Source organism: Drosophila eugracilis, unplaced genomic scaffold, assembly GCF_018153835.1.
Source record: "Drosophila eugracilis isolate 14026-0451.02 unplaced genomic scaffold, ASM1815383v1 contig_1197, whole genome shotgun sequence".
NCBI classification, from domain to species: domain Eukaryota; kingdom Metazoa; phylum Arthropoda; class Insecta; order Diptera; family Drosophilidae; genus Drosophila; species Drosophila eugracilis.
In genome coordinates, this window is record NW_024571981.1 from 3,420,602 (window position 1) to 3,522,491 (window position 101,890).

Sequence of the window (101,890 nt, forward strand, 5' to 3'; positions counted from 1 at the left end):
TTTCCCTGTCTCTTCAATCTATTTTCCATCTTCTTTTCTAAACCTAATGTCATTGGATCTTCGTCTCGTTTACTGTGCTGCAAATGTGTCCCTTAAATCTAAGCAAGCCGTCGACACTAAGCCATCGGATAGAAGAACTCGTTGAGTGAAGTGCGCTGGCTGGAGTGTGAAAGCCAAAGCAATACACTGAACAGATTAAAAAAGTTATCCATTATTAAGATATTCTGATTGTTCTATAATTCTTTTACATTTAGCCATATCATGATATAAAAAGACACAAAAATCATATTTAGATAATCTTGTTCTATTTTTCGAATCAAGAATATTATTTTCTCAGTGAAACAGCGTAGCCCATGATTGCCACGCCTCAAAGACCAAGCGCCTCCAGCGAGAGGAACATAAAAAAATATTATGTCAATAGATAAAAGTCAAAGTGGAGACGACAGGCAGTGAAGACAACATCGTGGATAACAAACAGCAAACATTGGCCAAATGTCGCGTGTTCAATTGTGCAGGCCCAGCCTCCTCCGACAGCCCCTTAAAGCACCACCCACAAATTTCCAACCCATCGTCCACATCCACCCACTGTCACTGTTTATTTTATTGATGTCGCTGCCGCTGACTTTGCCTTTGCAACTGGAGGGAGCCATAACAAAGTCATCAGCGGGTGGTAATGTGGGGTAAAGTGGGTGAAAAGAGGTTGATTCCAAGGGCCAAAGGAACGGCGTGGAAGGGTGGGTCAAAGAGGAGTGGATCCCTTCTTGTTTTACGACCAACGAAGCGGCCATAATTGTGCATTCACAGTCACAGTCATACCCACATTCGCATTCACTTGCTTATTATAGGCACTGAGAAATGGCTGTGGCCTGGATGGATTCTCCTTTTTCCCCGACTCCTCCTCCCTGGGATTTCCCGATTCTCTGGTAATTTGCAAGTGATTTATGGGACCTTATGCATAAAGGAAAGTAGGACCCAAAAGCTGGTCACCGGGGGCAACAATTTCCATTTGGCGTTCGGTTCCTGCTCGAAACACTTGATTAGCCGCGATGATTGAACGGTTATTGGTAAATTGAAAGTTGTGTTCTTTGATGGCAGCGAAGGACTTTTGGGGTATTTTTCTTACAGGTGAGAATATATTTTTCCTTGTGGAAGTAAAATTTTAATCACAAGGTGTTTATTGATTTTCACTATTTAAATTGATAAATTAAACTTGTAAGTTTTTAACATTAATAGCACCGCCAAAACACATTTTTAAGAAATTCAACAAAATCATGTGATTCCTGTCACTCACCCGATTATAAAATGGCTAGAAAACTCCAATTAAATTTCTACCCCACTGGCCTACTTTGGATTTGATGTGGAACACATAGAATTTTATATTTTCGTGATTTATTAGCCACTGCCAACCGCAGGCGATGACGGCACTCAACAGCATTCCGCAAACCGTAATTTGAGTTACCCAAAAACAAAAAAAAATATAAAAAAAACTCCCAACACACAGCAGATACACGGCCAAATGACAGCTACAAAAAATATTATAAATATAAATATTTTCGGAGCAGAAGCACATGCAATCTTGTGCAATTTTCACGCTGCAAGCGAACAAAGAGGAACGGAACCTAACACAATCCCTATAACAAACCCGCCCACAAAGCCACCCAGAAAACCAACCCAAGCTGTCAGCGCAAACAGTTGCAAACAGACATGAAGATTATGGTACGTAGGGGGATATGCAGGGCAGTCGTTACAATGTACTTACATATAACTGCGAACTATATATAGTATAAATATGTATAGAGAGATTTCCAGATCCTCACGTTTTTCGTTTGTTTGTCGGAGAGGCAAATTTGGTAATTTTGTTTCTAGAACACTTGAAATAATTTTCTTCCTCAACACCAAAAAAAAAGGAAAAGAATACCAAAAAAAACAGAAAAGTTTTCGAGTTCTTGGCAAAACTTCTTTGTGGTGTAAGTTGAGAAATTTATTGAGCTTCCCGTTAAGTACTTAAAGTTGGGCTTTGGCAAACAATTTTGATATGAGCATTGAGCTTGAGTTTGGCATTTTCTACATGCTTAAACGTAAACAAATTCGTCACTTAGTGCTGTGAATAATCTTCGATTGAAATTTATTTTCAATTGAGAAAGAATCAGCTTGAGGGATTTTCGAAGCTTGCTTTTAGGCGCTGATAAATTGAATATAAATTGTTGCTTAAGGGCTCCGTTTAACTGCTTTTCTCATTAGTGTTGCACTTTTAAATTCAATATCTAAACAGGTCACTTCACCTCAAGAATATAAATCCTGACAGCTTGATTTTGTTTTCTTTCTTACAGCCGCACTCAAAAAGGCCTTAAGCTGTCAACTCTAGCATATTTCACGCTTTTTTTATTTATCCTGCTTTGCAGCTTTTCTTTTGTCTTTTTATTTGTTTTTCCTTGACTTTTTGCCACCACTCTGGTAGTTGTTATTGTGAAAAACTCGTCTAAGCTGCTGGAAAATCGCAAATTTATGTTAATTTTACGTAGACATTATTGTAAATGATGAGCACTGGAAGGAAATTAAATGAAATAAAATGTCAACTTTTAGAAATGATTCTGTTTTGGTCTGCTGAGATTTTCCTTACTGACCTATGATCTTTTATATTTTCCTGAGCTGATTTTCTATGCAAAGGTCAGTTGTGTGATTATTCAAAGACTTCTTCTGCAAATCACCGAAAGCCAAAAAGCTGCCATTGAAATCCACTTAAGAACAGGACCTGCCACTGAGCCAAAGGAAACACAGGCATGGTAAGAGGATTTCCACTACATTTTATATATGTATATAAAATGTATTTCCCCAGTAGTTTTATCTGGTTTGGTTCACACATTTCATTTGATTTCCCTGAATGGGTAGAAATAAACGCAAAATTTGATAGATGTTCTGGCTGGGCAAATGTGACGCATTTTCGATTTTCCTCCGAAAGGCACTTTTTACACCATTTTTATGTGCTCGAAAAAGTTTGTTTGTCCGCCTGTCGGTTTGTTTATACATCACTATCTGTGCTCCCATTTTCCCCTCCCCTCCTGTCTATTTATTTATTTTCCAAATAAATGCTGGCTTCTCCGCCGTTTCCTGTTTCTTCCTTCACTCTCGTTGAACTCTCAAGGATTGAATTGAATTAAATTGAACAAAGTTTGCTCGCCTCGAACTGCAGCCTTCAGATAAGGTTGCTATGCGGAAGACGGGGGAGGCGAGGGATCGCATATAAATGCAACAATATTTGAGCGATGCAACGGGATTTTTCTCGATTTATTATGCGAAGCCAATGAAGTGAACGCAGGCAGTTTAATTCTTTTTGCCCCATAATTGATGATTGGTTTGCGGTTGGAGGAATAATGCTTGCGTTGTTCGGTATAAATTTAAAGAAAATCTCTTAAGAATTCATTGATTTGTATTCCTTTAGATATACATAGTGTTAAACCAATGGTGATTATGTAGTAATGTTTCAAGCTAAGTGCTTAATAATTAGTTTTACCAAATTGCAATTTCAAAGTTAGTAAGTATTTTAGCAAATAAGAAATCGGAAAACTTGTTTGCCCACCACTATTTCTACCGGCATAAAGCCCAAAAACGGGGTTTGCTCTTTTTAGGTTAAACACTTCCTCCGGCGTAGAGCCCTTTTCCTATTCTTTTGCTGGTGTATCAGTTTGTCCAACTTTCGTTTCCCGTACGGATTGCTTGCTCTGCTCCTGGCATTGGCATTGGCATTGCGAAAGACACGCTTTCCTGTTCATGCTCCTCATTTGGTAAACACACAATTACCTGAGCGTTGCTGGGCCATGATTTGCATTGCACTTGAATTATTTCCGTTTGCAATGCTTTACCAACCCGCAACGGAAAATGCGGAAAAGCGGTGGGAAAAGCGGAGGCACACATATGCATAATTTCATGCTCACTACCGCTACGTGGGTCTCATTTAGTTTGCCTTAAACGCTGTTATATGTAGTTTCCCTCTAACATTTTCCACTTTCTCTCGCTATTTTCCCCCTACTTTTCTCTGTCTCTATTATGGCAATATCTCCTTGTGTTCGCCGCCTGAAAGTATGCAATGCAGCTGAGCGGGCGCTTTGTATGCAGATTACCTGCATTTGTGACCGGAGTTGGTGTGGCTCTAATGAGGGTAGGAAAAATCGCATAAAATAAAATAAAGCAAACTGAATCGAAAAACTGGAGCCGGTTAAAAAGGCCCCCGGACTTTTTCATATCGTATATTCTAAATTTATGCGCAATGAAGAGTGAAAAGCAATAAGCTCTGCCAAGTTGTGCATGAAAGGGAAATTGGCATTGACATGGGCCGGTTGGCAACCCTTCGAAGTAGGTCGGTATTAACGAACAATATGTTTATTGAATTGTCGACGGCAGATATCGGGCCAACTAAAGCAAAAGCGGAAAAGTTGGTTAATAGTTAGACGGATGAATGGTAAAAATGGACGAATGATAAACGAAAGGCTAAACACTTTTTGATTTGTGTTTATTTTGCATTAACAGCTATCTTGTTTTATCTAATTGCATTTGAAAATAGAGCTTACTTTGTTTACTTTTCTTGAAATATCCTACGAAAAACACGGTTTACTTAACACAGAATTTAGCATTTAAGCCACACAATTAACCAGTCAACTGACCGCATGCTAATTAGCCCAGCCTTTTAATTAAACACTTGCATTTTGCCAAAACTCTGTGTGTGTTTTCTACTTTTGTAAAAGGCCAAACAAAGTTACCTTTTTATAATCAACACGAACGCTTCATTAGCCATGGGGTCAGAAATTCGCACAAATAAGCCCGAAACATATGAATTTTAGGAATAGTCATAGGCAGAGGTGTTTTGTTTGTATTCGAGTGTATGTGGTTTTTAATTAGTTTTGATTTCGATTTGTGTTCCCAGCAATCAGCGAAAATATTCTCAAACGCAGAGGGGTCTTGCATGCCAATGAGCCGCGAATTGGCCACTTGGCAATTTGATTGCGGTCCCTTTAAACAGGGCTGCCTATTTGCAAAGTAGCTTTCTTTTTAATTAAAATTATTAAAACAAATAAGCAGAGTTTGTGTGTCGGACTGGTGGTGCTTTAATTAAATTTTAGCCACAAAGACTATTTGCGCTGCAACGAAGGGCCTAATAGTATGGAGCACAAAGTTTAGCCACAACAGACTTCACCCACCTTGAGGTTAAGCAATAACTAACCTTGAATATAAACTAAACAAACTTTAATAAATATGTTATTTTTCTGCACTTTCTTTTTTCTACAATCTGACATTTATGATGCCTTTTGCCAAGTACTTGTATGGCGAACAATGTTTGGATGTTTTCTCTGCTTAGTTTCGCTGTTTTTTTTTTTGGCAGTCTAAGTTGGCCAACTTGGTTTCGACGTCCTTGACCTGAAAAGCACGCTCGAAAATGGAGGCTGCTCATAAATAGCTTTTGTTGATTAGTGGCCCTGAAATGAAGGCTGAAATTGGTTTTTAAAAATGCATAGGTCGAGATTGTCGGACTGCCTTTTTAATTATTCTGGGACATATCCTGACAAGCGCATTTTCCCACTCGAAAAGTGCTCAATGAATTTTCGCACTCTCCGGCAGAAAGAAGCCCTTTAGTGGAATGTATCCTTTTTAAAGGGTGTGGGAAATCGCATGTTGCGGTAATTAATGCCAGCCTGAAAAATATTTATATTTGCACGCAACGACCGTCGGTCACTCAGTCAGTGTGTAAGCCCTCAGTCTCTCAGTATTTCAGTCTTGAAAAGAAACAATTACCTCGCTGAGAACGCCCCGTGAGTGGCAATTATAAGTTGTTCGTGTCTGTTAATTAAATGTGTCCAGCGAAGGCATTTAATAGGCTTCAGTTATTTACAAAGGCGCAACATGGCGTATACGCGATCAAGGAGGCTTAAGCGCAGTCCTGCCAGAAGCTTAATCACCCGATTTCACATAAAGCATGGCTTTCATGGCTTCAAAAAAGACAAACAAGTTGAAATATTCGATTATTTCTTCACATGGTCGGCCTTAATATTGTTTTCCTTCTGTGAGTAAGCAAAGATTAATTAAGTGGCTCGTTCGCTGTTTGCATTTCTTGTCTCACGCCAGGGCACTTTACGATTTCGAAAGTGTGAAGTTTCACGCGAATTATTAAGTGTCAGGTGGCGAAGGCGGGTGCTCAGCCGATCGACGGACAAACAAACGCTAATTAGGCATTAAGTCGAAGCTGGCAATTAATCAGCTCAAAAGTGTCCATAAAAGCAAAGCGTTTAAGTGTTACCCTCAAAGTGTCAGACGCAAGCATTACCAAGACCTTTCCCTCCCTTCAACTTTTTCCTCTAATTTTCCACACCCGCAGCCGACACGCGGTTTTCCGGTTTCTGTCGTGGAGGAGGTGGGCATGGCAAAAATAGGAAACTCACACGGGAAGTAGCTAAAAACTAAACAAAAAGCTTTAATGGCAGTCGTTTGCTAGACATCCTTATTTACCAGTGAAGCCTCAAAAGCGAGGGTGGCTAATGGGATTTATGGATAGCTTTTTTTTACACAAAATTTAAATTTAAATAAAAAAACTTGACATCTATATGCATATATATATTTATTCATATAAGCTTTAATTTATTTATGTATTTAATATAACCATTTCATATAAAGACCTATAAAATTCTTGAATCAACCCCCGCTTATTATGCAGCTGTTGCATTGTAAATATTTGCATACATGTTGCAAAATTAGTTAAATAAGCATTTATTGTTGTTCTACACTAAGCTGGTTGCAGCGTTTGTGGCTCCAACATTTGAATTACTTTTAATGTTTGCTCCGGCGGGAAGTTTGCGTCTTCCACTATTAACAAAAAGGTAATTTCCCAGCAAATTGACATAAAAGACTGTGCGGGGTAAAAGTTTGCCCGCTGAACTTGTGTTGTTTAATTTTTCGGGGGACAGCACATATACACCCGCACACCCAGAAATTCGCAGAGACAACATCAAAATTTATGTAAATGAAAATTGCATTGCATAAGCCCGCCGACGTTACGTATACGAAGCGTGTGCAGCCAAAACCATTTTGCACGTAGTATTAGCGTGGCGCTTTCATTATTTGTGCCATCCTTAAAGGCCGGGTCTCCAGCATCGAGCCATTAAGCCAAACTCCTGCCATATTGCCCCAGGTATATATATGGTAGATGTAGTGGCAGTAGTAGGTCTATGGCAGCTTTTGCGGTACTTTTCCCTTAGTTTGGCATTTTCTTTATTGGTTTCTTGCGCGGCCAAAAACTTTCAACAAAGTTCGGCTCGAGGCAGGGTAAAGGGTTCACTTCTGTTCTGCCAGTGACAAAATTGCCAACTGAATGCCATCAACTTTAATAGTCACTATATAGTAGAAGACAAGCACGTACGTATTGGTCTTTTGGGATATGAGGAAACCATCGTCTTTGCTTTTGATTTAGTAAATAGAAATTTATATTAACTATAAACCCACATAAGTTACAGGTCAATTGCAGCAGAGATAAATATAAATAATTGCGATATTAAAATTACTTTAATGTTTTATGGGCCTTTTTAGAAAATAATAATAATAATATGATTTTAATATTTTAATATAATAAAACTATAAATAATAATAGCTTATCTTTTTTTTGGATGAAGACAACGATTAATTTATTAATGACCCAATTTTATTACTTATTTATATAACATACATATCCTTCAAAGCTAAAACGCATAATGGTCATAGCTTTTGGCCAGTATTTACTGATATAATAATTCATCAGAGTTTGAAGGCTATGTCATGGCAATGAATGGCTGCCTCATAAGCAAGTTGAAATGATTTTCTCCTGAATTTATGCCAATATAACCTACAAACGCTAGATAACTGAAGTGTCTTCGCAGGCCATTAAAGCTGGTATTTAAACGGAATTCCAGGGAATGCTGAGAATGCCTGAACTATGCTTTGCCAATTATCCAACCACGAAGGGCGGCTTGTTCGGCTAAAGGGAAACCACTTAATAAGCTCGCCAACTGGCCAGCGGTTCCCACTTTTGCCACTTTCCCATTCGCGTTCACAGATCGTTGACAACTGTCCGAGGACTGGGATTTGTATCAAATATACAAGTAAATTGCTTCATTTTCGAATTTCTGTCATAGCCGACGTGCACTCTTTTGCGCTCTTTCTCCATTTCCTTCAGTGCAGCCGACTCGCTCTGCCTGCTCATATATGTTTGGAAATCTATTCGTGCCACGAATTTCATTTTCAACTTGGCAGCTGCACTGTTTGTTGTTGCCGAACCGAAGTGAGACGTGCAACGGCTGCCAGGCAACTTATTAAAAATGTCTGCAGTAGCAGCAAAAAGGGAACTCAAATAAAAATATAAGTATATTTCTTATATATATATATATAAAGAAATGATGAAAACTGCAGGCAGAAGAAAATTATTTGCCACAAAACTTGCTGATCCGGAGGATGAGTGCAATGTCGTGCCATGTAATTGTGCAAAGTGCGCCAGTAAAAGTGCTTTGATTTCCGACATTGAATTAACTGCACGCCTCTTTAATTGTTCCTCGCTCATCCTTCAACTACTATCTGGGAAAACAGAATTTTCATGTAAGTGGGCAATGCATTGCACATATAAAAAAATTGTACTTTGATAAATATTTTTCCAGTAAATAATAATTATAATGCATGCTTACTTATAGGTGTTAACCTATTTAATTGTTCGGCAAAATAAAAAAAAAAAGTAAACAAATATTTGTATACATAAATGTTTTTGATTGGCTTTCTATTTTTTGTATCTGCCAGCGATTTTTTAGTATCATAAATATTTTAGTAATTATATTTAATGAGTTTATCTGTTTGTTAACCATAATTAATCTTTGTTTATTAAAACAAAGTTTAACAGCAATTTAAAAAATATATTTACACATTTGCTTTTTCGCACTGCACGAGCTTTGGCAAATTGAATCTTACGTAATGCCATATAAATCGAGCCACCTTCATATGAAATTCACTTACAACGGCAGCCAGTGGCAAAGAAAGAATTGCAATCGAAATTACTTTTAGCTCTCGGACGAGAAATTCAATTTGCATTCAGGGCGGCTGAAAATGTGGGAGGTGTGTGATGGGTTGATGGGGTTCCATGATGGCTGTCGATGCATCATCAGTGCTCAAGTATCTGAACTTCTCTGGCTCCGGAGGTTCAGCTACCCGGCTCCTCCTCCGCCCCCATCAATTATGCTACGAATTTCTTTATTACAATTATCTCGTTGTGCTCTTGGGCCGCCTTTCGCATTGTTTCCCTACCATCATTATTGCACTCATGTGTGGAGGGCTCTTCACTTTTTACTTCTCAATTCTTTCCCTTTTTTTCTGTTGATGAGCAAGTGATACGGCAGTCCCTGGGAAATTGGTTTTAATTTTGCAACTTGACGTGGCCGGCACTTGTCGTGGCATTGCCTTCTCTTCTCCCCCCTAGGTTTCCTCTTCCTCCGATGTCAATGTCTCGATTCTCGTTTTCAGGTGTGCTCGATTTAATGAATGAAGATTACAGGGGGCCATGCGTTGGCTCAGATTTATGCGTAATGATATTCAAACAGGTTATTTATTGACTTAAGCCTTAAGACTCTGGCTTCGACTTCAACTGACTCTATTTGCTTTCCTTGGCAAACAACTGGATAATTAACGCATCAAATGCAGACAAGCCAGTTCCGTTGGGACCTATCGAATGGGATAATTATGTTACGCTTCTTATGAGTCACTAAAAAAATGATCTAAAAACAAATTTAATAGGATCTTAATTAACAAATATGTTTCCCATTCTGATAAACTTTTCATTAATTTTATGATTGGTATTTTACTGCTTTATATTTTTTAATTTTTACAAACCCTGTGTTAAAACTTTATTATGCGAATCTTCGAATGACATAAATATGTTATTTCTTAAATTAAAGAAATATTAACAACACATTAATAATACGAATCAAACTTTATTATCAACTATGAGTTAAGTTATTTCTTAATAACGATATTATTTTTTTTAATTTTGTATACAAAACCTATCCTAATACATCCAGAATCAAGGGGTATCAACAATGACCAAGTCTGATGCAGAGGTAGAACACGTAAGCGCCGTCACACTTGAGCAGCAGAACCAGAGTACCAAGACAGTCGGACGGACGGAGATCTCAACAGGAGACGAACGACGAGCAGGTGTTCCAACTTATTCATTAAAAACAAAAAGGAAACAGACAGAGACAGGCAGGAGCACTTGCATAAGGGGTTGACGTGGGGACGGAACCTGGGCCAACACCCAGTGCCAGTTTCTGTCAAAGTCTTAAGTTAGCACTGAGAGAAGACCTTCCTGAAGTTCCTAAAATAACTTTGTAAATATTACAATATTATAATAATTAGAAAAATAACAGATAGAGTTAAAAGTTCATTCAAATTTATTTTATTAAACTTATATTTCTTTTTAAATTTTCAAATATTTTTTTCAGTGAACTCCTTGTTGTCTCGAAGTTTTTCGCCTCCTTCAGCCGCTTCTTTTAGCTGGTTAAGATTGTGGTCGACACGCAATTGCGGCAATTTGAAGTTGGATGCGCTCACTTCGCTCTGCCGGGCCAACGATGCGAGGCAAAAGCCAAGCTAAACGCTTAGCATCCCCTTTCCATCCAAAGTTCCCTCTTTTAACCTCGCCAATACCAAAGAACACACATCCGCCGCAGTCCATCCTGGCAAGTTTCTTGCGGCAGCGACAACTGGCAACCTGCAACTTGCGACTGGTGAGCAGCAACCAACAACTTCAAACTAGCGACAGCACTGAGAAATTAAAAGTATTTTCGGAAAAAGCAAAAACAAATTTAACTTTATACATCTCATCTTTTTGCATTTTTGATCTTCCCGTTTATATATATAAACTAAAATATTTTTTTATTAGATACAATATTTTTATATAGATCTAAGATTTTCTTTCTGTGCATCAACTGGCTGCATCAACTGAAACCGAAGCCGGTTTCGGGTGTGTTAACTTTCTATGCCCGGTAGCGCTGATTGCCAAGACAACGACAGCCCAATTCATTCAGCGATCTCGCCTTTCAGCGGCAGCAGCTGCTCGGGGTTCCTTCAGCCACTTCCTCCCCTTTGTTACCAGTTTTGTCCTCCTGGATAGCCATGCAAAGCTTGGCCAGAATCTTGAATCTCTGCAGGCTATTCCAGTTCGATTTATCACGGGCAAAGTTATGATCGCTTAAGTGCCGCCGTTTAGGGTTCCTGTTTTAGCCTCTTCAATTGCTCCTCATAAATTCTTCTCATGACAACACTAATTGCAACTTGCTCGAAGTAATAATGGGTTGGGAATAATTCTTGATGCTTAAACTGTAATAAATCCAATTGGCTTACGTAGATCTTGATTTTCTTATCGGTCAATATAGTGCATACTTTAAATAAGTTCATGGCAAGTTATTTTACAGTCTTTAAACGGCAGATAAATGTCTAGTTGAATTATAATTGTTATACAATGAATTTAAAATTTATACTTAAATTATACTAATTGTCATAGAAATCTCTACAATGCTCTTCAGTTCACACTTTCGGCGACCATCAAAATCATGTTATTGGATAAGCGTATTTGGCAGCCCATAATTGCTGGCAAATTAGAATTATTTATGCCATCCGTGCAGAGTTACTAATTCATAATCGATGTTTGGTATGCGTGGAGCATAACACCGAAATAAAACCACAAAATAATGTACACAAATATGTATGTGCAGTATGAAGAGATCGTTTCTATGCTTTGGCTGTGACGGAAGTCTGGCCCCACCGAATAGGAACTAAATATTTATGTACAGACCCACGCAACTCTTTCAAAAAGAGGCCATAAATATTGTTCATTTGTAAATAAATGGCCAACAAAAAAAGAAAAAAGAAAAACTACGAATAGTGAAAAACCCAACAACTCACAGAGCATATAAAACATTGTTCATGTTCATTTCTAGTACTTGGTTTCTGTTTCCTAGGCAAACATTGGATGCCGTTCTATGTCGCTGCGAGTGTCTATATTTTTTATTACAGTATCATCTTCCGGTCACTTTGTCAGGCCTCCACAACATTTCTCAAACAGTTACGACGAGACAAGTGGCCCCAGCGCGTGTGCCTAGTTGGGTTCGAACTTGAATTATTAAAACCAGAAGCGAAGTCTAAGAAGTAATAGAAATTCGTCCGATAAGCGGAAGTCGAATAGACAATGTCGAAGCTTGGATGGTTACCATCTAAGGTCTACACTGAAACTTATGTGTTCGGAATTTTATAATTTTTATTTAAAAAAAAAAAAAAAGGAAATAAGGTTGAAATCTCTTTTAGGAAGGTTTCTTAAACTGTAAGAGGTAGGAAAGAACGTATGCTTAAAAAGTAATTCCTACCTATTACCAGTAACTCAATACCTCACCGCCTAGTTTACCGCTTACCAACACCACTTAAAAGCTGTTCGCGCAACTGCATTAAGTTCAGTGCCTCTGGAAAAGCCGCCCCCAGAGGAAAGCTCTTTGCCTTAGAGTGACCGGTCCCATGGCTCAAAACAGCCGCCCCCCTAACACCCATCACCGCATTTACCAACCCAATCGCCCACCTACACACGCGCCGCATCGCGTTGCGCTTTGAATATAAATTACACAAATAGTGCACACGACTTTGATGGCTGCAGCCGGCGACATTGAACGCCCCATACGTTGCACAGTGGTTCCAAGCCATAATTCATAATCTAGTGAAACAGTTAAGAATAAGCTGCAAGGAAATTTATAAGTTAAATATTTATAATTCAGATACGAAATTGTTATTACTACAAAATGATTATTTCTGGTATTACTCTTGGAAAACCGAATGCATTGATTTTACTTTCTTATATAAATAAATACTTTCTTTAGTTAGCTTTTAGTACTCTATTTGTTGGGATTGCTTTTTAATGTAAATTATTTATTTAGAAATTAAATGTACAATTTGTTGTATGAAGTATAACTCTTTAAAAAGTTTCTTTAAAAAAGTAAAAATCAATTGGACACCCTGAAAACCAATGTGCAGATCGACTGCCAGGAGCGCTGGTCATGTCACCGTTGCTGCCCTTTGATGCTAATGACTCTGCTATCGCCTTAAAACCCGGGGATCGGCTTCGATGGGGGAATGACAGCGCTCTGAACTTAGCGGGCAATCAAAAACCGTGCTGCAGCAAATTGGCATGCGTGATGTAGATGAATGGAGATGCAGCATTTCCAGCTATACCGGCGAGGGAATGTTTCTGAATGAAGTTTCTATGGGAGGGGGGCGGAGTTATGTGGGACAAGTGATTTCCGCAGTGCTTTCTGGATCGCAGAGGGCGGCTGCGTTGATTGATTGATTAATTGACAAAGGAATTGCCGTTAGTTTTCCATTTCCATTTCCATTTGCATTTGCATATCTAATTTATGAACGGCCCAAGTCTTGTCCGCTCGTATGTAGTTCATTGTGTTAGCTATGCAAATGCTGTACTTCCGCTGCGAGCGTCTGCCCAACGCAGCTTAATTATTCATTAATTTCAACTTAAATTCCATATTTGCGCCTGCAGCCATTTGTGGCCCAGTTTCGATGGCCTGCAGGGGCTTTTGTCCATCCGCAGGCTTTTGTCACCATAAAACTGAAGTGTTGCCCGATTATGAAATAATTATAAGCAGACTGCACGCTCTAACCGGTAATTTAGGGGGCGTTTGCATTTGGGTTTTGATTCAACTTTTCAGAGAGAGAGAGAAGGAAAGAGTTCATTGTAAATGATACTCGTTTACACTGTGCCAAAAAATATTTCTAAAAAGTAAGACAATATATATATTTATAGCAGAGAAAATGTTTTCAAACCTTTTTGTTTAAAACTAATTACAACTATATTCGTACCTCATATACTTCTTTATTCCCTACAATTTTTTGAAATTTGAAATTTGTTTTAACTTTGAATGATTTAAATGTAAACTGCAGGTTAGTATAATAGAATGCGTCGATAGTAAAATGCTATTAACCAGTTCTGTTTAGAGCTTTGCGCATATCGGGCATCTAGTTGGCCTTTTCCATTGTGCTCTAATCCCCATAGTAATGGGAAAATTTTCGAGCCTCACATTATCCCAAAATTGCACCCAGTGAGAAATCTATGTAAATTCACAAAATCTATAAAGTAAAACCGACCTGACTCCGTCCTGAAATTTGTTTCTCGTGGAGGAGCTGCAACATGCCGTGCATATTTAATCCCGGCTACATTGGACCCGATCCGCCCTGCTGTGACCCGGATTGCTTGGAGGAGGGGCACTGCACTGTTCCAGAGTGTGGGGTTTGTCCGGAGTCCAAGTTACCCCGTTGCAATCCCGCCCGAGAGACTGAGGAGAAGGCACCGAAACAGAAGACCGTAAAGGAGCAGAAGCGGTAGAAGTATCACTATGGAGAAAAGAGGGCGGAGTAGTGAGGAGCTTATAACAATAGACCTTTTGTCGTTCGGAGATGTTCCTAACTAGCTACACAAAACTTATTTCGTTATATGGCTCATGATTATACATATCACCTTGACTTCAAATACACTTAAATGACTTAATTAAAAATCGTTATTATCTTCCCTGACAACTCGATGCGTTTTTGTGTTCTTATTTATTTTTAAAGGAATTACGAGGAAGATGTTGTTTACGCGTGTAGCATATTGACATCATATCATCAAATTAAAATATTTTCATGTTAATAATATAAAAAGTGGTTATATTGCTTATAGTTAATAGGTAGCAAAAGTGGCAGCTAAGTATATAAAGAATAAATTCAAATAAGCATGCTGAAATTTAAATGTCAACAAAATTGAATGTCGACTTGTTTAGTTGAAATTCAAACACAACACATGTAGTTTCGGCAAAATATCGGTTTAAAATTTTTCATTTTTTTTTTGGTAAGTTGTTTACATTAAAAATATATAAAATTTTTTAATAGATAATCCTTGTAGGCTTTCGTGAGGTGTTCAAAATGGTATATTTAAGCCGCCCTTGGACACCTGCCGTGAATCCTTTCTACATTGGCCCCTACCCAAGATGCGCTGTTTGTCCCTGTGACTTTGACATTTATAAGAATTATACACCTGGTGGATGGCATAGTCAGTGCTACAGAAGTTATTAAGAATGAAGCACTACACAAAAGTGAAGAACACAATCAAGGAAAACACTGAAATAACACCATGTAAAACAAATAAAATAAAATGAAACTCCAACTAAATTAATAAAAAACGCGGAGAATTTCTGTAATTAGAAAACATCCTTACTTCTTTTTAGATTAAAAGACCTAGAATATCTGATCACAATGGTTTCAGATGTTTTAATCCCTTGCTTTTTGTATCATAAAATCATTTTACTTTCTGTCTGAAAACAACTGTTTTTTCCAAATTCAAAATTAAAAGTTGCCTTATACAACCCTCATGCCGGCTTCTGTGGATCACGTGGTGCACCATGTACTGGCCCCAATGGCAATTGATGCCCTCGATTGCATAGTACCAGTCGTCCGGAAACTGGTGATCATCCTGCATGAATCCTTTGTGGTTGATCACCAGGAACTGGAGCCCGTGATCGATGTATCCGGCGTGATTCAACCCGTACATAAAATAGTTTTAATAGTAAATGATCCAACGCCGCAATATGTAACTGATCAGGAGACGGTGGTCAATTCGGAAGAAATTAGGGGCTTATTGAGAGAAATATCAAGGGGCATTCGTAATCTGGCTCTTTCGACCTACAACACCATCTCGGCTCTATCCGAATAGGTGTAGAGTAGCCCTTGAAGTAGTTGTCAGCCGGGCTATTCGAAAAATCCGAAATCTCCCGCCCTGATCCCACTGAAGATTCAGCAGTGGCTGTTCCATCTTTGGAGCCATGGAAATGGTGCACACCGCCATCGGCGTAGCAGGCGTAGTGGCCCTCCTTATGGTGGTGACGTCTTCGGCAAGGCAAGTGGGTGGCTTGTTGTTGGACCAATCCCGTGACCCAATCTGCGAACTAGTGTCTCGCGGTGGTCCAGTGGTGGATCAGTTGACGGCCGTTGAGGGAGAAACTCCTCTGGTGGAGGGTGATCGTATGGATGGCGCCTGCTCCGTGGTCCAAAGTTTTGGAGGTAAGGTAGGTGCCTTCGTGGGACCATTGTTGCCCAATTTAGGGAGCTGTCGGAAATCCGGAGATTCCCCGAAAGAAGAGGAAAACGACAATAAGGACTCGGAACCGGCACCTGCAAAACAAGAAACACCACCTGAAGCTGATCCACCGGCTGAGGATCCACCGGAGGAGTAATAAGTACCTATCAACAAAGGGAGTCCGGATATGAAATAAGGAGCTTCCGAATTTAAAGACCTAACCAAATTTTTAGTAGTCTCAAGTAGGCCTTGGACCCAAACTTCACATTTTTTATCGGCTTTGTGTGGCTCGAAACGAATAGAACACATTCATTTTTAACAGCTTGGACTGAACACATCTCCTTCCTTCGTAAAATAAAAATAATATGAAAAACTAAAAAAAGTTCTAAATTCTTAGCCAAGGAATAACTTTGACATATTTCTTCAGCAGTAAACAAAAGTTCGTGTAAGTTATTCGGTAAAGCGGTATAAACGGAAAGTTATATAAAGATTTGTTTAAAAATTGCACGCGATGTGAAGTGAATTTTAAAGCGGTTTTATAAAAAATATCTTTTTCAATTTTTTTTGGCAGCTTGAACCCCATATTCGAAAAGTGATTCGTGAGTGTCCTTCGGCAAATCTAAAACTTTCAAAATGGTTCTGATGCTCTGCTGCAGTTTCGATCCCTTCTACGTGGGACCCTGCCCACCCGGCTGCCTGGCCCCTCTGATGGGAGGCACTCCTCTTTGTGGCTGTGGTCCCTGTGGGGGTTGCTGCAGCCCCTGCTGTGGTTGTGGCCCGTGTGGCGGTTGCAGCTCGTGTCCCTGCGGTTGGTAAAGCCCAAATAAAAAAAGGCCGATATAATCTCCGATCATGGGTGAGTTATAGATCAAAAATGATTCGATAAGAATTCTTTCAAAAATTTATATTATCCCCAGCATTAACCCGGCAATACAAACATATGAATATTCCACCAAAGACTGCTGGAGAGATATGTTGCTGTTCGTAATCCTTTCCTTGGCGGGGGGCTTAAACACCCAAGCTCTCATTACATAGTATTTTCCGATTATTGCTGTTCATAAATAAAATGAAATTTTAAAAACCAACAACATTAAAATATATTTAAATATGGGGAAAATTATACGAATTCTTGTATAAACATGGGTAGGCAGCTTCCACTTATTCGGCTGCATGGACGCCCATAAGGATGCACATGTTGTCCTAGGTAAGGGTCTCGTCTAGAACAGCTGTTTGGCCAGAAGGATAACTGCGCAGACGCGTATCGAGCTCACAACTCGAACCAAAACATAGAATGTAGAGCATTGTGCCAGGTCAAAGATTTGTTGGGGACTGTTCCGCCCGCTTTTCCTATTCCATCTGAAAAGCGAAACTGAAACCGAATCTGATGCCTTCAGATGCTATGTTTTGTTTTGGCTAAGCGCGATTTATAGCGCCGTATCTGAGGTCTGAGGTGTCCCTGTGTGCGTTATGCTTCCTTGAGGTTTTCCGAGGGGTGTGATTCCTCTTACTCCAAACGTCTGTATGTGTGTGTGGGCATTTCACTCTCATTTTGGCATTGCTTGCGTTGTTTTTCCCGCGGAATTTATTGCGGTAGGTCGGAATTTTCATTGCTTTGGTGAGGTCCCCCTTTTCTGTGCTTGCCGTGGCATGAGTGTGAGCGTGGCTTTGTGTCATGTTTTATGGCCAAAGTTGCCTGTCTTCTTATATTTGACTTTTAGTTTTTTAGCTGAAACTTTCCGAGTGCATTGTCGTCCCTGTGAGGCTGTAGCACTTAGGATAAGTTCCTTTTATTTTATATTGTTGATAGAGCAACAGTTTCTCCAGGTGTTATACATTTAGTAGCTCAGCTTACAATACGCTGGCAGTTTTTGAAGTACTTATTAATAAAGTATAAAATACGAATATGCATACAAAGATACATGAAAGTCCTATAAAATTTTACATGAAAATTTGATGATATTCGTTGAATTCAGCTCGGCATATCGGGCAATTCTTTGTTGAGCGATGGCAGAGAAGCATGCAGGCTTTACAGAATACATGCCCACAAGAGATGGACACCGGTTCTCTATAACGGACATCTTCAAGGCACACCGGGCACTTGTAGGGCTCGGTATCCCTCACATCGGGCTTGGCCCGTTTGTTTTCTACCGAATTATTGGTATTTGGTCCATTAAGAGCACGTTTGGCCGTTGTAGTTGAGCGCTGGGAAGCTTCGACTCTGATTGGACTGGATCTAGGCGAAGAATTTAAATTGGACCAGAAATTGTTTTCCGGCAAAGGTCTTGAGGCCGGATCATTGACGGTGGGATTAGAGTACCTCGACAGAGAACTAAAGTCGAACGGGGTACTGAGGCGAACAATATCGAGTATTAACGAAGAACTTGCCGAAGAATCGGAGTCGGACGAAGAACTTGAAGTCGTAAAAGAACTTGAGGTCGACGAAGAACTTGAGGTCGACGAAGAACTTGAGGTCGACGAAGAACTTGAGCTCGACGAAAAACTTGAGTTCGACGAAGAACTGGAACTGAACGAAAAACTAGGTGGACTAAGAACGTTAGCTGACATTGAAAATGCAAATCAACACACAGACCTGTCGCTAGAGTCCTCGCTTGAGCTTGTCCAGTAAGTGGTAGTGGTGGAGTTGTCTGAGTTGGAACTGTCCGAGTCACTTGAATACTCCATTTAAGATAGGATAAGTTCTTAAATTAAAATAAATTCAGTTTCTCCCAAAGTAAACTGACAGCTAAGACTAAATGTCAAAAAATCCTGAGGGCACTAGAAGTAGCACAAATAATTACATTGGAATTCTATATGGTCACACTACATATATTATATATATATTGTCTTTTTCATCAAATACATTATGTATGTATACATTTACAAAAAAATACAATTTTATTACAAACAAATTCAGAGCATATTTTATATACCTAATAATTAACTTAGATTTTTTAATAGTTATGTATTGCCAAACTCAAAAACTTTTCAAATACCCTAAAAAAAATGTTATAGAACAAAATGGGCTTTTAGATTAACAAATATTGGTTTACAAAGTATCAAAGTTAAAGATCGGAAGTCTGGAGTAAGAAACATAGAATCCCGAAGTAAGCAGCGAACCTGCAACATGTTGCAAGTGCCACTCGGATTGCTTCGAGCAGTTGGAAGCTCGAGCCGCGTTCTCGACTTCGGATTTAACTACAGCGCGCTTTCGGCCGTCTTCAGTGTTCGTTATTTATTCGGAGAGTGCGGTTTGCTACTCGATTCAGTTCACTCCGCTCTAGTTGTTTTAACGTATTTAGTCCGTAGGATTGCCGCAGATCTGGCAGATAAGCAAAGACTTGCCCACAAATCAGGACCTAAATCCTGAAGACCAAAACCTAATTGAATTCGGGCGAGTTAATTGGCAGCCAAAGTGTTCCCGTTGTAATGATGGTGCCATTCATCTGGCATTTAATTTAGTTCCGTTTCGCTGATCGCATAGCTGTGCAGGAGTTTGTAATATTTGATTAGTGCGCGTTACCAAAAAATAAAACAGAAGCCGGGAAAATCAACAGAAAGTACGGTTCATTTGCTAAATACACGGGACCATTCGAGTTTTCCCACTCAATTTAAGAGTGGGTGTGTGTGTTTGGTGTACTTGTGTGTGTCTATGTGCTCAGTGAGTGTGTAGCGAATTTCATTTATTGGCAGCCAGCAACTGATTTGAATATTCACCCTCACACACGCCAGGATCTCCGTTGCCAAAATACTAGACCAGATTGTGGCTTCTTTAGGCCAGTGTTTGAGTGTGTGTGCAGCATGATTTATAGGTCCTGCAGCAGGCGTGATGTAAAGTGACAATTTCTGGTAATTTTCGATTTACATGCCGTTGTGCATTGGGTAAGTTTGACGGAGGATTCCTGAATTTTATTTACAATGCTTAGATTGCATTACCTGGAATTAATTTCATGCGTAAATTCATTGTTTGGGCTTGGGGCAATGTTGCAAAACGAAGAATGTGAAAATGATTTTCAGTAATGCACAAACTAAAAGTGCAATATTAGTGAAATATTAAAAAAATTTTAATTTTCTAATCGAGTTTTAAAGGTTATTTTATGTTTAGAGATATATTCTTTATTAATACTGTGATAGTTTTTCCAACAATTTTTTATTTAGTATTTGGAATTGAAAAAATGATAGTTGCAAGATGAAATTTCCTTCAATAGTTTAATAATTATTTTTTTTTATTAGGCATTATCGATGTTTTTACCGATTGAACCTTTGAATGAAAATCTAAAAAAAAACGATTAAAAAACTTTTCTTTATACCAAGAATATTTTTATTTATTTTCCCTGGAAATGCAAGGTACATAGGAAGTCACCCATGGGCTGTGATTGATTTACACCTGCTCGAATGACTTGGCAATCAGAAACAGCAGAATAAAAACTGCCTGCGGACTCACGATCATATCAGATAGCTTCTACTTCCGCTGTTAGAGGGTTTCCTATTTAAAGCGGTTTCCTCAAAAAAAGTAATTTACCTAGAAACTAAAAATAAATGGCTGAGTCGAATAAATCAACGAGTAACTACAGTTATAGTATCGATTTCTACTTAATTTCCTCTCAAGCATAAAATTAGCGACCATAAATATCGCGACATTAGGCAAATTTTATTGGTTTCGGACGGCCGAGGATGATATTAATGGGTACCATTAATATTTAATCCTCGACAACAGGTTTCGCCAGCGTTAAGGACGAAAAGAATTCGTAAGAAATAAAACCATCCATCCAATTATTTGGCAGAAGGCGAATTAAAAACTTTTTTCAAACTGCACCTGTGTCTAAGGAATTTTTAATAAAATCTCTCAAAGAAGTGGTAAACTCAACAAAGCCATTCGTCATGCTCAAGTAACTTTGGTATTCGACTTTTTTGGGATTTCTCCCCTTTATATTTTTTTTTGCTGGTCAGCCAACCAGTTTGGCAACATAATTATGCACCCAGTCATGCATCTGAGGACACCGTCGGTGGCCAAAGGGTTGAAAGGACCCTTTCTTCCTCTATATATGTAGGTACATTTAAATTTGGGTCACTTGCGGCCGAAGCAAATTGTAATTAAAATATAAAATTTCCACGAAGCCATACAAAATTTCACTTTTCATCTTAATCATAATAATAATAATCGCAAAAAAATACAAAAAAATGGCATATATAATGGAACAAAGCCAAACTCATTTTCACTTTCGCGGCGGCCTTGACGGGTTAAAGAGTCCTGGCTGTGGGAAATTATCGTCATCAGCCGCAGGATTCCTAACCACCATCATTATCGTCTGCTGGTCTGCTTTGCATAATTTCATACATAAACTCTCGTTTTTTGTGCGCATAATCTGCAGCTTTGATGACAACAAAATAGGAGAAAAAAGTGAAAAAAAAATAATGCGGAGTGTGGACTGAAAGGTGTCATACACCACACCCTCGCACACACTCACACTCTCTAAAAAGTGGGTGTGCTAAATGTTCGAAAAATGAAGCGTTAGAAACTTGGTAGCGTTACGCATCCGCCATGTTGTGCGTCAAGTGGCGAGGATTACGCCACGGTGCTCATATAGTTAATGACATGCAGCTGCTGTTTTACTTGCGGTTTCAGCCTGACGCCTCAGTAAATTTTCCTTACCCGTACTCCCCCCTGAACAAACAAACTTATGAATTTTAAGGTGATTTCCATGTCGCAGGACCAAGTTCACAGAACTTTCGGGATGGGTATCCTTAAGGGATTGGGTCGAGGTGGCTCGTCACATCGGGGACTTGTCAGCAAAGGGTTGATCGCATCATAAATCAAACGAACCTGTTAGCCCGGCTCGCAATCAAAATCATTCTGCGGTCTCCAGCATTTGTTTCCTTCGAAAATAGTAATTAATCATCGAAAGTAATTGGTTTTCTGTTTTGATTTGACATTTGAAAAATTGCAGCTGTGACAATTCAATCCCAGTTCCGTTTATTTGCCTCCGATTCGCCCATTCTGTTGGCTTTCCAGTCCACAGTGTTGCAAAACAAATGCCAAAAGTTTATTTTCTTTTTTTTTTTTTGTTTGCCAAAGTGAAACGGTGACCTATGCAAATGTATAAATGCAAATTAAATATAAACGAACACATAAATGCGGCTTAAAAAATATTGCCCCGCAATATTTCCGAACATTGGAATTAATTGATGAAAAAGTTGCGAGCGTCCTTGAAGTTATTGTTTTTTGCATGGCCATTGATTGGCAATATTGCAGTAGGTCTGACTTTAATGGAATTATGTCGCTAATTTAATGATTACAAATTGAATACTTTTTGGTTGCGCTCTCTGAGTTTGGTTTATGAGTTCAAGCGTTTACTAAACTTTTCAAACAACCCAAATAAACTCAGAAATTAAACTAAGACGCAAATAAAGTTTGGCAAGGAACAGCCGCGATGTCGGCACTTAAAACTTCTCAAATGCAAATAATACCCAGCGAATTTCTTGACAATAAAAAATTATTAAAAAAGCGTTAAAGTCTTTAAAGGGAATTATGCCCCACAGAAGCAGACATAAACTCAACTTTGTGCTTCTTTCTTTTTGGGGTTCCACTTCAAAAGGAATAAAACGGAGGCACAAAAATATCCACACAAAAATACACACAAATTCCCAGTCTTCGGTGACTTTGTTTTGTTTGCCAAGTCTGAAAGTGGCTCTCGTGGTCCGCATTTGTGTTTTGTTTCAGATTGTTTCGAGGATGAGAGCTCCACTGCTAACTCAATAAAACAACTTATGATATTTTTTTCAAGTGGCGTCGTCGTGAACAGAAGCATCGCATAACGCATGTGCTTGCTATCATATTGAAGTTTATTTTGAAATTTTATGACCGCGGAATAAAAGGGGCATTAAAGAGTTGTTGATTGAAATGCGGTTGACATCATAACAAAATATATCGAGTATTGAAATCATTTTTAAATTGTTCCTAAGAGCTTTGGTTTTTAATTGCTAAAGTTTTAGATATTTCAGACTATCGAAATATTATATCACCCAGGATATCTCGTATTCGACCTTTTTCGTATCCGAATATTCTGTTTACTGCCACGTGCTTCTTATATTTTACTTCTCAATTAAATACCACTTTGCTCGTCATGAATGCGCATTTTTTGCCGCTGCACATAAATATTTATGCGGGACTTAATCAAAGGGAAAAACATGGGTCTGCGGCTTAAGCCAGCTTTGGTCCTTCCTGCCTCTAGTCTCCTTTCATTACGTCTGTTCTATTTGCGCCAGATCAACTCATTTCTGTTTATTTAAACATTAAATGTGCTTACATTTGATTAGCGGCCCGAGTTTATTTTCATATCAATGCGATTCGCCAGATCTCTCTGGTTGGAAGGCATATAAAATTTATGTGTTTGCCTTGCTTTTAATTTGCTTTCATTTTTATTTTTTGTATGGCCTGTGTAAATTTCCTTTTTTGGTTTTGAGCTCATTACAATTTCTTTTGGGTAATGGTAGCTGTCTTTTATGTGGGCAGTCGCATTAAAATGCATGAAATGCGCAATTAAAAAAGAGGACAAAGTCCCTTTGTAGATGGCAACGGGATACAATTTCCTTTTAATTAAATATGTAAAGGCTTTTTCATATTTAAGCACATATCGATGCTTAATTAAAAGCACTTTGTGTGTTCAGCCCATTACGCAAAAGGGTTTTTATCATTTGATGAAAGCGGGCTACTTTTGATTTTTGCTGAATACTTTTAAAGTAAACAGTTTGAAGGACCACTGCCACTGCTATTGCCACTGGGATTTTTGCTGTGCGGTCTGTTTTTCGCGGCTCAGCAGTGACAAGTGGCACTGAACTGTTGTCAGCTCGTTGTCCAAATGACAAATGGGTGCATTTGCCTTTTGTCAGGCGATGTGGCATCGATATGGCGAAGTCGTATAGTCCGTCGCCCGTCGTTCGGCAATAAAAATAAACTGTTCCAGCAACGAATCCGAAAACAAATCTCCTTTTACCCCGCTCCTTGGGACGTTGGCCACACACCACGCGGCGATGAGCAGTCGAGTGTAAAAGTATGCGAATAACTTGGCATATTTATTTATATTCCGCGACCCGCCAAAAATTGTCAACATGGATCAATGCGATGCCAACTTTTAACTGGCTTTGTCATTGGTCTGTGTAACCCGGTTATATAACCGATGGCAAATAAACATAAAACACAATGTTTTGTAGCTTAAAGTATCATATTTTCCCCTACTCATATTCATAATATTATCCGCATTATCGCCGGGAATCCTGTGTCTGTGTGTAAGGGGGAAAAAACAACGCGACAAATCAGGCACTGAGAAATTGTGTTTCCAGTTCATTTGGCTTGTTGCGGCCCTCGTTCGCTGGCAATGAGGTTAAATGGTTCAGGAACATAACAATTGCAGACATGATTGAGCCATTAAAGTGGGTCTTGGTGGTTTAAGCGGAAAAGGCTAGCTTGATCTATGCCATATGTATATCTAAAGTTGCAAAAAACTGTCACTTTATAAAGAGAGATTGAAATGCATAAAAAATATTTAAATATATTTTCTTCCCAAGTTCATTACAATGCCAAGTGTTCTTAAGCGGATTTTTAACCAATTTGTTTTTAAAAGAGTAAATGTTGCATTTTTCTCAATAATGCCACAAAAAAAAAAAAAAAAAAAAAAAAAAAAAAAAAAGGATATCTCTTGAACGTTTACCCGTTGTACTTATTTTTTTTTAAATCAATTTATATTTATATATATATATATCATAAAGTGGTTCCCAAAGGATTCTCTACCCTACTATATATATACATATGTACATATAGATATCAAGCGTACGCAGAGTGTTCCCCTTTGGAAAAAGAAAAACGCAGTCGTGCTGCACTAATTGCTTGACAACATTTCGCCACACACGAGACACAAAATAAAATTAAAAGAACTCAGAGGGAGAATTGTAAAACGGACAACAGAAATATTATAGAACTCAATTTGCTAATTGCTATCAAAATAATGAAGTCTGCTTGTCGGTCGGGGGTCTCTGCTGATTGCAACCATCAAGTATCATTCGAGTAATTTGGAGAGCACTTGGACAGCGGTTCTTCAGCTCGTTTTGGTAGCACTTGGGGTTGCCTCGTACTGAGTTTTGTTAGCATGGCGATTTTCTAGGCCAAACTAGGTATGTTAAATGGTTGAAATTATTTTAAAAACAAAACCATGGCGTCGAATTGAAGAAAATAAATTTATAATAATTACTAATTAAAAAAAATTAAACTTAAACATGTTTTAAATCGAATTTGTGTTTAACTCTAAGAAATAATCAAAATATTTTATGAAGTTGATTTAGAAGATAAGAATATTTAATAACATAACATCTACAAAAATATTTTATTTTTAAATCCAAAATTTCGCGTCGCTGACTGTGACGTTTTACCCATTTAAAATCAAGGGAGAAAGAAAAGACTAGTTGAACTGGTGGAAAGAACATTGAGGGAAAGTTTGTTGCTCACGAGTCAAACAAATAAAAGTTCAGCTTCTGTTCAGTGGAAAGTTCAACCCACACCCATCCCAACGACTCTTGAGGTGTTTTGCCAAAACTTTTTGTTCTCTGCATGTGCTATTCCACTATGCTCCCTTACTGCAGACTAAACTTTTCAGTTATCCTTGCTTATTCTTCGTCCATTTATGTCTTGTTAGTAGTTTTATATGCTCCGCTCCATATTTACTTATTTTTTTCCTTCGCAACTTTTCTAAACTGCTTGCTAACTAAGCTTTATTTTGTTTGCTGAGCATCTCGATGGTAGGAAGCCTTTAAGCGCCTTCACAGCCAAGCGGTTAACCCGTTCCTGATTAATTTCCAGTACTCAACAAAACTGGGCTTTGTTTGCGGAAGTTCTCACTGGCAGTGAAGGATATATATTTCAGCACGTGTTTGACTGAAGAGTGGAAGGAGCGATTGTGGCATGAAAAATAATTAACTCGGCATAAATACATTGTGCTTGGGTATTTTGTGAAGTTTATTCTTGATGCCATGACAGGAAATGGAAAATTTGTTAGCTCAAAAATTATTTTTTTTAAATTTAACTCCAGAAAAACAGAGAAAACTAGACAGCTTTAAATTATGCTATAAATGATTGTATCTAACCGTTAAATTAAATATAAAACAGACTTTGCTATGCAATAAAAACAAATAAAATGTTCACTAGGAGAAGAATTTCCGTCTGCCTCTGTAAATTTAAATTTAATGAGTATTTCTCTTGCACATTAACTTCTCTTATTCGAGGGGCTCGTAAAAAATGTAGCCCCGAGAATCACATGTAAATTGAATGTCAGCCAGTTGCTGCCTACTGCTAATTTGATCTAAATTCACGCACTCATTTACTTAAAATATGCGTAATGACAATTTGATTAGGGTAATTTGATGTTGATCTTCAGCGGCGCGTTGCCAAATCCGAAACATCGTCAGAAAGCCAGCAAGGATATCGGGGACAACGAGGCGGAGTGTCGTGTAATCATTTTGGGGGCAATTTGGTGATGGTTGTGAGCCGTTTATGTTAAATTAATATTCGGCAACAACGCGAGCAACGCAAATTGCGGCAATAAATTAGATGCTGACTGGAATGAAAATGAAAATGTTTCCTTTGGCCCGTTTCAGCCGCAAGAAGTTAACGGAAAGTTGTCTCCAACTTATGAACAATTTTCTTACAGCCCATTCCGCATTTGCGTTCTGAAAAGTTACACGTTTAATGCGAAAACTCTTTCCGTACTTTGAATAATTGCACGTTTTTCGGGGTCTATTCGGTGGCCAGAAATTTAACTGCCGTAAATGTCCTGCGGCAACCGCTGCCTACGTGTCCTGGCTTCTTAAGAAGTAAGACCTAAATCAGTTTGCCAGTTGGCTCACGAACAATATAGTCTGGCTGCCTAATTTTCATTAAGACATTTTTCACCCACTAACCATCCAGCAAGTTATTCAATTTCAGTCTCTCATCTTGCCTCCTGCCCAAGTTGGCAAGGATTTTTCATGTCCTTAATTTGGTTCAGTAAATAATACATGCACTTGGCTGGAAATGAGAAAAAGGAAGCGAAACTCAAAAGATCGAATTGGTGATTACTTGATATAATAAAATGGTTAGCTTGATATATATATCTGTCATTAATGAAAATCTTCTCAACTTAATTAAACTTTAAAAAGAAAAAGCCATTAAAAAAGAATTTTTCTTAAAACAATTGTCGAAAGAAAATAAATGAAGCAATTTTTGTCAGTTAAGAAAATTCTGTTTCTGTTTCTGTTGGAAAAATTGCATTATTTTTTTAATAAACGAACTTAGAACTAATATCCCCTTCGTTCCTGTTGAGCCGGGTAAAAATCACTCTTTGGCTACCGTGAAATCCCACAAACACGTTCCCAAAAAAAATAACACGGAGCAGAGTCACAAAGGACGTAACGCAGCCGCGGCAAACAAAAACGAAAAGCAGAGTTGTCCAGCCCAGACGAAAACTCAAAAAACACAATACATTTTATAAAATACACACTCACTCTGGGAAAAAAAAACTTGATGTGTGTGTGCGCGCATTGTTGCAAATGGCAAACTGAAAATACAATTTGAGCCAAGTGTAGCGAAAATATTGTGGTAAATACTTTAAATTTAATGTAAGTGCTGGGAAAAGGGAGCCCCAACTCCTGCTTTTATTTGTGTACTGAGGTGTGAGAGAGAGGTCTGGAAAATAAAGTGCAAAAGCGAGAGGTACCGAGAAAAGCGTCTTTTCGCCCAGAAGTGTTTGGGCAATATTTTCATAATTAATGGTACGTGAACCGAGTGGTCGAGTCCATCAAGAAAATAATTACAATTTGAGGTGTAACGTGCCAACAATGTGGTCAGCACAATTAAATATAAATAAAGGTCGGTCGGTCGGAATATGTGTAGCCCCGATTGCGGTTATCGAACAGCCGGCTTTTGCCACCCAAGAGATATTCTTTTACTGCGGTTTGCCAAGGAGATTAGGCCCAAATTGATGGGCAATTGCCTAAAAACTGTTTGTATTTTACCCGGAAAAGATTCACATTTTAAACGATTTAAGATTGAAGGTTTCTGGTCTGAGGAATAAATTTAATAAAGTATTTTTGTAAATTTATTTCATTAATAATTTGCCATTTGAATTGTTCTTCCAAGAACATTTCGTTTCCCTTTTCATCTGAGCTTTAAGCAATTACAATACAGAATTATGAAAATTTCATAATTTGCTTAAATGGCCAGCAGCATTAAAGGAGGGGAAGCCCAAGGACCCAAAAATGTTCCCCCACGAACCACCGAAAAAAGAAGAAACACAACAATGTTTGAGGCAACCGCAAGGATGAAAAAAGGAGGGAAAGGACGGAGAGCCTGCCGTCGCTTATCTATGGGCATAAGTTATGAAGGCTGGGGCCAGAAGCTTCTCGGCGTTAAAACGTGTTCAGTGTCACGTTGGACAAGAATCCTCCGCCCCCTCCTCTCTGTTACCAGGCTTAAAGCCAGATTGGGAGTATTTAAAATGGCAAAATAAAATGTTAACGTGCTAAAGGGAATACATTAACACATATTCACAATTAAGGACATCATGCGGAGAGCGCAAGCGATGCTCCCCAATGCACTTACGGGCTATGGACTGACTGACAGCAAGATAGACCCTCACAGCCAGAGTCCCAGGATCCAATTCACTTCAAGGCAAGCCCATATAAAATTAAACAAGAGCGGAGGGAAATCGCATGTTCCAGCTTCCTTAATGCAGACTCGAAGAACTGACCGCAAATATCGGACTCAATCCCAATAACACTGAAAGAAAAATACTTTAGAACGGAAAATATTTAAGCTAAAATTTGATATTGAAGTTTCTACAATTCGTTTATTATAGTTCATTATGTTGACCTCTTTTTGAGACTATTATAAAATACATATATGACATATAACCTCAGGCACCAAGATTAACCTAAATCGTCATAGAATTTTCACCTTTAGAGGTTTTAGATTTCTTCTCTTTAATTTTTTCTTGATTTTCCACATTTATTTCCCCGTGCACTCTCGAAGGCGATGAGGCGTGTATGAGGGCATCCGAGGAGTCTGCCCAACTGGACCACAAAACCTTTAGGGCTGCCCATACATACACATACTGGCAGACCGAAGTGTGCGGGTGCAGTGTACGTGTTTCTGTGTGTGTATGAGTGCCTGTGGGTCTCAAGTGCAGCAGGGACATACTTGGCAAGTCCTCTCAGAAATCCTGGCTTACGCTAAAACCTCACAGCCGTCTGCCTCGTAACTCCAGCCTTCCCCTTTACGCATTGTTAATTTTTTATGGGCCAAACGAAAATTTTCACTCAAGATTTATGAGGCAGCCGACAAAGTGCTCCAGTGCAGAGCTCCAAAAACAGGAATATTTCCACCAGGAAAATGTAACTGAGCCATACTAAAGGTAATGCGAATTAGTCACTGCAGTGGTCTAGACCAGTCTCATTTGGGTCCAGAAAGTTGCACAATGTCTTGAAAAACTTTATTTTACGCGAGTAAACTTAGGAGACTACTTATTCTAGGGAATATCAAAATATATTACACGCTCCGCTTAAACAAAAGGGCTTGGATTCAAATTTAAAGCTATCAATTTATTACTTACATTACTTGAATCAAATTTAAAGCTTTAAAATAATTACTTACAGTACTTGATTTATCTTTCCTGGGTACTAAACCAACAAAAATAAATGTTTTTTTAATTTTTAATTACTGCTGAGCCAAATATTTGCAAAGTCTAAATCATTTTGCGACATCTTCGCCCTTGAGTCCTTGGCATGGCTTCAAAAATGACATTTTTTACAAATTTTTGGCCGCGCTGTTTGCCTTCCTTTGGTCACCGCACTCACCACAAGTGCTAAATTTCCAAGGAACCCGAAAAAGAGAGGAAACTGAATTTGCCACGAACCGAATTCAATTAATGCTGAAATTCGTTGGCACTGTGGAGACCAAAAAATCAAAGATATCTATACATTTGATGTTGGGACCACACATTGGGTTTCCACTAGACCCCTTTAATATCGATTACCCGACCCGTTGACCACAGAAGTTTATTTACCGTTACCGGTAGAGAAACTTTGGTACAATATTTATCTAGAGCAAATCGCATCGAAGGCATTCATTTCATTTAGTTAGCACTTTCTAATACATTTCTGACCCATATAACCGAATACTTTTTGGCTCCTCCTTGCATAGATATTTTCCCATCGAATGCTTTTGTTGGCACGCAGAAATGCTAGCAAAAAATCTGCATAGACAAAAATGTTGAATTAAATTTATGGAAAGCGAACTGTGGTCGAGCTGTGCTTAAATTTTGCGCAAATGTAGAAATATGCTATCAATTTCTGTTTAAGGCTTCAGCTGTCTAGCTGCCAAGTAATCCATAAAACTCATCGATCGAAGGGCTCTTGCTAAATATTAGCACTTTCGAACTTTATTCTGTGGAAAATTGAATTTACAAAATTGCCAGGCGAATTTGATAGATTGCCTGGGGATGTGGATGTATGCAAGGTTGGCTATTCTCCGACACCGTGTATCTGTCCGACCTTTTCAATTACTAATTTTAATCATCCCAGCCGCGGGCCAAGTCAAACTGCATTGGACAAGTTCAGACCCAAATCGATGTGCCAAATGCACAAAATTTTGGGTTCTGTGTTATTCTTTCACAGTGATGTTGGCTTTTGTTCGATTGTTTGTTTGCGGAAATTGAGCGCTGAATTTTGGGCAAACTTCTATCTGGGTCACACAAACAAACAAGCAAATTGGTTTGTGGGACTCATTTGTAATAGATACCATATATCAAAATTGAATTTCATTGGCAGTCGCTGATTAGCATTCGATTTGCATATTTGCTTGGCGGTTTTCGTTTTAGACCAGACTTCAAATTTCGCATATAATTAATCGCCTAATAGTTAGTTGATAAACATATGGTGGTTAAATAATATAAACAAAGAAAATGGTTTAATAAATAAGAGAATACATTGACAGTTATTATTTGTATAATACGGTTTATCCTAAAAAAATGAGAAAATAAATCTTGTAATTATTATTTATTGAATATATTAAATTTTTTACAAAAAATAACCAGAAATAACTCTAAATATGTAAATTTAATTATAGTACAGTGTTGTTTTTAGTTTGAGAACTTAAACTTAAAACTTAAGCCTTAATATGTACTAAATAAAAATAAAACAAATCCCTAAAACATAACTAAAATGAAAATAATTTAGAACGATATCAATTCCTTTTGTTATTTTATTTCTAATAGCTGATTTCTTCATTTCGCTTAAATCGATTGTTCATTTTGGCTAATCATGCATTTGATGTTTTTGGTAAACTCATTCGATTTTGTTTGCTTTTTCAAGTCGACAACATATTTGCACAAGCTCGAAAATCCATTTCAATTTCGGGCCATTAGTGTCGCGGATTGAAAGTGCCGAGTGAGAGGCAGAAAAAGTTTTGTTTTCACGCTTCGGCATGAAAAGAAAACAGTTGGGCCAAAAATAACCAAGAAAGAATCGCCAAAGTTTTGCAGTTTTGTCTGCAGTGCCCCCATTTCCCCTTTGGCTCCTGCCGTTTTTTTTCCTTTTTCAGTTTTCCCCGTCTCTCTCTCTCTCTCTCTCTCTCTGTCATTTTTCAACTTTGCGTCTTTGTTTGTTTGTTTGGTGGCGAAAAAAATTAAAGGAAAATATCAGCTAATGAAATAGAAATAAACGAACGTTGACTCCGCAAAATCGAAATGCGGCAACATATGCGAGCTCTCCACATAACATTGTGGCTATGAAAAATATTCTTGATCAACTGAGAGTTGAACTTAGGCTGAACAAAGTTTATAACTGCTTGACAATTAGTCATAGAAATGTTCGGAATGCAGGAATATATATTTTTTGGAAAAGAAAAAACTTTCAATTTGCTAAAGTAATCCCTGTAGGGATGCCATATTTGCATCAACTTTGTGTGGAAACGTTCCCTTTGGGCTGTGAGCTTTTAAGATTTTAAATAAAATCTCTAATCCGGTTGAAACTTTTGGCCACATAAGTATGCAGCAGTTTTTGACTTTTGCATCTCGTCCAAAAACCACAAGTCGCCTCTTATACGCTCTCCTTGTACGCACTGTTATTTAATTTAATTAAAAATATCTCTTTCCGGGCTTCGTGTTTGCCAAAAAGTTTGCACTGCTCAGTGGAAAAAAATATGACTAACGATGTGCAGGAGTGCCACACCCCTTTCAGACACGCCCCCACTTCTAAGTCCTCTAAGCCAACTAACAGGAATCCTGGGCAGAGGGGGCGGATTTCGGGGTATCCACGTGCCTTCGCTGGCCTTTGTTGTTGCCATTGCTGGCACAGTGGGTCATGTGGGTCAAGTGGTTGCCTGGTCAAGTGCTTGGTAGTGGGTGGCAGGGGATGGCGGTGCGGTCTCTGTTGTCCTGGCTCGGGTTAAGTGGCTTTTAATGAAAGTTAGCATCCGTTTTAATGCAACTTGTTGTCGGGAGTCGTGTTGCCGTGACCGGAACTCGATTCATTGACCACTTTCACCCAGACGAAATTAAAAGCTATCGGCTTAAGCAGCTCAGTGGAAAATTTTCAGCGGATTAGCCGGATCTTTAGGGAATTTTCATCTCATTAAATTCTTTTTTGCTCTGCGGTTGCTGTCGCAACAATTTATTTATCTTAAATTTATTGTACTCAATTTATGATCAAAGGGAAGGTCGACCATTCTATCCGCGTCCTTTGCATTGCACTTTTTTTAATATAAATATTATTTCTGGTCCTTTGTTTATTTTGTAACCTTCGTTTTACGCTTTTTGTGTGAGTTAACTGTGAGCTTTCCCTTTGGCTTTGCGTACTTTTTGCTGCACTTTTTTACTTCATTTCCTGACCCCTGTGCTTCCTGATCGGAATTCTGTATTTCCGGTACGTCCATTACGAATTTTAAATGCAATTCTGCTTTGTTGTGTCCCTCTGTCTTTTTGTTCTGAATTTATTTTGGCAACCGGGGCACAAAAATCGCTGGTTTGAAGTCTTGAACAAAAATGAAAAATATTTGATGTTCGAGTATAATTTTTTGAGTTTTTTAAATATAAATCTTAAAGTCATAAAAACAAATCAAATTTCCAACTGATTTTAAATACTGAAAATGTGTGTGAGCAATAAGCGAGTGAAGACGAGTGAAATAATTTTGATGTTGAACCTTGACCTTCACTTTTGAATAAATTACTTGCCTTACTCCAAATTAATTTGTTTGGATTTGGCATCTTTACACCACATTTAATAAACCCAACCAGATTGTTATCTGCTACGTTTGTCTTTCCCTTCACCCTTGTGGTCAGGGGTTTTCCGGATTTTCGGTTCTCTTTTCCCCAGAGTTGCCCAATTCCCCAAAGACTTTCGGCCTGCTTAGCATGCCTGTCACCTAGGCTCAACGCTCAGTGATTTTAATTAACATTTCTGATTTTGTGGCTCACCGTGACCCCACCTCAAATTTCCTCAGTGTGTGTGTCCTCTTATTAGCACACCTGTGTACATGTTATACGTATATCCTTTTCCCACGTGACTTTGGCTTTAACTTTGTCTGTTAAACTAATTGAATTGCTACTTGCTTAATTAAGTAGAGAGATAACTTGTGTCTGATTAAGATTTTGTCAACATTAAATACGCTTAATTCGCCTTGATTAATGCATTTTAATCAACATATATATAAAACTCTTTATTGCAGACAGACGTTGACCAAGGTTGAAAGTTCAATAAACCGACACAGAAGAGGGTAAGTTTTGCTAGCAAATATTTGATTTTCCTCAACTTGTTGTGACATTCGAGACAGATTTCAATGCTTTGACAGTTGCACTCATTCTGTGCCATTTATCTTACCATCATCAAATATGGGGAGAATAATTTTTGCAATTTTATGAAAAGTTCATACCAACTGTATGTGTGTTTCATTTGGGTAAAATATTTTTACTCAAAGCTGCCAAATATTTCAACGCCCACACAAAAAATTCCAATTGCTTCAAGAAAAGGAAGTCGTTGGGCCAATAGGAGCTTGTTTAACAATATGCTGGCCATGGCTCAAAGGCGGAAAATTCGATATGTGAAGGAATGACAGAAATGGGAACTGAAATCCAATACCAAAGCGCAAAATGACTGCAAGCTAAAACTACAATAGCCAACGTATTTTCCTTTCAATGTGTGAGTAGATCCAGGGGTGTGTTCGACATCCTTAATCAAACAGAGGAAAATCAAATTATGAGTAAGGAGACTCATACATATTTATTCCAATAAAAAGTTGTGGCACAAAAAAGGGCAAATATGAGGACAAAAGTTCAATGAATATTGCTCTTTAAATTACTTTTGTTGTTGCATAAAAACCTATAGTATTTAAAGAACACTTTCAATATCTAATAAAAATGAATATTTTCTTTCTGATTAATATAAGTTGTATCCAACATATATACCCCATCTTAGCTATTTACCAATCTTGACTTGGCCGACTGCCTAACTAACTGATGAAGTTGATAATGATAAAAATGCCAGATAAGATTTGCCTGAAAATGCTTTGAAATGAATGGGAAATGGCGAAAAGGAGAAGACGACGTAGATGGCACAAAGAGCTCGGTCGGAAGAAGGAGCATAAATTATGAAAAGAAATTTTCATGCATGTGCATAAGGAAGCGACGGATCCTTCTTACGTCCTTTTGCTATCAGCTCGTCGTCTTCGTAATTAATTTGATTTAATTTCATTCGGGCTAAGGAGATGCGAAAAGGGCCCAAAAACAGGGCGAGTTAAATTAATTGAAAGGCAACGGAAGAAGAAAGCGAATTACGCGAGAGCTGCACATTCATAATTTTTCAGCAAGTTGAGGACTTAAAGTCGTATTCCCGGCCAACGAACTTGCTATTTAAGTGAGACAGGAGTCCTGCCATATCCGTTGTCCTGCCATTTTTGCTTTCTACCGAACGGGCGTGTCGACATTGGTAATAAAGCGCTCACTTGCATTTGTCCAGGATGCTGAGTGCCTGTGTATGTCTGTGTGAGAGTACCAAGTATGAATGTGTGTGTGTGTTTTCTCGAATGAGGTTAAGAGCTTAATGAGTGCTGACAAGGCAACCTGTAGTTGACATATGACATTTTTATGTGCCTCGAAGCCTTCGCAACAAGACTTTCCTATTAATACACATCCTTCTCGGTGGCCCCAAGATGAATCCTTCTGCCCGCACCTCGTCCTCCTTGGGTCCATGAGCACCTGCCCCCAAGGTAAATGCTAAGGTTTTGACTTAATTAGTGCCAAGCGTTTGTTGAGTTAGCCTCGCTTTTATATGCCAGTTGCTCGGGAAAATGAGTAGAAAATGTGGCACCGATTTCGGTCATTTAACTCGGGTATTTTGGGTCAACTTTTGGAATGCTTGGGAAACAATAAGCTGGGTCAGTTATTTATATGTGGGAGTGCTGTGAGTGAAGCTTCAATACCATTGCAGAATTATATCTCCCTTTGGGTGGTTTATTATGGGACTCAATTGAGTTCTGTACTTTTTATCCCAAACTTTACTTAAAAATCCTCACCTCTAGCGGATTAATTGACTCTTCTGGTTTATTTAGCTTGATTTTATTTGTCTGTGATACTCGTTTTCGTTTGACAATTAGTCAGAACAAGTCAACAAGTTATGCAGCCAGTGTGCAGTGCCACCCTGGTCAAACAACATGCAAACAACGCAGATGCCGCAGATCGCCCTATATCACCCCCTATATCCCTTTATCCATATAACATGTTGGGTGACCACTGGACCATTTTGTAGTTGGCCACGTTGTTTGGCATTGTTAACCACTCGTGGCCATTGTTTATTTGACTGCTGTTGCCGTTGTTGATATTGCAAGCTGATGACATTAATTGTTACATTTCCAGTTTGCCTGTCGCTTGCGCTTTTAACGCCTGGCTGGCCACCAAGTTTTGGTTTACCCTCCTACCTCATCGAGGGACTTTTATCTAGACCGTCATGAAATTTTTCCAACGAAGATGGCATATCAGTTTCGTTAACGCGCTCTTGATTTATTAGCCCGACTTGGCAGCCCGCAGGCCGCATTAGTTTTTACGACGGCGGAGGGCTGTTCTGAGCCAAGTTAGACACTTTTAATTAAATTTTAATTAATTATTCATAATACCATAGCCGTTGGAGAGGGTGCTTCATGTGCTGCCAAAATGTATAGCCTAAAGTGTGTTGCATATTTCACAACTAAGTAGGGGTGTGCCAAGGCCTGAGTGAGTGGCTGAATAAATGTTATGGCATCTTGAAGCTTGAAGAGGTGAGGGAACATATTAAATTACTTCAAGTTACTGAAGGAAAAGGAAAAAATATGAAAAAAACATTTGCGTTGATTCATTTCTCCTACTGAAATCAATAAAATGTTTTACACAGAAATGAGAATCGAATTCGATAAAGATCTCCCTTGACATGAATTAAGTTTTGCAATTGCTGGTCGGTAATTAAGTGCCAAATGTTCGAGTTCACAAGTCAATTACATGCACTGCAAAACTCGCCGCACTTGAGCAAATCATTTGACAGACAACCGACAAAAGCAAAAAGAAAAAAAACAGTACATCAAATACAATAAAACCAGAAAAAAAACTACGTACTCACGCAACATCAACAAGTTCATTAAAAAAGTTAGCACAAAAGCAGCAGCAAGAGGCAAAAAGCCGGCGACTGGAACTCAAGCGAACGGAACCCCACAAATGTAACGCTTCACTAGAACTTGGAAAAATTGTTTTTATTTTTCCTTTTACCTCTGACTATACTTTGTTATCTGCAGAAGTCCCTGAAGGTTTAAACCTTTTGCACACCTACAAAGCAAAGGGGAAAAAGCGGAAATGATGCGGCTCATTTGTGTATGACCACAAAATGGTGGCAAAGGGGAAGTGAAATAAATGCAGTGATTAAACGAAAGACAGTTCCCTATTAGAAAACACATACAATGGAGGAAAGGATATTAAAAGAATAAGTAACTAAAGGCATCCTTAGGTTGGGAAGATCCTTTCCATATTAGTAATCACCTCTTAAAATTTTCAACGACTACTATTCTAAGTCAAATATTTCTTCTATTTCTTACCATTGTCTGTTTAATATTCAAAACGCACTGCATTCCATAACATTAAGCTATCTTTGCTATATCCTGTACTTTAACCAATTACCAATTTTACCAAGTGTGGGAGCACCTTTAACCGGATCGTGTTATGCGTTACTCATAAAACGGAAATCATCGCCCAGAGAGCAACCCCAATCGAAGTAGTTTTGAATGGCTTTTCAGGGGTGTTAGTCGAAACCGGAAATGACTGTGCAATTGAATTGTGCGAAATACTAGGGTACGGATGTAAAGGTAACCCACTGGAAGTACTTCCCGTATGCACATTTTGTTGCACCTTAATGGTGCCAGCCGAGTGTGTCGATGTCCGAGGTCCGCGTGTTCCAAAAGGGAAAGGGAAAAATTGGCAAATGGAAAGTCGACGGAAAAGTGAAACCGTGAAAAGTTTAACCCGACATTTGCTCTCTGTTATGCACATGCATTGTTAACAGCAAGGAAGCCAAGTCCCCCAAACGAACACCCTTCTCTTCGTCTTTCCGGAAGTTTGTGGTGGGAAATTTCATTTATGCTGACACTTGACTTGCAAGTTCGCCTTTTCCCTTCGCTATTTGTTTGCTCGCCCCTTTTTTATTCGGAGGGTCGGACTTAATTTGCTGCAAATAAATAATGGAAACAGACGTTGAGCTGGCCAGTTCGATTTGGCCTTGGCGCACAATGAAGTTTATATTGTGCTCGAGTTGTGCACTTTTTCCATTTCCTCCTTCGGGCGTAGTTGTTGCACATAGAAAAATTTTTATTTTTTATATTAAAACATGTAAAAAAATATTTTGTTTTAATGGAAAAAGTTTTAATGGAAAGCTTGAATGAGCATTCAATAAATGTGTTTCTCAGTTTTATTGCTTAAATTGCATTGATTCGATGCAAAGAATTTCAATTTGAGAAGTTGTGTTATCTAAAAATATTCTTTACTAAATTTAAGGTTTGGTATTTTAAATATTTTATGTCAGTGTATATAATAGAAAACAAATTTCTTAACTTTTCAAAAGTATAGAAATTTGTGATAGTGCACGGACATTAGACCGGAAACGTGTTGACTGAGCAGCAGTCGGATGTCCAAGGGGAAAAAGGAAAAGCGCCGAGTGAAAAAGAGCCAAACAGATACCGCTTCGACCTCACTTTTCCCCTGGCCAATAACCTTGACTTGGTTTGCTCTTCACAGATCGGTTTGACAATTTAATTGTTTTGTAATTGTTTAGACTTTTACTGGGACTAGCACTGATTTATGGGCAAATTGATTGGGGGTCAAATACGCGCATTTGATTGACGGACAGTAAGCGACCCAAAAACGACACTCATAAAATTTGCAACACCTGCAGCAATGTTGATTCCGAATTTACAAATCAACTACACATCCAATTGACAAAAGCCGGCGAGAGATTAAATTTGCAAGAGCTAAATATTTGTTCACTGACATTTTATGTGCTTGTTAATCGGATGGAAAAACTGAATAAGTTATAAGTGCACATATGTATATGTGATATCTAATCGAACATGCGTTTCTCTCGGCTTTATTTCCAAACGTATTTGGCTAGCCATAAATCCCTACCGGAATGTGGGTTAATGTGTGCTTCACAGTTAGCCTTTTAATTCCTCTTTTGTCCTGGCCGTAAATCTCCTCTAGAACGGGGCGGGAAATGCAAGTGCAACATTTGTCTAGCCAACTTTCAACCTGCCCGCTGAGTGACTGCAACTGTGTTGGCAGTTTGGATGTTTTTCAGCCAGTATTAAATACGAAAAATCCGGAATTCTTTTAAGTTTTATAGATAATGAGTTTAAGAGTATGAATTTTTATTGAGGATACTTGGATATTATGAAACAGTAAATATTGTGAGAGACTAAGTCCGAAAAAAAATAAATGAAAAGGAAAGTCTAAATTTAGTATTGCCATTAGCCTAAAATAATATCTCGACATAGAATATATAACTGTTTAGAGATCTGGCCTACCTTACACTATTACAATAGCCTAATTTAGCATTTTAACTAATCTCTTTCTTACAACACTAACCTGCAAACACACACATATAAGTACGTGCAGTGGTGGGAAAAGTTTTGTAAAGGATTGCAGTGCGTGTAATTGCCTGGCAGGGAGTGAGCCTTAAGTCAACTTCATCAGCTGGAAGCCACCCACCTTGCACAAAAGTTTCCTGCCGTTAGTTGCTCAAATGAAGTTAGCAAAACTGATTAACTCTCGGCAGCTTGGCTTGATTCTCTTCTCTAGCTGCTGGCCCAGAATCCCGGCTAACTAATTGAATTTCCTGCTGCGCAGCGCAGCGTCCAATAAAAATTAAACTTCCATCCTCCTACTGCTTAAAGGCTATTTTCTGTAGTGGCGGCATTTTGGTGCTTAATATAATTTTAATGGAATTCTTGCAACATTTGCAGTTGCATTAAAACCCAATTGCATTTTTCCAGACAGCTTTGGTTCTGACCTGAGCCAGAGGTGTCAGCAAAATTACTCAACAACCAGCCACACCCTCTTTTAGCCTTCATCTAGATGGCTTTAAAAATCCTTCATTAGGATACTACGGCCAAGGGCTTACTCTCGGCGCGTCAATGTCGTTGTCATGCCATTTGAACCGCGTGTTTTAGTCTGGTTTTAGTTTCAGTGCAGGCCATTTATACTGGCGCGCCCTCTGGCGGTGATGTACACCGAATGTCACGCCCACAATGGGATAAATAAACGGGCAGGCAGTTAGTCGCTTGGCTAATTCCGATTTTTTTGCATGATAAATGGTTGGATTTTTATGCACATGGTGAGGTTTTTAAATTGAAAAACGCCAAAAGAGTTAAAAATAAAAATTTAATATTTAAAGAACTTTAACTTTTTGATTTTTTTAACATTTATAAATATCCCCTTAGTAAAGTTGAATAAAAGAAACACTTTCTTTATTTCATACTCATGTTCAGTTTAAATAGAATCCCCACTAGCATAAGTAAACTAATTCTTACCACAGCTCGTATATCATTGGTATTAATGTTTCTTTTATAAATTTTCCACTCACTCAGTGTCACTTTCCCTTAGGCACTTAGAGCACGGGTGTGTTTACCAAAGGTTATACAGCTGAAAAGCTTGACATTTGCCATTGAGTTTGAGGCGTTGTCAAGGTGAGCCAGCTCTCACTGGGCTTATTATATACACACATATTTTTCATATGCCCCACGATTCCTCAAACATCACTTGAGCATTAGCCAAGGGGACTTACTTTGGAAATGCTTTGCATGTAGGGCTCTCTGACTAATTAATATAAAACCAACTTGGCCCAGGAAAAGTTTATTAATAAGTATTTTCTTACTTTCTTTTATTTCTTTGCAGGACATCGTAACTATAGCAAAGGTGAGTATTTCGATATGAAGTAAAAACAAATATTATGGTAAGAGGAAGAAATTAATATGTTATCAAGAGGTACAAACATTTCATTTTGATTAGCATTAATCACATAATTCTAATAAGAGTTAATAAGGTCGTAATCGCTTTATTGCTTTTAATTTTCCTCCCTTTCCTGGTAAAGTTGTCCGTCATTTTCTTTTCTTGCATGAAACGAGACTTCAATTTAAGTCCTAATTTACGCATTTTTCAGCTTGATAAACTCAGCGCGTTTAATTAGAAGCTAAATTGAATTTCTTGGCTATTCAACCCAAAGACCAATTAGTGTCAATAATCAGCAAAGATTTTCCAACCGCCTTTGCCTCTATGATCCACTTTCGTCGCAATTATTCTTCAATTTATGAAATTGAACACACTTTTTGATAGCCCCATAAAATGGAACATAAAATTCCATAAATGCCGGCTGCTCCGCACAAATTTCGTTGCGAAATGGAAATGTGCCATTTAAGAAAACATTTTCTAAAAATCCATTTTTCGCTCTCTGTGTTTTTACTTGATTAATTTTGCGGCTATAAAGAAAAATAATGAAATTTCTTTTAGGGAAATAAAAACAGAACAAAAAAGGTAGCCGTTACCCGTGGTTCCAGCCAAATGTAACAAAATCAAATTATACAAATTTGCATTTAGTGGGCGAATGAATGTGCGGAAAAGTAGGCAGGAAAAAGTTTTTCCTACACGAATACATTTGCAGCAAGCTGGAAAAGTATCCTGCCGATGATGATGATGATGGCTTTTACTTTGTGTATTATTTTCTTTCCCAACTAAATTAAAAAGTTTTTCGGGCATCGGTATTCGATTATAATGAGCTTGTCATGCTGGTTGATGGCCAAATAAACGTGAAATACGTTTCTAATATTTTTCTAGAAATGTTGTGCAACAGTTTTTAATTTCCCACAACAAAAAAGTAACCGTATAAAAGTAACCAGTTATATGTTTCCTCTGTTTGTTTGTAACTTTTCCCACTCGCAATGTTTGATTAATGCGAATGTGCGGAAAACTGCGCGGCAAATAATGAAAAATGACTGCCTGCCGCAGACACACTCGGGGAAAACTGACTAAACAACTAAAACGCACACACATATAGCGCACATTGCCTGCTTTTGGGCGCTGTTAAATATAAAATTCTATGAATTTGTACGTACATCATTTGAAAATCGTAAAACTTGCAAGTGCTTTCCCCCCGAAAATATATATACACACAGTCGGTGTGTGCTGAGTGAGAGCTGTCAAAAGCAGGAGGAAAAAGGTAAGTTGTCTGCGCCTTTTCACTACCAACGAGTCCTGCTTTTATTATTTTTTTATTCGTGTGTAAAGAGCAGTGGCACATACACACAGCCACAAAAGGCGCATCTTTATGTAATTATAATGCTCTGGCAAAATGCTGATGATCCTGCAAGTGCTGCTGACGATGATTACTAAGTTATTTGCCCAAGTTTATGGCTGTGCGAAATGCAAAGGATTTTATACGCACCCGGACCCGGGCCATGTGCACAAATTAATAATCTTCACTCAGGCAAATTAAATTTAAAATGAAATTGCCTACGGGCCTGGGCTTCCAGAAAATTGCGGAGCTAAGCTTAAATTTTGACATGGGCGAATAAAACTATTTTGGGAGTTTAGCAAATTGTACCTAATCATGTATTGGATGGCAAAAACAAATAATATTGTGTTTGGCGTCAAAATCAATACTGGGGTTAAACGGGTAGTTGACATGTAACAACATCGTGCCAATAGCTAATGAATGTCAGGGACTTTCTATGTGTGTACATATCGTTCCCTTTCAACTTTCACCTATCTGTCAGTCACTCTCGGCTCTTCTGCCAGTCATGCAAACGAATGAAAACGTTTTTATTGTAATCCGCAATGTCAAAATGCTGCAGCGGATGTTTAGCCAAATGTGCGGACATGGGAAAACTCATGGGTAAAGTGAATCTTCTCCCTGAAAATGTATATATACCTGAGCGTTATCGCATGCCGCGCAGTTATTTTGGGCACCGGCTTTGAATTTCGTCCTGCCAAACTATAAAATTTACCCCCAGACACAACACACTCACTGAACCCAAAATGAAGAAAAAAATGGTTTAAGGTCTATTGATTATCCATTGATAAATGGTGGTCATGTTTTTTGGAACGGTGAGAGTGACTCTGCCACTTCAGGTTAAATAGTTTAAGAATGTCTGCCACATTAAAAAACAATTTCCGCTAAATCACTTTCAGGGCAGGCAGGAAGACGGCGAGGAAGTCATCGCAGACATGACTTAAGGAGAAATTCCTGTGGAGGAATTTCCAGCATAAAAGAAAGTATGACAGTAAAAGTAAGCAACACGCCTTATGTAACAAATCAAGTGCCACAGGGTTTATTCTCCTACGGTTTTGCGAATGTTTTATGTCAGCTGAAGGGAATATATAAAGCTTATTGATTTTAAGCGAAAGAAACGAATTCACGTGGGTGTATTAAATTTGGCAAGTTCTTGAAATATGATATTTGTTTATTTGTTCAATTTTGGGAGACAAATATTTTTTATTTAAGATATGCTTTTCTAGTAGTTCATTCAACTGTCTGCTAGACCCTAGGATTCTGCTCACCCTGCGGCAAGAAAACAGCAGCATAAAAATCTCAAAGAAATATTAATAAAAGATGAGCGACATTAGTGTCTTGGTTTCGTTCCCTCCCATTACAGTTTCCCACCCCTTTCCACCCGTTTTTTTCTTTTTTAAGGATTTTTTGTAAATGTCCAACCCAAAACCGTAAAACGAAGAAGAAAACAACATTTTTACTACTTCCTTTTTTTTCTTTTTTTTCGGCCAGCGTCTCTAACCTCGAGCGTTCTGTTGACCTTTTTCGAAGCTGTTTGGCTTTGGATTTAGCCATTGGGTGCGAGCTGCTTTAAAGGGTCGACGAATGCAAAAAGAAAATGTCATAAATTTGTAACACTTTTGTGGGGGATCCAGACAAGATGACGAGCAGTTGGGCGGATGTGAGAGAGAGAGGGTATTGAGCAGGGGAAAAGGACAGCAGACGCCATGCTTGAAGTGTTTCCCTGGAGTTAAAGCCAGTTTTTGTCAGTTTGAAAAATTCCGAAAAGTTAGTGAAACACTTTAATCTTAAGCCATATTTCTGATGACTTTTCTACGAATTTAAAATAAACAAATAAACTTTTAACCTTTATTCTAACATTTTTAATATAATTAAAACAATTTTACATTAAAAATAAAAAAGTATTATCAAATAAGTAATTTCTATTATTTCCCTATTTTCATTAAAAATTTTTAATCAAATATTAGGGTCCAATTTTAATTTTTTTTTCTGATTAGTTAACTTGTCTCCAAAGATGTGACAACACTATTCAGGAGTAATATCCCGTCGAGAGCTGAAAACCAAACAACAAAACACGAAACTTGGCCTCCGGCACACAATTTGTCACACATACAGGGCACATAAATTATATATACACACTAGTTGGAGATGACTGGACTTTCTGGGTTTGGTTTCAGTTTCAGTTTTGGTTTCGGATTCGGATTCGCATTCGCTTCTTGTGACGATTCTTTGCCCTGCTTTTTTGGCCTTCAGCATAGTTTGCTGGACCATTTGATTAATAAATTGTTTAGAACACAAACTTACTGACTTGTGGCTAATAAAATATGAATGCTAAAACTTTGCGGGCGGCAGCATCAAAGGGCAGACATGAGTCGTCGCAAATTAGTCATGCGCATATATGGCGAGTAATTTATGTTTGCGTTGATGTATGTTGCCCGAAGGCAGTCACATTTAACCCCAGTTAGCATTAGTAAGTTGCCCCATATGCTTTCCCGGCGTATTTCCATAACCAAAACGAGGTTTGAGTTGGCAAAGCCAGCAGCACGGGTATTCCCTTTTGGGTCTGCACTGCGTATGCGTAATTTGATTTTTCGTTCCTTTTTCGTTTGGGCAATGATTTTTATTCCCTTACACATTTGTCGCTTTTTCGGAGGAAAAAAGAGCTCTTTCCTCTGCTTTTTGTTTGGGTCGCCTTTTTGATTACATCTCAATCAATTGGTGGCAGTTTTATGTTTGCACATTTCAACATCTTTCGGCTCTTCAAATGTTCATTTTTACGAGGCCTGCGGTGATTCTGGTTGGCCCATGAAAATTTGTAAACATTTCAAGTCCTTTCCTCTTTTTTCTTTTTTTTTCCACCGATATATGGCATTATTTTTGTGCGAGCGTAAAAGTTTGTTCATATCGAATTACCATTTTATTGTGTTTTTGGGATCTCTTTGAAATTTGTAGAAAATACTCAAAATTGATTTTAAAGTTCTTTATGACTTGAATACAACTAAATACAAATTCAGAATTAAATATAACCTTAATGAAATCAACTGCTTTCCAGATAACCTACAGACTTAAAGAGCTCTTTAAATATTCCGTTTGAAATGCGTCCACTTTATTTGGTTGCCGAAAAATAAAAAGAACCTAAACAAAATAGGGCCTTGGGGCCCGGCGTCAGTCAGAATACAATTCAATTTTGTTTAGTAAAGAAATTTTCCTGCTTTGCTTTTCGGAAAAGGTAACGGGGGGAGAGAGAAAGCTCACTGATCTGAAAAAAAGGGCCAAGTTATTTTATAAAATTATATTTCATCTAGCAGAAGGCACGGAGAAGGCCCAGAGCCCACTGATTCGAGTGGCAGCATAATTTTCATTCAATTTCGCTCATTCGTTCAGCGTTTTGGCCAGGTCACCGGAGTGGCTTTCCGCTTGCCGCCGGTTGTGGACGGTATGCATTCATGGCTATTTGCCATCATTTGTGTGTTTATCCACTTAGAAATGAAGCGATTTGATTTCCCAGTAAATGAGGCATTTTCTGCAATCAGTTTGCATTGACTGTGCTCCCTTCATTTCCCATCCTCATCCTCATCATGACACCCGAACCCATTCCCATGATTTGGCTAGCCAAGTTTTCACTTGTATTTGCAGCTTCATTAAATCGCGTTGTGGTCGCTCCTGTTATCCGCATCTCACTTTGACTGGAAGTGCACTTTTAGCACAAATTTCCTTTTCTTGTTGGCAGCAGCATCCTTTGTTCTCGGCCAGCCGGGCAAGGATGTGCCTGATGAGATGACGAGGATGAGGATGAGGATGCGGATGACGATGATGCCGCAGGCCTGGTCGTTCCACTTTGCCAGCACTAAAGTGTTAAATCGCATAATTATGTCTCTCATGGCGAACACTTCACTAAACTGCAAAGTTATTCCGCGGCTGCCTTTGGCATCGTTTGTTCTTCGCACTTTCCTTCACAGTTAAGCTTTCTAAAGATAAAAGAAAATGATGAAATTACACCAAGGATGTTATACTCTCTTATATATATACAAAAAATTATAATATTCCCCAACCCTTTTCGCTGTTCCTTAATTAAATTTTAAATACTAGCACTCAGTATCCAAAAGTCGACACCATTTCCTTTTCTTTTCTTCCCGCTCTCACATGCTTTCACATGCCAGTTTCTTTGTGCTCTGGCTCTTTTATTTTCCTTTCCACTTTCGCATACTATGCGAATTTTCTTGCACTCTGAGGCATTTTCTTTTGGCCATGTGTTTGCTTTGTCATCCGAGGCTCAAGCTCGACTTAATTATATTTTAAGTTGACTGCTTGTATTAATACTAGCAGCGCAAAAAGGAACTGGAAAATAAAAATTGTTTTCCTCCGACACTCGCAGAGAAAGCAAAAGTTTTGGCCCAAAGCTTAATGACTAAATTGAGAGCAAGTTTGCCAGAGTTCTCAACACACATTAAAGGCAAATAATTTGCATACCCAACCGGACGGGCAAACAACTCGAAAGTATTTCACTAACTATTTGAGTGGCAGTAAGAAAAAGGAAAAATAAGAGGGAAAAGATGCTTTAATTGTGGGGTCCTGGTCCTGGTCCTGGTTCTGGTCCCTGTGCTGAACGAGAAAAATGGCTTGTAATAAATCTCGGCGACCACTCACGGAAATCGGGGCCAGGCGGGAAAGTACGAGTATCCTTAAAGATAAGACCCACTACAGGCGCTTATCTGGGCGTGAATACCATGATGCCAAATCCCTTGTCGGCAATTCGAAACATTTAAACATTGAGTCGGCGACTGAGACTGAGAGTCTTGGCTTTTCGTCCTGGCAACGCCCGGCAAAAGTGGGCCTTTATTGGGCTCCTTGTTATGGCCATCATGGCCAGCTCCTAATCTATAAAAAACCAACTCCTACATATGCGTGTGGCTGCACTGGAAGAATATTTACTATGTTTAGTAGCTTAAGGCTAAATTGAATTGTTTGATAAATAAAATGCATACTTTTGCCTTTTTAAAGAAATCAATTAGCAGCAAATTGCCAGCGAACTTATAAACTTAAAAGGCAAATTTCTCAAAAGGAATTAAAAGGCCTATATATACCTTAATAACATAAGTAGATTAACTTTGAATCAATGAATAATATAGGTCTTTTTTCCCAGTGATAGTGTGGGTGCAAGCCTACGTCCAAACTGTTGCGTTGGCCTGGAAGATAAATACTAGCTGTTCGCTTTTGGTTTCCAGGAGAAGTACATTAGGGGTATTAACTTGGCACACACTCCACATAAAGGTATTTTTCGACATGTGTCATGTGCCTTTGAGCCTGGTAATTGTGTTTGTATTAACATTTACACCGCACTTAGCCATTTTTTTGCTCTATTAACTCACAAATATTAACTTTCAATTACGGAATGACAAAATCAGGTTCTGCCAACGTTCAGCCGTGCGCGTGGGTGAAAATTTCGCTGAAAATAAATGGTTCAGGACTGGGTGACATCAAAAGGAAGCTCAATAAGGATATCCAATATTTGACGGAAAGGAAACATTAATGCTTTCGAGACTAATTGATTGGGGGACTCAGCGGACCACAGCCGAAAATCCGCTTTGAGGACTTTGTGGTTATCATCACATCGAAAATCATACACAATTAGCACAGAGGAAACCTCTAATCATACACACTTGACAGATTATTTGGATAGTCAGCCAAGAGGCTTCTAATGTCTAATCAAATATGCCTTTGCATATCTGATCACCTAAATAAACTCTTAGGCTCAAGTGGCATATGAATAATTTTTTTTAAGCTAATGCGACAAATTTGACATCCTTTGGCATCCAATAAATAGAAAAAAGATTCAAATTCTGCCGGAAAAGAAATATAGCACAGTCACATGTATTTATTTATCTATCCAAACACAATTGACAGATTATTTGGATAGCCTGACAAGATGCTCTTAATGTCTAATCAAATATGGGGCAGAGATGAAGTGAGGCTTCGCTTTTGCCTGAGCAAATAGTACGGCCCACGAGGCGTATGCGCAATGCACAAACGTCAAAGTAAATTTTGTGAAATTCCGCTTGAATTGCGCACTGATGATGACAACGAACGAGAATAGAACAGGAAAATGGGGAAAGCTTGAAAGGGGCTGTTGCGGAGGAAGAGGCGGCAAATGGGGCACAAAAAAATTCCTGTCTGACTCGGTTACAACGCAAATCGGTAAATTGCAAAAACATGTTGCCGTCCTTGGTGTGAGCGAGAGGCTCCTTGATTGTATTTTGGTTGCCAGTGTTCCCGTGGCCGTTGAATGACTGATGAATGAGCTGAAGTGCAGGCCCCCCGAGTCTAAGACTTTGAGTATATGAGTTTACGTCGACGCTGGAAAGCAAGAAAAGCATGCAAACAATGCCATTGAAAAGGGGGTGGGAAAGTAGTGGAGATGGGTGAAAAACTGAGCGGAAAATGGGCAGTGACAGGAAAAGGAGACAGGTCTCGTCTCGTCCTCGGAGATGGAGTAAGAGTCAGTCCTCCGTCAAGGATTTCTCACGTGCTTTTAGTTCCAAGTCTCTGGCATGCCTTTTTGCTAATTAGAAAATATTTGCCAGGGCACAGGAGCTTTTTAAGTGAAAAATGAGCCAGTACAAGCTTAAAGCGAGAAAATTTAGTGGGCAATAAAAATTTGGCAAAGTAAAGCAATTAATTTTCAAAAGATTTAGAATCACTTTTCTAAATGGGAATGAACAGATTTTGGAAGTATTAAAATTTACTCTATAAGAGAGAAAAATGCTTAACTTAATTTTATTACTTTTATATACGATTATAAAATCTTATTGAACAATAAATTATGTTTACTCTTTTATCGATGCATTTTTTGTTATTTATATTATCTGCACTCCATGAGAATTTTTCAAACTATGCCACATATATCACACTAACCCACACTGACCCGCATTCGTGTGCCAAGCATCTCATAAATAATTTCATTTCGAGCGTCGACTAAATTGAATTTTTAATCATTATGCGAACAGCAACCCCATCGCAGGGGTCATATCTCATAACGTGAGTGTGTGCGAGTGAGTCATAAAATGAAATTACACGCATATATCAGAGCATTTTGACTCAAGGAATCTGCACAGCGAAAAAGAGGAAAAAAATATCGAAGCGAGGACTAGGAATGTAGTTTTTAATTAAAACGAGCAGCTAGTTAATGGGCCAGTTAACAGAGAATGCTGTTAACACTTTCTCCCTTAGTTTCTGGGATTTTCTTTGAGCAACAAACTTATTCGGTTGAGAGCTTTAAAGACGTCTTAAATGAGAGGGAAATTCAAGATCCCGGGTGCGGTTGTTGCCATTTTGTCGCGCATCTGAGATTGCAGTAGCCAAAAGCGAGATGAACAATGGCGGCGGGGATTTCCCATCTAAGCCCGAAAGCTTTAAATGCGCACTTTGACACAGACACACGCTCGCGTACATTGGGGAAAACGTATAAGAGCAGACACCAGCATTATTGGCACACCGCAGGCACCACATGGCGTATGAGCAACGCGCTGCTATTCGCCATTTGCCATTTACCATTCACCATTTACCAGACCTTCAGCCACGGCTTATCTGTCCAGCTGCACAACGACTAATAAATGTGTGTAAATTAGTTATCAAAGCCGGCGGATGCGGAAGGAAAGGGTCCTGCGCTTAATCATAACCTCGCCTTAATTAATACGATTTTCCCTGAAGCCCGCATTATGTCTGCCGGCTTAGAGTTGATTAATTTTTTCTGCAGTGCGGTCGAAAAGATAAGTCCTTTTAAAAGAATGAATGTGAGTATAACACATGTCAAGTTATTTTTAGCCTATACCCGACAAACTCATCAAATAGTAAAGTACTTAAAGTGATATTGGGATAAAAATATATAAATTTTTGACTAAAATACACTTTTAGATATTTTAACACAAATAAAAATTTTTTTTAACTTTAAATATGTTGAAAATTTAATTTTATTTGTCAACTATAAAACTCATATAAAAATCATAATAATCATAAAATAAATGGAAATTAATTACCCCATCTTCGTCACTTGTCGAGCACTTATGAAGGACATTGAATATTGTATTTTTGTCCGGCACTCCGCCGCTGAAGTGTGGTCATTAATCATTTTATTTGCCATAATTTATGCAGACTGAAATGGCATAAATGACGTGGGGTCGCTGCTCCTTATACTCGGTCTGTCACAAAATCGTTTCGATTGCTGCGAGTGCCTGTCAAAATGCTCATTAATACGTTGAACTCTGGCTGCCCCACCCAGTTCCCTTAAAACTAAACGAGCATTATTTGGTGTATCGGAAAAAACATCCCTCTGAGTTTGCATTCATCAATTTGGTACCCAAGTTGCTGTCCCGGCTTATTATTTCAATCAATTGCGGAAGGGTGGACTGGAAAGCAGGGCAAAACAGCAGCAGATTCAGTGAACCGATTATGACCTGCTTTTTGTCATCCCACTGCCCTTCTCCTCGTTATGGTATTTTGTTCGAATTGACGTGAAAAGAAAATATGCTTTTCCCTCTTTTCGTTCTTTCCTGTGGCTCCCGTGAATGCCTTTGCTAATTTATCAATGGCAAACATTTTGCAATGGTAAGTATTACCCATAGAGAGTTAAAAGGAGGCCAAGGATCCATGGACTGTGTCTTCGTTTAATATTTATAACAAAAGCTGAAGGCCACTCGGACGCATTTAACTTCTGGCAAATGAGGAATGGCCCTGTCACTGAACAGCCTTTTAATTACATTTTCGAATTGCCAAGACCTCAAACCGCTTTCTTGCCGCTCAAATATTTGTCACATAACATTTTTACGAGGCATTTTTCCATTAAGATTTTCCATTTTACCCTTTTTTCCAGTGCCTGTATGGGTGTGTGTGTCGCATTGTATTGACTTTTAAGCACATCAACCGCAAATACCGCATCGGATATATAGGAAAACTCAATCAAACTGTTAATCGACTTGTGGCCCAGCGCCAGGACCACATACACCCCTACCTAAAGGATCTCAGTCGTGCGTGGGCTGAGCAGACCCCTCACCCTTTTTGATTGTTTTTCCATGAATTTCCAACCATAAAATGTCAATAATATGTTTGCTATAGTCACTGCCAGCCATTGCCCTCACATCGCAAAAATTCCACATGTGTTTGCTCTGCTTTCGAAGCCTCGTGGTCTCCATTTCATCCAGGAGCCATCAACTCTCGGCAATCAACCTGCTCAGTGTCAATAGGCAATAATAAATATTGAAACGTGTGGCGAGGAAATTGAACAGCTTCAATCGCTTTGAGTGGCTCCCAGAAAGGGGTCAAGAGGATAGGCCCTGATTTGATGGAGTTTAAACAAGTCAATTCCATTAACAAGTCACAGACGGTCAAATTGCTTGACTTGCTATGAAACTGTTTTTCTTCAAAAAATGAAAATGTGAAGTTTTAGTTTGGTTAATTTGTGGAAACAGTCAAAGTATATGCTGAATGACAATTTTTTATTCAAAGTAAATGGCAAACATTTTTTACAGATTTTAATTTATTAAAAATTTGTAAATGAAAATGAGATCGAAACAAGCTCGAGTTTAATCAAGTAAATGGGTTACAAAATGTAATAGATCATCATTCGCCATATATATATATATATATATATATATAAATATAAATACATATCTTTTTAATTTCGTTTAGTACCACAAATGAATCTCGTTTGGTAATTAAATCCACCTTTAATTATAATTCCCAGAGTGAGCTGTCAATTTCCATTAACATTTTAGCTCTCGATTGAGTCTTGACACACAAAGGATTTATTTGTGTCTAGAATTCATCTGTCTTAGAAAGGCTGGCATATTATGTTCGACTTTCTCAATTGTCCTTGGAGCAAAGAGTAAGTTTCCATCCACAAATTGACAGCAATTTGATTCAACCATTGAGTTAACAGCTCTCGCAAGGCCAAAGGTCTTGCATTTCGGTTTCCAGATCATCCAGAGCCATCCAACTTAAAGTCTGTGATTTAATTGGAGTGCCATGGTGTCTCGAATAAGTTAAATTAAACGAATCTAATGAAGAGACAGTCGCATGTGCGGTGAGCAGATAGAGGATTTAGCTTGTGGACCAGCCATTTTCTTTTGTGTCCCTTTGCAGGACTTGCCACAATGAGGTGGTATGTGTCTGTGTGTGGATGTTTTTGAGGGGAGCGATGGCCAAATGAACAAGCGGAAACAATTAGCGTTGTAGCATTATTTGTAACATGTTGTTTGGGTGTACCTCCCTCCTGCCCTCTGGTCTCCCGGTCTGTAATTAAGAGTCTCATTAAAAAATGATAAATTTAAATGGAAACATCTTCCGCCTGGCCTGGCCGGCTATTTCTCCTACGGCTTTTGTGCGTCCGCAGACAGTCTCGAGTGCTCTTCAAGCTCAACCTCGACTTCGGCTTAATTGAAAAATTTGCTTTGGTGAAATTTAAAGCCAGCAAAAAGTTTCGCACTGGCAACTGAAATAGAACAGAAAAATAACTGGGGGATTGGAACTCCTTTGTAATCGACAAATTGGCGCCTTTAGCCAGAGCAAAGCTGACAAATCGAAAACTTTCGCCAAAGGTCCAACTTTAAATTTGTTGTGCAGGAAAAGAGAAAGTTTCCAGCATTTCGGTTTCCCGAAATCCAGTGACAGTTTCTCTACCGCAAACCAATATTTAAACCATTTACGGAATTACCTGTTAAAAACTCATTCCAGCCTGCTGGCAATTGAATAAAAATAAATTCCGCATTGTGTTCGCCGTCAGCTCAAGTGGCATTAAAGTGCATTTAAAATTAAAGCCCAGCTGCGCACACACAAAGTGCATTAAAATCAGTGTGTCGTTAGTCCAGGTGCGAGGATAATTAAAAGTTAAACGAGTGGAAGGAACAACATTTGAGGAGATCCCTTAATTCAATCAACGTGCTATTAGTACGCCATAATCCTGTGCGCCTTGCAGTTGGTATTTCCTTAGCATTTCCTCACCATTTGCAATTCAATTAAGCTGAGGCAGAAAAGCGGACCAAAAACAATGCACTCACGCGGCGTGAAGCGTTAAAAATGCAATCAGAGGGCAAACAAAGCGCACAAAAGGAGCCGTAACTGTGACCATGACCAGACTTCAGGTAGGAACTAAAGCTGGACAGGTGCGACGACTATATATAACCATTGCCCCCTCGTTTTTATTTCATTCACGTGAAAGAAAACCGCGTCCAAGACGATGACGATGTCGCTTCCTCCGCTGAAAGTTAATATCTTGCAACGCTTGGTCAAGTGAAACATAAAACAGTCTCTCCGTAAGTGGAAGTGGAAGTGAAGGGTTCTTGAAATACCAACTTAAGTACAAAGGCAGCCAAGAGAAGCTGGCCACACGCAATCTCTGAATTTCGAGCTGGTGAAAGGTAAATGGATTCCTCGGAAATGCCCTTTAATGCCACCGAAGATCAATAAGGGCCAGGAACTAATTGGAATCAATATCTCAGAGGGGAGAGCAGTAGGGTTTACACTGAAAAGGGGGTTATTAAGAGCTCAAAATCTAATTTTTAATTAGGAAATAGGTAATATTTTTGTATATTAATTTGCAATTCCTACAATTTTAGTTTCTAAGAATCGAAAGCTATTAAATAAAATAATTTTTATGGAACGTATTTAAATTTTTTTCAGTGAACTTCTTCCAGTCAATGTCGATGGACAAGGTGTGTGCGTATGCGTGGGTGTTTAAGAGTGAGGGACACTAATCCCTGTTTTAGGCATCATTGCCTCAAAAGATTGCTGCTCATTTGCCGTGCCTAATTGGCCAATGTCAGCTTAATGTCGTCCCCTCCGCTTTGGCTTCTGTCCGGCTCCCCTGTCCTCCTTTTTTACTTTCGTTCCTTCGCACTTCCGCCTAGAATATACCAAACACACTGTTACGAAACCACCTATATACGCACACACACACCCACACTGTCTCTGTGGGCTTTGTGGGTGTGGCCAAAACTAATCGCATTGACCAAATGACCCAAAAAACAAGCGACAAAATCTGCAGCTGATTGCACACACCCAGAGGTTATCCTGGCAATTTTATATAAATTTCCTCGTGTCCACACAAAGGCAATTACATGAAAATTCTCACATCTGAGTGTGAAAATAAATCAAGGAAAATACGTTATTTTTTTAGGAAAGTGACACAGAGAGACCAAGTAGAAGGACGTTCCCGTGGTTTGTAAACAACAATTACACGTGTGAGCAGTTGCTATCATGCCCATTCCAATATACCTCCAGATACAGATGTATCTATATATCCCAGTGTATCCATAAACGGCAATTTGGTTTTCTCATGTAAATCCCCAAGAAGGTCACCAAGCGGTCGACATGGCTTAAAGCTCTTCAGCGGTTTTCTGGGCTTAGCTTTATGGGCGCTCGGCATGCGATGTGCTCGGCCAACGGACAGCACGTGGCCAATTCCGATTCCAGCTCCTGTTCCTGCCGCTTGATCCCGTGCCCAAGGACGCAGCATACTCCTTGCTCTCATGCACCGCACGTCCTGCAACTAATCGCTCAAGTCCTTTATGCCCTCGGCAGGCAGCCTGGCAGCAGGCAGGAGCACTTTCGTGACCATGCATCCTTGTGTCTATCGCCTCGGTGTTTCACCTACAAGGACTCTTACACTCGGCTAAATTATGGGGCTAAAATTCGATATAATATTATATTTAACATTTATATTTTTGATTTGAAAACTTGAATGAAACTTCATTAAAGATTGAAATATATTTTATATAAGATAACACATTTTAAATTATATATTTCCTTATATTCGCTTAAAGTTACTTCAACTTTTTCCCATGTATTCCGCGTGGGCATAATCACGCATCGCCATCGCCACTTTGCTCAATCCCGGCAGCTTACTTGGTATCCGCGAGTCTCGAATTTGTGGCTGGAAATTGATAAAAATGTTTGTCCTCCTCGCCACACGTAAGGATTCCAAATGGCTAAATTTAGCGAGCAAAACCAAAGTGCTAAATATCCAAGTGGAATACTTATCGGATTAAATAAATTTGAAATATTCTCTGAACCCTTGCTTTAAGCTTTGAAATTTATAACCAAAGCTGGGTAACAAATTGCTTTCATATTATTTCGCAATTGAATACAATTTTTTAAATAAAATTCTGCCAAATCAACAGTTTTTGCTTAGTAAATCACCCGACATTTCCACGGCGGGCCGCTCTGATGATGGCCATAATTTTAAGGCCGCAGCCAACAAAAGGAGAAAACGTATGAAAGCCATAAATTAAACGTCAGGTCAAAATATCAGAAACTGATGCATGAAATATTCGCAGGCTTTAAAATAATTTGGTGGCGCATTAAACAAAGGCCCGGGTTAGGCCCGAAATACAATAAAAAATCACAAATCTTCGGTCGGAAATATATATTATATTGTAATATAATTTCTCGAGCGTAAATCTAATTTATCAATTTATGTGAGTGAGGAGAAAAAACAACAACTTTTGGCAAACGAAGCCCACAAAAAATCCCGCCAAACGGAGTCCGAAATTTATTTTGTTACCAACAATTCTGTTTGGGCTCCTGACCTGCAATTTTTGGCCTTCATTGCCAGCTTGCTGGCCTTGTTTTTGTGTTATATATATATATATATAAATATATATATATGAAACGTGTTGGGGGCCTTGCAGTAATTGGCAATAAATGTGTTCATGAATTTTAATGTTGCCCTCGTCGGTCAGCAAAAGGCGCAAATCGGCCACGCCCGCCATCGGGCATAATTCATAATGCTATGCCAGATGCTTATTTTTTCATGGGAATATGGACCTTAACCTCTTGGCGGGACTTTAACGTAATTTGATTTTGCTCCCTTGGCAAGTATTGAGATTTATTTGGTTTTGAATTGAGCCGGCTTCTCGGCTCATCCCCTGCTGAATTTAAGCAAATTTAATACCGTTCAGTTGGCCGGCAAATGAGAGTTTATTGTGTGTGTAATTTGAGAGTGAAGGAATGCTCTAACCACTTCCGTTTTGGCTTAGGCTAAGGCTTTTTGGGGTAGAGTTGCCTTTGATTTATCATATTCAATTACAAAAGTACCGAACGTATTAAATGCCACATCCGGCGGCTGTTTCAGGAGGCGTATGAGTAATATTCTACCCAGCCCTTTCTCTTCCTTTTGTCCATCTTGGCCTGTGCTTCCGGCCTTCTGTTTGCCCTCCGGAATGGGCAGAGAGCCAAACAAATTTGCCAATGTTTAAATAGCAAACAGTTCGTTGCTGAAAGCCGATATCAACAACTACTCAGGATTCTCCCTTCGCGGCCCACAACTTTTCGCTTTTCGCCACTTTCGACCACTTCGCGTGCGCCATCTGCAGTCGGTCCAAAGTTAGCAGAAAGTCCAAGTGGAGCGTGTAGAACGTCAGCTGCTTTTAGTGGTATTTGTTGTTTCTCCACCAGAGTGTGTGGCCCCCAATTTGCTTCCAAGTCCGGTGGCTAACGAGTCAGACAGATGCTGATTCTTGGAACATCCATCCGGTTTACCATGAAGAGTGTGATTAAATTTTGGTTGTGGGAACTCAAGAACTTTTATATGCATTAAAATTTTAACTACTTCTACCACTTTGAAAAGTGTGTAATAGAATATCAATAATGAACCGAGCTCTTTACTTCCTTGCTCTTCTACCTCCTACTTGCCCTATATTTTTGAAAATTTGATTTTAATAATAACTTTCAAACAATAATCGAGAAGAGTTAAGTCGATTTAGAATTTAGGCAATTTAAAAGCTAAACAAATTTAAATCCCTCCACTGCCTTCCTGTTGCATTTTGTAAAAGGAAATGTTGAATTTCCATCTTTCAGTAAACTTTATGGACTGAAATGCAAGGGAACACGATAATACGATTAAATTTTATTTGTGTGCCCCAAATCCACAACATTATTTCCCAGGTGTGACACCCAATTTGAATTTAAATGTCCGCCTTGAGGAACTCGCATGTAAAATAGAATTTATATTCGAGTAGAGCGGCGCTACCACTGCGTATTTTACAAAACTTCGCATTTTTTGAATGCAGTTTTTTGGGGAAAGTTTATTGTGAATTATGTGCCATGTTAAATTGAGTGTGAGTGTGCGAATAAAGAGTTGAGAGTGCGCCTTTGGAACTTTTCGCCGACTTGAGTGCAAAAAACTGTCCTGACGGCGGAGTTGCGGCGGAGGCTGTCGCAATTTTTCACTTTTACCGCAGCAACTTTGCGGGAATATTACTCAGCCGGGCCCAGCGGCAATATCCTGACAACAAATCCGGCAAGCACAATGCATAAGGTGCCGACTATGAGCCGGCAACTTGACAGTCCCTGTCTGCCAGACAACTCTTTCGTGCTTCTCTTCGCATCCTGGCACTGCGATCCTGCCAAATATGTAAAATGAAAAATATGCTGCACATAAATCCTTAGGCTTTCGCATGTCCCCAGCAAACGTCTGCAAGGAAAAGCCGACGCGTCCAAGCCAAAAACTCTCCAAGTTGAAATTTAATTTCCCAATGCAGTCGCAGGTCTTGGCTTTTAGGCAAATTGGAAATGGTTAACGTGGCACACAATAATAAATTTTGGTTCTTTCATACAGAGAAATGTGTGATAATATTAGAGGAAAAAAGGAAAATCCTTGAATTGTGGTCACATGGAAACCATTCGGATATTAAATTGATAATAACAGCGACTAATTAAATATATTAGACTAGAAAATTATTTGTAAAATTTTTATAGTAAAACGTAATTCGTCTTAAAAAAATATTTATTTACCTTGTATAATTTTATAACTTTACATTAATTTAAAATGAACATTTAATTTATACTCGGTATTTGTTTTTGTGCATTTACTTCCCGCATTTTCCGCTGTAATCTTTGATTTTCAGTTTGTTTTTTGCGTTGTTGCCCAACCACAATGTGCTGCGGCTAATTTATGCAGCACGTTGGACTGTTAGACTGCATCGAGACCACAGGACCAGCGCCACAGTTTATCGCTGGCCGCGGCGCGCAAGTGTCCCAGTGTCCCAGTGTCCTGGTGCTGTTGACCACAAATCACCGAGGTCAACACGGCGTATTCGCAACGCACACATAAACACACCCTAACACACACACCGAGCCAAACAAAACGCAACTATGTAACAAAACCACTGAACTTAAAAAGCAAAAAAAAAAACACGTATAGCATAGTGCAAAAACAACTGGCGGAGCAGCTGAAACCATGTCAACATGTGACACCACGTTGATTTCAATTTGAATGGGTCTTTGGTGGATGTTAGGTGGAGTATGTGGCTGTATGCGGTTTTATATATAGATTAGCAGCTGCAGTAATTGAAAGCAGAAAGCACAGAGGTGAAAAGCTAAATTAGTTCTGCGAGTCGCTCAATCATCCAGCTAAGTAATTGAGAATAATTAAAGTCGTTTGTTGGGTTACCCAAAGGACATTAATAGACAAAAATAAAATTGGTGGAAAGGACCCAGAAAATTATAAATGTTAAGTATTTAAACACCTCTTTAATACTTTAAGTCTCAACATATTTCTTTAACAATCAAACTTATAGAATATATTAAATACTTATTCTGGGTAAAAGAATAACTTGAATAAAGACCTGAAAAGGCAGATACCACTAATTGCACTCACTAACCACTGACTGAGATACTGAACTAACTTTGGTCCTTTTATCGTTTACTTTCTTTCCATTCTGCGTCGCGTCCTTGACAGATGCTGTTCAAGTGGCTCCTGTTCAGCCTGTGCATAATGCCGGCGATGTTCAGCAATACGAGGAGGAAATGCCCCATTGAATGCCAATGCAGCATGGACGACTTGGATCGTTATCAGGCCATCTGCACAAAAGGTAAGTGGCGCAATAAATGCAAAAGGCGGAACCGATACGGGTATGGGAAATGCCGGAAAAAACCCCCAAGTAAATGCTCGGAAATTATGCAAAGAAAAAGGAAAAAACGAGGGGTCGGTTGTCTTGAGTCTCGATAAGGTGGTATCCGCTGGATACTATCATAATTACACATCCAGTGGTAATGCGATGCTTCGATTGGCGTAAATTCCCTGCTCACACGCAATCCCCCGGATGCAAGGGGATTCTCCCGGACATCACTTTTAAAGCTCGCCATTTATTTCCCTTAAATGTCTGACAATTTCAATTTGTTCAACTGTCATTTGCCGTCGTCGCTATGGCTGGGGAATTTTTTACTTCGATTTAGCCCCTCCCAGCTCAACTGCTCATCGTCTTTTTGGTCCCCCAAAAATCTATAATTTCAATTTAACGCTTGTTTGGCCAGCACTCACATATAGTAAGTCCTCGAATTGCTTTGAATGTGATGCTTCTGTCGTTTTAATTTCATTTCAAAAACTGTTGGGCTTTTTATAATTGCTAGAGCTTAGATCTTTCAATAGAAATGAGATTTCAGATACGAGATTTTAATTTAATCGTGTTGAAACAAAGTGATGGAAAAATGCTTTAAGTATTTGACTGGAAATAAGAAAAGTAACATAAAGAAGGTGAAAGTCGACAAGAAAAGAATTACTTTTTAGTTGAGATTTAAATTTTTGGCTTTAAATTAATCATTTTTGCAATATAATAGATATTGTTATTAACTGTATTTACCCATTTGGAAGATTTCTGCTAAATTAAACATTCGCTTTTAACATTTTCTTTTTCCTTAAATATCCTAAATTTGTCCGTTGGAAACCCCTCGGTAATAAATTCTACTAATTTTCTCTAAGCTGCCATTTGTTAGAATTCCTGCAGCTAAGCTAATGAGCAACCCTTATCTTTTAACCCAACAACAAAGGACTGGCCAAAAAAATGTCGAAAAAAAAAAAAAACAGAATAAGAACAACTTCGAAATAAAACTGGGTGCGCGCGCTAAAATATGTTACAATCAGTGTTAATGCTCAGCATTTTTATGAAAATTCCCGCAGCGTGCTCAGCCAACATAAAACCGCTGCAACAACAACCCAACCCCGTCGAATACAATGAGGGCATTATAATGCAACTTCGCCCCTTAGACATTCACATGCCCATAGAGCACAGCCATGCAAAATGTATAAAGCCCAGATCCTGAAACCCCGGCAAAACACAATGGAAGTGAGCGAAGAGTAAAAATTGTGCTGCATACAAATGCGATGTTAATGGTGACTGGGATCCGTTTAGTTGGTTGTACTGCCAGTTACTTGGCAAATTCTAAATAGATGCCCCAGCAATGCCCGACATTGTTGGCATATAAAAATACGAATAATACAAAAAGAAGGTAGACTCAGCTGGGGCTGCAATTAATGATCTTGTTTGCCGGGACCAGTACATTGCAGATATTGAAAATAATCTTTCCAATTGGAAATGGAATACAAATAAAATATTAGTTTATTTTATTATGAAAGACAACTTGTTAATTAAATATCAAATAAATTGCCTAACTCAACAAGCACAAGGGCGAACAAGTTTTTAATCCAATTTCTCTCACTGTAAAGTTTGCTTTACAACCGCAGTTTGCATCAAATTAGTTCAAGTATCCTTGACATAACAACTCGACCTCAACTATTTTAAACTGTTGTGGTTTTTATTGTTTATTTTACAGGAGGCCTGAACTCGTTGCTTTCGCCTAATGAGTTGGACATTGATGTTAAGGTTATTATCATCCGTGGACCCCGGAATTCCATTACAATTGGTCCTGCCCTACGGCAGTTCATGAAACTGGAGATACTGCGCATCACAGACTCCAATCTCCCGGCCATCGGTCCCGAGTCGTTTTGGGGCCTCAAGTATCTGCGGATATTAGGTGAGTAATCAATGGCTTTACGAGCCTGAAACCTCTTAAATTCGCCCTGATAGACATAAATCAAAAAAAAAAGGGGCAGCGATTTCAATTTAAGCAGCTGCGTGCTCTTAAAACTTAACTCGCTGATATGCAAATAATTCGGGAACATTCGAAAGAAAAGGAGCTTTTGACGCGATGCGGTTGTCCTGCAGCCTCGTAAAATGCGAAACGAAAATAAAGCAACGGACGCGTCGCAAAACGTTAAATGAGCGTACCAGTGGCAGGCCGAGAGAGGACACTAAAGGATAACGAAGATTTTATAATTTTATTCAGGGTCTCTGAAATTTTAAATGCAGTTTGTGGGAGGAAATTTAATAAGAATTTATTGTATGTACTTGTGGTATATATCAGTTTTAAAATATATGTTACATACTTTTAGACACCTTTACGAGTAGCCCTAAAACTGTTAAATGCTTTAAAACTGTGTAACTATTGAAATAGAACCATTTTGGGGACTTCAAATTCTAGCCTTTAATTATTTACTTTACTATTTAATTTGCTGTCTTGATAACTTGAATATCAATAAAACCAAAATAGCTTAAGCTACTTAAAAATCCAAAGATTTTCAAGAGTCTGATGAGATTTAAGCTAAGTTTTAACAAGATTATCCGAAAACTATATAAAAGAGTAATGAAACTTCGCTTTCGCCCTGGCAAACGATTGTTGTCTTGTCAATAAAATTGAAATTGATGCGCCAAACAGCAAAAAGCGCCCGAAAAATAAAACAAGATTGGACTGGCGGCGGCAGAAAGCAAGTGTAAAGCCAACGAAAGCAATGCCCCGATATCGTTGGGGCTTTAAACTTGTTTATTTGTGCTTTATGTGCGCCGTTTCGCCCCCTGCTGGCGGTTTACAGCCACGGTACTGCCCCCAATTATTTACATGCTCGGATCTTATTTTTTCGGATCTGCCACGGCCCCTCCCAGCCATTGGTGTTTCATTCGCTTGTCAGGAGTTACACAAGCTACAAAAACAAAGATACGCTGCATGCATTTGATGATTTTTTTTGCCGGATTGCCAGCAAAGAGCAGTAGAACAACTGGTATTTCTTTTGGCTTCACATTTCCTTTTTCCCATTTCTATTTAAATTAATTTTGTTGAATGTTTAAGGGGGCGAGGCTGCCTTCGGTCCTTTTCTAGACAATGGGGCGTATGTGTAATGTGTTTTGGGTTTGTTCTAGCTGCCTCAATAAAAGCGGAAAAATAAGCGGTCTTAAAGTTTTAATCGCAGTCAGTGAATTTAAATATTCATGCAGTACTTTGTACTTGTTTATGCATTCACAGTTATTGGAATTATTCATACGGCATATCGGCCAGACGAATTGTCATTAACAAAAAAAGACAGTAAATAAAACAGGCAATTGCCACTATTCATTTCCGTTGCAGATCTGTCCAAGAACAATATAACCAACATAACGGAGAACAACTTTCGGGGCCAGGATAATCTACTGGAATTGGATTTATCGAAAAATAAAATTTTACGCATGGCCAGCTCAACTTTTCGCCATTTGACGGTAAGTACATAACGAACAGATGACTGATAGTCCCTTTATTTGCAACCGACATTTTCATAGTATGTTTGAAATTGACTCTCATTATGTAACTGATAGCGTTGTTCAACTGTATTAACCACGAAAAACAAAGACTGCCGGTTCAGTTGGAAAATATTTGTACTGGACACGCAGTATTACGTATTACACAGGGAAAATCAGATATCGAGACAAACAGAAAAGCAACAAATATAATCTCAAAGATGATTGCAATTTTTGCACGACAACATTTGGCCAGCGTGTAATAAATTGTGCGGCATTTTTAATAGCCTTGTTGCTGCTGAAAATTTGTTGCCTACTTTTCGGAGCGAGAAAGGAAAAGTTCTACGTGCTTGAATTTAAGTTCTCCTTCTCTCACTTTCCCGTTTTCCCGGCGAACTGGCGGAAGTGCAAGTGCACAGAAGTTAGTTTCGCTGTCTTCAATGTGCTTTCGATTTTGTTTTCCACTGCGCTCTGGTGACTTCCTCTCCCGACTTTTCCGCTTTTCCCCAACCTCTCTCAGGAAAAGCCAATGCAGCGTTTGCAACTTTTTTGGCAGTTTCCGGACCCCGGTTATATTTGCCTGATTTATGAATTATTAGCCTAGTAGCTCTACTGCCTGATCATAAAACATTATTAATTCAGTGCGTGTCGTAATAAACTTCCAAAATTGCTTCTCTACCTAAAAAGGATCTGCGACGTCTTAATTTGGCCGACAACTCGATTGTGGAGCTCGTGCAGCGCAACTTCTTCATGTTGAGCAGACTCAAGTATCTGGACCTTAGCGGAAATCCGCTCCAGGATTTACAGCCGGATGTGTTCCGCGATGTGCCGGTGAGTTGTCTACTATATCCAATAGACATATATGAATGCTTTGTTATGACAGTAAAACTTACTCACTCGACTTGTTTTGTTGCAGGAACTCAAAGTGCTCAAGTGTCGGAATTGTCAGCTGAAAAAAATCAATCCGCAGATGTACAATTTATTGCCGCTTTTAAGCGAATTGGATTTGGGACGCAATGAGGTTTGTCTCCGCCACGTTTTTTCATCTTTCGAAATAAAAAGAGAGTTTCCAATTATTTGTATCCTTTCGCGCAGTTCAAGTTCCTCGACAAAGGATGAATTCCGGGATGTGAAGCGACTCACAAAAGTTCTGCTGGACGGCAATCAATTGTCCGTGGTGGTAGACCAGCTCTTTCGCATGCAGAAGAGTCTTAATCATTTGGGTGCGCCATAGAAATTATACTCACTCCGCCGCGGACTTTTAAAAACTCTGAATTGCTTTCTGTTTTCTTGGGTTTCCTTTTTTCTTTTGAACCACTTTAGATTTATCGTACAATCGGTTGGCCAAAGTGCCCAACGATTCGTTTCTTCAGCTGACCAACTTGACCTTCCTGGACTTGTCGTATAACAAATTGGTGCGTCTGGAGCCGCAGTCCATAAGGAGTTTGAGCAATCTGCTGACTCTAAACATAAGTGGAAATGTGCTGATGGATTTAAGGGAAATGAGGGAAACCTTTGAGGTGAGTTTGCCAATTCATGATGTCGTAGAAATCACATGTAAATATGTTCTATTATTGAAATGTGATGTTACAAATTTTCACAAATTTTTTTCCCATTTTTCAAACTATTTCCCAGCTCATTCCCCAGCTCACCCACCTGGCTATTTGCGGATATGGGCACAATGCCCATTGGCCTGCTGCATCCATTTAAGCAGTTGAAATATCTCAATATCTCCGGAAATTCCTTGAACAACACAGCTCTGGAGGTCATCGATCCGTGCAGAGAGCTGGAGGTAAGTCACTCACAGAAGTCACAGCATCTAGGCAATAATTCAGCCTGGAATGCCACATACATTTGTCCCTTAGATCTATTGTCCTGCATCCTGGACTGTTGATTCTTTCTGGCCAATTTGTAGAATATTTCACTGTAAAACATTGTGACAACAACGAGAGGGTTAGCAGTCCAGGTACCATTACTGGAATTGAGGGGACAACGGAAGAGATATTTGCAGTTTTCGTTAGCGTTTGCCGTTTCTGTTTATACATTTCTGACAACAGACCAAAGCCGTGGCTTTATTCCGTTTTCCCAGCCAGAGAGATTCGTGCTCCGTCCGTCCATCCGCCTGGTTGTCACCCAACTTTCAGTACGTGCCCCACGTCAGTCAGTCCCTGTGCTATATAACCCATGTACATACATATATACACCCTTGTCCTTGCACTCTTCTTGCGGATTGTTTTCGGTGCCGTGCTGGGTATCCTTTGCTGCCACAGTCCTGCCATCGAATTTGCTGTTATTGTTGCCGTTGACTATGGCAAATTTATTGGGCACCAACAAAAGCTACAAAAGAAGCATCAACAGCAGCAGCAGCAGCCAGAGCAACAACAATCATTTTATAGCCATTAAGCCTTTCATTTTAATTGAATTTAATTGTGTATACACTTCACTCAAGCCATTTGAGTCCTGTTATTGTGGCTGGCCAAAAAATTACCAAATTGTTTTGCTTGATTCCCGGAGAATTCTACACATTAAAAAATATGGCCGAACTTGAATTAAATAGTGAGTTTTTCACAATCATAAATGACAATATCTAAAAACTCTTCAAGTAAGCATACTTTCAAATCATTTTTAAATCTTTATTTATTATGTTTTCTTAGATTATCTTCTTTAAACATTTTTTCTAAGTGCAGGCATACGTATTCCTAAGCTAATTGTCATTTAACCAGCAGAGTTTTCCAATAAAAATTAAACTTTTGTTTACCAACCATCCGGTTGCGTTTCCTTCCCCTGTCCATCCACTTGTAATGCACTTTTAATTGAACTTTTCTGGCCATTTTCCTGGCCCCGTTTCGGTTTGCCAACAGTTTTTGGATTTATCTCGGAATCAATTACATGGAATCAGCGAGGATACGGCCCTCCGGATCCAAGGCATACGCAACGTGCGACTCGACAACAATCCTTTGATATGCGACGAGTGTCACATGGGAAAATTAATAAATGTCGTGCGCCAAGTAAGTGGAATTTCAGTTGGCAAACAAAATAAACGCCACCGGCAGTGAAAATTCAATTTCAATTAGTTTTCAAAGCCCTAGCTGATTGATGATGCCTTACAACACGACGCTGAGTTGATTCACTTCACATTTTCCTTTCACTTTTCTCTCTGTTTTCCCCCGTGCAGCTGCAGTGGAAATGGGATACCTATCCCATTTGCTTTTTGCCCAAGAGCCTGCGAGGTGCAGAAATAAATAATTTGGACATCAATGGTTTGCACACATGCTTGACTTTCATCACCGACGAGGAGCAAAATGCTGCCAGCACTTCATATAACTTTCTTGAGCATGGTAAGAGACTCCTAAATAATATGTTAATGTTGAAGATATCCGTAACTAAATGAAACAAAAGTAGACAACGAATTTATTTGTTTTATTTTCATTTATACGTATATTTTCGCAAAGAGCCTTCCTAAAAGTCCAATATTCCCAACATTTAAATATATGTTAATTAATCGACAGGCGGTCTCAATACTCTGGCCATTCTGGGTGGCATCATCTTTGTGCTAATCGCCGTCATTATACTGTCCTTGGTGGCTTGCTTTTCGAAAAATCGGGCTCGTTACTACACGAGGGAGGACCATCTGAATGGCAGTAAGTACAGATTAGCACCTGAATTTAAATTTAATTGCAGTTTCAGGAAGGTGAGGCATCTTAAGCCCCGACCCTGGGCAATTTGCCAAGTGCAGGCGTGGAAATAAGAAAGGACCAAAAGACATCCGGAAATTTATGTGCCGGATACTGGCACGCGCATGATTCACCAAATTAAAAAAAAAGAAAAAGTCGCCGCACTTAATTAATTACAAGAACGTGCTTCATTATGCCTGGGCCCTTAGTTGTTGTCCCGCTCTCCTCTTAATTGGGGAATAAATAAATTTCACACTGACCAAGTTCCGTTGGCGTTAATGTTTGTGCTCACCTGAAATTTGCCCCGGGGCATCCGCCATTCAGCAGAACGCACTCGAGGGAAACCGAGCCCAAAAAAAAGTTAAAGGAGCAAAAGGGCCAGAGGGCTCGCAAAAGGAAAACAAAGGCAAACTTCTGAATTTACGCAATTGTAGCATTTCTGCACAAACAATAAAATGGCCTTAGAGGCTGTCGCCCGGCCACAACGAAAACTTTTTGCCGCACACAAAAATTCGATTCCCACGATAAACGGAGAGAGAAAGCCGGGCCAAAAAAAAATATACGAATTTTTCAGCTGACAGCAGGCAAAAACTGCCACGACTTCCCGCACTCCGGAAAGGAGTTCTTAGAATTGAGAAAAATGTGGAAACTATGACGCCACCCAAGCCTTTCGCTGCCCTAGTTTGCACATAGCACTCGAAAAAATTTAATGAAAATTAAAATATAAAAATTTTTTCTTTATATAAATAATTTAAAATTGTACTTCTTAGGTGTGTTATAAACAATAAAACAATACCTTACAATTTTCGTTAAAATTTATTTACAAAATTATTTTCCCAATAATATTATTTTTGTAGTGGATCCAGAGCCGATTTGAATTATATAGCTGGTTCTCATCTGCTCTTTCCTTTCAATCTTTTTTTTGCTATCTTCCCCAGGCGAGAGTAAGTGCCTGGAAAAGAATTTGGAGGCAACCACGATTACAACGGTGGGCAATGGCAGCTCGCCCACGACGACGACCACGCTGACCCTGGCCACCTCCCCGGCGGCCACGAATGCACCAAAAGCAAATGGACAGGGCTTGAGTCTGAGTCCTGCCAACGGCAGCACACCCGTTCATGGAATCTCCGAAGAGAAGGGCAAGGAAATCAACTTTACCTTTCCCGTGGACGATCGCGTCTGCACAATTGACGAACTGATGCCAACACCACCACCGCCTCCTCAACAGCATCCACATCCCAATATGGGCAGCCTGATGTACAGTGTGTCGCATTCGCCGGGCTCGGCTACAACTATGGCTGCTGTGGCAGCGGCGGCGACTGTCATCCCGCCAGGAGCCCCCTCACCCATGCCCGTGCCCATGCCAACGCCCGCCGAGGCTGTGGTTGTGGTGTTGCCACCACCGCCGCCGCCACCGCACCACCACCACCAGATGGACGGCAGTTTGGCTAGCCTGCGGGAGGTGCAGCAGCAGCTGGTGCATCTGAGCAGCACGCTGGAGCCGTTGGTCAGCGTTAACTGACCCAGGGGCCCCAATGGAGCCACCGCATCCTCATCGACTAGCAAGTTTGCGAAGCAAACAGTTGGCACGACACCGACGTAAGCCGCAGGAGAGTTGGATTTGCAGTTTGCACAGTTACAGGACGATGGGGCGTATAATTAATGGCCATGCGGGGTCACATTGAAGTGCAGTAATTAGGATTTGAGTTCGCAATTAAGTTCATTAATCACTCCAGACGATCATCATCAAATTTGGCCCGGTCCAATCCCCCAAAGGGGTTGCTGCACAAATTATTCCATACTGCCATTTTCACAATTAACGAACTTTACCAGTGTTTCACTAAGATACTTGTAACTTAATTTTAATGTTTTTTATATGCGAATCTGTATATAAAATTGATCTAAATTTAGGTAAAGTAAAACCACGATTCATTTCGACACATTTCAAATGTGATAAAACCGAACGTATTCTGTAAATAAGTATTAAGGCAAGCGAACCATAAAGAAAACTGAGTGTATAATCTGTAAGTGAAAATAAAAATAAAAGAAAAACCTGTATATTTGGCCAATGCGATTCAAAATTGAACAGCCGGTGTTTGAGAATTTAAACGTAAACATTAATATAGCACGTAGTTAGTGGCATAGATTTCCCAGACACATATAACTACCATATAAACTTAGCTAGTAAGGCATGTCAAAGATATATCGTTCAAGACCCAAATTCAATTTAAATAAGGAGAAGTCGGCAATCATTTGAATGAATCCCAACCAAGTAGCCCAAACGATTTTCTGTTCTCCCCTCGAATCAATAACAGAACTTGGCATTTTCACGTATTCTTAAGTCGGAGAAATTGTATTTATTTTACACAGCAATAACCGTAATCCATAATAAAGTGTGACTGTTTATGAAACCAAAAAAGAGATACGTGTTATTCTTGAAACCGAAATGGAATCCGCAGTAATGGTAAGGTCTTCCAGCCAGCAATTTATTTCATAAAAATTCACATTTACTGCACTGCACACTTGCATCATTTGCGGTTTTCCGTTCTTGGCCCAGCGCCACCCCATCTATCTTATCCCATTGTGTGGCATCTGAAATTATGTTGGTAACATGTCGCCGAGCATGTGCTGGCTTTTCCGACCCACCATTTCCATTTAACCATTTCCCGCCCCCCTCGATTTTCCGCAGAGACCGAGACCGTGGAACGCTTCCTAAGCGACCGCAAGGACGACACCAGGCTAAAACCAAACTCAACGCAAATGAAAATTGCTTCCGTTTCCGCGGTGGCAAGGATACGGCACTCGGATTGCTATTGTTGCTGATTGCATTGTGAACAAGCAACATCAGTTCGCTTTGATTTAGTTCACTTTGGTCAGTTGAAGGGGGACATTAGGACAGTCGATTCTTTTAAAAGTAATTGAAGTGGCAGTAATTTTGATTAATTTAGTGTGATATATTTGAAGTCCTGTTTATTGTTTATAGTCTCAACCAGATAAGTTAAGATGAAGAAATTTTTAGAGTTCAATATAACAATATGATCATAAGTGTAGATATTTACTGTTTCTACCTAATTGAATCCCTGCCATCATGAACAATTTGAAGACTAGTTGAATGGACTCATTACATAGGATGCGGCGTAGCCATTAGACGCTGTGCCATTATGCAGACTTAGCTTATTGATCGCAACCCCAGTCGATGCATAATGTGGTGCTGTGAAAAATTGCTAACCATTTGTTTGCCGATTCATATATCTTAGAGACAATGTCCAGGCCAGGTCCAGTTTCCATTTATTGGCCGGGAAAACATTTGAATTTATGCATGGTGCTTGTAAAGGCTCTCCATTCTCCACTCTCTATTCCCGTAGCCCTCCGACCGATTGTGCGGCTGGTGCATTGAAAATGCATTTCAAATTGCACAGCAGTCGAGTGCCCAGGCGAATGCAAATTGAGCAGTGCGGTTGCAGCACTCGAGATAGCACATCAATATTGCTACACTTGACACATCCGGAAGGGATGAAGAGTAAGATGGGTGAGCCTGTCCGGTCCTGATTAACATTTGAAGTGAGCGATCTCCCCTTTTCTGGATGGGCTATAGAAAAATCCTAAATTGCCACTGGAGATATTCGATACGTAGATGTATGAAATTTGACTATTTTTCCATATTTTTTTTAATTCGATGCAACCGGGAAGCTCTTAAAGTTGAGCAGCTGGCATTGCTCATACGCAGCGTGCACTCTGGTCCGGTTGTAAAAACTTTTACAACCACCCACTTACAAGCAATTGGCGAAGGAAAACGGCAGCCACTCGGCTACCATCTGCTCGTTGGCCATCAATTGATTTCCTACTTTAATGCACAGAAGCGCCGACTTCGACTTCCTCAGCTTTGTTCCCCGCTGCTGGAGAGGATATAAAATTTGGTCCAACTCCTTGCTTTTTATTACTTTTTCGTATGCCAGTGTGCAACAGTTGCGGTTCGATGTGTAAATTTAATCAGTCAGCTTACTCAACTTTGGTGCAGTGCAGCAGGAGCCGCAGGACCAGGGCCCTTGGATCCTTTCTGCGCCTGTGTCTCAGGCTGCTGCTCCTTTTCCTTCGTCTGCGCTTTATTGGTTTACTTAGGTTAAGTGCGGAAAAATTTTGAAGTAAAATTAAATTTCACCCAGGTTAACTAGCTCATTGATAGAGGGCTTTTATATGACTGATAGGATGATCAGCTTGGCTAAATTATTATTGGAAGTTTAATATCTTAATTAAAATAAATTCAAAGCACTTATCAGCTTGTCGAAAGAATTTCCTAAATGTTAAACAAACTTGTAATTCCAATTAAATCAGTTGAAATAATTTATAAAATCGTTTAGCCACCCAGCCCATCAATCATTACTTCGTCCAAATTTTAAACCCTCAGCCTTTCTGTCATGACAAATCGTTTAAACGCAATGACAGGCAATGTCTTCAGTTCCAGCAATGTCAAGGCACGCATTTGTCAGTACTAATTGCTTTTCAAAGCATTTGCAAAAGTTGCAAAGCAAAAACCGTAAGGCTTTAACCTCTGACAGTGAGGACCTAAAAAGAGAAGATATAGCCTGGCCAACTGAATACGTACCACATATAGAGAGAGCAAATGAACAATTTGAATTTTCCACGGGGGCACCGGCATAAAAAGTGAGGTAAAGGCGCTGAAGGGCGCCGAGATTTCTGCAACGCTTCGACACGTGTGACAAGCCTGCTGAGAGACGTCAGGACACGAATTTTATTATGGCCGAGCTGTTGCTGGTGTGCACAGCAAATAATTGGGTGTATCGTAAACAAGCTGGGTAGAAATAAAAACTGTTTGAATTAATTTGATATTCGTGGAACAAACGTATTTAAAGTGACCTCGGGATTTTTTTCGATTTAAACACATTTTTTTTCATCTGTCAATGCCAAAACCAAAAACAAAAAACCAGCACCTTTAATTTCAGATCGAAATATCTTATTTACATAAACTTGATCCACAAATATGCATTAATAATAAGCAGCCTCAGGGAACAACATTTTTCTCCCTATGTACCAGGACATAGAAAAACTAAATTCAAAATCGAAAAAGACTTTTTGCGGTATGTCCCAGATGCAAAAGTATGCAAGCCAAAACGAACGGAAAAAGAATTGCCAGCGATGGATTGTGACAACACTCGGATGTGTTCATGGGTTAAAGCATTGAGGGTTAAAGGAGGGCAAGAGGACCAACTATTGCACAACCAATTAAATCGTCTCAAGTGGGCAAAGTTTAAGTCAACTTGAATCAAAGTTATTCCAAGATTGATTGCCACTCCATTTCCATCAATGAAGATGAAAAACTTTTTCAGACAGAAAAATAGAAAATTCTTCCAAAACCGAATTTAGCGAAATTTCTTTCGAGAAGAACCCAAAAACGATGAGACATCAAAATTTGCCTCACAGTTTGTTTGCCAAATGGCCGTCGATATATTTTCACTGGCAGAGCGGGCGAAAACGGTCCCTTGGGTGTTATTACAAACTTTTCGAAATTCATAAATTTTTGCGGTGCAGATAAAATAATTTAAATGCCACACGTTTAGCCCGGCCACTCCTTAAGCTTTTGGCTAATTTGAGGGTTTTCGGTAAAGTTGGCTGTTTGTGGCAACTTTGGCCATTGGCCATAATCGTTGCGGCATAAATCCATACGGTACCTGGTAAGTGAAAGGCATAAATATCCGATATGAGGTAAATATATCAAACAATGCTGTGGCTTCCATCTTCCATCCTTCCTCTGCCATTTTTTACGCTCCAGAGAGAATTACCCGCTGGGCTGGCTTCTCAGATTTATGATGAGACAAAGTTGCGCGCGTGTGTGACTCCATTAAATCCCTTAATAGGATAATGTGGCTTACGGAAATAGGAAAAGGAAAAAGTAGATATTGTCAAATTTATTTGACACCCGCTGACAGCTTGAAATGCAAATTTAAACTGGCCAGAGTACTTTAAAGCGAAAAAACCAGAGCAGTATTTCCGCTGTGTACTTTTTTCTTTTCGTTGTATGTGATAAATGAAGTTGAATTCTGAGCACACAAGAGGCACAATAGTGTTGGCAGGTATATAATAAGGTCAAGTCTTTAAAAATAAAGTCAAGTCTTTAAAATAAAAAAAAAAAAAAAAATTATTAAAAAAAATAGCAAAGTGTTGGATTAATACTTACATTATTTGCAGTTTTTATATTTTTTCTAATAATATTTTTATATTAATTCTAGTCTATCAAATAATATTTTTTTGTTATGAAAAATTGTACGTTTTCATGAAAATTAAAATTTAACAAAAAAGTAACTTTCGTAGTAAAGCTAACAGCTTCAAAGTACCCCAGTTAGCTGACCACATCCCCACCCAATTGCAGTCGGAGTACTACGGCGCTGTGGCAACCCTAAACACGTGCTGGCTGCAAATATTGAGGACTACATGTAGTCGGGTCTCCATGGTTCAACAATACGGATGAGCGAACTTAAGCACGCAGCTTTGTGTATTGAACATGTCATCGGCAAAATTTGTGTCAAAAACCCGACCGCAAATACCGAACCAGGATGTAAAGAGGGCGTTCTGTCGGAAGAGTGGTACCTGTACAGGTGACTCCGTTGCAGCCATTGTTGTGTGCGGAGGTCAATGCCGTTTTCACAATATTTTCAGTTATGCTCTTGCCCTTCTATCTCACCCTTACTGCCCCCCTTTTCTGCCACATGGCCTGCCACTTTGATACCCTCTTTCACCGCACGCCGCTGCCATGCTGACTCGGTTTCGGACTTGGCCTGCTGCTGTACGCTATATGGTATACGCTATACATCAATTTAACAAGCAAGCATGCACCTGGGAAATTAGCCAGGAATAGTGGTATTTTTCGGACTACGCCAACAGCAGAGCTCATGACACGTTCGTACATATGGTACGAATTGGCCCGCTGAAAAGGAACCTCGCTATTTTTCGAGCATTTTCTTTGTATTCCGCTTATTTGAACGTCTTACCATGGAATTTTTTTTGTAAAATAGTATCATATGCAATACAGTGTTCCATTGACTCGATTGGTAGACCTTTGGGTGCTATTGGTTTTCGAATTCCCAAATTGGTTTATATTTTCAATAAAATACTTTGAGAAACCTCTGTCAGATCAAAAATGAATGGTAACATTATGTTTCAACTCTTTAAACAACAATAAACTCTAAACAAGTATGTTATTATTAAGGTCAAATTCTGTCGACCAGTTCCCAGAATTAAATCAATTATTGAGATATGCGGGATAAACTATTAAACCAACGCCAATGCAGATGTCAAAACAATCATGCCTCAGAGCCATCATGAATAAAATCCGGAAGGCAGTGCACCTGAAACCGACTGGCGTCAACAGCAACAGCTACCTGTCTACGGCCCCTGGCTGCAAAATCAGCTTGGATTTTGTGTACCGAGTCCATATGTATATATGGATATGCCCCTCTATATACAAAGATTTGTTCACCCACGATTAGTTGACGTTGGCGTACACACTGTTTCCGCGCCATTTGCTGTCACTTCGCCAGTTTGCACATCGTCAGACGGCGACGACATCGCTGCCAAGTTCGCTCATGCAGCACAGGTCCTGTATATTTCTACGGCTTTTTTCTTCTTTATTTTTTTTTTCCTTTGTTGAGGGTGCGACATGTCCTTCCTTCGGCTAATGGTAACTGGAAATGGCAGCAACTAGCGCCAAGGATGGGCGCCAATTCTGTTTGCTTTTACTTTTCATAAGACAACAATTTCGGGTTCGTTGCAATTTTCCGTGCTATTGGCCCTGATCAGGTTGATGAGTGGTTCGCAGCCCGACTTCTGGCCTAAAACTTTGCGGCTGCCCGAGCGCACGTTTCAAAGGCAGATGTCGGCCATGCATCAAGGTGGTTTGGTTCGAGCCAAGTTACCACCTGAAAGTTCCAGGCCTGCTACTCGTTCTTAAATGCAACACAGAAAAAATCGATGTTGTATTCCGTAATATCAAAATTAATATATAAAGAAAATATTTAGGAAAAATTATAAAAAAAATTATATTTTATGAACTGATTGGTACTAAAATTATATTCTTAAAAGATTCTTAAAACTCTTTTGGAATGGAAAGGATTAATAAGACAAATGTGTTGCTAATTTTTTTCGATTTTTAGATTGTTGGAAATCAATAAAAACATAAAAATTTTAAAAATCACACCTTTATATCTTACCTATTACAATTAAATTTTTGTTAATAGTAATTTGATTCTCGTTAATAGTAAAACTTTTCTCTCACTTTAATCTGATTCCGACTAAAACTCTGGCTCCAGTTGGCCGTCGATTTTGCCAAACGACAATTGCACTGGCTTCTATGCCTGCCCTGGGCTCTTGGCCAAACTCCGCAGCTCGGACCGTGGCAATCGCGCTGATTGTGCAATGCAATTTGGCCGACGACTTTGTCTCGCCTTGGTCAGGCAATTGAATTGCCCAAATTAGCTTTCGAGTGGACCAAAAGAGAAGAATAGTTGCAATCTGCTTCCGTGGCTGTTTAAATCGTTGTCACTTTAAGACCGAACTGGGAAATTATGGAAGTCTGAGGAGGTACTCTCGGAAATGGGTTAATGCCATTCACATCTGGCACAATTGGGCGAAAATAATAGTGACTGCATTTTGCGGTCGCCAGCAATTGTTTCCTGGTTATAGCTATACTTGTACAAAGTGGATGTTACCGCAGAGCACACAAATACTTAAAGTACTATGAACTTTAACCACTTACTAGCAATCTTAAATGATCTTTAAGATTCCTAGTTATTTAAATTATTTACTTTATCTAATGTTAAGAAATCGCTTGGGATTTTATCCAACTTGATTGAATTTAATTGCTTTTACACTTTCTTAACTAAATCTTAAACACGACACATTTCACAACATATTGCCAACTCCCTAGGATGAGTTCGTGTCCACGCCTCTCGGAAAGTTCACTTGTAATGTATTTAAATGAGAGACAAGCCCATAACCAGCGCCATTTTCCTGCTGGCCCACACGTCGTGAGTGCAAAAGTTTTGCTATTATTAAGGGCCTCATTGTCGGTTTTGTTGGACCCTTGGCGACTGTCCGCCGCCGCTTTCCCCGCCCATTTCCACACACGAGTGTAGTTGGGGAAAACCCTCCGCATTTTCCCAAACCACACAATAAAGGACAATATATTTCACACAAGTTTGTTCATATTTTTAATGTCAGGAGTATAATTATTACGTTCATTGACTTTGTTAAGTAGCCTACTTTATGCTAATGTGATTTCATTGCATAAAATGAAAATGGCCAAATGGTTAGGGTGGAGCACAGAGCTTTGAATAGAATATTTTTACATAATTGAATGTGCCAGGTTCTTAAAGTGACAGTTGCTGGTGAAGTTTAAGTGCTTATACTTCATTATTTACTCACAATATATACAATCGTTGGGGAATTCCACTTTACTTGTTTAATACATAAAATTGTTTTTGTTTTATCTGTATCTGATGATTTAACCTTTTTAAAACTATCTTTCATTCAAAATCATTAAAATAAATGAACATTTCTGGATTTAAATTAATAAAATAAAGCTTTTCATTAATGAAATCATTTCTGTCATTGCAATTCACATTTTACTAATTATGAAATCTCGTTGATACCGCACTTATGTATATATGTAAATACATCATTTAAAGAAGACTTAACTTAAATAGTTTTAAATTTCTCTTCCATTATTAAGTACACCCATAGCAAAGTTAAGTAATTTGCAACATAAAAACGGAACGCTTATCAGTAGTTAGCAGAGGACAGTAAAAGCCTCAATTAAATTAAAAAGAATTACGTAAACTAGGAAAAGAAAATCGGACAGAACGTAATTTTTGTGTACCAATACGTCATCCCGGGAGGAAAACGACAAACAAAAAAATACACAGTCTATATTGATTTCACGAGCTATTTTTGTATATGTTGTGCGCTGCATTGCTAATACGCCGTGTTGGGCGCGCATTATTTAATGTTTAAGTCTTCGATTTTGCTCGGCAACTGCAATGTCAATATCAAAGACACTGCGCAGCAAGGTTGTGGAAGCCATATCCGTTTACCGCCGGAGAAATGCTGAATTTCTGCTGTGCGACTAATTGAATTTACAGGGGCGACAGGTGCCACAATGCCAGGTATAAATGCCGGATTGCCAATGAGCTCTAATTAATAGCCAAGCGGACCACGCAACGCGGCGTATCCCATAACACACGAGCGCGGAACGTGAAATTCACATCGAATTAATAATTTATTACCGGAGAAACTTTCAAGTAAACAGCTTCAAAATGGTGGTCAACTTTAAGGTGTTCAAGAAGTGTTCCCCGAACAACATGATCACGCTCTACATGAACAGGCGTGACTTTGTGGATTCCGTGACTCAAGTGGAGCCAATTGGTAGGTAGCACCAGTAAAATGTGATTTATGAAGTAAATACATTTACTTACAAAAGTGATTTCCTATCTAAAAAAAACTCAAAATATTACAAGAAACATGCCTAAGCAAGGAAAACTTTAATTAACTACATTCAGGAATTAAATGAAAGCAAAATAATTCAAATTCCATTGAAATTAAGTTGTCCTGGTCAGCAAGACATAACCTTTGGCATAATTAAATTGTCCTGTAATCCAAAGTTACTGCACTAATAGCAAACCGTGCATATTAGTTACGTGACCACAAGGCTGGGACCATCGTTGCCTTAATCTCCAATTAATTAGCATCCCATTGCAGATGGAATCGTGGTGCTGGACGATGAGTACGTGCGCCAAAACCGTAAGATCTTTGTGCAGTTGGTCTGCAATTTCCGTTATGGACGAGAGGATGACGAGATGATCGGCCTGAGGTTCCAGAAGGAACTGACCCTGGTTTCGCAGCAGGTGTGCCCACCCCAGAAGCAGGACATCCAGCTGACCAAGATGCAGGAGCGCCTGCTAAAGAAGCTGGGATCGAATGCCTATCCTTTCGTGATGCAGATGCCACCTAGCTCCCCGGCCTCTGTGGTTCTCCAGCAGAAGGCCAGTGACGAGAGTCAACCCTGTGGAGTCCAGTACTTCGTGAAGATCTTCACCGGGGACAGCGACTGCGATCGTTCGCATCGCAGGAGCACCATCAATTTGGGAATCCGCAAGGTGCAGTACGCACCCACCAAGCAGGGAATTCAGCCCTGCACCGTTGTCCGCAAGGATTTCCTTTTGTCGCCCGGAGAACTGGAACTGGAGGTCACCCTCGATAAGCAACTGTACCATCACGGCGAGAAGATCTCGGTGAACATCTGCGTGCGCAACAACTCCAACAAAGTGGTCAAGAAGGTCAAGGCAATGGTCCAGCAGGGCGTAGATGTGGTGCTCTTCCAGAACGGCCAGTTCCGCAATACGATCGCTTTCATGGAGACAAGCGAGGGGTGTCCCTTGAACCCGGGATCTAGTCTGCAAAAGGTCATGTACCTGGTGCCCACTCTGGTGGCCAATTGTGATCGCGCTGGCATCGCCGTCGAGGGAGATATTAAGCGCAAGGAGACGGCTCTGGCCTCGACCACACTGTAAGAATATGAGATAATGTAATAAGAATTCCCATTTGTTTATATAACTTTTAAATTATATTTTCCAGTATTGCCAGTCAGGATGCCAGGGATGCCTTTGGCATAATTGTCTCATATGCAGTAAAGGTCAAGCTCTTTTTGGGAGCCTTGGGCGGAGAGCTCTGCGCTGAGCTGCCCTTCATCCTGATGCATCCTAAGGTAGAACTGTTCCTTGTAAAAAATACTTAAAATATAATTAAATATCTTTAATTTGCAGCCAAGTCGCAAGGCCCAATTGGAAGCCGAGGGCTCCATCGAAGCCTAAACAGATTCTGGCTACCTCAACTAATGACAAAAAATGGCGTATTTCTACAAATCTAACCGATTTTTGTGGATCTTAATAAATAAATGCTGATGTTGCTGAAATGTTCTGAACTGCAGTCGTCGTACTTTTCCTATATAGCAAATTCAATATTCATATATGTGTGTATGTGTATTATATTTATAACTAAACAAACAATTAAATATGAACGGAGTTTATGTATGTAAATGGTCATTTTGTTTAATGAGCAACTTAATACTAACTAAAACTAATCTTAGGAAAATATCAATATTAGAAATTTAAAAGCATTTTAGAGAAGGAATATTCTAATAATATGTAATAATTTTAATGGAATGCACACACGTAATAATGAACTTTCATGGAATTTCCTCTGTACTTGGTATCTTGCAACGTAGGCTGATTATGTATTTATTGAAGTGCAATGGGGAAATCAAGAGTAGCCAGTGCATTCCATTCACTTACTTGTAGTGGGATTTGATTTTGCGGCTAAGTAATTCCAATTATTAATACTCTAAGAACTTGATACACTAATTAATTCCTGACTGTGCCAAATTTACAGAACTAAGTCTGAGTAAATGGATAATTAGATATATAAGAGAAACACTTAATGCGCTTTTCAGATTCATCTATTGTATATGGGCTAAAGTAAAGTAAACTTCCTTCTTGCCATGTTCAACACCAATACCCATTTAAGTTGCAACGTTTGCAGACAAATGGTTTGTGGCACATTCAATTAGCCACAAAGATTTACGGCAACGCATCTGGTTGTTATTCATTTTCCAGCGGGCACCTTTTTCGGTAGAAATACAGCTAGAAATGCAGCTAATCATGTTTAGGCGACAAACCAACATTTTGGCAATCTAGATGGTTGATTAGGCAAAATGATTTTGCATAATGGCCGTAATCCAATTTCACTGAGGCAGATTAGATTATAGTCTTTGGATGTGATACTTTATAGCGGTTGACAATAAAACTGCATTCCAAATACACATAAGCTAAGTATAAGCTATATTAACCGATAAGATGGCAAGACCCAAGGCAGAAATAGTTGACCGCATTTATAGTTTAATCAATAGTTTTAAATATTTTAGCAAAGGCGAATCAGAAAACACTCTACAATTTCATTTTGGTTTGGAAATTATAACACCACTTGGGCGTTGGGCACTCATTAACACCTAATACCACAGATCTGATAACTTCTTATAACCGCGGTCATAACCCAATATCAGGTTGCCAAGTGATATTAGTAGTTGGCGTTAGAAAATATGAAGTAGTCTGGCTGATAAGCAAACACCCACAAGAAATTCGGTGCAGTAATCTGCATTTATCAAGAACAGAATACATACAGTGCGTTATCAGTTGAGCAAACAAAACGAAGCAAATTATTACAGTAGACATACCGATTAGCCGCTGCGTTATTCACTAGTGGATAATCTATTAAGTGCTGAATGAATATAAACACTAGTGCTATTTTTCCGCTGTCCAGTCGCTTGGAAGCCTTTGTCTCGCCTCAACATGTGTTGCAGCTGCTGTGGAGTAACCCAACAAAAGGTCTGGGTCTTTGGCCTTGGAACCCTTTTCGCGGTCTCTGGACTTTTGTTCATAATATGGTGGCCAGGCTTTATAGACTCGGAGATTATGAAGGTTAGTTGTGGTATAAAAACTGAATGAATGAGGAGTACTAAAGGATTTATTGAAAAGGCCCTGCCATTGACAAACACTTCGAAGACCTTCGAAAAATGGGAGGAGCTGCCCATTCCCGTCTATGTGTACATGTATCTTTGGAACTGGACAAATGCCGCAGATGTGCAGGCTTATGGAGTGAAACCAACTTTCGCACAACTAGGTCCGTATGTATATCGAGAGGAGAGAAAGAAAATGGATCTGGAGTGGCATGATAATGGAACGGTGACCTTTAACCCGAGGAGAACTTGGTTCTGGGAGGAAGAACTGTCCGGTGGCAAGCAAACGGATCTAATTACTGCACCCCATTTACCTTCGCTGGTAAGAGCTTTCTTTTAATTAGTTTCTTAAGTTCTTTTATAAACTTAACTATTCATCTGAGGGAAATCTTGTTGCCAAATAATATCGCTAATATTATTCATAAAATTGATCGTCAATGATCTTAATATTTAATTTTCTAAAAGTACAGATCTAAAATAATTTAATTTTTTTGAATTTTCCAGGCTGCAGCCAACCAAATGAGAAACAGCAACGCCTTCCTAAAGATCATGTTCAACCAGGCTCTAAATGCGAATGGAGGACATCTCTTTGTTACCCACACGGCAGCCGAATGGCTCTTTGACAGTTTCTACGATGAGTTCCTTCACTACGCCATGACCCTGAACAATCCGCTGGCTCCGGAAATCGAAACTGATCACTTTGCCTGGTTCCTCAATCGCAATGGATCCAAGGACTTTGAAGGACCCTTCACTGTCCACACTGGCGTAGGTGACATCAAGGAGATGGGTGAAATTAAGTACTGGAAGGGTCAGAATCACACTGGCTGGTACGAGGGTGAATGCGGAGGACTCAATGGCAGCACCACCGATCTTTTCGTTCCCGACGAGCCCAAGGAGAAGGCCTTGACCATCTTTATCCCAGACACTTGTAGAATTATCAATTTGGAATTTACAGGAGAGAGTGAAACAATTCAGGGAATCACGGGATGGAAATATGAAATAACACCGAACACCTTTGACAATGGCCAGATAAATGGGAACGCGAAGTGCTGGTGTCCTTCGGAGAGACAACCGGATAACTGTCCTGCCACTGGAGCCACTGATTTGGGGCCTTGTGCCGAGGGAGTTCCCATGTACTTGTCTGCGGATCATTTTATGTATGCCGATGAGAGCTATGGCAATACGATCAACGGTTACCAGCCGAACTATGATCAAAATAACTTCTATATCATTATGGAGCGCAAGATGGGTGTGCCCTTGAAAGTCAACGCCAATGTCATGATCACGTTGTTCATAGAATCAGATAGCATTATCGAGTGAGTTGTTCGAACTATAATTCATTAAATAATTTAATAATATTGGCAATATTTTACAATAGCATCCTGAAGGACCTTCCCAGTTTCTATGCACCTCTCTTCACCACCGCCAGTCGAGCAGAAATTGATGAAGCACTGGCTTCAGAACTCAAGGTAAATTTAGAATTAAATATTGCTTAATATATAATTAATAATTAAAATTATTTCAGTTGGCACTCAATCTACCTGCTATTGGCAGGTACACGGGAGTTGGATTTTTGTGCTTGGGTTGCGTTCTCATAGCTGTTGGTGTCTTATTAACCGTTAAGAGGAAATGGTATGGACAAGCTGAATCGGATAGGTTGACTCTCAAAGATAACGAAGTAACCCCGAATGACCCAGAAAATGTGGAGAATGATGTTGACCGAAACCAGTAATTTAGTATTAACATTTTGATTTGGTAATAACACATAAATGTGATTTAAAAATGATTTTGATGTGATAAGTAACCATAAACTTTTTTTTGATTTAGTAATTTAAATTATAAATACAAATATAGCTATTAATAACTTTTTTTTATTATATAAATAATAAATGCTTGCCTTTATTTTTGGAATTGTTAATCTTGAGAAATATATTATACTCTAAAAAATTTAAAAGTTTGTCGGGGAAATAAAATGTATCGCAAGTAAAAAAAACTTTGAAGGCATTTATACTTTTAAAATCAATTTGTATTATACATTATATTATTCTATATTTTTTCTACCAGTATCCGAGATAAGTTCAGAGAAATATAATCAGGAAACTTAATTTTTGTGCTACTTCGTTCTTATCTAAAAGTACCAATACCTTTACTCATAAAACCTCTTCACAATTTTTTTGTGGTGTGGTTTGTGAAAAGCTTTTGGCGATTAACCTATCAGGAGTGCGCCGAGATAAAACCCCGAAAGCAATATTAAAAATAGAAGAATCAGCCGTTAATTCGAGGGGGATCGGTCTTTAAATCTAATCTCTATCCCATTAACAAACATCAATATATTCCAAAAGTGGGCTTGCCTATAAGTAAGACTGCTTAAAATGCAAACTTACCAGTTGCAAAAATAAATTGGAGGCGATGTGTTGTAGGTGCTGCAGTGTTCGCCAGCAAAAGATCTGGGTCTTCACTGTGGGAGGTCTGATCCTGGTCATTGGGATATTTCTGAGCACAGCCTGGCCAGCTGTATTGCGCCAATGGATTCGCAGTATTATGCCTTTGGCTCCCAACTCCTTCATCTACAAACGATGGGTGACCACGCCCACGCCACTATATAGCACAATTTACCTATTTAACTGGACTAATCCAGAGGATTTGAACACCGAGGGTGTTAAGCCCAACTTTGAGCAACTGGGACCGTACACTTTCAGTGACTTTAAGGTAAAGGAGGATTTGAAGTGGAATCAGCCAGAGGTGACCTATTATGGCAAACGCACCTGGCACTTTCTCCCCGAAAAGTCAAATGGCTCTCTTGAGGATGTGGTTATAGCTCCACATTTTCCAACTTTGGTAAGTCACAAATCACAAATGAAACGAAAATCTGTGGTGTCAACACGTAAGAAAGGATTTTTAAAGTTTAAATGTTGTTATAATAAAATAATTTAAACGGAACGATTTAATGAACTCCTGTTAATTAATAATTTTAAGAGCATCAGCTTAATATACACCATTAGATGTATAAATAGAGAGTACTAAGTCTCAGTGTGAGTGTCTGACACCACATCGTATAATCCCCGCTAATCCTACTATCTGATTTAGACAGCTGCTTTCTACTCGCGCCGATTACGCCGCATCTTGCGCAAGGTCATGAACTTTGCCCTCAATCGCGAGGGTGGCGCCACCCACATGACCCACACAGCTGGTCAGTGGCTTTTCGATGGCTACTATGACCATCTGCTTGACTTTGTGGAACAGCTGCATTCACCTTTGCTGCCAGTTTACAGCAACACCTTTGGCTGGTTTTACGAGAGGAATAATTCCAAAACGGCAGAGGGAAATTTTACAGTACACACTGGCCATGGAGATCTCAGCCGGATGGGAGATCTTCTCCTATGGAATGGAAAGAATTCAACTGGATTTTATCCCGGCGAATGTGGCAAGGTCAATGGCAGCACGGGGGAACTTTGGTCGCCTGACAGGACCTGGGATCAGCCCACCTCCATTTTCCTATCCGATGCAGCGCGTTATTTGAATCTTTACCCCAAGGAAAACCTCACCGTCGATGGCATAGATGTCTGGCGATATGAGTCCACCAATCGAACTCTCGACAATGGCCAATTGTCGCCGGACACTGAATGTTTTTGCCTCAAGAATCGCGAGTGTCCGCGCAACGGTGTCTTGGATTATGGACCTCCCGCCTTTAATGGCCCGTTCTATATGTCCCATCCACACTTCTACCTTACGGACGAAATGTACAGGGAGAACACCACTGGTTTGCAGCCCGAGGAGTCCGAGCATGGCATGTTCGTCATAATGGAGCCCACTCTTGGAATTCCACTGAACCTGAGGGGGCAGCTTATGATTAGCACGAAAGTAGTACGCGATGAGGCCATTGAGTGAGTATTAAGCTTGACTGTGACTTTAATTTTAAACACTTAACACTTTACATAAAGATATCTATCTTTACAAATAACATATATTCTATCTAAATATAGGTAATCTTATCTTAGTCTTATCTGATTTTTCTAAAATGTATTTTCCTTTTCCAGCTTGTTCAAGGATGTGGCCTATGATCACTATGCGCCCCTTTTCACCATGAAAATCCATGCGGAATTAGATGAAGGACTTACAAGCTTACTTAAAGTAAGACATCTATCAAAATAACCATTAACAAATAAATAAATAATAATCATCTTCCCTATAGCTTGCCCTAAATGCTGGGACTATTGGTATGTATACGGGAATCGGATTACTTCTCCTGGGACTATCAGTAATGATAATAGGCATATTTGTCACAAAGAATCACAAGTGGTACAACGAACAAAAGGCCGAGGGCTGTGATAAACCCAAAGTGGCTGACAAACAAGTCAAATGCACTTAAAACTGATTAGACTGTTAACACTAACAAAGCAATAATCTCGCCAATCGCTGGGGATATTTTCGGCATTGTTTAAGGCCATTATCAGACCGGGCTCTTTAAAGACGGTGCCATAAAAAAATGCAAATTACGTGCTCGGCTGGATTATCCAATTTTGCTCAGGTGTTGCCCAGCTGCGGGCATCTAGAATTACACTAAATTATGGCCTTTCAAATATGCTAAAATTTATTAATATGTTAATAATTGTTTTTTGCTGTTCGTTCATGCTATGCATGGGAAGGCAGGAAAGGAGAAATCCTTGAGCACGTAAGCTGCATACTTTACGGCGTACGAACTCTTTCACCAGCCGGAGCCGGCAAATACCGAACTGGAAATTTGAAAAATGCCAAAAGAATATTATAAGCGACTAATTTATATGCACCAAGCACGCAAACTTACGTTTTGCACACACATTGTTTGTGGCCCACGAAAAGGACGAGGGAACAAGTTAAACAATGTATGAAAATATGAAAATTATATGACTGCCAGTATGTGTTGGCCATAACTTTAACAAAGTCTCTGTTGGGGGTGAGCAAACTTGGGGAAATAAAATACATTGTTTGAGCTTTGTCAGTAGCTAATATAAATATTATATTAAATAAAACGATTAATTGTAATTCGAATTTTGTTAAGATTTTATATTTACTATTTTACTAGCAAATCAAATACCACTTAAAAAGCTAGATAAAATCTTTAAAAATGTTCAGAAATCATTTATTAAAGTTACTGGTTATTTTTAGACATAGTCACTATATGCTATTAATTAAAAATAGTGTTAGCATAACATTTTTCTTTTATTTGGTCAAAAAACAAACTAAAAATTGAGAATATTTTTGTAGACAAATTGCCAAAAGAAGATTAAATAAAAGAATGCCAACATATTTATTTAAATTTATTTTACAGAAAACTTACTTTATCATTTCTGCGTTGAACCTATAAATTTTCCATTTTATTAGATTTTCTTTTATAAATTGTTGGTCAGCATTTGATTTACAGCCAAGCCTTTGCACTTTATTATTCATTCATGAAAATACGTTCATTTCTGTGTGACAGATTTTCTTTTGTCATTGAACGCCTTATAATAGCCGTTTTCTGAAAATAATTCCGTTTTAATTCAGTTTTACTTGGGAAATTCTTTGGCTGGCCAGTGACTTTTCAAGGGTTGACTTCTTCTATTCAGGGTTTGTGCAATTGTGCGCGGAATTTTTAATGAAATGTTTAACAAACACACCCAAAAAAAAAAAAAAAAACAGAAATAAAATAAAAAGAGGCATCCTGTCAGCCAAAAAAGGAGACCAGCAACAAAAACGTTTAATTTTGGAAAATTGGTTGTCAAGGTACGCAGACTGGCTGACATTTTTATACTTTTTTAATGCTTATGATACCTTTTAATAAATGATACTCGAGAATATTATTTTTGTGGCAAGCAAAATACAGAACTGTCAGACAAAGGCTATATAATTTCATTGTTTGACTGTGTTAAATGCGAAAGCTATATGAAAACAACTTTTAATTTGAAAAAAACTGAATTTCTTAAAGAAATAACAAAATATTTATTTAGTGGATTTTCTTAGGTAAGTACAAACCGAGTCCCTGCAATCACCTGTTTCTTGCTATAACATTTTTAATGGTTTTGCGGTTTTTTCTCTAGGCATAACAAGCAACAGATCGCGTCAGTGACCGACTTCATTATTTCGGCTAAATCCCAAAAACCAAGAAAAAAGAGAGCTTGAAGGACCGGATGGGTGAGGGAATGTCCGGGTGTTCCCATTGTGGCCTACTGTCCGTTTATGTCGCGAAAACTTCGGTGTCCTAATCTGCTGCCTGACTTGCATACTAATTTGTTTGCTTCTCCCGTTCTACCCACTTTTAGATGGGTTTGCCCCTTCCGCCCATCGACCTTCAGCTCGTTTGCCTTGGCTTTATGGTCTTTCGGGCTGCTGACAACCCGTAGATTATGTTGTTGGCTTTAGCTTTTGCCTGGGCCTTTGTGTGTCGGCCAAGTCCGAGTGTGTTTTTGGGTGCGAGTTGGCCAGTGTCATGTTGCCTTGGCTTACAGATTTTCCGGAGGTTCCATTGGCCCTCGACTTGTTTGTTTATTTCTGCCGGCCGTCCATAAAACCCTGTTTAGCTGCTTAATTTTTTCCTTTGTCATGTTGACAGTCTCTCCCGGCTCAAGGACTTGTTCTGTAGGGTTCATTTTTCGCACAATTTAATGTTATTTAATTGGCATTTAAGTTTGTGAAAATGCTTGTGTTTCAAGCCGCGATAAGACCGACATTAAATTAATGTAAAGGTCAGTTTTTATTATTGTACAAGAAATAAGCACGCAACTTCATAAAATATTCACAGCCCATTGCTCTAAAAATAACTTCATAAAATATTGCTAAAAATTCCAGAATGCATGGCAACTCACCGCTAAGTAAATCCATATTCAATTAATAATTTCTGACATTTTAACTACAATGTTAAAACCGCATCTAGTATGTATATTTTGTATTTCGTTTTTTTGTGAATTTATGTTACAATTTTCTATGCCATGTACAATGGATCCTGGTTCCCTTTTTATGTTTTGTTAGCAGCGCAAATTGCATTGGGCCTTTGGCGTTGGGTCAGATGTTACAAAGTTGACAGCATCAGAGGGGAAATCTGCAGCGAAAAAATGCTTAAATAAACATAGACCATTTCGCGCTAACCCCGAAAAAGAACTATGGAAAAATCTCTGAATACGTGGTTTGGGGGAAAAAAAATTTAAAAATTCAATTTAAAAACAAGAGGAAACGCTGTAGCCGAGTGCCGCGACTATAAGATACCCGTTACTGTTTTACAAAATTTTAAAATATTATTTTCCTAGTGGTAATTCACAAGGCGCCACCTATTGTCAGAGGAAGTATGTTGAGTATGCTTATAGTGACGTCACTGCCCATGTGAGGCCTTATAACCTTAATTGATTCATAAATAGCGAAATAATGTTCCGATTTGAAAAATCTTTGGTAAATCGATAGATATTAACAGAAATAAGTTATACAAGGTCAAACAAAGGCATTCATACTAATATTATAGACGCCACAGTTTTCCGCGGTTTGTGGGCGTTAGAGTGGGCGTGGCCAAATGCATCTTCGTGGCAAGTTGCAGAGGCATCTCCTAAATATGTGTTTCTAAGCAAAATTGTCTAGCTCTTATAGTTTTCGAGAGTTTTGCATTTTTGGTTTTCGGGTTTTGTGGGCGTTAGAGTGGGCGTGGCTTGATCGCATTGGGAGCATCATAGAAACCTACATGCTTAATCCGAACTTTCTATCACTTATAGTTACCGAGATATCAGCTTTTCTAGAAAATCCGTAAACCGTCTTTTGAGCCTTGTGGGCGTATGGGTGGGTGCGGCCGGATAGTAGTACTACTATAAGATGCGCTGTCATCTAAGGATTATACTTTCTGATTTTCAACTTTCTAACTGCAATAGTTCCTGAGATTTCAGCAATTTTAGTTTTTTGCGATTTGTGGGCGTTAGAGTGGGCGTGGCAGGATGCTGTAATAAACTTGCGCTGTACCGGGACCTCAGGAATCTTTATGCTTAATCTCAACTTTGTATCTGCTATAGTTCCTGAGATCTCAGCGTTCATACGGACGGACGGACGGACGGACGGACGGACGGACGGACAGACGGACATGGCCCAATCGACTTCGCTATTGATCCTGATCAAGAATATATATACTTTATAGGGTCGCAAAAGCTTCCTTCTATCTGTTACATACTTTTCAACGAATCTAGTATACCCTTTTACTCTACGAGTAACGGGTATAAACATTCTGGAATTATTTCCATTCCCCCTTTCATAAAATTGGTTATGGTTAGAGTGGAAGCCAAACAATTTATGTTTATAGTTTTCAGTTGGCTAAAATTTTCCAGGAAAAAAACTGAGAGCGAAAAATAGAAACCAGTTAGTATTGTTTCAAAATAAATATTAGGTTAGTAAACTGATAGCTGGAGAGGGCTAAATGAAAAAACTGCTTGTAATCAAATATGCGGCTACTTAGTTGGAAGCCAAAATCTAATTAAATATCGCAGTTATAGTTGTTCACTGCCTTCTGGAAAATCCGCAATTAAAACTGCGCCTGGCCAACAAAAATCATGGCTTTTACCAGCTGCCAAAGTTTCAGCACGCATACGCAGTGTGTGCCGAGCGTTCTAATTGCCTGCATTTATGAAGTGACCATTAAGACCGAATGCAATATTTAATACAAGCTCCCAGCTGGCTTTTAAGTTTGGATTATGATCAGGCTTTAAGTTTTCGTTTTTAGCTGGCACAAAGCCAAAGGCACATGGCGAAGAAAGAAGATGCCCCATAGCAAGATGGTCCGAGATGCCAAAGCATCTTTTGCTGGTCGGGCAAAAACAATTTGCCCCAGGATAGAAACGTTAAACGAGCAAAAGTGTTGGCCCGAAAAAGAAGAGACTACATAAATTCGAGAGGGAAAGTAGTCGATGTTGGACCAAAAGAGCTGGCTCACATTGTTTGGCATCGTGTCGGAGCATATGACTATGCATATTTGAAAGGCAATTTCCCCAGTGTTCGGGTCATCGATGCAAATGCAATTTCATTCTGTTTACCAGACACTTAACAATGTCCCCAGACCCCTTTAATGCTGAATTTATCCCTTTGCATATCCGTTTGGCCTTAGGCCTTATTTGCTCAACATTTTACAGCAGCTTGCATATGTGTTCCATCAACTGAATCGCAAAAATTCGCACTTCCGCGTTCGCTTCCGTCGAATAATATACGATATGTATTTTTATATGTATATCGATCAACCACCTGCGCTGCACGCTTTCAACAATTTTCGCACTTAAACCGCAGAAATTTTGTTAAATTTTCATTAAAAATACATGGGCTGGCAATTGTGGCAGCTGTGTCGGCATCAAAATGTCACTGCATCCCTTCCGCCATACCCCTGAAAAGCTTTTACATCCGCCTCCTGCAGCCATGTGTGAAAAGTTTAAGGGGGCGAAGAAGAGCATTTCCTCCCACGGAATATCCGAACAAGTTACACCAGTTTGCAATTATATATGTAAATACCCACGTCGACGTAGCTGTCGAGTTTATTTTATTTAAAAGTTACCAAGAATCATGCTTAAAATTTGAGAAGTCTTTCAAGAAAGTAAGTTCTACCTTTAGAAGAACTTTATGTTTTCGCTCATAGAGAATGTAATTAATATCCTAATTGTAAACTAAATTCCAAAACACCTTAGGTGAAACAATTTCATAATTAGCAAAACACAACCGTTTTGGCTTTAAAGAAACAATAAAACAACAACTATCAATGGCAGCAATTAAATTTCTCAATAACATATCTTCATAAAGTCATGAAATGTGATCACAATGGCCAAGTCAATATCTATTCCACATAATTTTCTCTTATTCAATACAAAAGACGGAGACAATAAATTGTTCAAGCTCAACATTGTTGGGCATATATCAAAATAATCAACTATGAAATTCTATCCGCATTCCATTGAACCCGTTTTCCCAACGCATATTGCCATAATTGTCGGCCACATGCCATTTATGCCATTGGGCCTTCCATAATTTATTTGCATATATAGATACATGTGACTTAATGCCGGAGCCGGGCATTTAATTAAGGCAAATCCGTTGCCATGGAATGTCCTGGCTCACAGTGCGAGTATCACTGCAGCATTTAATAATGTCAATTTCAGTTGACTTGTGTGCGTTGATTTAGTTAAGACTCCGGCTTTATTTATGCCAATTTACAGTTCTGCGGTCACTGGAGATTCCTGTGACCGGCGGACCGTATACGTCAGTTGAAAGCCCGTTTCGGATGCACTGGACTGCGAGTCGCTGGCGAATCGCAGCACAAACGGTGGTCGAGCCACAAGTTCCTGTCCAGTCAGACCATTGCCACAGTAGTAAGTGGCCTGAAGCTCCGGCCTACTAACCATGTACGAATTGGGAATGCCCAGGTAATCCGATACACGCAACGGAGTCAACACTGTACTGCGGCAATCGGTGTCGTAGGCAGGTCCTGACTGCTCGGAGTTCGCCTTCGACAATTCAAAGTGCTCGATCTTGTAGCTAGCATAAACAGAGAAAATAAACAAAAACGTTAAAATATTCATATAAAAGAAAACATAACATATAAAACTAATCAATAAAATATTTAGTTTGAGTTTAACTAAGGATTTTATTCATTTTTATACGAATTTTTTATGAATCAACTTCATCTTTTTGGAAAGGGGTAAGATCATCTAATTTTGCAAAAAAAAATGGTCCAAAATGTATATTTTAAAGTCCGAATGAAGTTGTATTAGAAATTGAATAACAATCTCAACGAGATACAATATTCCATAATCCGACTTTTTTTGGCTTTGCTGTGGCAAAATATTCGGTAGTGTTTAGGGCGAGTAATCAGGTTGGATAAAATTTCAAATTTATGGAAAGGGATACCAACTTTTTTGGCTTTGCCATGATAATGAATGATTATTTCGCGTAACTAACAACCAAAACTAAATATCTGGTCAGGTTTCTGGTCGATTTAAACAATTTAATTTTTAGAAAATTTTATAATTTTTAAGGATTAAGTTACATTATCCATTTACTGCGAAAAAAATGGAAACAAAATAATTGTTTAGCTTGCGATGCTTAACCAACTGTTACTTTTAAAACATGCAGTTTCCAATCGAAAGCTTTTACTTCATATTAACAGTAGTAATTGCAACTAATTAAATTTTAATTGTACATGTAATTTGAACTAATTACTTTAAAGTGATGCACATATTCTTTCTATGAAAGTATCGGAAATATAGAGCAAAAATGCCTGTTGCTGGGCTGAGTCACTTACCTTATCTCGCTGTCTGCCGCTCCCTTTACACAAATCGAATACCTCATGTTGGGCATATAGATGCCACCAGCAAAGTTGAAGCTCACGATGCCTCCAGTGGTAGTCCGAAAGTACTGATCGCAACCCAGAGGAGCCAGCATCTCCAGATCAGCTACAGATGGCAAGGTAAGAGTTTGGATGAGCTGAGCAGCAGGACCAGACCCCGAGCCAATCCCAGATTGTCCGCCGAAAATGGTTCGTGGCAGAAAGTTGCCCAAAAAGGGCAGAATCGGTCGCACAGTTGGTGTCTGTACTTCGGGTTGCCTTGTATTCAACGTAAGGGAATCCCTGGGGCACTCCAGCTGGGTGAGAGTCAACTGCCAGGAGGACTGTTTACCTAGGGGCGTGGCCAACTGGAACAAAAGCTGAAGTTCCTGACCTCGACGAATTGGTAAATACAAGTGCTGACCGCTGTTGCGACCGCACAGCCGGAAATGCTGAACCTGCAGAAAATCGACGCACTCTAGCAGTCCGGAATTGGCATTCACCTGCGGCTGCGGCAGCTCCAAGCGCACGAAATCCAAGCGCACCTGACACACCTGGCCGCTCCATGGCGCCACGCGGTACTGGCAAGTGTCCAACTTGGCCAACTCACCTGTGCCCGGGTTGCTAAGAACGATGCGTTTCTGGCGGACAGCACCGCTCTTCGCATTGCAGGCCACCTGACAGTGGACAGGTGTAAATACAGGTAAGAGCACAAGCACAATTATCAGTAGGGAAAATTCCATTTTTGAACCAATTCAAGGGGGCTAAGCGTTTCGATTGGGACATTTTCGCTGAACAGCGCTTTTATATCAGTTTTTGAGAGCAATTGTATCTATCGTCAGATAACTGCCATTGACATTCGGTGATAACGCCCACAAGATGTTAGATGGTGATAATGTATCTGGACTGCGTTACGTCCCTGGAAGTTCCACATCATGATTGTGAAATTTTTCGGGGTGCGAAAGAAGAAACAACTTTGCTGAGTCAACGCGTAAAGTTTTCTTGCATTTTTAGTGCTTCATTATGGAGCTGCAAAAGTTTTACTCTCCCATAAATAATTTAAATAAATAAACCCTATTAAGAACTTAAATCGTAATGAACTTTAGTTTTTTCATGTGTTCTTTTAGTTACGTAATAAACTTAAAATTAAAATAAAGAAAATAAAAAAAATGTTGGTATAAAGAATAATTATCTGTTAATGTTTTAACTAATAATTCAGCTAATGTTTGTTGTAAAAATGAATCATAATTAAATTTACAACAGGAGTTTATGTAGAGTTATGCGTAATAACTCCCCCAAACCTCTTTAACCCTGGAAATTTCTCTCCACTATCTGCGTAATGATTATCGAATAAATAAAGCGCCGAGAAGACATGCCAGGTATGCATGCAATCTTCCAGTTTTTTCCCCTACCATCCAGCAGATAACATTTGTTCTCTATGGCCTTAAGCCTTCTTCTCAAATAGGAATTCATTGCCCAAACGTTTTATCAATAAATGCCAGAAGGAAGTTTTACGCACATTTTATGACAAAGGTACTCACACACATGGCCAAAGAGAGGCGTTTATGGCCGCCTTACACCATTTATGAGGTCTCACACTCTTTGCCACACGCTCACACCAGGGAAAGGACCTCGTCGCACGTAAAACAATAAAATTCGAAGCATTTATATGAGCATACCTTTGATTGTATTTGAAAAGGTGTGTGTATACGATATTACTCCCCCTTTCTACTAATTTACATAATAATTTGCGGCATAGGTTACCATTTTTTATGTACGCCTTGTAATTAAAATTAAATACCCCGACTGCTTCCATTAAATTTAATGTTAAATGCATTTCAAGTGGCAAAAAAATACTGTAGAGGTGGCGTAAAATTTAAACAAATGGCCAAATAATACTAAAATTGCATGCACAGCGCGATTAACATATCAACAGCGACAAAAAACATCATAAACCAGCAGGGAAATGTTTCACAGCAAGTTTTCAGCTTTGCATTTTCAGGCCTGCAAGTGCGGCAAGAACATCAACAATGCCCACTATGGCACACATTCGCGTTCAAGTTTTAAAAATTTATGGCCCAAGTACAAGCCCAGTTAAAAAAAACAAAGCCAGTCAGAAAGCAACCTTCAAAAAAAATAAATATAAAAAATGCTCGTGCAGCCGTCGCATAAAAATGAAAACTATGTACTAATAAGCAAAAACAAGGTGGAAAAAGCGAACAAACTAACGTCGTTAGCAGAAAGGAAAATGGGAAATGTAAAAGGAAAGAAAATCTCGGGCTTATTCCAGGCACAAGGAATGCTCTTAAATTATTATTAGGCACTTTAGTTTTCGGGGGATAATAATAAAAATTGATAATTATTGGCTTAGGTGCAGTATTGTTTTACTTAATTTTAGAATAAATATATTGGAACAATTTATATAAAAGTTTTCAAGAATATCTAGTATATGTGCGGCCATCATTACTCAACCCGCAAGCACTTAAATAAGTTTTATAACCATACCCGAGGACACCAGAAAAACTTCCCTCCAATCCAGCACACCCACTCTCAGCCATATATTCCCGGCAGACTTCATCAGCAATTTGTAATACCTACTTTCCAAGGGCATTTCACAAGCCAAAAAAAAAACAGGGAAAAACACAAACTTTTGTTGTAACCGCAGCCACAGAAGCGCTCACGTATTTATGTCAATGTTTTGTTTTAGTTGTTGGCGGCATTCCTGGCCACCTTCGACCCAGAACCAAGCCCCCCTACTGCCCCCTGGTTGCATGTCGTGCCCATTTGCGTTACCTTTGAACCTCCGGTACAAAAACAAGAAGTGACGCCCGTTCAGTTTCGGTTCGGGTCGAGGCTCTTGGCTTAGCTCTCTGTTTTCCGTGCTCTGTTCTAGACTGAAGTCAGCTTTATGTGATCAACAACTTGTTTTGTTCGGGCTCAAGATGTATGCGAAAAGTGTAGAAGTGGGTTCCAGGGCAACAACAACGCCATCAAACTACAAGTGCTGAACGTCAAAGCCATGAAAGCAGACGTATGGCAAAAAATATATCATCAACAGGAGATATCAAATACAAATTTTCAATAAAATTCAAATGTGTGTCATTTTGAAAAATTCGTTTTAAATATAAACGGAAGGCTTAAATACAAATTGTTAATTATATGTTCTCTCTTTTCATTCAATTTTTACATATTTTTTACCCACTAAAATAAAAACTTTACTTGTTTTCTAAATTGCAGAGATATTTGAGTAATATTTGATAATTTTTCCCTGTGCATTTTATTGTTTGAGCTCTCCAGCTGAGCCTGAGAAAGCAACATATTTCTTAGCAAGTTCTTTTATAGGTTTTTTGCTGTTGACTTTTTACTTGAATAAGAGTTCCATAAAAACATTATGACAATGTCCTTGCAACTCCAAAATGCATTTGCAATTTTTGTGCCGGATTGGAAACTTAAAGAATAAAAAGAGGAGCAGATGGGCGGCGCATAAAAAGCCAATTAAGTGACATTCGATTGGTTTGCATAAGGCGCAGATTGCACGGCAACTCGTCATCCCTGGGTAGGGCGGACCACGCCCCAATCATAAATATAAACAACGCCACGGCGACGACTTCGCCATCTAAAATGGAAATCTACCGGTAACAAGAACATGCATATTTCCCGGGCCGTGTTGATTTTTCTTACCAGCCGTCTCCTTCGTGTTTGCTTATCAAGTGCAAATGCATGCAACTTGCAACAGCAACAACCATTGCAACAGCAACAACAACAACCATAATAATATCAACAAACAGCGCAGATAGGCAGCGAAACAGCGACGTGTTGCTCCCTGCTGCCGTCAAGAAAAACGAGTTGTTTCCGGCACTCAAACACTTCTGATTGCAGTGCCAAAAAAAGAAGGAAAAAATCCAGAAAATATGCTGGAATATGCAGCACTTTTGTTGCCAACGCTATAAATTTAAATGCAATCGCATTAAGAGAGCAACAAACAAACAGAAAAGGATACGTTCTGGGAAGGGATTTCGGGTCTTGGTAATTTATGTTGCATACTTTATGGGGTGCGATGCCATGTGAACTTGAACTTTCTACGAAAAAACATTTTTATTCGATTTATATTCTATTTGTTTGGGCGAAACGATAAAATAAGCTATTCTAATATCTCTTATTTTATTTCAGAAAACATGCAGAAGAAGAAAAAATCACTTTCTGTAAGTAAAAAAATATTTTAAGGTCAATGTTTTGCTATTAAATTAAAAATAATCAAAATAAATACAATTTAGAAAGTGTAACATATATTATATAATTATCCATTGAAACACCGTGAAATTTCCGGGAAATAAGAATTTTGGAACGCTGTTCTCTATTTTTGGGCTGGATGATGTTGACAAGAGCCGGAAAACAAACTGAAAACTGCATGTAAATAAGGCAGGCAAAAACAAAGCTAGCTGCAGATTCGAATTGCTTTATTTTCAATTGTATTTAATTTAATGCATTCCAGCCATCAACATCATCATTGTAATATACTTTCAGTAAGTTTGCCATTGTTATTACTTTTCAAACTTTTCTTTAGCTGGCTGTGCATTCACAAGACACTGCGTTTGTGCATTTTATTGTTGGCTGAAGAAAACTTTAAGCAAATAATAACTCAGACAGCCTTGAGGTAAAATGGTTAAAGGATTCCAGAGCCATAGAGAGAGTGGCTCACAAATTAATGCGCAATCAACTAGGGGACTCCGCCACCCAAAAACCACTTTTGTCAGCCGCCCATCCGTCAAAGCCTTTTACTGGGCTAACTTTGGCCGGGCTTATTTATGTGCGTCGGCTGCAGGAGCCATGAATTGACTTTGTGACTTTGGAGTTGGGCGCCATGCCAACCCAGAACCATCCCCTCCTGAAACATCCTCCACCCGCATAATGTGCATGTCAATCTTTACTCCTCCCCCTTCCCATTCCAGCGATTCCTGACGAAGACAATGTCATTGTTGCCGGCTACGCTTGCCACATGATGCACTTGATGCCACGCGGCGTACAATATGTCCTTTGATTCCCGTAGACTAAAAGCCAACCGCAAGCCGCAGGATTGAGTATGATTTGAAAGCAATACACATTACCTAAAGTGAGGAAATATTTTAAATTTCTCTCGGCTGCCTCGCAAATAGATGAAAAATGATGCTCGCAAAATGAAGGTTGCCCAACGAGTTACCATTAAATTTAAACGTAAGAAGTTTTATGACATCTGCAGATATTATAATGAAATGCATTTTTTTAAAAGAAAATTGCTACCTAAGATTTCATAGAAATCTTATCATTATTTGTCATTATATACACTTACTTTTGAATAGTAGTGCCAAATTCTTGAACACATTAAGATATGTTAAACTTTCATCTCAAACATACCCAAAATATATAAAATACATACAAAAGCTTTTAAAGAATGGAGGACCAGGAAAACGTTGCTGATCTAAAACTTGAAAGGAATAGTGAACCAGTTATTGAAGATCCTTCTGAAGAACATCGAGTAAGCACTCGCTGTAGTACTGAAAAATCCCTAGAAAGCATCATTGATTGCCGCGAGAAGTCGATTGTGGAAAATCTTAATGCAGACCAAGATGCCATTGCAAGAATCCAATATCCTAGCTTAGAACATGCTATGCTGGACAAATATTTAGATAACCAGGATCGGGACGGATCATTTCGCAAGTATTCGGTCGTTGGTGTTCATTGGGTTTCTCTACTTACCGAAAATGTGCTCAGCCATCCTTTTCTAGTATTGCGTTGGCAGTGTCAGGTTTATAATACTTCCAAATGTTACCACTTACATCCGTTTACCCTTCTGCCCAGTATTGTCCATTTGCACAGACGCCAGGGACTAACGACGTTATGGAAGGGAATAAGCAGTTGCCTCCTTGTGCGAGGAATGTCCTGTGCCATCGACGATGTAATATCGAAAGTCACCAGTTGGCCCAAAGAAATAGATAGTCGAACGACCTTAAAGCGATTCGGCCAGCATGTCCTTTTGAAAAGTATAAGCATCGGGGTAGTTGCGCCATTCCACGCCGTTTCATTGGTGAAAACAGTGCAAAGTGACATTGCTAGCGAAAAAACAGGTCTCTTGGATGTTGTACGAGAAGGAGGTCTTCGTCTTTTCTATTGGAGTTCCACGCAAAATGGCCGTGTTTTACCAACTTGGGCATTAATCGGTCCCTGTGTTTCGATTGGCATTACAAAGTATCTTTTTAATTTATTAATCCATGGAGTTTCCACTCGCATGATGCTGAGGAGGAAATCATTTTGGCAGGACAATCAGGTCGTAAAGTTTTCCGATGATAAGCTGGAGCACCAAAATGCTGAAATATACGCCGGACTTATCGCTCTGCTCACAACGGAGGTTATCTTTTTCCCATTTGAAACTATTCTACACCGATTGCAATTGCAAGGCACACGAACAATAATCGATAATCTGGATAATGGTTACTCAGTTGTCCCGATTCTTACAGACTATCGAGGAGTTTTCGATTGCTATCGATCCACTCTTATTTCTGAGGGTTTTTCTGGACTCTACAAGGGTTTTGGTGCCATGATCCTGCAATTTGTAGCCCACGTAGCTATACTAAAACTAGCCAAATCGATCTTCGATCAAGTATCTGAGGGCTTATCAAATCGACCTAAAAAACAAAGAGGACAGCCGTATAACCTGGATTGCAATAAGAGTTCAACTACATTATCTCCAAGCATTTCTAGTACTGAATTGGAAGTGACCAGTCTCGGAATATTTTCTCTGGATTAGTCAAATCAAAATAGGTTTAATTACAAAAATTATCTATATTGAAAAGAACAAAAATATTTGATTAGATTACGTTTATATTAGCATGAGATCTAATTTCAGATTAGATGAGATCCAATTTTCAGATTTCAGACAATGTAATTATTTCAACTGAATATTGTTTAATAAACTTGCACTTCCGTAGCTATTTGTTTGCATTTAGAGATTAAGTGTTTACGATTTGGGCAAAGCCTTAAGTGCAACAAAATGATGCAGGTCTTTAGCTATTTAATCAAATGTCTGTTCATTAAAATGCCGGACTCTTGGAGCCAAGCTTCAGCTATAGACAAATAATTGCATGTATTTCCGGACCAATATGAACGCAAATCAACTGGTCCACACGTCGTATGCGCAATGTATGCATGCCAATATTGGCAAAATACTTTGCATGTAAATTGAGGCTTCACCTATGCTAATTCAGGTGCGGCAAGTATAACTACAGTGTTGACTGCCAAAGGCTTTTGATTTCTGTTTATCTATGCATATGTCACGGCTAATTGATTTTACGAAATTCTGCAATTCTGTTTGTTTTTTAGCCAACATTCGGAATGGCAACAGAACTGACCACGATAATTTTAAATTACAATTTCCAATGATGTGCTGCAGATACTGGAAATCGCTGGGATTGCGTTTTTATGTGTTGTTTGTGTGCACGTAATGCACATAAAGTTGCTGTTCCGTGCCAACCAGAAAAAGAAAAGCCAATTCGCAGGACAGCACACGGCGTATACTTAATACACACGTATGCAACGCGTGACTGCTGCCAGGATCCAAGGATGTGGGCCAAAGGATGCCAAAGAAATCAACTTAAAATGTGCAAATTGTTTATATTGCGGCCAAACCCAAACATATATATGTATGTATATGTTTGCTGGAATGGGTTAAAGTATGTGCCGGACATTGAAGAAGATTAATGAAGGCCTTGCTTCTGGTGTTTCGCCTTTTTTTATGTATGTTTGGTTTCGGGTCGGCCGCCTGCTGCGGTATCGTGGTTGGACCGCAGGATGATGCCTTTTGCCCCTGCTGCTAAAATATTTTTGCAGTCGGCCTCGGCTCGTTCTGCAGCAGCTGTAAACGAAAAACATATTTCAATGATGCATGATGCACCCCACAGAAACAACATCGGCCGGGCGGTTCCCGCTCATCCTGGCCGACAATAAACTGACCCAGCAAACAGTTTGAGCTGGACTCAAAAGAAGAAGGAGGCGAAGCTGCTGGCCGCAAACAACTGTCAGGGACATGTTGTGAAATGTGACAATTTTATTGGTCTGTCAGGGAATTATATACGAATATCAGAAATTGAAACGCATTCACAGATGAAAATTGTTCTTAAAGTGTAGGATTTAAAAGAAAATGTTTTTAATTTCAATAAAGAGGTAAATTAATCTCTTATTAAGTATTACCTTCTTAAAATCACATTAGTCTTAAAAAGTTTTATAAACACTTTTTGAAACCAGTTCATAATGAAATTAAAATAGATATAAAGAAAGTTAGCAAACTTTTTATCTTCTTACTGGCTATAACCATTTCCAGCTTTACTCAAATAACTCCCTTAACTCCAAAGAAAAAGCATATAACAAAAACCGAAGAGTAAGTAAAGCTGCAGACATATTTAATTATAAATGCAGTTCAACTTTGTTAAGAAAGTGTGAGAAAAATAAGAGAATATGAAACTTTGGACTTGGAGTAGTTGCTGGTAATCAGGGAAGCTCAAGCTCCATTTCCTCTAAGCTATCTGCTCAAATTGCAATTTAATGAGCTCATTGACAGGTGCGCAGCAGCTGAACAAAAAAGTGAAGTGAGCCAGGACTAAATGGAGTGTTATTCTGCACTAAACCAAATGCCATATTAATCATCAGCTTTAAACCAAAATGGTTGCTATCCCCAGAAGCGAGACTTCAACACTTTTTCTGCTGTGTGTGTGCTAGCAGTGGCTCAGGAATTCCATTTTTTAATTAACCGCCAGAGGACTGGAGACCCGAGTTGTTGGACCCCGGAGACTTGGCAGTCAGTTTACCTGGATGTGGAGTTCTGTTGACATTTGCCACCGTCATGCGACATTTTGAATACTGCAAGACAGCCCATTTGCTTGAGTATAAAATGTGGCAAGGGTTGAAGTTGCGAGTGCGAGTGTGAGTGTGAGCACTTGACAGCTTTTACTCGAGTAGTTTTTAAGTAGCTGCTAATGAGTCGCTAACTTGCAGGCGGGCAACTTTCAAGAGACTATTTTCTTACGGCACTACATAGTTTTACACTTAACTTTCTTGATAATACTAATATGTTCTTATGACAGCATTCTTTCTCTAATAGTTCTATAAAAAAAATTAAGCTGCTGTTTTAGCAATAAACTTGAAAATGTTGTCTCAAAGTTTTTAGTTGATACAAAGTTTATTTATCAAAAATGTAGTATTCAGTAGCTAAAGTCAACAAAATTCAAACAAACACATTCAAAACACAAACAAATGTTCTCAATGGCTGATAAACAAATGCTTTAAATTCGATTTATTCACAAACTCGAATTAAATACGTTGTTATACTATTTTGAAACATTATAATACCATTCTCGAGTCAGAATAATACAAAGACATCTGCTTGCAGTTGCTGGCACTCATGTTTAAATATATATATATAAATCCTTGCATGACGCAGTCATCCTTCATCCTCTTTCTCATCCCCTGAATAAAGTTTATACGGCAGTGAAAATTCTCCCGGGGAAAGGGAAAACAGGGCGAAGAACAATGGCTAACAATATTACGCATACGTCGCGGGTGCCCGAGTTTACTTTTGGCCCCCGTCGAGCGCTTTAGCAGCCATCGAATCGAGGTCCGAAAAAAATCATAAAAATCTGCGTTAAATGGAAGCGTTTGCGCACAATTATGTAACCGGGGATTAAGCTAAAATGGGGAATATTCGAAGATGGTGATTTCCTTTTTTTAAGCAGCTCTCTTTCTTTTGGCGTTAAATTAAAACAACGAAATATAGCCAGTTTATGAGGTAAGCACGAGCATAAAGGGCAGCTGAATCAGATAGCAAAACAGAGACAGAACAGTGAGTTTTCTTCGTATAAATTCACACTAAACTGGGGATTTCAAATGGATTTCCTAGGGCTGAGGCAACAATGGCATACTCGGCATAATCGCTCCGACCGAAAGCGCAGCATCATCGAAGGCAAAGGACGAAGGCGACAGCGTTGATGGTTGACAGGATGGCATGATAGTGGGATGCTGGGCTGGTGAAATGGTCGGATGGAATCCCAGAGATGATGGGCATGACAGGCGGAACAAACGAGCTCAGCGTATATGGAGACGTACCCGACGTACAGCTGTTGCAGCCTTACTCCCACCTAGTTTACTCAGCACTCTTTGCCCAATATATATTTACTTTCCTCCCATTCCATTCCACGCCAGTTCAGACCAAGGAGTAGCGTTATAAATCGCATTAAGTGGATCATACTTTGCATATGAAGTGCCCGAACTGACAACACACCCACCTTCCGTCTTACTATCTTTTAGAGATGTGTATTTTTAGATATAGTTGAAGATTTATAGGAATATAGTGCCATATATATCATTATTGTACAACCGTAACTTTTTTTATAAGTAATATCTAAAGAATATTAAAAATTTTTGCAAATGAAGAAATATCCTTCAGCGTAACCAATGATTCCCATCACCTCTGACGACCCATTTTGAAGAAGAAAAAGAGATAAAAAGAAAGCACTTTAACATAACAATGAACTCCAACACCAACCAACGAAACGAACGCCAACGCAATCAAAATTCAAAAGTTTCATTTGCAGGTAAACGCTGGATTTACCCGGTGGATTTTAGTGTCCTGGAGCCTCGCCGTCCTCCTCATCATCCTCGTCCTCTGGTTGTCAATTGTTTGGCAGCGCATGATGAATGACGCCGATAGCGTTCCACGATGATAGCGCGAATTTGTAGCCGCATTAACTTGGCCACCGGGAAGTTTCCCGGTCTGGGTCCAAAGGTCAACACAGGTTGGCTGCAAGATCTTAATGGAAATGCTAAGTAGAGCGTAGTTGTAAATTATGCGAGAAACTTTTCCACCACTCACTTATTTTCCGCGATTTTTCTCTCTATTATAAATGATGGGAAATACACTCTCGTCGACCCAGT

The 101,890-nt window shown here is 39.1% G+C and overlaps 12 protein-coding genes across 12 annotated transcripts; 10 read left to right on the forward strand and 2 right to left on the reverse strand.

Moving 5' to 3' along the window:
- The first annotated feature begins 13,920 nt into the window (after positions 1-13,920).
- On the forward strand, positions 13,921-14,625 carry LOC108103513. The gene is made up of 2 exons (XM_017209024.1): positions 13,921-13,992; positions 14,047-14,625. Exon 2 carries the CDS (start codon positions 14,240-14,242, stop codon positions 14,432-14,434), a length of 195 nt encoding a protein of 64 aa, XP_017064513.1. The 5' UTR covers positions 13,921-13,992; positions 14,047-14,239; the 3' UTR covers positions 14,435-14,625.
- Positions 14,626-14,904: 279 nt separating this feature from the next.
- LOC108103516 lies at positions 14,905-15,286 on the forward strand. The gene is made up of 2 exons (XM_041818631.1): positions 14,905-14,933; positions 14,989-15,286. Exon 2 carries the CDS (start codon positions 15,010-15,012, stop codon positions 15,157-15,159), a length of 150 nt encoding a protein of 49 aa, XP_041674565.1. The 5' UTR covers positions 14,905-14,933; positions 14,989-15,009; the 3' UTR covers positions 15,160-15,286.
- Positions 15,287-15,402: 116 nt separating this feature from the next.
- Positions 15,403-15,796, forward strand: LOC108103509. The gene has a single exon (XM_017209021.2). The coding sequence runs from the start codon at positions 15,455-15,457 to the stop codon at positions 15,794-15,796; it is 342 nt and encodes a 113-aa protein (XP_017064510.1). The 5' UTR covers positions 15,403-15,454.
- Positions 15,797-15,808: 12 nt separating this feature from the next.
- LOC108103508 lies at positions 15,809-16,316 on the forward strand. The gene has a single exon (XM_017209020.2). It carries the CDS (start codon positions 15,906-15,908, stop codon positions 16,314-16,316), a length of 411 nt encoding a protein of 136 aa, XP_017064509.1. The 5' UTR covers positions 15,809-15,905.
- A 153-nt stretch (positions 16,317-16,469) lies between these two features.
- LOC108103511 (male-specific sperm protein Mst84Db) lies at positions 16,470-17,244 on the forward strand. The gene is made up of 3 exons (XM_017209022.2): positions 16,470-16,604; positions 16,731-17,015; positions 17,077-17,244. The coding sequence occupies exon 2, from the start codon at positions 16,793-16,795 to the stop codon at positions 16,973-16,975; it is 183 nt and encodes a 60-aa protein (XP_017064511.1). The 5' UTR covers positions 16,470-16,604; positions 16,731-16,792; the 3' UTR covers positions 16,976-17,015; positions 17,077-17,244.
- Positions 17,245-17,930: 686 nt separating this feature from the next.
- On the reverse strand, positions 17,931-18,872 carry LOC108103515 (cell wall integrity and stress response component 1). The gene is made up of 2 exons (XM_017209026.2): positions 18,750-18,872; positions 17,931-18,695 (listed from the first exon to the last, which is right to left on the reverse strand). Exons 1-2 carry the CDS (start codon positions 18,839-18,841, stop codon positions 18,098-18,100), a joined length of 690 nt encoding a protein of 229 aa, XP_017064515.1. The 5' UTR covers positions 18,842-18,872; the 3' UTR covers positions 17,931-18,097.
- A 529-nt stretch (positions 18,873-19,401) lies between these two features.
- LOC108105713 (insulin-like growth factor-binding protein complex acid labile subunit) lies at positions 19,402-68,487 on the forward strand. Its single transcript, XM_041818474.1, is given in 16 exon segments — positions 19,402-20,038; positions 40,633-40,653; positions 58,752-58,884; positions 60,623-60,823; positions 62,249-62,376; positions 63,082-63,225; positions 63,311-63,415; positions 63,490-63,504; positions 63,506-63,617; positions 63,718-63,914; positions 64,030-64,059; positions 64,061-64,186; positions 65,256-65,402; positions 65,570-65,732; positions 65,904-66,035; positions 67,007-68,487. Coding segments are annotated over 14 exon segments (2,217 nt in total). The 5' UTR covers positions 19,402-20,038; positions 40,633-40,653; the 3' UTR covers positions 67,591-68,487.
- A 7,784-nt stretch (positions 68,488-76,271) lies between these two features.
- LOC108105710 (phosrestin-2) lies at positions 76,272-78,172 on the forward strand. The gene is made up of 4 exons (XM_017212424.2): positions 76,272-76,502; positions 76,836-77,643; positions 77,712-77,841; positions 77,900-78,172. The coding sequence occupies exons 1-4, from the start codon at positions 76,394-76,396 to the stop codon at positions 77,945-77,947; spliced, it is 1,095 nt and encodes a 364-aa protein (XP_017067913.1). The 5' UTR covers positions 76,272-76,393; the 3' UTR covers positions 77,948-78,172.
- Positions 78,173-79,456: 1,284 nt separating this feature from the next.
- Positions 79,457-81,477, forward strand: LOC108105643 (protein croquemort). Its single transcript, XM_017212331.2, has 5 exons — positions 79,457-79,609; positions 79,667-79,969; positions 80,152-80,963; positions 81,026-81,116; positions 81,173-81,477. The coding sequence occupies exons 1-5, from the start codon at positions 79,481-79,483 to the stop codon at positions 81,377-81,379; spliced, it is 1,542 nt and encodes a 513-aa protein (XP_017067820.2). The 5' UTR covers positions 79,457-79,480; the 3' UTR covers positions 81,380-81,477.
- A 579-nt stretch (positions 81,478-82,056) lies between these two features.
- Positions 82,057-84,016, forward strand: LOC108105641 (protein croquemort). The gene is made up of 4 exons (XM_017212329.2): positions 82,057-82,485; positions 82,735-83,531; positions 83,685-83,778; positions 83,840-84,016. Exons 1-4 carry the CDS (start codon positions 82,057-82,059, stop codon positions 84,014-84,016), a joined length of 1,497 nt encoding a protein of 498 aa, XP_017067818.2.
- Positions 84,017-89,630: 5,614 nt separating this feature from the next.
- LOC108105649 lies at positions 89,631-91,769 on the reverse strand. Its single transcript, XM_017212336.2, has 2 exons — positions 90,911-91,769; positions 89,631-90,144 (listed from the first exon to the last, which is right to left on the reverse strand). The coding sequence occupies exons 1-2, from the start codon at positions 91,675-91,677 to the stop codon at positions 89,820-89,822; spliced, it is 1,092 nt and encodes a 363-aa protein (XP_017067825.2). The 5' UTR covers positions 91,678-91,769; the 3' UTR covers positions 89,631-89,819.
- Positions 91,770-96,288: 4,519 nt separating this feature from the next.
- LOC108105648 (solute carrier family 25 member 46) lies at positions 96,289-97,886 on the forward strand. The gene has a single exon (XM_017212335.2). It carries the CDS (start codon positions 96,363-96,365, stop codon positions 97,713-97,715), a length of 1,353 nt encoding a protein of 450 aa, XP_017067824.2. The 5' UTR covers positions 96,289-96,362; the 3' UTR covers positions 97,716-97,886.
- Positions 97,887-101,890: the final 4,004 nt, after the last annotated feature.

Excerpts from the sequence above, each read along its gene's own strand:
- LOC108103513 (XM_017209024.1), top strand. The coding sequence starts at position 14,240 with ATGCCGTGCATATTTAATCCCGGCTACATTGGACCCGATCCGCCCTGC.
- LOC108103516 (XM_041818631.1), top strand. The coding sequence starts at position 15,010 with ATGGTATATTTAAGCCGCCCTTGGACACCTGCCGTGAATCCTTTCTAC.
- LOC108103509 (XM_017209021.2), top strand. The coding sequence starts at position 15,455 with ATGCCGGCTTCTGTGGATCACGTGGTGCACCATGTACTGGCCCCAATG.
- LOC108103508 (XM_017209020.2), top strand. The coding sequence starts at position 15,906 with ATGGAAATGGTGCACACCGCCATCGGCGTAGCAGGCGTAGTGGCCCTC.
- LOC108103511 (XM_017209022.2), top strand. The coding sequence starts at position 16,793 with ATGGTTCTGATGCTCTGCTGCAGTTTCGATCCCTTCTACGTGGGACCC.
- LOC108103515 (XM_017209026.2), bottom strand. The coding sequence starts at position 18,841 with ATGGAGTATTCAAGTGACTCGGACAGTTCCAACTCAGACAACTCCACC. Across the intron at positions 18,696-18,749 it reads AGCGAGGACTCTAGCGACAG|TTTTTCGTTCAGTTCCAGTT; the intron begins GTCTGTGTGTTG and ends TAGTCCACCTAG.
- LOC108105710 (XM_017212424.2), top strand. The coding sequence starts at position 76,394 with ATGGTGGTCAACTTTAAGGTGTTCAAGAAGTGTTCCCCGAACAACATG. Across the intron at positions 76,503-76,835 it reads GACTCAAGTGGAGCCAATTG|ATGGAATCGTGGTGCTGGAC; the intron begins GTAGGTAGCACC and ends ATCCCATTGCAG. Across the intron at positions 77,842-77,899 it reads TCATCCTGATGCATCCTAAG|CCAAGTCGCAAGGCCCAATT; the intron begins GTAGAACTGTTC and ends TTTAATTTGCAG.
- LOC108105643 (XM_017212331.2), top strand. The coding sequence starts at position 79,481 with ATGTGTTGCAGCTGCTGTGGAGTAACCCAACAAAAGGTCTGGGTCTTT. Across the intron at positions 80,964-81,025 it reads GAATCAGATAGCATTATCGA|CATCCTGAAGGACCTTCCCA; the intron begins GTGAGTTGTTCG and ends ATTTTACAATAG. Across the intron at positions 81,117-81,172 it reads CACTGGCTTCAGAACTCAAG|TTGGCACTCAATCTACCTGC; the intron begins GTAAATTTAGAA and ends AAATTATTTCAG.
- LOC108105641 (XM_017212329.2), top strand. The coding sequence starts at position 82,057 with ATGTGTTGTAGGTGCTGCAGTGTTCGCCAGCAAAAGATCTGGGTCTTC. Across the intron at positions 82,486-82,734 it reads CTCCACATTTTCCAACTTTG|ACAGCTGCTTTCTACTCGCG; the intron begins GTAAGTCACAAA and ends TATCTGATTTAG. Across the intron at positions 83,532-83,684 it reads GTACGCGATGAGGCCATTGA|CTTGTTCAAGGATGTGGCCT; the intron begins GTGAGTATTAAG and ends TTCCTTTTCCAG.
- LOC108105649 (XM_017212336.2), bottom strand. The coding sequence starts at position 91,677 with ATGGAATTTTCCCTACTGATAATTGTGCTTGTGCTCTTACCTGTATTT. Across the intron at positions 90,145-90,910 it reads GCGGCAGACAGCGAGATAAG|CTACAAGATCGAGCACTTTG; the intron begins GTAAGTGACTCA and ends TGTTTATGCTAG.
- LOC108105648 (XM_017212335.2), top strand. The coding sequence starts at position 96,363 with ATGGAGGACCAGGAAAACGTTGCTGATCTAAAACTTGAAAGGAATAGT.